The 144,179-nt window shown below is 41.6% G+C and overlaps 1 protein-coding gene across 2 annotated transcripts; it reads right to left on the reverse strand.

Moving 5' to 3' along the window:
* Window positions 1-1,165: 1,165 nt before the first annotated feature.
* Window positions 1,166-102,162, reverse strand: Cabcoco1 (ciliary associated calcium binding coiled-coil 1). 2 transcript variants are annotated; one of them, XM_055598940.1, is made up of 8 exons: window positions 102,063-102,162; window positions 93,298-93,404; window positions 85,704-85,873; window positions 81,041-81,185; window positions 70,842-70,914; window positions 6,762-6,884; window positions 6,195-6,335; window positions 1,166-1,546 (listed from the first exon to the last, which is right to left on the reverse strand). In XM_055598940.1, exons 1-8 carry the CDS (start codon window positions 102,141-102,143, stop codon window positions 1,472-1,474), a joined length of 915 nt encoding a protein of 304 aa, XP_055454915.1. In that variant the 5' UTR covers window positions 102,144-102,162; the 3' UTR covers window positions 1,166-1,471. The 2 variants fall into 2 exon arrangements, with proteins under 2 accessions (XP_055454915.1, XP_055454916.1); XM_055598941.1 differs by lacking the exons at window positions 1,166-1,546; window positions 6,195-6,335; window positions 6,762-6,884 and adding an exon at window positions 58,401-58,467.
* Between the last annotated feature and the right edge of the window lie 42,017 nt (window positions 102,163-144,179).

Below are 144,179 nucleotides of genomic sequence, written 5' to 3' on the forward strand. Positions count from 1 at the left end.
TCTATCTATCTATCTATGAATATCTCACACTGTTCTTGATTGGGTTTACATGCCTGCAGTCCTTGCCCAGAGATGCATTTTTGTTTAGGTACTTTCTAGGTCATCGATTGCTGTTGAAATTTCCTTTGGTCATTTCTAGAAGCTGCTTTATTACTTGTCCTTGGTTTCTTCATTGCTGTCTCTGGGAAAAAGACAGCCAAGAGAGTGCAGGCCAGGAGCCCTCCTGGTGACCTCATGCAGCTTTTCATGTTTTCTGTATGAAGAGGAGCTAGGGTTGGAAGGCAGTCCCAAGGTCTCTAAATGAGAAGCAGTCTGAGAAGCAGGGGTGCCTTTATCCTAAGAATTCCTTATGTCTTTGGAGTTGGGATTTAGCAATGCTCTCAGTTTCATCTCTGTCTTAGAAGAACATGCTATGGATGGTTTCCCAGCATCCTGTCTGAGAGAGTAAGGCCATCATCCATATCCATCCAAGTGCCACCCAGAATCACATACCTCAAAAATTATTGAGGGACTCCTCCCCCTCCAACACTGTTGTGTCCTCATTCTAGAATATCCCTAAGTCTAGGAATATAGGAAAGGGCACAGGTAGTGATTAATTACTCTTTCTAATTAGGGACAAACCATTGGCACATAGCTATTTTCATCCTGAAATCATGTTTTCATGAGGGTATTTAAAGGCTTGAGGTTTTTCTCCTTGAGTCTCCCTGCCCCTATCCCTGTGCAATATAATGGGTTAATTTTAGGAACTCTGAGTTTGATTTGTATTTAAGATTTTTGCAATCTATATATAGGTTGGCCTTTAATAATCATTTATACATTGCTTCTTTTTATATAGGTCATGTGTTCTCCTGGGAGGGTAACAAGATTAGAAACAGCAAATACAGTGCAGAATAAATTAAAATGCTTCAAACTGCATTGTATAATTTCAGAAAATTGGTTTCACACTGAAACATTTAAATAAGAAAACCAAATGAGTTAAATAAGAAAAAAAAAATAAGTAAACCAATCCTGCATCAAATGCTGGAATGGCCATTGTTTAGCAAGTTGGCCTCTCCTCAAAGTGCTGCTCCAACATGACAGCCCATCTGGCCAATAAGGGTTAAAACTGTTATCATTTTTCCTCTTTTTTTTTTTTTTGTTATTTCAAAAGGCTGGTCTCATTCCCGTGGAAGAGGAATATATTTATTAGTCAAATGCCATAGGGTCGTGCTAACAGTAATTGTATTTTCATATACAATTCTCCCAAGTCTTGCACACCAAGCCGTGCTGTTGCACTCGGCGCTGCAAACTCGGGGGTGGGAGTGAGATGTGAGATGCAGGACGACACACTGCTTAATCAGTCAGGATGATGAAAAGTGGGCTTTCCTTCCACGGCCGCATGCAGGTGACACAGCACTCTAGAGACTCTATTATTCTGGCCAGTTTTGTTGGTTTCTCTGAAGTTCAGCATCGCTTTGCTCTTACTGAGTCCTCAGGTCTTTTTCAATTTCTCTATTCGTGCATTAAAGGCCTCTTCCTGTACTTGCAGCTTTTCGCTTATCTCGTTCTGTGGAGACAATCATAAACTAGTGGTTACGATGGAGCTATCTTTGGCTGCACATTGTCTTTGCGGTTTTGACATACTAGAGTGCCTAAAGACAGGCATTATCCCTCGCACACCTTCCTGCTCTGCAGACAGGGCTGTGCTCCAGCCTGTGGTGATTCGATAACACTTTAACGTATTTCTCTGCACATTCCCAATGTGTAGCATGTCTACCATGGACAGGAAGTGGTATTTGGCCAGCCGTTTTTCACACAGCCTCATGCTGGAAGACAGAATGACTGATCTGCATTTCCAGACAGATTTGCCAATAAGGGCTGAATCACAATAACTGCTTCAGGTTCGGTTGGTGCAATGTGGTGGGCCCCTCCAGCCTTTGTTTTGGCCTTCCCTCTAGGGTATTCTAAGTGGGATTCCTAGAAGCCTCGGTGTGTGGAATAACAACACAAATAATCTCATAATTAAGAGTGTTCATCATACATTAGAATTCTTGCATGCATGCCACTATGTAATGTATAGTTGGTACCAAAAAAAAAAAAATCCCTCATAAGAAATTGGTGACAGGTTTTGGTGACCATGGCAGCCTCCGGTGGTGATATTCTGCATACTAACACACCTACCTGTGTAATCCCAGAAATGCACCTCATTGTATTTGTGCTATATCTCAACTCTAAGGACTCAGGAAATGCTTTCTTTTCATTAAGATGAATGACACGGTGCACCCAGGGACAATGGCAGTTGGGAGCCTTTTTGCTGTTGGGTGACCAGGGGACACTGACAAGTATGTTTATTGTGAAATCAGGAGTTAAGTGAGTCAAAATCTAGAATATTTACGTATATGACATAATTTGAAATCTTTATGGGGACTGTATTTGCAAGAGACTTTTATTATTTAAATAGAAAAATAAAAAGCAGTACTGTTTTACTAGCAGATATGATCAAAAACATTTTTGTGGATTAATGTAATTTTAAGAAAATAAATGTAACAAGTGGTTTTGAAATGTTTCCCATGATTACCACTTTAATGAGATTCGGTTTTCACACCATGGAAAGAGTTATATTCCTGATGGGTCACCTTGGCGATCTAGGATTTGTGTGAGTATAGAATGGGGCAGGGCTTTCAAGGTGGCTCTTCCTCCTCCTTCTTCTTTGGTCAACTTTTGACTTCTGGTTTTGTCCCATTTTTTTTCTTCATTAGTGGTAGAGTGGATGAGGCAAGGGAAGGGATAAAGTGGTCCCCTAGTTACCCTTTTCACTGATACCCCCATGCGGTACTTTGGTAGAGCTAAAAGGAACGTGGTCTAGTTTGAATAAATCACTTTGGACAAGTAGCCACCTAACCTCTATCTGGGGAAAGAAGTAGTGAATAGGGTTTAGTTAACATTGTGCATTTGTAATCCTAACTCCTGATTTCACAATAAATATACTTCACTAATGGCATAGTTCACTTACATATTATCACAAAATAGTAAAAATTATTATAGCTTATGGACTGACATAAATCTATGGCTTATTGCACCATGTAGGTGCTGAAATGGCCTAATGAATAGTTTTGACCCAGTTCTAATTGGTTGGGAGGATGTGCTCTAGCCAGATGATGGGCTTCTTCACGGATGCCCTTCTGTGTCCACCTTACGTTTTCCAGAGAAGCATGGCCGGCCTGCCATGCACCAGCTCCCTATGTGGCACCTCACTAAGGTTTTCACAAGGTTTTGGAATCTCTTCTTGTGTTTCCAGGACACGGAGTTGATTACGCTGAGTGTGGTAGCTTTGGAGAGAAGGTTCAGGAAGGTAGCATGTGCCTAACAGAGCGCTGTACTGGCAGGAGAGAAAACTTCCAGACCTTCAGACCTCGGTGACTGGTGCTTTAGTTGTGGGCCAGCCAGCAGAGCCTGACTGAAAGAACTCTGTGTGTATTCACTGGATCCGTCGGTTTGCTGTGTCTCCTTGCTACTTCTCAGAACACTCCTGACTAGGCACACTGCCTTCAGCTTGGGGCTGGGCCTCATTCTATCTCCTTTAGCAACTGTTCTCAACCCCCTTGTTTTCAAGCTTTCACCGACCACTACCTCAGATGACTTTTCTAACACGGACAGTTCAAAGCTGACCTAAGACATCAGCAACAGCAGGATGGCAAATTCTGTTCACTTTTTCCTCACGTTATTATTTTTTCTTTTCTTTGCTGTTGTCAGGGCCAACAGCCAACATTTAATGTAAGAGTTTAGGATTATCATTCCTATTTCTCTAAAATGTGATTCTTTAAATATATGAACATTTATTCCATTGGGTCTTATTTTTATTATGCAGCCCAGGGCCAAACTAATTTCATTTCTAATGTATCCTTAAAATGAAAACACCTAAACTATATTGGCTTAAAATGTTCGGTCTATTTTGTGAAATTTTAATTGACATCTGAAGGCCACGGTAACTTCATTCTTAATAAATCTCTAAAACTGCAAAGTGAATTATGGAAAAAAAATAAGTGGGTGAACATAAAATATTAAGGGCTTACACTCCATTTCAGGAGGTTCTATATCAGAGAAGTTGATATCGGCTTGGAATTACAACAGAGAAGTAGCTCTGAGACAATGTACTGAGACACGAATTCTCTACTGACCTTTTCAGCAAAAGCTGCAACAACTGTATGACTTTCACAGAAGGAGGAAGAGAAAACTATGGAACAATCGTAAACGCTGAGAGCAAAATGCGCATTTTTTTTTGTACGTATGGCAGATGCATGTTAGTGACACACAGGTTTGAAAAAGGGTGCGGCAGGTTTTAGAACCAGGGGCAAGTAAAAGTGCAAAGTAACTCAGCCCATGTGACACTGAAGAAAAAACTTAGGTGAGGCTCGGGGCAATTACCCAACTTGGAATTTGTCCAAGAGGAAGGTCGACCAGAGGGAAAGGATGAAGCCAAAGTGTACTGCTGTATTAACAGTCAAAGTACCTTGGATGGTGCTGGAGGTGTAGCTGGGACCAGGCTCATAGCACCTGCTGAGCCTGGAGACTGTAGACAAACAGCAATCACTCTGGGTCCTGTTTTTTTTTTTTTTTTTTTTGGTTTGTCATCGGAAGCTCCCACTTCACTTGCATGGATAACAGAGAGAAAACTCGGAGGGTGGTTTGCTATCACGAGACACTAGAGACCTCCACACCATCTTCCCAATTGGCCTGAGCTGATTAGACCCACCCAGCACCGAGAGGCTAACGGTGCCTTCAAGGTCTGGGTGTGTCCCCGCTCGTCCGCGTTCTCTCGGTGCATGATTGCACTTAGGCATACAGGCTGTTGGACTTCCGGGATGGCTCCGTGTCCGTGGGAAGATAACAAGCACACACACCACACTAATCCTAGTCTTTCTGTCAGAGGAGTGAGGTGCCGGCGCTGCGGACTCTGAGGCTTTAAAGGAAAACCATCAGCGAATAGTTAAAAACACGCCGCTCTCTTCATGGAACACGGCCTCGGTCAAGATGTTTTCAATTGTGGGTCCTGCATACAATTCTCTTGCTTGTCTGGTAGTTCCCCGGCAATAATTTCAGAGCTGTGAGATTGCAAAGGAGCCCTGGGCCGTGATTATACATAAACTATATTTAGAGGAAATGTTATCAAATCTGAAAAGGAGGTATGTTCTGAACTCAGCTTAATTCAGCTGCACTCTGCCCTTCTACACAGTAACCAGTTATTACATTCACAGGCCTGTTAACAATAGGCCTTTGTGTAAAACGTGTTCTTCCACTATTTCTGGTAAACACTAAACACCCCTTATTAAGCTGGGGACTTTGGCTGATTCTGTTGGCACCGGATCATTAGATGCTCGTGTAAATATTGCAATAACACTTGATGATTAAACTCGGAACAAGGTATGCTTAGGACAATCTAAGCCTTTGCTCTTCCCAAATTAGTTATTAATGCAGTGTGCTTTTTTTTAAAGATATGGTCCCAAGTTCAGATGAAAGGTAAATTGTTCCCTCAGATGTGTCGTGCTGTTGTGATTTATGGTCATTTCTCAAAAGATACAATTCACTTCATTTCAGCACTTGGCTTAGGAAGCGATGTGGATTCCTGTAAGTCTTTACTCGGAGGTGGTAGAGCTGTTTGTTTCTTGAACAGGCTGGGGATGTGTTAAACATGAAGTGACCTTATGGGGGACGATGGGCAGCTGCCCAGAGGTGGTGCCTATTACCCGTTTTCAGGGCACCCTGGGTGCACATGGCTTAGAGAACAGAGATTTGTGAAGGTGGTGAGGACCTGAGAAATATTTCAAACCTGAAACTGGGTGAGGTGACTCAGTGAAGCACCATCGGGCAGTGCTCACTCTTCAGAGGCCCTTGCGTGTCACTCGCTCTTGCGTAAGGTGTGTTTACAGTGTGGTGTGGCTCAGAGCCTTCACCGTGCTGTTTTTCTGGGGTTTCAGTGTCGAAAGATTTGCAGGCTGATAACACACAGCACACGAGGTGCTGCTGGAAAATCTGCTTTTGGGATCTTACTGAATCCAAAAGACTCAGCTGAGGATTATGGAGCCTCGTGAGATAAAGTGTGCAAACCGTAAACCTCGCTCTTGCTTGGCCAGAACCAAGCAGTGTTTACCGATGTTGAGGCTCACGCTGCCTAACTCATCCGGCCTAAGGTGGAGTTTACTGTCCATTCTCAGTACCTGAATGTTCAACAGAACCTCATCTGTCACCCGAGCCAGTGCTGATTTTACATCATCAATGGTGAAGCCAGCTAAAGGATCCATCTTTGCCCTTTCAGTCTCCAGCAGGGACTCCTGAGATCCTTGCTCTTGATCCAGCTCCTAAGACATTGGAAAGACACACACTCAGATATTGAAAGTAAACAGCATTTAAGCAAGCGCTCAAGTGCTCAGAGATTTCCAGGCAATCTCAAACGTCTATTCGGTGACTTTGTCCTACCAGGAGCAATGGTGAACTGGAAGGAGACTATAATTTTATGTTACCACATATCTTGGGGATTACCAGAGACTTTGGGGACTTCAAGGGTGGAGCTTGGGTAGCACGCAAGGAGGAGAAAACAAACAAAAACAAACAAAACAAAAACACTTGACCACCTCAGTTGGCTCATGTGTGAATCAACTCTAAAAGGAATATTTATACTGGCCAGGAAAAAGTCAGAGGCAAAGATAATGGGAGGACATGAGGTTCTTCTCATCTTGTGCCTAGATAATGCCTAGCAGGGGGAGGAAGGGCAGACTCTAACCTACCTTCAGCTCTGACTCCAGGGATGGTGATGGCTCTATGAAGGTTGAATAGATGTCCACTGAGATTCCTTCCTCCAACGGGGCTGGGAAAGGGAGGTCTGCAGGCTTGACAAGCTCAATGGTTTGCTGGAAAAAGAAGAGTTTTTGGTGAGTGGCACTGTCTCAGCCAGTACCCTCAACAAACCAGCATGGATGCCATCTGCTTGGAATGTTTGATACCATTGTCCTCTTGGTTGCCTGGCGCTTTTCAAGCATCATCTCTCACTCACAATTAGCATTGTCTTCTTCTTGTTCTTGTACTCTGTGGTTGAGGGTTCATTGGTTTGCCTTGATCTCTGCACCAGGCCCTACCTCTCACTCCTGTTTGCAAGCTCTTTGTAGGGAGAGAGCGAAGCTTCAGGCCCCTTGTGTATCTGTCTTATCTGTTGTTGCCAGAGGGTTCAGGACTTAGTATTCCCAGTAACAGGTAATTGACACAACTTAACAGGATGTCAATGTTCTTGAGGGCACAAGCACAGTGGCTATCAATGACCTGGGGCAATAGGGTTGGCCTTGCCATTGACCTGAGTTTGATCGCTAGGATCCATATTAAGAAAATAAAAAAAGCCAAGCATGTTGGTATGTGCTTGTAATACCAGTGCTGGGAAAGCAGAGACAGGAGGGTTCCTGGGGATCGCTGGGAAGCTCCATCACTTAATATAAAGTAAAAGGTGGACAGTGCCACAAGCAAAGTCAACCTTTGGCTTCCATGTGCATGTTTTGGGCGCGTGAGCACTCGCGTACACACACACACACACACACACACACACACACACACACAACCTAGCAGCAAACACAGCAGAATATCTGAAGTTCAGTGTGTAAATGAAACCAGAGCAATGTGAATCAGCAGAGGGACTCACGGAAACTGCGTGGCAGAGTCAGCTGACAGTACCCAGCCAACAGGGTATAAATGCAGTAGAGGAAGACTGTCAGCAATGGCAGCCTAAGATGAGGAAAGCCATCGGTGCCAGCATTGGCAGGGTCCATCCAGCCGCCACTAGGTAGAGTGAAAGAAGAGATGAGGGTACTAACAGCATTAAACCTCCGGATCATTTAATTAGTTCTTCTTGTTCTAATTCCGTGTTTAACAAGCAATGTTTTTGACTATAATTTAATTTCCTATCTCAGTTGATCTGTAAGGACATGCCCACTTGAGTGCTCTGGTTTTCATGTCTTCCACATACCTCACTATAAATCAATAACGTGTTCCAATTTACATAGCTAACTCTCGTGAGCTTGTTAGGGATGCCTTGAGATGAAGTCATTCAACCCTGTGCTGACAGAGTTGGACCTGAGCACAAAAAATTTGAAGACAGAACTATGGAAAAGCATACCCTACCCCATTACCCCATTACCATCTTAGGATGCTTTTGGGAAACACACACACACACACACACACACACACACACACACACACACAGACTCGTATAGTCATTTCTATCTTTTCTGTGCCACTCTCCCTCATTTAAATATTAATGTTTTTCCTTTACAGGTTTTAGATAGTGCTGGAGGGGATTTTTTTTTTTCCCCATGGGTTTACAAGTTGTGTATGCATTTGAACTGAATTTATATCATTAATCTTAGTTGAGCATGTACAAAGTTGCTGTTTAGTTGTAGATATATAAAGGCAAGGAGATTCGACAGTGGAGAGGTGAAATCATTGGTCTAAGATCAAATTATTTGATGACAGTGGAGGAGATCAAGCCGAGCGCAGTGGCCCTTAGCTTTGGCCATTTTCAGTAAACTATAATTTACCATTAAGTGGCCATCCTGGGAAATTATTGATATTGCTAAACATTTAATTTTTGTTCTCTTGGATGATGTCATTCCTGCTTTTATCTTGAGTAGATTAAATGTTCATCAGAGTCCTGAGGAGACATCAGGACAGTCACATTCACAAACTGTTGCTTTCTGCCGAGTGAGGGGTAAAAGACCCTTATCTCCTCACTATTATTTGCCCCCCATCAGGCTTGACTTGGAAACTCCCAAATCTCTTGGTCTTCATTTTTCTCAGGCAAGAAAAAGGGCGACCGTGCTGCAGTGTCCTCTGAAACCTTAAGGTGAAATTCAGAAAAGGCCGGTGGGAATCGGAGACTTGGGAAGGAGCTGGGGTGTTAGCGAGGAGTCGTGGACTTTAACATATGGCGCAGGGTGTGCTCGGGGGTGATAGTGACAAGAGACACTGAAAGGAGCTGATTGGCTTGGTGCTGGCACTGAGCATGCGCCGATGGGTGGTAGAGTGCTGTCTTCGTTCACTGTCGCCACCTTCCTGCTCTGCTCCGGGCGCCCACGCTGAGGGGTTTTCTGCCTGTTTGCCCTCATCTACAGACATTCTCTACAGAGAGCCTCTCCATCTGATGAAGCGGAGCCCACCGTCTGCCCTCTGCTGCCCGAGTCCTCCTCAGATTCTACACTTAAATGCAAACAGATGTTTGTGTTCAAGTTTTAGGTTTTCTTCCTCAGCTCCTCTGTGGTCCAGATTGATTGATTGATTCCCTTTTAAAAGATTGTATGCGTGTATGCTTGTGTGTATGTAAAGTCTGCGTTGGAGTGTCTTGGATGCCAGAAGAGGGCATCCCCATAGAGTTTTGAGATGCCCAACATGAGTGATTGGAACTGAACCCAGCTCCTCTAGAACCCAAACCACTTAAGCCATCCCATCCCATCCTCCCTCTCTTTCTTTTTTCCCTCGCTTTCTGGATGTATGTTAGAGTGTGTACATGTGTCTATATGTATATGTGTAACTGTGTATGTGTGTGGACGCATTTGTATGTATGTGTCTGTGTATACGTGTAAATGTGTATGTGATGTGCAATTATATGTATATGTACATAGGCGAATGACTGTATGCGTGTGCCTATGTGTGTGTACATGTGGATGTATATATGTCTGTACATAGGATATGTGTGCATCTCTGCACATATATACGCTGTGTCTGTGTGTGAATGTACATGTGTATGAGTCTATGCTTGTGAATGTACTTCACGTGTATGTATATATATGTGTGTGAATGTGTGTGTTAATGTACATGTGTGTGCCCCTATACATACATGTGTGTGTGTGCCCTGGCACACACGTGGACCCTTGGATCTCTCTGGCTTTCTTTCTTCGGTAGATCGAAGCTTGTATTTATTCCCAGAAGCTGAAATTATGGCTGACAGTTGAGGTTTTCTTCCTCTTGATTTTTTTTTTAATGTGTGTATTCATATAACTATTAAATTGATTCAATTCATGCACAGGAGTGGGGGTGAGAATTTCTTTTCTTTGCATGCTCTGCATACTGTTAATGAACCAAACCACAGCTGTTTCTCTCTTTCACGAAGAATTAAATTTAGCTGTGTTAGGCAGGAGACGAAGGTGCAGTTTTAAATGCAGAGTTTGAAATAAACAATAAGGCTCCCGAGTATCACAGTGAGTTTTTCCCTGTGGAAAGTGGTCGCCTTCCTTAAAAAACAAGTCCAAGGGAAATTAGAATCAATAATTGTGGCGAGCACATGGAGCCAGCAAACATGCTTAAATGAAACCGTCTGATGCAATACTTTCTTTAAAAAAATACAATTAGGCCTTTGTATTTTTTTTTTAACAAAACCTCATGTTTTACAACAGCGCTGGGTCTGTAATAAAATCTATTTAAAACAGAGAGACATGGTCAGCTTTATTGAGTTAGATTTTCTGAGAGAACATTATAATTTCCTCAAGTCTATGAATAGTTGAAGCAAATTAAATAAAGCCAGTTTTATAACTATTTTTGTACATTCCTGTAGGATGGCAATTGTCTCATATTTTTCCCCCCTCAAAAGTCTAATATATTACCTTTTAAATCTGGAAAAATAAAAACAGAGAAAGGATAAAGTAGGCTTAGTTTAAAAAAAAAACAAAAAAAACAAAAAAGCAAAACAAACCAACCTATTTGTCTGAATTTAACTACCTCATGACCCCAGCCCCTTTTCACAGAAGACTAGCACCCATGTCACTCAGACCAAGAATCAAAGGGAGATACTTAAGAGTGACTTTACTCAAGCCTAAGGTTGAGCTTAAAAGGTAGGACTTTCTGATACACACACACATCCATTTGGCCAAATGACTGGTTTTGCTTGACTTTCAAATACCCGCCAAATATTGCTTTGGATGTAAAGCAACCAGCGCGTTTCTCTTGCCATTTCTGGACGCTTGCACGCAAACGGATATAATAGAAACAGCCACATTGCTCCGCGCAAACACCACTTATTATTATTTTTTTTCTGATTATGAGCAGGCCATTTGAATGAAGGTGAGTACATTAAAAGCTCTAATAAAGAGGGGAAGAGATTTCTAAACAGAATAATGGACTGTTAAGTGAACATGCAATAAATAACATCCACAGATGTGGTCACTTGCAAATTAGTTTTGCATAACTTACTTTCTGCATTTTCTCCAGATGTTATCTGTTACATGGGAATTACCTGAAGCTGGCTATATTGTTCTTTGTGTGCGCATTGCACTTGTGTTATTTAAGATGGTTTGTAATCTGTGCTTAACTTGACTTGTGCTACGGTATTTAAGGAATATCAAATGAATGGCTTTTTGGCATAATTTAATACTCATCAGTACAAAACTGCACCATCAAATATTGTCTTTTTTTTTTTTTTTATTGTAAGCCCTTTACTTAGGAGCCAAATCAAATCACTAGAAATCTTTTGAAATGTTGTGTTTTCAATATGAATTGGATATCTACCATGGGAATAAATGCTAGGAATTTTGACCTCTTCTGGAGGGTCATTTTGGCTCTGAAAATATGCTTATAGGAAATCAGACTCCGTCTCCAGATCTTAGTGTGCCTGAGCAGTCCTGTGAAGATGTCACACGGAATATACAGTGCTACTCCATTCTTCTAGACTTTCTGAACTAACGTTGCCAACAGCGTCCCATCCGTTGCTTCTTTTCGGAGAATGGGTAAGCCACAAATGGTTTGTGGGCTAAGTTTGCACCCTTAACAAATCCTGAAGGTAGTACATTTGCAGTTATCAAAATCTGTTATTAGATCATCTGTGATGTTAGAGAATCTACCAAGATTACAACTTGCCACAATTCTGAGTGGTAGAAAAGCAAGAGGCAAGAAAAAAATGTACTACGTTCTGTTGTGAGCCAAAGACAAAAAGTGGGCTTGCTCTGAAAAGACGTTTGTTTGGAATTGTTGGAGAATGACTTCATATGTAAATCAGAACTTACTAAAATATGTCAAAAGTTTCAGAAAGCGAACTTGATTGCCAACTCTCCCTGCTATTAACTGAAGGGAAAAGGCACACACAAAAATTCCTGTAAAGTTTTAACTGTCCACCCCCCCTGCACCCCGCCCCCAAAGGAAAGGCATGACTCATTTGCAAGTCTAATGAGGAAGTGCTTGTGTGCTTCTGGACAAACTTTAACGACAATAAAAGGTGCCCGATTGCCCACATACACTGCATCTAAAGTTGTAGTGTATGAATGGCACCTGGAAGGTCACAGGGAGGCCCCGAACATAAAATGAAGAGAGGAAATTCAAAAGCAGAGATGAACACAGAAACTAAGCAATCCACTTCTGGAATAGTGTGTGTGTGTGTGTGTGTGTGTGTGTGTGTGTGTGTGTGTGTGTGTCCTGGCCATTACAAACATATTGTAAAGGTATATCCATTGCTGCAGATATCACTTTGTTGGAAGTGCTCTCTTCCTCCTCTTCCTCCTCCTTTTCCTTCTTCTCCTCCCCTTCCTCCTCTTCCTCCTTTTCCTCCTCCTCCTCCTCTTCCTCCTCCTCTTTTAGTGTTTTGACTTGGAAATGCAGAAGCAGCAGATTAATTTTTCCCTCCTATGCTTAATATGCAGTATTTACATTTTGAAAAGGTTCAAAACGTTGCCAGGCTCCTGCAGGCTATGAATTGACATCTAATAACGAGTGCTATTTTTACCCACAGCACACTGGTAGTTTGAACATTTATAACTTAACAGAGCTTCGGGACCAGCAGATCTACACACATGCTAATCACCTAAAGAGGGACCCGGGTAACACAGCACAACAAGCCTGGGCAGGAAATGAAGACGCCCCACTCCAGCTGAAGCTGCAGGGAAGAATTTAAATTGGCAAGCCCCAGAAAACCAATTTGCAATCTGGCTAGAGTACACCAGTTAACACCTTGGGCCCATTTTTATGACTGTATCTTGACTTGATCTTGTTTATCTTAGGTTTGAAAAAAAGATTTTTCTTTTTTTAAAGTTGGATAATTAAATAAACTGATTCTAGAGTCTTTTAGAGACCTTTGGGATTTGCAAGGGTTTTTCTGTGGGGGGGCCAGTGATAATATTTGATAGAACCGGGGTGTACCCACATCATGATCACAAATAGCCAGACCCTTGCTAATGAATCAGAAAAGACCTAACTTCTCTAGTGTAAATGCAATTTAGAAGCAAAAGATGTTTTGGTCTGGCTCCGGTACAAACATTTCCTGAGGGGTAGAACTGTTCTTCAGATGCCCAGATATTTTCTGAGGACGCAATAATCTGGAAGATCGAAAGCTGAATTATAGACTCTGGGCTTGGCTCAGTTCCTAATTGTGTGATGTGAAGAAAATCCCTAGGCCTCAGTTTATTTATCTATAAAACAAGGGTAATGATAATTGCTACCTGGCCACTACATCGAATTGTTTCAAGCACAAATTAGATAATGCAGATAAAAATGCTGGGCGTTCTTCAAAGAGAGAGGTATTATTAAACCTTATTATTATTTATAATTACTGTTATTATTCAAAGGATCATCTTGCTGAGGGGGTCAGTGGAAGACAGACTGAAGCAGCCATATTTGAAGACATGGGTCCATGCTATCTGTATCTGTTAGTGTTGCGTGTGCAAACTGACACACTCAGTAGGATGTGCTATCACAGTGCTTTCCATGCAGCGAGATGCCAAACGCACCCGCTGCCGGCTCGCTGGATGAGCTCCCTGTGCTCTTTGGTATTGTTAGGTATTTCACAACTGTGTCACGCTATCAGAAGGTTAAGCAACTCATCTGCTTAGTAGAGGAGGGGATATTTACTCTCTCCCTTGGCTAACTTATCAGTCTATCTTTTGTTTTTCTGTGTCAAATGTGGCCCGTGTTGGCCTAGATCTCACGCGTTCCCTCTAACACATAACACATTTTATTTTATTTTTTTTTTTAAATAAAAAAGAGTTTGGCCTTAAGAGGTGGGCTTGCGAGGTCTTTCTTGTGAAAATGAAGTATCGGTGATGATCTTGAAAGTACTAAATTTGGATTTGTACTTTTGATTCTTATACTATCTGGCAACTTCCTCAGGGTGAGAGTCGAAAACATGGTTATAAATAGCCGGGAAACACCGAATGAGTTTTCAGAATATTTTTTTTTTTCAGACCACCTGCAGTATGCTTCCTTACCCAATTGTGTTGTACAATAGACACCCGGAAACAATATGAAGTATTAAAAAACCCCTCTAGTCATACATGCATTTATGCTGGTTTCATTTGCGATGTTACATTATTTCTGAGGGTTTTAGTGTTATAGACTGACGCACCTTAAATTATCTCCTTGTGAAGGGCTTGAACTTAAACAGCACTGTCTGTGGCCAGTGGGTCAGAAAGATTAGTTAAGCTGTTCGTAGAAAGCCTGTTTTGAATGGTTAGATAGACACTTTAAATCTTCATTTTACCTTCTTCCCTTCTGCATATTCATTGGCCCTGCTGAGGCCGTATGTACAAATGAAACTACTCCATGGTTTTTAAATTTTAGGATATTCTCTCTTTTCATGAACAACTAACTACCTGTCATTTGCAGAATTTATTGGCGACAACAAATACAAAATCTTTTTGGTCGGTTGTGGGGTGTGGGTGAATGGGATCAGGGATGCTTTCTGTAATTTTGACAGTTTAAAATCCCTGAGCAAGAGGGGGCTGCATCTAGTTGGATGAAGTATTCGAATAACTCATCAACTTCAAAGAGTTCTGATTAAACTATGCTCAGTCCTAGAGTCATCAGAAAAATTGGGAATGGGGGAAAAAAAAACCTTCTTAAAACCATAGCGAAGTGAATTTCATTTAGAAATACAACATTTGTGAGGCTCAATGTTTAGGATGTTTATAAAGTGCTATGAAACTTTTAGAGCAGTCAATGCTGTTATTGTTCCTGACTTTGAAGACCCGAGGTATCTATTTTAAGTAATCTGACATAAAAAAAAAATGTGCTGACAAATATAGATTTGAAAAACAACACAGGAAGTAGTAAATCAGCCAGTAACCCGTAGCGTCAAGGAAGCAAGAGACCACGAAAATGCAGCCATTTGCTTTTGTCAACCCCAGCCTGCGTTTTTAACTAAGGAAAGTTTGCCAGAAGCATGATGTTTACATTTTAGGTTTTTTTTTTTTTTTTTCTTATTCATAGTTTGTGTGCTCCTCTCTTCTCCAACAGGCTCATAAATTACTCTTAGGAAATATGCTGTCATAGCTCTAAATATTTCCCTCTCTGGTTAGCTCTCCTTGGCCTCCCTGCTCCCCATTTTAATCTCTGCTGGCTGATTCTTTTCACTGTACTAGGTGCTGTCTCGGGCTGGCAGGGAAAGGTCTTCCTGTGTTGAAGACATCACCGTGGCCCACTTTCCGAAGCTTGTTACTGTAAAGGCAGACTTGCTTAGGAGGAGCCTGGGCCCTTTCCTCTTCCGTGGTCAGCTTTTTATTTTATATAGAAGGTGTGCATGCATGGCGAGCTTCTGGGGAAATCATGAATTTCCTTGCAAAGAACAGGCTAGAAGGAACCCTAAGGCTCTGGAGGGTTTTGTTTTGTTTTGTTTTTGTTTTTTTTTTTAATCAAACAAAAAACCTTAGATATTAAGTCTAAGTCAGGCTTAGTGGGCAAAGCCGTTTATATACACAAAGTTCTCAAAAAAGGACCTTTTTGCTTATACTTAGTAAATTGTGCCAGTTGAGTCTTAAACACATCTCTGAAATATTTAAGTGATACCTTGATGCTAGGCTGGAATGTTTTAGAAATCACCACCCCATCCCACCCTCCCCCATGCCCGCCTGTCACAGTGTATACTGGAATCCTAGATTGGCTCTTCCTGCTTCCACTGTGACTGAGAACAGTTTCTTCGTAAAGTCCTTCTGAGATGGACTGGGTCATCTCTGTTCTAGCTACAGACATCACATTCCACGCTGCTGAATTTCAAGTGGCCTTTGCTCCGTTTACACAGGACAGAAGTTGCCCAGACTCCGTGTTTTCCTGAAGTGGTGTAGAATAATCTCAACTCTGCATTCCATGCTAACTGGACTTTTACTGGGCAGGCCTGGGCTTGCCCACTTACAGTTTTGTTGTCTTTCCATGCTTCCTCTTCCTTCCATTCTCTCTATCTTACTGGTATCAGTAGCTTCCCCCTGCCCCCCAGTGGACTCAAAGTGGTTATTCCCTCTGCCTTGTGTCTGCACAAAATCAGCCACAAAGCTCACTGGGACAGCTCCAGGATGTTTCACGATGACTGCCATACCTCTCTCCCCTGCTTTTCATGACCCTCAGCATTTGCATCTTTGAAGTCCAAGCTCTCGCTTTCACAGACCTTGGGCTCCAGCTGTAATGAACTACCAACTTCTTCAAACTCCTTTCTACTATGCAAAGTGCTTAAAACATAGTGGGTGCTCCGTAAATATTATTAGTTAAAGACAGTTTAAAATAGGATGGAAGGGCCATGAAGAGGCTCAGCACATAATGGTCTTTGTCATGAAAATTTGGCAGCCTGAGTTCGGTTCCCAGACCCCATGGAAAGCTGCACAGAGTTGTCCTCTGACCTCCAGGTGTGTTACACATGCACACTCCCCATCTCCACCACCAAAAGGTCAAAGAAAGAATGGAAGGATAAAAAGATGAAAAGGAAGGAAAGAAAGAAGATGGAGGGCTGTGGCTTTTTCACCGCTACCTTCCAGACTGTGCCTTCTGGGGAATGCCTCTCCTCTGCATCCCACCAGCATCATTCCAGCTGGTTTTCTGGTCCCGTTCCTTCACTGCAATGGCATTCCCCTTCTTCTCCTGAGTGGTGCTTGTTACAATGACCTTGAGTTATAGCTGGGAGTGAGCCATGCTGTTTTCTTCTATGGAAGTAACCTCAAGGCAAGGGGGCCGTGGCTTGCTTCTCGAAGAGACCCCTAGGTCAGGGGTATGCCATGAGGCTGTGGATTCCTTTAATACACTTCAGGAGGGCCGCACTTTTGTTTCATGGTGGTCTGTTTTGTTTGGGAGGCTGCACTTTGGCTTGAGAAAGGTGTGATGGGAAAGCGTTCCACTCGGAGGCTGGCTCACTCACCCACATAGTATTCACCTGAGCAGCACAATACAGACAACCAGACCCTTCCTGATTTGCTGCTCTTCGTGGTGGTTTTAAGTTCACAGTGAAGCTTCTATGGGACTTGATCGGGGATGGTGTTTTTGCTTGTTGTGTGTGGTGCATGGGTGTTTAGTGCGCATATGTTTGTGAACATGCCTGTAGGGGCCTGAAGTTGACCCTGGGTATCTTCCTTGATCATGCTCTACCTGACGCGGGCTCTCTCACTGGAGCCCAGAGCCCACAGATTCTGCTAGTCTAGATAGATTGGCCATTTCAGTGACTTCCTTGCTCCATCCTCCAAGCACTGAATTAGAGGTGGGCCACCATGGCTACCAGGCTGCTAGATAGCTGCATCCTGGTCCATACGCTGAGGTGGCAAATACTTTACCCACTGAACCACCTCCCCAGGCCTGATAGTTTACTAAGACTGTGTGCTCCCACGCTTTCATTTATACCCTAACTGCAGAAACTTTCTCTAGGGCAGTGGAAATGCTGTACTGCAGATTTTGCGTTGCCCGGGAAAGGTAGACAGTGGGGCTGTGCAGATTGTAAGCTCCTAGGAAAGTGCCACTTGCTAATACCCCCCCCCCCCCCGGCCAAAAAAAAACTTCTAAGGAGACAAAACATAAAGCACTTACTTATGGGCCCTGGAGTGGGGCTAATTTACAAAGCACATTGCAGACATGCTCTGGAATTATGCTTCACTATGAGGAGATGTTTTAGTGACATCATTTATATATATATATATATATATAAAGAAAGAAAGAAACAAACAAAACCCCTAAAACCCAAAAATGCTAAATGACTGAGCCAAGGTTATACAGGTAGAAAATGGTGAATTCTAGTCATAACTTGAATACATGTGTGGTTAACAGTAAAACCAGTGTTATCTGATCCCTGAGGGGTAATTCCAACTCTACACCAGTTCTTGATTGGCTAAAATATGTCTGTAGTTTATGGGCGAGGAGATGGAAGCGCAGAAAAATACACACACACACACACACACACACACACTGAGGACCTGGAAAGGAACGTTCTCGAGTGAATTCAGAAAGAGAACTTGTCCCCAAATCAAGGCCTGAATCTAAGGCATGGGGGATTGAACTTTCTTTTAAACATGGCGCTAGAGAGAAAGCATTCAGGTTATACTGAAGTCTGTGGTGTAATACAAGAGCAGCCTCAGTGGTGACGAAATGGCATGCTTTGCTCAACTAGCCATTTGTCCTATTCCTTGTAATAATTACTGTTTTTACCAGGATCAGTTTTCTCCAGGAAGAGGAATGTGGAAAACCAACCCATAACCTAGAAGTGAAGAACGCTTTTAGGAGTGGCAATGCTTGTGTGAGTGGGGCCTCTCACAGCCTGCGCTCTCATATACTTGAAATCTATTTCCATATTTTTAATTAACTAACGCTTAGTTTCAAAACAACGTTCTGAAAGCCATTTAAGTGACAAATGGTGGCGATAGGAGGAGCAAATTTACTTTATCAGAAAATTGACTGAGGACTATTTTGGGGGCTTTTTCTTGTTTTTATGTATTAATGAATAAAAATTAAATATGGCCCAATGACTCGGGCTGGAAGATAGTGGGGAAATAACTTTTTCATGGCTGATAGGATTTTCAAGTCTAAGGTAGCCAACGCTGTGCACTGGGCTCTTGCCTTTAAATAAGGACACCAGGAAACAGCGCGTCTTGTGATACGCTGCTTCCTCACATGGCCCTGTCAATCTGGAAAAGCTAACATTGCTGCGGTAATCAAAACTGAAAGGACAAAGTGACTGTTTCAAGATTCCCCTGCTAGAAATAAGAAACCGGGAAGAAAACCATTCAAATAATAAAGGTGCATTGTGAAAACGAGCTATCTCATTAATTGAGTTAATCTAATTATACAGCCTGCAATTAGGTCTTAACATATTTCTGATTGTGAGTCTTGCTGTAAACACCAGCCATCTGATCATCATCGCTGCCCGGGGAGGAGAGGGAAAGGCTTTACCTTTGAAGAATCTGGTGTTTTAGGTGTGTTTTGGAGAGCAGGGAGCCTATCAAAATGTTATGAAAAGAAGACACACTCCATTTCTTTAGCTCCTGTGTGGAGCACAAGTCTTTATTCTCACTGGGTTGGATGGTCTGATGTGTAAATATGGACATCTGGGGAGACAATATTCTACATTCCTAAATCACCGCTTTTCTGTACAGTCTGTTTTGTAGTAATTGGCTCATTTATTTGCTTATTGGTGAATAATTGTCCTTTGATCTCACACAGGAAAGAATAACATTGCAACCGATTCATTCTTTTAGCAGAGCCATTTTTTTTTATCGCTATGTAAGAAGCTTTATTATTTTAACAAGAATTTTCTAAGGTGTCTGCACTGAACTTCACTTATCCTCCAACATCTGTCAGATTTAATCACCTCTCGAGGTACCTTAGATGGACTACCTTCTCTGAAGTGCCATCTCACAAGCTTAGGTGTGAGTTCACAAAGCAAAGCTGGCTACACCAACAACTGCCGTGATAATTTATTGTAAATTATGTTTTTTGTTGTTTTGTTTATAGAGAGATAAGACATGAGAAGTGTTTCTATTTAGATTCATTTCCTATTATTTCAGCATAAATACCAAATAGCGCACCACAGGGGAAAAAAAAAGTGAGAACACAGACCATCCCTTAAATAGGTTCTAGAGACAGGGAAATTTATTTTCCAAGCTGTGGGCAACAGTAATGGTATACAGTTATGGGTGCTGCATCCCACAGCATGATTAATAAAAAACCAAGGTGCTTTGTGTGCTGTGGGGAAGATTCTGGTTGGTGGAGACCAAGTCTGATTGATAGGGCATGAATGGAAAATAATTCCATAGCAAGCTGGCCCACAACAAAGCTGGGCTTTGTTGGGTTTTTAATTCCCTGGGCTGACACTGTAAACCTGTAATCCAAGGGCCCAGTGCCAGCCATGATAGGTTACAATTGTTCCACACACAGAAAGCACATCCCTTTCATGGATGGTCTGAGAATTGTCTTCCCCATGATACCAGTAAGAAACAGTGGCAAGGTCTTAACCAAGTTGCTTTTCCATGAAATGTAAAACATGCATCATATTATTAGAATCCAGAGCTAGATGACAGTGAATCACATTGAATTATCACCTTTAAATCACTAAAGACAGTGCAAATTGAGCCCTATGAAGCTCTGCTGGCCTCAGAGTACCGACAAGACAAGTGTCTTATATAAATAAGGTGTTGTTGTTGTTGTTTTATATTTGCTGTTATGGTTAATAAATGAGAGTAAAATTCGGGGCTGGCAAAAGTGACGTTAATGTTGCTGGCATGAGGCGTGGAGCACATGCCTGGATTCTGTAGATTCCTTCCTTTGCCAGAGTACCGTGACATGCCTGACATGGTGCTGGGGTGGTCTTTAAGTCATTCACAAATGGACGCCGCTCCCTCACTTTTATTTTTAAGATGAATTTTATCTATGTTTGCATATGTGTGCGTCTCTGTGTGTGTATGTGCACATGTGAGTGCAATGCTCAAAAAGGCCAGAAGAGGGAGTCAGATCCCTTGGAGATGGCGTCACAGCGATTCATGAGTTGTGCACTGTGGGTTCCAGTCCTCATGATCGAGCAGCAAAGCACTATTAACCACTGAGCCATCTCACCAACCCCTGTTACCTCCCTGCAAACTATTTCCTGCTTCTGCTTTACTTTATTTTTTCGTGTGTGTGTGTGTGTGTGTGTGTGTGTGTGCGTGCGCGCATGTACCCATGTGTATGTGCACATGCATGTTGATGTCAAATCAAAACTGTTGCTAGGTCCTGTGACTCTGCTAGTAAACTCTACACTGTACTGTACATACTTTTGCCTCTTGTGTAATACTTAGACATGATCTGGGCATCTGTCATGTATTAAGTATTGATATAAGCAAGATTTGTGTCCTCACGGGGGGGGGGGGGGGGAATAGGGTAGAGATCTACAGATGTTGTTAGAAGGCCTAGAGAAACAAACATTCGTTCAATCAATTTAAAAAACTGCAGAATGGCTACAGTTGGTGGTCACCTGGTGGTTTCACCGTTTATGTAAGTGACAATGGAGTAGCAATGTGCCAGTCAGTGGTAGCCACAGAGAAGAAAGAGAGGGAAGGGTGTGGTGGGGTCTGGGGAACACCTTTGTCAGCCAGCTTTTTAACAAAATCTGAAACAAAGCCAAAGAAATGAATGTGAAGAAACGAATTAGAAAATAAAAACATGCCAAAATGGATTTAGCTCTTGGGGACTTTGTGTATAACTGTTAATTTCTGATACATATTTCTTTGATTACAGAGAACAGGAAAAGTACTGTGTTGGCAAATTGTTATTTTTACTTAAGATGTTTATACTTAGCAGAACTGGTGATAGATTATAGAAAACATGTTTGATAGCTAAATATAAAAAAATACAAATACTGGTAACTACTGACCTGTATATAGATAGTCCTTTACCCCCGTAAATGACTGACTCTATAGACATAGGAATAGCACTGAAAGGTTGCTACACTTTCAAAGGACTAGATCTTCATCCCAGAAAAGAGCCTCAACTAGACAATCTTCTTAGAATGTATGTTCCCAGAATGAAGGTGAACATTTAGGATGAAAATTAATATCGCTTTACTTCCTGCTCAAAGTACTTTTCATGTTTTTTTTTTCCTTTGAGATATTTATCTCATTTATCTCCATTTTCTTCCTGAGACTCATTGTGTGTGGATAAGGTTTTTTGTTTGTTTGCTTGCTTGCTTGCTTCCTCAGATGAATGCAATGGTGATCAGGGGATGCTATGGAGGTGTGGCGAAGCAAGGTTATGGTTCTTCCTTTTGAAGACAGTGGCTCTGGCTCTTCAGCACCTCCTACTGTACAAAAGGCTGATTTTCAGGTATAGCACAGGCCTATTCTCTACAGAAGACTAATTCTATTTCCTCTTGAAACAAGGACACTTGTGGTTATCCAAGAAACAACACCTGCCTCCGATCAGTTTTGTTTATAAAATATTTGATCAAAGAAATTGTTTATGGGTTGCTTGATAACGTTGCTAAGGCAACACTCTATTTCTCAGGCTTGGTTGGATACTATGTAAATGATATGGCAACAATAATTTTAAAAGGCTGGAAAATAGAAAATGTTTAATGTACATGCTTAAGGGTCTTACTGTAAGACATTTTTATTGCATTCTCAAAGTGTGACTGTCAATGGCAGAAACATAAAATATGATTTTTTTTGTATTTCCTGTAATGATGTTAAAATTTGAACATTTCAATTCAGGGCTTATTTCAAATAGCTGGCTTTAAATTTTAACATTCCCTTTGCCCACCTCTGTAGGTCCCATGTGTCTTCAAAAGTTACGTCTAACTTTAAGCATTCCCTTAAGGCTTTCTTATATATATTCACCCTTTACAGAAAAGAAGGAGAGCCATATTTATTTATGTCAAGATGTGTCAGGATATGCCTATGATATTTGCACCAAGGAGTGCGAGACATGAGCACTGTGAGCCTTAGGCTAGCCTGAGCTATATAACAAGGTCCTCTCTCATTCACTCTCTCATTTCTCAGGTGTCTTTACTGGCATGCACTTCACGTGTGGGACCCAGCAACGAACAGTACAGTTCTTACTTTCAAAGAGGTCACGGTTCAATGTGGGTACGCAGCGAGGTAAGGGTGACAAGAGAGACAGTTACTCAGAGTATATGAAGAGTATCCTAGAAACACAGCTACTCATTGGTAGAGGGGGGAAGAGAGCCATGGATGGGTTCAGGGAAGCTGAGTGAGCAGACAATGCCCAGCTTGAGGTAGGGTGAGGAAGAGTGTCCATACAGGGTTGCACAGGGTAGAAGGCAAACCATCAGAAGAAGTCGCAATACATATTAAAGAACATACACCAAAGAAGTGCATTCCAGAGCAAAAGATTTACATGGCGTTTGCAATGAGATGAAGCCAGCAGGCCTGGGTCCAGGTCCAGCTTTGATGTCTAATAGTCACATGAGCTTTGGGAAAACTCATTTGATCTCCCGTTTGCCTTAGGTTTTTCACCTCTTACATAGGTAAGCAGTGTTTCCCTGGTCGGCAGTCATGTAATCAGCAGAGCCAATTTTCTTGGAAATACATCAGAAATTCCAAAATTGGAGCAATGAAAAAAAATATACTGTTAGGATTTAACAGCAACAAAGGAATTTAGTCTCGTCAAGGCCTGCTAATATTTAAGAACGTGAAAATGTAAATGTTTTAAATGCTTCAAATGTGACTTACCATCATGTCTAGAAGTTAGTGTGTGTTTGTCTTTTGTTATGGCTACAACGAAAAGATAGAGGGGGGGGGGAAAAACCTCAGAAGAAAAATAAATCAAGGGGCCTATTTTCCATATGTTTGAATAATATCCAGCAATTTTTAGAAATGAATTTAACAAAAGTTCGAACAATGCATTTCCTTCTTCATTTGCTGAGAGGAAGCCTCTTGATTAATGTAATTAAAGGGTTGCTTGTAACTTGAGACTCAATTAAGAAAATAAATTTGGCATTATTACTTTACTTCCAACTGGTGGTTTTCCTAGTGTGATTTTTGAGCTAAAATCTGTGGCTGCTTTGTTCGTGACACATGAATTGTTTTAGCACATCCTTTCCCCTGCTGTGCATATGATTAAGAAAGCAGAGGTTAAACAGTGCAGTAAAGAATTGGGTAAATTCATTCTATTTTTGCCCACAGTGACTTTTAGCCCTTCCCTCTCTCCCCTTAGCACTGCAAGGATGAAGAAACCTATTATCTTGTCCTGAAATTATTTAAGATATGTTCTTATGTTCAAGATATGACTCCTCTTGCTTTACATTTCCCACTACACTGATTTTGTGGTGTCTGTGCTGAAGGTATTATCTGCACCAGAAAGGGGACCAAATGCAAGAGCATCCTAACATTCATTAAGTGCTGATGCATGCTGGACACCATGGCAAAGCTTTCACAGGAATTGTTGTATTTTTTCATCTTATGATAATCCTAGGCATGTATTCATTCTCATCTTTGGATGAGAAGCTATGTTGCTGTTCCCAGGCTCCCAGATAACAAGGGACAGAACTAAGGTTCTAATTCTGGTATCTTTATCCTCAATCTGGGCTTTTATCCATTTTAATTTTTTTTCTTTTTCTTTTCTTTCTTTCCTGTTTTTTTTTTTTTTTTTTTGAGACAAGGTTTCTCTGTTGTAGCCTTGGCTGGCTGTCCTGGACCCACTCTGTAGACCAGGCTAGCCTCGAACTCACAGAGATCCGCCTGCCTCTGCCTCCACGAGTGCTGGGGTTCCAGGTGTGCGCCACCACACTGGTTCATTTTATTTATTTATTTTAATTAAAGAAATTTTAGTCTAGTTCAGGAAAGCATCTAGTAACCAGCTGAAACAATACATGGTTTAATTTCAACTGTAAATAAACCTTGTGTTCCATAAAGGCAAGCGGTCAGTACTTGTTTTTGTTGCATTTATCGTCTAATGCAGTGGGGACTCTGGTGAGCTATAGGCAAGCACTGTGGGACACGAGGCAAGGCAGAGAGAAAAACACAATACACTTGACAAGCCCCAAACAGAGCAAATCAAACAGAGTTTTTGCTTCCCTGAAGCACACCCATCCCGTTACGCTAGGTCATAGTGTTGATGACCATGCAGCCGTCAAGCTAAACCCTGAGAAACTTCTTAGATCCCTCCTTTTTCTTCACTTTTGCATCGATTGATCAGTACACACTTTCTAGAGCTGCTCCGGACTGTATGTAAAATAGCTTCTTTCAGCCTTTTGCGCCTCTACTCTGTTCCAAGGTACCAAAATCAAAGCTGTCGCAAAGGTGACACTTGCTCCTTCTCTTTTCCTCACTCAACAATTGACAAGAACACCCAAGGTCACAACAAGATTGCCATTGAAGTCTACACTCTACTCAAAGGTGAATGGAGTGTGTGTGTGTGTGTGTGTGTGTGTGTGTGTGTGTGCATTTATGTGTGTGTGTTGTGTGTGTCTGTGCATACTTGCTCATACTTGTGAAGGCTCTGGTCCATGATTGACCATGGCTCCACGCCTAGAGTAAAGTGAACTGGCACATTATAATGGTGGAGAGTTATTCACCTCTTGCCCTGGAAGCAAAGATAGAAAGACAAAGGAACCAGGATCACACAGTCCCCTTCAAGGGTATGCCTCCACTGACTGAAGGGTCTCTCACAAGATCCCCTCCTGTTGGGGGGTCTTCCACAGAGCCCTCTTCCTGAAGGAGTCACCAAATTCTAGCAACAGCATTCCAGGGACCAAGACTTTGGCACTTATACCCTGAGGGGACCCTTATTCAAACCACAGTCTGTAGAAGTTACAAATGTGAGTACACAGAATAACAACAAAAATGATGAATTGAATTTATTATAAAGCTAACAAATCTTAAAAATACAAAAAACCCTGTAAATTAAACTAAATATGTCAATGACCCAATCCACATCTAATACTACATTTTTGTAGTTTTTTTTTTTTTAGCTTCAGACTCTGATCAGCTCTTCAGACACAGCTATTGCAATATTTTTTGTCTGTATTACAAGACTGCAACACAGACAAAATATTCAATCTTTCCTTTATCTTGGTTAATAGAAATGTTTTTAATCAGATAGTTTAAGACCATTTCAGCCTCAGAAGTTCTCACTGACAATTACCCGTACATTTTAGGATTGATGCAAATTATCAGCAGACATTGGTAAACTTCCTTCAGATGTGGGCCACAGATTTCAGGTTCTGATCAGTTTCTTTCATGTAAGGGACAATTTGAGATGTTCTTTACTCCTGAGTGAATGACAGCCATTATCCAATTTCTGTGCTGATGCCCTCATGGTGAAGGCACATTGTGCCTGTCAAGTGATCTTAATAGACTGTAGGATTCTTTTTCACTAAAATGTGAGAAACTTAAATGACTTCTCCAGTACTGCCACGTGAATTACTCATCTCCGTTAATGACTTTAAACAATCTAGAAGGCTGCCCAGTGTTTCCAGGCATCTTTTTAGTGCTCTACTGCTTTTCCCATGATCTGAATTTTGGGAAATTACACTTTAGTTTTTGTTGTCAGAACAAATTTTGATGATTTATATTACTCTTGCTTTATCTCTCATTGTATGTTGATTTTTTTTTCTTGGTTGTTTTTTTTTTTTTTTAATAAGTCAATCTTGGATGACAAAAGATGCCTTGTAAGGAGATCCAAATCAGAAGACATCATTTCTCACTTGTTGAACTAAAACATTCCAAAAGTCTGTCCAAATTACAGTCAAAATGGTATATCCAAAATGCATTGAATCAAATGTTTGCATTTCATTTGCGCTTTGGTTTTTATTCCAAGTCTTCAAAAATATATTTTAGAGTTCTTAAAATGTCATTTAACTCATGGCAAGACTTGACTGGCTTTTCACACAGCTGACGCTTAGAAGAATTTTCCGCAGACTAGCTTCTAGTTTCATGCATTTTGAAGCTAGTTTTTCCCTCCGCTGTTCATGCATGTCCGGAACCCAGCCACAAAGGATGTGTTCACAGTATGACCTTGGACCTGGCACCTTTGTACAATGATGTCACGGTGGATGGTAGGAGAAGCCTGTACGAAGTTTACTGTGCGAGTGTTCTGCTTCCCAGGTAAATCAACAGCTTGACCTCTATGCTTCTCCGGCCCTGTATCACTAATTGTTTGTAGGACACAGGGTTTATGTGTGTCCTACATAGCAAAACTACGTAAAAAGTAGTTTACTAATTATATTGACAGTCTAATCACTCTTTTATGTAATTACTCTTTTGGACTCTTCCTTGGAGCTGTGCCGATTTTGATTCATTTGGTGTTTCTCAACCTTCCTAATGCTGTGACCCTTTAATATAAAAATATTTTCACCACCACTTCATAACTGTAATCGTGCTACTGCTATGAATCATAATGTAAATATCTGATACTTCTGACAGTCTTAGGTGACCCCTGTGAAAAGGTCATTTGACCCGAAAGGGGGTCACGACCCACAGGTTGAGAATCAGTGCCCAGAGTTTCATATCAAAGTGGTCATTAGCTTTGACTTCAAATTTCCTTTACAGTATAATAGCTGTCCTTTTTTTTCCCCATTGTTATTGTCACATCCTAGCCATGTTTTGTGATCCCTCCTATTCTTATCTTCCTAATTAGTCTCTCTGTCCCTAATGGTTTTCACTTCAAAATGCTGTGTGAATCAGAGCCAAGTTACTTGCCTCAAAATTCTGCTTTTGTAACAGTCTCACACTCAAAATCTACAAGCTAAATTGCTGTCAGTTCCATGCAGTGCTCTTATCATAGACAGAATTTGAAAATGGATTCACTTTTCCGAAGAACTAAGGATACTTTTATACTTACCAAATAGATTAAGTTAGATGGGTTGACCCAGAAAGCCAGTTATAATTTTATGGCAGTCTGAACTGTAGGGTGTTTTCTAAACAGACAATGTACATTTTCAAGGGAGATAGTTTTCATCTTCAAACAAGATTTGTGGAACCAAAGGAACCCACTGCTTGTCATGAGTTAACCTCTCTCCCATGTATCTGCCATCTATTTATACATACTCTATTTCAAAGAATTCAAAATTTTAATCGATTTCTGTAGCGCTCCGTTTCTTGTATGACCTCCGTTGAAAAATATTGCTAGAGTAACTGTAATTGCTAATTACTAATAAAGTGTTATGAGTAGATATTCTGGGAGCTACCCTAATGACTTAGAAGAACAAAAAGACAGAACAGAAACAAACACCATTTATAATTAGAAATGGCCATTTGCATATAAACAGCAAATGTTGCCAGATTCAAATTCGATCCTTACTAAGAGAGTAAGAACATAAATGTGCAACAGAGAACAGAGGTCTTGGGGCATCTATGAATGTGTATGTGTGTGTGTATGCAAATGTGTGTATGTGGATACACAGATACTCAATACATATGATACATATATGCTTCTCTATATTCCTGAAACTAACCTGCCTCTATGTAACAGTATCTAAATTGTTAAGTGTCTTTATTGTTTTATAGACCGGAGTTTATTTTCTCTGTAGTCAGGCTGATTGCCTAAAATTGAAAATGATTTGAATTTAAATTAATTGAGTTTTACTCTACATAATTTGTAAGATGGTTTAAACTACTGCATAATTTATTTTCCAATGTAGTTGTTAAGATATAATATAGCATTTATTAAAATAATTTTCTGATAGGGTAATACAAAAGCTTTCTTTGGTTGTGGTAGGGTATTGCTAGAGATCAGAGCCAGGGTTTAGTGAATGTAGGCAGTCTCTCTGCCACTGAGGCTGTACCCCAAATTTTAGGAAAAAATATTTTGAGGGAAGACAAAATATAACTGATGTTTTGATCCTGATACTCTAATCAACATTATAAAATAATAAAGCATCAAAAGCTATGGAGACAGGAGAAATGGCTCGGAAGGTAAGAGCGCTTACCATGCTGTCATGAGCATCTGAGCTCAGATTCTAGCAATGCATAAAAGGCCTCATGTGTCTGTGACCACAGCAGTGTGGGTGCTGAGACAGGGGAACTGCTGGAGTTTGCTGGAGACCCTGTCTCAAGGGCATAAAGCTGAGAGTGAAAGACCAAAATACAGGGTGTTCTCCTCTCTACAGAAGTGCACAGCACATCAGCTGAGTACACACATGCATATAGAACACACACACACACACACACACACACACACACACACACACGTTAACAACATGGCTTTTCTGTGTTTGGCTAGTATTCAGTTCCTACAGCGCCAGAAAGCTCTGGCTTCCAGTAGATTTTAGGAACCAACATTTTATGTTGTCCTCACGTGAATGTGCAGAAACAATCATTCAAAGCCACCAGTGTGGTTCAGCTTTGGGAGACCTAGTCTCCTTCAGGGCGCTCCTCTGCAGGCCTCTAGATTAACGACTGTTCTGTGGTGGGCATCTCTTTCACATTCTTGCCAGAAAAAAAATGCACAAATAAACATAAAACAATACAGAAGATACCCCTCCCCCAAGTCCTCCCCCCAAACAGCAGAAACAAATCACCCCAAGGCTTACTGCAGAAACCGTTAGGTCACCTGGCCTCTGTTTTGCTTATTCTCCATCCTGTTAATAGTCTTCTGTTACTAAGAATGCAAGAAATGGATGCTGAAAGTCAATGCCTAGATTAGGCCATCAGATGTTGTCCTCTGTGTCCCCAACTGTGACATAACAAGCCAGAGTCCCTGTATCACCAGAGAAGGCGATGGTAGGAGGACTTATTTTAGCCAATCATACCCAGCTACAGCAAATTACAATTTAAATATAGTTAATTGACTTTTTTCATTTCCAGAAGCTAAAGGTGCTAAGCTACTGCATAAGGAAGTGCTGTGATGTGTGTCAATACTCTCTTTTTTATTTATTACAGTTTATTCACTTTGTATCCCAGCTGTAGCCCTTTCCCTCATCCCCTCCCAATCCCACTGTTCCTCCTTCTCCTCCCATGCCCCTCCCCCAGTCCACTGATAGGGGAGGTCCTCCTCCCCTTCCATCTGACCCTAGCCTATCAGGTCTCATCAGGACTGGCTGCATTATGTTCCTCTGTGGCCTGGTAAGGCAGCTCCCCCCTCAGGGGGAGGTGATCAAAGAGCCAGCCACTGAGTTCATGTCAGAGACTTAGTAGAGTACCCACTTGGAAACTGAGCTGCCATGAGCTACATCTGAGCAGGGTGTCTAGGTTATCTCCATGCATGGTCCTCGGTTGGAGTGTCAGTCTCAGAAAAGAGCCCTGGGCCCCGATTCTTTGGTTCTGTTGCTCTCCTCGTGGAGCTCCTGTTCACTGCGCTCCATGGGACTCATGTGAATGTTCAGGTTTTGCATACAGTGCAGAGACACCGTGGTAGAACTTCAAACCACGAAACTGCCAGTGTGCTCAGGGAAAGCACTTCAGGAGTCAAGCTGGAGCTCTGCCTCTCCACCCCTTCTTTTTCTCTCCCTTTTGCTTTTCTTCCCCGCTCATCCACAGTGGGTTTTGTTCTGGATCACATGACAGGAAAAGCAGGGAGACTAAAAGTAATTTAGGAATAAACAAACTTTTCCCAAAGGGACATCAGTGATAAAAACAATATGAACGTTCCCAGCTGACTCTTGTGTTCTGGAAGGAAGGCTTTCGCGTTTTGAATGGGACCACGCTGGGAGGGGGGGGGGCCGAGACTATACTACGCTATTGGAATCAGAGACAGGAGTTCTCTGAGGCTGGTTGGCCTGGGATCTCTTGGTCAGAAGTGTAGACTCAGTATTTAAGGACCACAGTCACCCAGTCTTAGATAATTTCAATTCTGTGACATCGTCGAAACCAACGGTCAGAAATTGCTTTATTAGCCTGGGGCCTAGCCTGGGCTCCAGCTTGGGGCCTAGGAAGGTCACTGTCTCTTTGATGCTACCTAGCTTTCTGGAGAGGGCATGCCCTCAAGTATGGGATGCCATTTGAGGGACCATCGTCTAATTGTCACCCAATTTTATCTTATTTATTTTAAGGCTGACTTGTTAAGTACCTTGGATATCACACTTGGTTTTTAATGGAAATCATATATTCCTGGCCTTGACAAATCTCATTTTTTTTTTCTGGAAGTTTTAATTTTAAACCCAAAAGGCAAAAGTTGTCCAACACTAAAATTTCTTTACCTAATTTTTGTCATTATTTATTTATTTTGATTTTTATCATGTACGTATATATATACATAATTTTTATCATGTATGTATGTATATATATACACAAATATTGCATATAACCTCGTGATATGTGTGTGTGTGTGTGTGTGTGTGTGTATTTTGTACACTGACCATACCCTCCAGCCCTCCTAATCTCTTTTTTCTGAGTTGTTGTTTTTGCAACTCTTTGGGTAGGTTGCATTTCTCTAATCTACCCTGGTTCTACAAATGAAGCCATTTTTTTGCTAAAGGAAGCTGACACCATCCCCACTCCATCACACATTTTCTCATGCTCTTTCTATTTTGAAGATTTTGTCCTACACTTGTAGCATGGATGAGCTAACTCATAATCTCTTGATCATGGCTGCGGCTTCAGACAGTGCTGAGCTCACTTCTCAAGTTATGAGCTCAGCAGTTCCCTAATAGTTTGTAATACAGGCAATTTAGACTTTGAAAATCCAGTGTTTTCCCATTTCCATTTGTAGGAGACAGATTTAAAGAGATTTACATGAAGAGACAAAAAATATCCATTGTATTTTAAAGTCAAATGCTGCTCATAGCTTTCCTGTTTTCCCCTGAGCTCTGTGTCGTCACCTCCTCTCCTTCAGGAGAATCTTCATTAGGGTCTAATGAGGTGGTTTTCAACTTGTGCATAGAGATCCCTTTGGGAGGGGTCAAATGACCCTTTCACAGGAGTCAGCTAAGACAATCTGTAAATCAGATATTTACATTACAATTTGCAACAGTAGCAAAATTACAGTCACGAAGTAGCAACAAAAATAATGTTATGGTTTGGGGTCATCACAACATGAGGAACTGTGTTAAAGGATCGCAGCACCAGGAAGGGTGAGAGCCACTGGTTTGTAACATATGGAGGAGAAAGGAGGGCTTTGTGTTTTGAGTACTTGGTGGGGGGATCTTCAGCATTGATGATTCGAAAAGGATGCGTGGGAAAGCCGTGTGCTGGTGCGGGAAAAGAGAAAACACAATAGGAAATACAACGGCATGTGAATCCCCCGATAGGAGGATTTCACATACATTTTGCAATCTACTCAGAAATTTGTATCAAGAGGGAAGAGATACCGTGGTATATGTGTGTGTGTGTGTGTGTGCGCGCGCGCGCGCGCGCGTGCTCACATGTGTATGTGTCTCCTATGATACAGGTCACTTTTCCATTCCCAGAAAATTGAGCATAAAAGGAGGACCAGGGCTGGGAGAAAATACAAATAAGCCAATTATTTTGAGACAAATATCTAATAAGCGACATTGATTTATCCTGGGTGAAAAAGATAAGTCTTTTAGTGGGGCTAAAAATTTAATGGTTTGAAAATTTAACAGTCACCTTTTTGCATACATTTGAGGAACATAAATAAGTACATAGTCAACCTTCGTGGTTTTTTTTTTGTTTGTTTTTTTTTTTTTTATTACAAAACTACAGTCTTTATGTTTCTAACAGGAAAATGGTTTTCGTTGACGAAATCTGAAAAATGTCTTTACTGCCAAATTTATCGTCCTATTTCAGGGTCTGAGTTTTTGGTTCCTCCTTTAGTACTTAATTATTTAAGTTAAAATCAAGGGAAAGGCGACTTCAATGAAATAATTAAGACATAAAGATGAAAAGCTGATCTCCCTTCCTGTATGTTGATCTGCAAATCCTATGAACTGTAAATGTCTTTTGGATTTGAAAAGCAGCTTAATGTCTAGTTACAAATTGAAGAAGTAACTCAACTGGTTAGAATTTCCATAACTCTGAATGCCTTGAGTTTTGCCACTGCCCATGGAAAAACCTTTCTTGAGGGCAGGCAAATGCAGCTTTAAGCAAACTTCCACAGGAGGGCACTATAGCGTGAGGCTGGTTGAAGCTGCAGCCGCCGAGGCCCATTCTGTCCCTGTCCTGGTTTTCATGAAGTGTCTCAAACAGACTGCATATTCCCTGAGCTGGAAAATTCTATGTTGTCAAAACTCAGGATGGCAGGTTTCGTGTGAGCTTGCCTGTCTCTATCAGTTAAAAAAAGACTAAGCAATTTAATCTTTCGTTGGAAGCATGCAGTCAGTGTAAATTTTATCTTGAAGCAGTGAAATGGGTACGATGCATGTTTTAAAGGAAGCCAAAGCTAAACAGGTCAAAGTTACAGCATGCTTTAAAAATGGCTGGTGTATTTTAGAACTGGAAACTTAATTAATCAAAACTGAAGGCATTACAAAAAAGTGGTCTCACTGCTTATCACTGGGATGTGTTTATGAATCGTTGGCACAGATCACATTATTTTCAAATGATATCTATTACTTATAATGACATGTTTAGCTAACTAGATGGTAGATAGATAAATCAATCTCAGCAAATATGGAAACAGAATCAAAATATAAATCCTGGAGTGGCTCTCTCTATTGTCATAAAGACTCTGGAAACATCCGCTACAGGGTTGATGGTAGATATTTGGCCCAAATGTAGATTTTAAACACCATCTCTTATCCTGACTTGCAAATTTCAGTAGTGTATTTTCAGACCATCCTCCAAGAGATAAGAAATGTTAACATTTTACTAGCTTTAAATCAATATAAAAGTAATTATGATCTTGGCAGTCGCCGTGAGTCTTTGTGAGCCTGGCCTTATTATTCTGAGGGCTAGCAGAGCCTGGTAAGACGAGCCAGCTGCGCTGAATGGACAGTTTCATTAAGTTTGAAAAGTAACAGGCCTGGTGGATATCGATATAGATTATATGGTTCCAATAACTGTTTATATAACATACATATTTCCAGTAAGAAAACCATTCATCTCGTTATAGTTTCTGCTTAAAAAAAATGTCATGTGGGCTAATCCTGACGGTGGAGGTGCCGGGGGAGGGGGTCTCGGGTATTTTGAGAACCTCTGTGGTGGGGTGTGACTCGCTTACAGTCGCCGTGTTGGTAGCTTTAGCAGTCTAGGAATTTGTAGTCGAAACAAAATAACGTCAGTGCAGCATAAATTTGACAGGTTTCAGAGGCCGAGTTCCTTATTAGAAAGCGAGGCTATCAAGATCTTATACTAATGGGACAGCAGAGATGTCTCCGTAGGTGAAAGCACTGGCCAGGCACAACCTGGATTCAATTTCAGAATACGTGATGGGTGGAACTGATGCCTTAACATGCGCGCGCGCACACACACACAGACACACACACATGTGCACACACACACAAACAGACATCACTCATGTAATATGTAACTTAAAAAGAATTAAAAATACTGTACAAATGGAAACACTGCTTAGGGAGAGGCACTGGTAAACTTTTGATGGTTTGCACCTGGTTGGAATAATTACATTTGTTAGTAATTAAAACGCTACTTCATTGCTTCCCCAGGAAATCCAGGCACACTGTCTAAATTTAAATCTCTTTTCTTTTAGCTCCCACTGACAGGCCTTTATGTCAATAAATAATTCAGAAGGTAGGCTCAAAAATACAAGAAGACTTGGATATGTGCTTATACATAATATTATTTAAAATATTGTCATGTAAATTTGGCAACTTTCATGTAGTCAGATGCTTTAATAATTCAACCACATTTAAGCAGTTTTCTTTGGTTTTTTATTTTAGAGATTTATTCTATTTTATATGATACTGTACAATGACGGGCATCAGCAAATGCTCTACCACTGGCTTATGCCTCCCACCCTGTCATGCAGAATCCAGTTAATCAGGATCTTTATGAGTTACTTTATTGTTTCAAAGTCTTAAAAGATTTGTGGTTGTGAAATGCCACGGTACCAGGAAGTCAAACCAACCCAGCTTCTGAGTCAGCTTCCACTAGATTTTATACCATTGTGAGACAGCAATGTGCTGCTCGCACACGAGAATGTGTTGCCGATGACATTTTATTCTGTTTTGCCTTTTTCTTCTTTCTTCTTTTCTTTTTAAGGTTTTTATCATTGTTATTATTCATGTGTGTGTGTGTGTGTGTGTGTGTGTGTGTGTGTGTGCACGTGTGTATATTGAGAGTAACACTGAGGCCGAGAGCCACACTAATCTCTGAAGATAAGCGCTAACATTTAGAAGGCAGCTTGACAACATGGCCACTTAGCACCCAAACAGAAATAGCAGCCCTCCTCCCCGGGCCTGTGACCTTCCAAACCATGAGTTTAGATCATGTTTATGGGAACAGGTATGAATTCCTTCTTGTTAGGCAGGCCTCAGATCTGACCCCAAAAGCGTTTGGTTACCCACTAACCAAACCACTGTGGGTACATCTTGCCTGGCAGGTCAGTATGGTAACATTCAGAGGTCACTTCTAGAAACGCCATCAGTGACTTTTCCCTCTTGTATTTTCACTATACATAGTGATGCGCCTATCAGGACATTTCTCACGCGCATAGGGTGTATTTTGACCATACCCCTGGTCTTCTTCATTCCCAAAGACAGTTATACATCTCCTTTTATGTCATATATACATATATGATTTATGCATCAATGTAAAATCTAGGACCAATAAAGAGAACACACATTTGTCTTACTGATTCTGGCTTAACTCCCTTACTATGACAATACTAAGTCCATCTCCAGTCCATCCATCTTTCTGCAAATGACGTGATTCCAGTTTTCCCAATGGGGGAATGCAATTCCAGTGTGTACGCACAGCTCAGCTTCTTATCTCCTCTACTGTCGAGGGTCTGGGTTTGTTCCACACCTTAGCAACCGTGACCGATGTTGGGCTGAACAGCCCTGTGAAGGTATTTGTGACATGTGGACACGCAGTCCTCTGGGCTTCCTTCCTCTTTTCTTCCAAAGTAAGGGAGATTTTTTTTTTTTTTCTTCTCAGAAATGAAATCAAGTTGTGGTGAAGGCAAAATGTTACATTTCTAAAGCACCAATTAAAACATTGCTGTAAAAAATACATTTAATTTCTAAGTTTGACTTACAATTAGAATTTTGAGAGGCAATTACTGTTTTTACTGTTTTTATTTTAACACACACACATACACAAAATCAGAAAGTCATGGTCCTGGATTGTATCTTGGCTTCCTCTTGAGGGAAAGGAAATGCCGCTGTAGCTAGGATTCCTTACCCCACCCCTTCAATGGTAGACATGAACTGCCGCACGTCCCCGTCATGCTAACCCTGGGACTGAAAAATCTCATATTGTATTTTGGTCAACATTTAAAATTTGTTTTGCTTCTTGCTCTCTTGGTGACTTAACTTGCCACAGTACTACAGTGTTCTGAACAACCACTGAGAATAATCTGCAGACCAGTGCTAGCTCCATTGCTGTACCTCAGAGTTCAAATGTTAAAGTACAGAGTTATTTGTATCATTTATTTTCATTTATTTTTATTAGTTGAAAAAGGTGATATTGGTTGCTTTTTTCCTGGCATTTATAAGTCAGGAGCTGGGTTTTTAATATTATTATTTTACTTTCTTGTTGTGATCAAAAACTGACAAAAGCAACTCACTCAAGAAAGAGAATTTTGTTTGTTTGTTTGTTTTTGTTTTCTCACTAGAAAACCTAGTCCATCATGTGGGAAAGACATGGCAGGCAGGGAAGCATGGGCTCAGGAGCAGGAGGCTGTGAGATCTTTTTGCATTCACATTCAGGAAACCAAAAACAACAACAACAACAACAAAAAGAACAGGAAGTAGGGTTGGGCTATTATAAAGCCTGAAGGCCTGCCTCTCAGTGACCTGCTTCCTCCAGCCAGCCTTTACCTTCCAAAGTTCAGCTTCCTCAAACAGCGTCATCAGCTGTCCACAACATATTCGAACACACAAGCCTTTGGGGAGGAGATTTCACATTTATACCACAACTGCCAAGAACACCCAGCCTGAGATCTATGCTCCTTAACAATTTTTGGAGAGCGCATTATTTTATACAGTGGTCTGAAGGAGTTCTCAACAGTTTATTTACGCTGTATGACTGAAACTTTATGTACTACAGCGTCTCCGTCCCTTATCCCATCACTCTACTCTCTGAATCCATGAATTTGTCTTTTGTGTAACTAGGTTGTTTTTCTCTTCCATAATTGTTTTGCTGTAATTGGTTTATTTCACTATTATGTGTTGTAGCTAGTGTGAACAGGAGAGTGCTAATAAAATGTCTTTGAGACTTGGATTCTGTTATTTTGGATAAATATACAAACAGGATTCTGGGTCATAATGATAGTTCTATTTTTACACTTTTGGGAACTCCATATTGCTTCCCATTGCAGCTGGACCATTTCTCATTTTTGCCAACAACATGCAAGGCCTCCAGTTCCTCCACATCCTTTTCAACACTGGCTGTCTTCATCTTTACTTAAAAAAAAAAAAAAAAAAAAAAAAAAAAAGATCATCCTGGCATGTGTGAGGTGATGTCTCATAGTAGTTCTGATTTGTGTTTTGGTCTTGATTGGTGACAGTCAGCATTTTCTCATATGTCCTCTGGCCATTTGTATATTTTTTGGAGACGTGTCTTGAACCAGATTTTGCAAGACAGCAACAATTATAGTAATTAATTGTGTAGGCTGTGCTGGAGTCATCAAAATGACTCACAGCCATCAGGACTTCCAGGTAAAGCTTGGCCCTTAAAAATGCTGCTGTTCTTCAGTGTTATTATTATGTGCTTTTTCAGCAGACAGATCTGGAAAGATGTTCCAATATATTTGTCTGTCTATCTATCTATCTATCTATCTATCTATCTATCTATCTATCCATCCATCTATCCATCTATCTAGCATATGTCATAGAACTATTTACCTACCTATCATGTCTATCTACCTACATAGCTATATATCCATCATCATCTATTTGTCATGTCATCCCTATATTATTTATCATTGATTTACCCACACATCTGTCATCTACTTACCCATCTACCTACCTATTTGTTACCTATCTACCAACTATTGTGTATCTACCATCTATCTAATATCTACCAATGTATGTATCATGAATCTACTACCTATGGACTATCATCTTAAAACTCACTAGTTTGTACTCATGACACCAACACTTCAGGGTTTACTCTGATGCCTTCCCCCAGATTTAGGGCTCTTTTCTCTAGATAGGCAAAACCACCACAATTCTCTATGTGTTTGTTTGCTCGGTTTTACCAATATGTAACTACAATTCAAAGCCGTGGGAACTCAAACGCTTGACTCTAGATAAATACTGCCATTCTTTCCCTCTTCACCCTGTCCAGTCTACAACAAGAAGAAAGAAAGAAGAGAGGAAGAAAAACGGGACTCAGCAGCCCTGACTCTGGCCTTGTGAGCCGGAGGGCAGCTGCTTCCTATTCTAATAACTAAAGGCTGGGTAGGGCTGAGCAAGCAACATTGAGCCAGGCCCCTGACAGCTGTGCAGGAGAAACTTAGCCTGGCCAAGCTTCCTGAAGATCCACTTCCTGAAGTGAAATCTTTGGATCCTTTAATATTAACTGACATCATCAGGTTAACAATGTAAACACGAAAAGGAACCCGGCATTGTCCTAATTTCTCCCCTCAAAAATCTCCAGGGCTCAAAACTTGCTGTTGTCTTTCCTTTTAAAAATGTGCTATGAATACGGAGCTATTACTTCCTTTCATGAGTTGGCAAGGGGATGGCGAATGGTCTTACTTCCTATTGCTATGGCTTTCCCTGGAGATCTTCCCTTGCCTGGTGACCCACAACACTGCTTTGTAACTCCGACAGGCCAACTGGGGTACTGTCTGTATGTCCAAGAATGAGATTTTTGTTATCAAACATCTAAAAATTGACATGCCAAGTATTAAAGAGATGCATATAAACACAGGTAAGAGCTAACACTATACACTGTACACTTAAAACAAGAACAGACAAGAAAAATAGAAAATACAGTAACAAGCGAAAAAACTGCCAGCATGGAAAGGAATTAAGTGCACCAGAAAGAAAGACTTTTAAAAGAAAGACTTTTAAAGAATCAGAAAGGCAACTCACTCATATTTTTTAGAGATGCCCAAAATGGTCTCGAAACAAAGGGAGTTTCAAAACTGTTTAGTCTGAGGGCCACATCATCTAAAGAACACGATGTTAGTGAAACACTGGCTTTAAGGCTGTAGCAATAAAATTTAGGCGGGAGTCCATAACAGATACCGATGTGAATGATGCATGCAGACATTGACAAAACACTTTGCCCGCCTACTAGTAATGTTTTCCATAATTGCGCTGTGACTTAAAAACTTCATGTGGAGAGGGGACTGCGGAACAGGGACAAGTGTTCCTGCATCAGTGGTCAGAGCTCAGACACCTAATTATTTCATCCTCGAGGATAATGAAAAATATCACTGGCTGGGCACTCAAAATTATTTTAGATATTTTTTTAATTGAGTCATTCTGATCATCTGAAACATCAGAAAATGTTCTTGTTTAACAAAGAGGCACATTGCTGAAGACAGAGAAAAAAAATATTGAGTGAAAATGACCAGGAAGACCATCCTATTTTGCTTGAAGTTTAGATGCAGGGGAGACAATCATTTTAAAAACCTCTGCAATTTGACAAGAGTTATGGATTTAACAGACACATATAATTATTATTACTTTGTTGACTGGAAAGATTCTGTGTGCAAAGGTTTGGGCCATACATTCTTTGAGATCTAGAACTTTTTGAGCTATGTGGTAATTAACCTGAAGCAATTTAAATAGCTTTCTTCAGTATTCAGAGAACATCGCTGAAAAGCTCACTATTGTAAAAATTATCCTTGAGATTTATGTAGCAGAAAATTTATGGGTCTTCTTTATCGAAACTAAAGAGCTTTGAAAATTTAAAGTGTTTGTAAATTCCAGTCACATTCACATAGATATTAAAATGATGATATTTTTATCAGTTTCGCGAATGCAATTGGTTTGACTCAATAAATGTTTAATGAGTATTTTCCTATGTTTAGATCTGTAGAAGTGTCAAATAAATAATAAATAGCCCTACCTTTAGGAGGCTTATCATCTAATTGAAGGTGATGAGTCAAAGATCATACATTGTTATTTATGTAAGTGCCATTCTCTGTGCATAGATTGCTTTTCTTTGGCAAGGTTTGTTTGGACCCACTCTTAGGCTACAGAGTGGCCCCAGAGAATTCAAATGCTTTCAAGCTACGTCTATTGTGTTGATTTTGTACACGTGCTTTTCATTCCTAATTGTAATCAGTGTTGCCTGATGGAATTTTATGTACTATGTATAATGCAGGAATTTATCGAGGAACATTTTATGAACTAAAACTATAACACTTAAAGAACTCCTACAACTACTTAAGAGGATGTCTTTTCTGAAGGCCATAAAAAACACAAAGGTTTTAAATGTGCATGTGTGTGTACCCCAAGTTAAAGGCTGCCAGAGAATACTCACTACCCAAGAGCAGCAGGTGGACAAATTGGCTCCTCAACCAGTTGACATCAATGAGCTTTCTTCATCAGCTTTCTTAGGGCTTTTGTGACAGGCACAGGAGTGACCATTTAGACCATATGTAGTCACTCTGATGGATAGCTGTTGCTCCAGGAATATTCCGTGGGTGAGTTTGAGTTAGTAGTCTGTCTTCTACATTGTGTGTCCGCATCTTTCTCTGTCCATTCCACCTTTCTACCCATTCCTTTTCATAATTATTGATCCCAAACTCCATCTTGACATTGGATTATGGGATACCAAGGTTGAAACATGAAATATTGGTTGGATTTTTGTTGACAAGGGGATTTTTCATCAATGATTCTGGGATAATATGCAAAGGACAGACTTCCTCAAATTTTGACATTAATTCCTGTTGTGTGAACAGCTAAATACCAACTTGACTATGCAATTCTAGACACAAAAGTCTTCTCTTCTAGAATTTGCATGATATTTTCATGCAAATTTTCTTATTGCATTTAATGATGCTAATCAAAATTCTTGAGCCATTTGACTCAGCTGGCATTCTCCTTCCTAGCTTCCTCCTCTTCTTCCTTCTTCTTCCACCTTCTCCTCTCTCTCTTTCTCTTTCTTCCCCCTTCTTTTTCTTGGGGATCAGTTAATGATGGGTGCCTTGACACTGAATCACAATATCTTTATTAGGCCCTGTCTTGGAGTTTGTCATTCTTTGCCTTCTTCCGGAATGATTTTTCCCTTTGTTCTTTAAAGCGTGTCTTCAGGCACTTTGGAAATAATGTTTCACTACCATGTTTGTATGGCTTGTTACCATTCCTCTCTTCCCACTATTTGGACATATTGGGGCTCTGTGTGCTGTATCTCCATTAAAACACTGGGACCCTTCTCTGTCTTTTCTTTCCACTGATTGTGTCGTTTTCTGGAACTTGCCCTGACATCACAGGGGGTTTCCCTGCACTGTTGTTTTTTACTCTTTATTATTTTAGATATTTTTTAAATCCTGTAATGACAGCATATAGCCTTCTCTGTTACATCATTTTTCTTTCCACTATGTTTTTTTTGGTTTTTTTTTTTTTTTTAATGTCAGAGAGGTTCCCTTTAATTTATTTAGGTGATCAAAGCACACTTATATTAATTTTTTTCTTTAAAGTAAATCTTCATCTATCTCTACTGAGTATATTTATTCTTCTATGTAGATGGCTTTTGCTATTTTGTGGATTCTTTTTTTCCCAACCCCTTGTGCCCCCAGTTTCACTCCCCTATGACTAGATAGGAGAGAAAGAAGGACAAAAAAGGGGGAGAGAAAGAAAGATCCTTGAATCTAATTTCTTTCTTCTTGTTTCTTCTTTGAGCACAACTAACAAACTGCAACCAGCTCCCCAGAACGACCACCAACTGCCAGCCCCACCTGTCAGGGCTCTATCATGTATATACCCTCTGAAAACTGCCCAGACTATCCAAGCATCACAAAGCTGCAGAAACTATCTGCAGCTGGAAAAACCATGCCTCTGCTAGAGCATGAGGCAAATCATAGTCACCTGCTACAAAGCAGCTCTATCTTGCCACTGAGCTTAAAACATTTAGACCCTGTGTTCTGTGTTTTTCTTTTAAGAAATCACAATTCTAGAATTCTCATTATACTTCCCCTCCTGTCTCTTTCCTGTCCCTTTCCTCCTCTCCTTTCCCTGCCCTTCCTTTTCCTTTGTTCCTTTCTTCTTGTCTCCATTTTACTTTTGCTTTTATTCCCTTCCACTTTTTCCTTCTTTTTGGATTTGGCAGTGCTATTACATTTAATTTAAAAAATACTACCCATTTCTAATGAGGTGACTTCTACCTAGTTCTCTCTGAAAACCACCTAAATTCTGTATGAAAAAACTCAGGGCTATGGCACAAATAGAATAAATTCCAACAGAGAGAAGGACCTTCACCTTGTGGAATTTTGAAAGATTTTGAGAAAAAGGCAGATGGAAGGCTCTGTCACCTAGGTTACTCTGTTCTTGATGTGACGGTGCTCTCTGTGGAAAAGCCAGGTCAGCAACAGCAGGCCTTGTTTAGAGAATGTAACCCCAACTATCTGTCTGTCTTGCCATTAGGAGGGGAAGAACAGAGACCTTTCCACAGTTCATCCAAGTAAAGCACTTCTTGGATTTTCTGTTGTATCACTTGTGATCTTGTGTTGCATTCATACCTAGAGAGTTTAAGGTTGGTTCTCAGCTCCCACCCTCAACACCATTTAAGTGGCTTTACCTTCCTCAGTTTAAGTTGCAAATCAAACAAAGTCATTTTGTAAACACACTCTTACATCATTACTGTTCCAAGAACAACCACAGTGACTGTTATAAGTCAGCTTTCTGAGACACAGGAATGCAATGACAAAATTTGGTGTTTGGTTTATGTCACAGGAAATCAGAGTCATAGTAATGTTTCTTCAAACTGTGTCCTGGAATAATTCTGCACCATCAGTAAATGTTCCAAAGCAGCATTTCTTTAGCCTAGTAGCTTTCACTGAAACTGTTTTTGAAGCAGGTTAATGAGCCTTTCATTTGCCTGTTTTGTTGAACTTTTTTTAAATTATTATTACAAATTGGAAATCAATTTCTAAGGACCTAGGAGGCGTGGGCAGAAATGAATATGTGTTTGTGAGAAATAGTCCCAGATATTTAATCAAACTTAGTTATGTGTGAAAAAGTTTCCAGTTGCTGAATGTAGAGAAAGACCTTGGTACTTTTATAAGAGGCTCTGTGACTTTTCATAATTAACTGGTAAATATTTAATCTTAAACTTAGTTGCTTGAAAGTTTTCTATCGACTTTTCTTCTTTGAGGGCTAGGATAGCAATTTGATGGTTTGTCCTGTTGGCATACTCTGCCTCCTGAGTTCCCCACCCCCACCCAACACACACTCTTACATGCCCAGACCTCTGTTTATTTTAAAAAATTATGTTTAATTATGTGTATGGGTATGTGTTCATATGGGCCTGTGTGCACTTGAGTTCAGCTGCCTCCAGAGGGCATCGGATTCCCTGGAGTAGTAGTTACAGGCAGTTGTGAGCCACCAGATCTGGGTGCTGGGAATAGAATTCTGATCCCCTCAGAAGCAGCAAAAGCTGTTAACTGGTAAATCATCTCTGCAGATCCTGCCATTTGATTTTGTTTAAAGAATAATTTTTTCATGGAAAACTGTTTACTTTTCACAAATAATTCATAACTTATTTTAATCGCAGTTGAATAAATATTTCCCCAGTGAACTGCCTGTTTTTTATTTTTGTACTGAAGCGGGCAGCTGACTGGTTGCCATAACTGTATATTGCTCTAACCTGCCTCTTGACCCTGACCTTGGAAATTAAAACACATACACAAATTATCATGTTGTGGGTGCAAACACACACATGGACTTTAACCTTTGCTTCATGTCAAAAATAATACTCTCTTTATGGAATACCATGTTGACTTCATGGAAAACAAGGAGGGAGATTTCATTTGAGGCACACTTTGGGAAAAATGTGCTAGTGTTAAAACTCAGTAAAAAGAGGCCATGAATTTGAAGGAAAGTTGGGAGAGGGCTGTATGTGGGAGGATTTAGAGTGAAGAAAGGCAAGGGAGAGATGTAATTAAAACACAGTCTCAAAAATAAACAACAACAAACGAGATCATTCAAAATATTGAAAACCAATAAAACTCAGTAGAGTTCCCGTTAGCATCATCTGTGTTCCCACAGTCAAAGGCTTCAGGCTGTTTATTGGGCTAACCCTGAACCATGCTGCCGAGCATAGGCTAGTTATACCCTGCGTGCATAAACCACCTGGTATCCTTAGACTGGAGTTTCCAGTTTCTCCAAAACAGACATGATAAACATGCTCCAGTCTCTTCCTTGTTGCTGGGTGGAAAGGTCATGGCTCCCTTCTGGCCTCTGAGTCTTTGGTTATGATGTCACGGATCTCCGCCTTCTCGAAACTGAATCTGGGAACGTTCTGGGGTAACCTGTCTAAATTCTGTCCTTGAAGGGCCACTTCCACTTTTCAACCCCTCTAACTTTACTTTCCTGCTGCATGTGGATTCCTTGCTTTCCCCGCCTCTTAGCTTTGTTCTATGGACCTAAATTCGGCTAAGTCAATCCCCGGAATTTGGATTTTATTTTATTTTTTCAAACACATCACAGAGTTAGCTCACGATGAGTTCTACCTAATGCCACACCCCCACAAGCCCTGTTTATCATTTCAACAGTCATCAGGTATCGCATAAAACACCCAACGGATTTGGTTGCTAAGTGAAAGCATCATAAATTTCACTCATCTTCCCTGATACTACTAGGGTACAATCTCTTCCATGTAGAACACAGTTGGTTTTTTTTTTTTTTTCAAGCAAAATTGCCATTAGGGTTTCTTTTTCTGATGTTTGTTTGAAGGTTTTAATATGAAAATGAAAGTAAATTGAATCCTGCAAAGTTCTAGCAGGCATAAAAGCATTGCGTTTTTCGAATACTGAAGCCATGAGCTAGATGGTTCTGTGGGTAACACAAAAAGGGTAGATTCTAATTCACAGGGAAGATGGTCCTTCCTGCCTGGGTGTGTTCTGGGAGCTGGCTCTCCTCCCCACGGAGGCAGCATGCATCAGAATGTCCTGCCTCTGAGCTGCTCAGAGTCTACAGGATCATTTTTTTCTGGCTCTTTTGTTGTCTTTGGCTTTGATTCTTTGGTTATTTTCTTTTCCTTCCAAACCTTGCAGGCAGGTAAGTGCTCTGACTGAGCCTGGTCATAGTTAAGAGCTCTGTAAGTGGCTGCATTATGCTGTTTTCCTTATTAAGTGTGGCTTTTTTCCCCTTCAATATGTACCTGTAAAGTATTTAGCATTATTTTTTTTTGTATCTATAGCTAAATTATATGATTGAATATAAAGAAGAAACCAGTGAGCCAAATAATCATGTCAGAAAACATACTTTAAACTACTAGAGAGTTCGGGTTTTTGTGTGCATTACATACACAGAGCTACTGTGTCTGAGTCATAAACTATATCCTCTGATCTATAGTTGAAACATCTTAGCTCCCTAACTTGACATCAAGGTTATTTAAAACAGAGAAGACTAGATGGTCAAAGAGAAGGCTTACGGTCAAAAGTTATAAGGGCCCCAGAAAAGGTAGAGGCAAATTGAAGGTTCCTGGGAGGCGCTGTGTATGGGAGGGGTCAGAGGGTTGGGGGAGGAGCTCTTTTCTGCTGAGGGGCTTACTAGTTCAGGGAAGAGAGAGGATGTGATATCAACTTTGGAGGTACAGTTGGCATTGGACAAGCATACAGAGAGGGACAGAGGAAGGTGGGAAAATACAATGGGCTGGGGATGGCTGCAGATTCTCTGGAACCTTCCCATTGAGAATGGGCTTTGATTCTTTCTGTTCTCACGAGGTTCTAACTGGCTAAGCGCTCCCTCTGACCACAGCAAGGCAGCCAGTGCAGATCTGGGCCTAATCTCCAAAAGGACCATTGGCTTCTGCTTCCTCCCTGGATAACTTTCACCTTAGGGAGCCTAGTACTATTGCCTTGTGAGTTTGAGCTGTGGACAGAAAAACTCTTGATTGAGACTACAGTGAGAGTCAATAGCCAGGTCAGGTCATATGTGTTTTCTTGGCTTCTAAAAATGATGAGTAAAATCTTTCTTTTGGATATCTTCATTCATAAAGTACACACTAGAGCCCTTGCCCATTTCTAGGTGGGGTTTGCTTTCCTCCTCTCACTGGTTTGTCCTTACTTATTTACGTAACTGTGTCTTTTGTCACACTGTTTTATCTTCCAGTTCCTTCAAGACTTGTCCTCCTCAAGGAGCCTTCTGTCAAAAAGAATTCTTTCCTATCAAGTACAGTTTAACAACCCAAACATTTATTTTAAATTGTGGGTCTGTGTGCAGGTGTGTGCATGTAGTGTAGATTCCCAAGGGGACCAGAGGAGGACACTGGATCTCCCGGAGAGAGAGTTAGTGGGAGTGACCCAGCGTGCCTGCGGGAACAGAACTTGGGTCCTCAGCAAAAGCAGTATGGGTTTTACCCACTGAGCCTTTCTCCAGAACCAGTTCATCAACTTTTCTTGCACAGTTAGTGCTGTGTGTGTGTGTAAGAGAAAAAGAGTGTGTGTGTTGTTGAAGGCTATAATGTCATCTTCTAGAAGCTTAAGAGTTTCCCCTCATGCTGAAATTTATAATGTATGTGGACAGGATGTTTCCTTATATTGTGGGTTAAAGGTTCGAATTTGTTATTTTCCTCGTGAAATATTCGTTAGAGCCTTAATCAGTTTTTGAAAACATCATTTCTTTTACTCTACAACATAATGTCATATAGTAAATGATTATGCAAATCTGGGTGCTTTCCTCCTTTATTTCCTTCCAGTGATCTGCCTGTATTTATACCACTATGAATTAATCAGTGTACTGAAATCACTATCAATTCATAACTCTTGGGACAGTAATATAAAGCCTCTAGCTTGAATCTTCAGCATTGTTTTATCTATTCTTTGCCTTTCTTAAATTATTTTTTTATTTATTTTAAAGATTTGATGTTTAATTAAGTGCATATGTGTGTGAGGGGTATGTGCATGAGTGCAGTTGTCCATCGAGGTTAGGAGAGGATGTTGGAATCATAGAACTGGAGTTACAGAACAAAGGTGGGCCCTGGGAACTGAACTAGGGTCCTCTGCAAGAGCAGCCCTCACTCTTAAGCGCCGGTCCATTTCCCAAGCCCTCCTCCTTTCTTCATGTACTTTAACGTCCAAATGCCAAGGTACAGATTCAGTTTTGCTCGCAATGTTCTGCAGGCTTCATGCACACATGCGTCACACATTTGTGATGAAGACATTTAATGTTTTTCATGTTTTTCTAATGCCATATTATTGTTTTATTTTCCAGCTGCTTCTGCCTGGCATACTGAAGAGTTATTCCGTGTAATTGCCACGTGCTCAACTGTCTGACAAATTCTTTTACAGGTTTCATAATTTTTCTGCAAATTCCTTTCCATCCTACAGATACAACAGTGTCCCATGTGACAGGCCCTTCAGATCCCACTCTCTCATTTTTATACTCCCTGGCTTCTTCCTCCTGCTTCTCCAGACTAGATGGAGCTGCCAGTGTATATGAAACAAGAAGAGTGATGACAGACAGCTTGTCTCTGACTCTCAGGAGGCTAGGTCTCAGCTCTGGACCACTGATGATGACACTTGATGCGGGCTTTGTAGCAGCCTTTAAGGTCTGGTCATACAGCAAGGCGTTTTCCTCTCATTCTGAGTTGGTTAATAGATTTTATAATGACTGTCATGACGAGGTGTTGGGTTTGTGAGACAAGCGCTCTACACGTCCCGAGTGAAAGGATACAATCCGTCATTATTATTAGTGTGTGCAAGTGCCTTGACTGGTCCTTGCATTCTGGAAAGCACCACGATTCCCAGGGTCAAGGGTACCATCAGGTTCTACACCCTATGGTTTGATCTGTTAATATTTGGCTTTTTTTTTTTTTTCTGTGTATGCTCAGAAAGGAGGGTGCTTAGAGAATTTTTTCTTTCTTTTATTGTCCTGGTCAGGTTTGGCCGACACAGTCATTTTGATCTCTTTCTATATACACTGCAGAAAAATTGATTTCATTTCTTTCCTGATTATCAAGTGACCCAGACTTGATAGATTTCTTTGTGGCCAGAGTTTTACTTTAGTTTCTTTGATACATAGATCTTAAAACTTTCCAAATTTTATCACTGTTACATAGTATGAAAACCAGTGGTAATATTTATCTTTGAGTGTCTGATGAGTCATAGGCTTTGTTGCTGACATTATGGTCTTTGCCTTATTTTTTAAAAAACTTATTAGGAGCTTTTTAGTTTCATTAGGTTCTCTGAAGAACCAACCCACAGCTTACTACTGTTGTTATTGTATGTTTTTTTACTTAATTCATTTCCTGTCCTATCCCCTCTCTCAGGTTCAATGTGATATTTTTCAAATATTAAAAAAAATTAAACTTTAAAAACTTCAAGAAATATTTATTTTTATATATAAGAGCATTCTTTATACGAGTATATTTTACATGTATGAGTCCCTGTCCGTCTGTATGTGCACCGCATGTTATGCAGGTGCCTGAGGAGGCCTTAGGATGGCATTGGATCCTCCGGAGCTGGAGCGACGGAGGGTTGTGATCAGCTCCAGGGGTGCTGTGAAGCAAACCTAGGTCCTCTGCAGGAGCTGTTTGCGGTGTTAGCCACTGAGCCACTGCTCCGGCTCCTGATATCTTCCAGTTTTAATTCTTCAGCTTTGTGTCAAGATTCTTGAATTCTTTTTTTTTTCTTTTTGCCAGAGTCTATAAGTCAGTGACATACCAAGTCAGAAAGGAGGTAGAAATTGTATATTTGGCTGTGTTCCTTCAGGGCCTTTTCTATTAGACTTCACATCTGTAGAGGTTTAGCTATTGCTATGTCTCTTATTTCCGATATTGGTAGCTTTGCCTTCTCCTCCTGTCATTTGTTTCTTGCTCAGCCATAATAGAGATACAAATTTTAATGAGTTTTTAAAAAGCCTCTTATTATTTGAAAATTGAACTCTGTTCTTTATTATTTCTTTTGTTTGGTTGTATTTAATCTTCTCTCATTTGCTAGAATTTCAAGTTGAAAGTTAAGGTCATAGAGTGGAGATATTTTTTTAATATAATAGTTTTATTTATTTTTGAGAATTTCATATATGTGTACTATGTATTTTGATCAAATTCACCTTCCAACTCTGCCCAGATCCCTCCCAGCTTCCTGCCCTTCCGGTCTCTCTCCTTTCCTCACTTTCTTCTTCCCTCCTTCTGTTTCTCCCTCCCTCCCTCCCTTCCTCCCTCTTCTCTCCTTTCTTTCCTCTCTGTTTTCTTCTTTCCTAACCCACTGAGTTAAATCAGTACTGTCTAAAAGCCCAGAGTGCGGTGTGGAGCATCTACTGGGGTGTGGTCAACTTACTCGTGGCCACACCCATAACAAAAACTGACCCATCTCCCCATTTACTGATTCAGCTTTAGCACATAAGTTTCTGTGTTTTTTTTTTTTTTGTTTTTTGTTTTTTTTTTAATTTTTCAAGTTTCTTTTGTTAGTTCTTTCAAGTTCTTTTGTTAGTTACTGGGGACTGTTTGTACATGTTTGATGCATACTTCTGACTTTTAACTTAATGCAGTTGTTATTAAAAATCACACTTGTATATGTTACGAATTTGAGATTAATTCTGTTATAGTCCAGAATGTGGGCTGCTTTCTCAGTATCCTTTGTTTTACGTAGTTGAATGTGCTGTCTGTGCTACGAATGTCAATTACATTGAATTCTTTGCTGGCATTAGTCAAATTGTTTACGTCTTTGCTAATTTTATCTCACTAGTCTATCAGTTATTGAGAGGAGGTGTTGAAATCTGTTCTGATTGTGGATTTGTCAACTTCTCACCGTTCTGTTGAGTTTTTACTTCACGCAACTTGAGTGTCTGTGATGACGCCCATGCGTGTACAGGACTGTTATGGATTCTATGGCCTCTTTGTCACTGTGGAGTCACTTCCTCGCTGGCAGTTTCCTAGGCCTGACATCAACCGGTGATTATAAGATCATTACCGCTTTCTTTTTATTTCTGTTAACTGGGTGTTATAGTTAGTCAACTTGACAGAATCTAGAATCTCGTGGAACTTGGCCTCTGGGCATATCTGTGAGGGATTATCTAGATTAAATTTAGAGTCTGGGAGTGATTGTGAGATATGGTCTTGATTATGTGAACTGAGGTGGAAAGACCTGCCCACTCTGGGGGGGCACCCTTTCCTGCCCGGTATCTTGAATTACACAGATGGAGAGGGAGCTGTACAGCAAGTGTTCATCGCCGCTGTCTTCCTCCCAAGTGGCTGCTTAGAGCTCCTGTCTTCTTCAGCTCCCCATTAGGATGGACTGTACCCTCGAATTCCGAGTCAGAATAAACGTTTTCTCCTTTCGTAAATTGCTTTTGTCATGGTGTTTTAGCACAGCAACTGGAAAAGAAATAGATGCTTGACACCCACTTCTCCATTTGCTTCACTTTTAGTGTGTTTCTGTCTTTGTGTTTGAAGTGCATGTCATGAAAGCTTGGCCCTGCTCCATGGATTGGTACATTTAAAGCGACAACTGATGAAGTTGGGTTTAAATCCACCATGTCATTACTCATATCTGTTTGTTGCTGGTCTCCCATCGTCTTTTTTTCTGCCTTCATTAGCATTGAAAAATAATTATATTTCATCTCCCCTCTTCTGTCTGCTTCTTGGTTCTAAGGTTTGGGTAAATTACACCTTCAACTTAATCCAGTCTACTTTAAATCCAGTCACTAGTTTGTGCAAAGTCACTCGGGACAGCATTTTTTTTTTTTTTATCTCTCTCCGGCTGGTGCCTGTACTAACGTTTGCTTACATTTTAGTTTCTATATGACATAAATCCAACAGCACACAGTTTTCATTTTCGCTTCCTGCAATGCCTTATCTTATTCGCTAAAAATTGATCCACACTGGGGCCCCCTTTGTGTTTCTTCCAATTCTTCATGTAGCTGCAGACTTCTAGCATGTACCGCTTTCCCTCGCCTGATGAACACGCCCAAACATTTCCTGTGACGTGAGTCTGCCCACGATCAACTTTTAAGGTTTCGTACTCCTGAGAAGTATTTCACCTGCATTTCTCAAAAACCTTCAGGGCTCACACAGTTCTGGACTGACAGTTTGTTTCTCTTCTGTGGTCCACTGTCTTCAGCAACAGCTTTGCTCTCTTTCCCATCTTCGGTTTTCCATGTGGACGAGGCATGGCCTTATTCTCTGGGTGTTTTAAAGGATTCTTTTTAGTGGTAGTTTTCAGCATTAGGTCCTGTGGCTTGGTTTTTTTGTAAGTGTTTCATGCTTGGAGTTTGTTGGGCTTCTTGGGTTTCTGAGTTAATGGTTTTCATAACCATAGATACGAATGTCTACAATTTTCTCTTCCTTCATCTTTGTTTCTGTCCGGTAACATACAATTTCTACAGTTGAAGTTGTCTATGGCTCCATGACTCATTATCTCCCTCAGACAGTCAGGAACAGGAGCAGCTCACTTCTATCCATCCACAGATGAAAGCTGACTTGGGTTGTACATTTCAAACTTGCTAAGGGGAGGTACTGACCACTGACCCCTGACTCTCAAGGCAGCACTCTGAGGTCATGCCTACTGGGCTGCTTCCTCTTGTTTCTGAACTTTAACTATCTTGTGGCTTGGCTCCCACCAAAGCTTCCACTCTGCTGTATAGATGTTCTTTCCAGGATTCGAGGGTTGCTGGTTTCAACTCAGGGATCAGCCAGTGTCTGGAATGGATCACTTCTGCTCTGCTGACCTTGTGACCTCATGCCTGAACTTGCAGCCCTTCCCTGACTCCTTGTCACCTTTGGCAAGTCCACACTCTACTTTTTTGGTCTCAAGACACTGTCGAAAGTTCTATTTGCTTCTATGCTTTGTGGGGTTTATCTCCTGTTTTTCTAGTTCACATCCAGTCCTCTGTAAGTGCACAGAGGTAAAGTAGCATCCAAGTATGGAGTCACTCAGAAATTCTGCTTCTTTCTGAGATTTTGTAATCTGTGATGGGTAGTTCTGGGCCAACTTGACACAGTTAGAATCGTTTGAGAGCAGAGAAGGACCAATGAGAAAATGCCTCCATGAGATTGGGAAACCTGTAGAACATTTTCGTAATTAGTGATCAATTGCAAGGGGTCCAGCCCATGGTGGGCAGGGCCATCCCTGGGCTGGTGGTCTTGGGTTCTACAAGAAAGCAGGCTGAGCAAGCCATGAGTAGAAAACTAGTAAGCAGCACCTCTCCATGGCTCTGCATCAGCTCCTGCCTCCAGGTTCCTGAACTGTTTGACTTCCTTTGATGATGAGCAGGGCTGTGGAAGTGTAAGGCAAATAAACCCTTTCCTCCCCAACTTGATTTTTGATCATGGTGGTTCATCATAGCTATAAAAACCCAAGCTAAGGCAGTGTCTTAGTTCCTGTCAGTCCTGGAATATCCAAGGCTTTGAGGTGGATCTTGGGACTCATCCCTTTCTACTTTCTCTGGTTAGAGAGGGTTCTGGGCTATCCTCAACATCAGAATAGAAGACAGATCAGCCAAAATGATTGGGTTTTGAATGAAGTAAGTATTTTCTTATACTTGAAAGATACAGAATTATTTGTAAACACGTATGCTTTATCGTTAACGTATTCCTACCGTTTGGGAAGGTGAGACCATGTTTGCATTGGTTGCATATTCAATGAAGATAAATAGCACCACAACTACATGAGACTCAGACTGTGCCACAGAAATGCACAGTCTCTCCAGTGAGCTCTGGTGGCGCAGTAAGGAAGCAGTCACAAGGTTGCCCTCCCTGTCTCAGTGCCATGGCTAAACAGACACACACACAGTCAGATAGGACACACATAGCACACAAATAAGCAGACCGCACACACACAGGCAGGAAGAATACAGACAGAGACAACACACAATCACTGATACACGGCTTGCAGAGAGCATACAGACACACACTTACATAGGCAGCCTGCATACAATAAGTATCCAGACACATCACACACACACACACACACACACACACACACACACACACACACAGGCAGACGATACACCCAGAGACAGCAAGCAGACACAGACAGTATACAGCATTCATACACACACACATTTACATAGACAGCCCACACACATACATACACACACTGAGGCAGATAGAACATACACATATATAGCATCCAGACACAGACAAACACATGGCACACACAGGTGCACACAAATAGACACAGACATGCCCAAAGAGACACATACACAAACAGACATGATCACATGCCTACACACAGCATACAGACACACAGACATGCGCACAGACATATCCATACAAAAACAGACACAAACACACACAAACAAACATGGGCACACAGATGACACACAGCCGACACAAACATATACTATACACACACACACATACAGATGTACATATAGGAAGACACACATACCTGGGCACACATGTGAACAGGCACACACACAGATTCAGCATCTCAGCTCTGCAGTCATAACACCATGTTAGAATTAGAGATCTGAGCATAAAAACAAAGTTTGCAGAGAGAGCTCAATGAAAAACAAAACAAAGCAAAACAAAACCACCAAAAAACAGCAATCAGGCAAATTTCTTCTCATTTTTGGCAAATAAGAACATTGTGCTCTTAAACAGCTTTGCCTGTGATTGGGGTGCAGGAGCCTGACTTGCTAAGCTGTGGGGTGTGTGCTCACGTCCCACAGGCTGTGACAAATGCCCACCCCTGCCTAACTGACTTCCTTGTTTTGGAATGACAAGGAGAGCTTTTTATTTTTCCCTGACATCTGAAAAAAATGTTTTTTTTTGTTTTTGTTTTTGTTTTGGTTTGGTTTGATTTTTGCAAAGCCGCTGAACACACACGAATCTATAAATAAAGCTCCCCCTCTCTCACATCAGCTCCGCTGGTTCAGTGTCTGGCCCTGCTGGAGTTCCAGGGAAAAGGGGAGAAGGGGGGATGGCATGGAAGTGCACTTGAGACCTGTACTTTTTGTTCGCTTTAATTTGAGAGAAGTCAGGGAGTTAGCGATGTTAATGACCTTTGAAATATTAGAGCGTTCGTCTTTAGTGGTTCAGTGGGTGTTTGCGTTGACTGTTGGATATAAAAGAGACGCCTTTGAAGGCTACATCTGGGTTTTGGAATTTACATAGAAGTACTGTGCACCTACTGTGTGCATGGATTATGATTTTTTTTTGCTTTTTACTGAGTTTTTATGGCCGGGGCATAAAGCTCAAAAACAATGCAAATATTGTAGTCATGATTTAATGCAAGGTGACTCTTTTAAATGGACTTAATTCCAAATGTCTGGCCTTATTTTGATTTTAATGGCTCCATGTCTAAGCAATAATCTAATTTGAGCTTTCTGTTTATTCCAAGTAAAGTCAGACAATGTATGCATTTTTTAAGAATAATCCTTGGGTGACACGAGTTGATGTCTCCCATTAGAGATGATTAGGTGAACCTCTTTGGGGTAAATGCTTTAAAGCGTCTCTTACGATTTGCAGGAACACGGGGCACAGACTTAACTGTGTAACTTGCCTCTTCAAAGTTTTAACTGCTGAATGCTAAGTACTTTCCTTGTCTGTTCATTTTGGATTTATTGCAATAACTTTCACAAGTGGGATCGAGTCCAAATTCTTGGAGCATTTTAACCATAAAAGGCGTAGAAATATTTTGCAACCCCATGGGCAGTAATCTGATATTTAGGAGTTTCATAAAATGAATGACTAGCGTATGGGCTCTCAAAATGAGAGCTTCATCCAGCCGCACATCACAGAATGTTTATTTCAGAGCCTGTAACATACTCGGCATCTGAACTACTAAAGGGAAGACAGGAAGAGAAATAAGATTAATGGATTACTTTGTATTTTTATGTATTTCAGTCTCTATGTAATTTATGCCTTGTAATAATCCATCTAGGCTAGAACTTTGCTATGGTCTTAATGTGTGTTCCCCTAAAACATGGATATTGAAATCTAATTAAAGTGTGCAATATTGGGGTGAGGCCTTTCTAGGTGAATGGGTCCTGAGGGCAGAACCCCTGCCCCAGATAGATTCGTGCCTTATTCATGGAAGCTGGAGGGAGGTTTCCTCTTTCAGTGAAGACACAGGAAGGAGGCACCATCTATGGAGGAGGAGAAAGTGATCCTTCTCAGGACACCAGGTTGACTATCTCTTTGCCTTTGGACTTCCAAGCCTCCGCTCTGTGGGAAGTATTTCTGTTGTTTCTAAGCTTCCCCATGGGCGGCCCATTTGTCACAGCTGAGACGTGTGCCCAGGAGAAAGGTTAAGGAGTCTACCTCTGATTACAAAGACCATCCATGATGAGGTGGGATGGGGTCAGGTGACGGGAAGGAAAAGAAGTTAGAGGGATCATTCCCAATGTAGCCTCCTCAAACCCAGTCGCGCATTCACTCAATTCACATGATGAGGTGCCCCGGGTCTGTGCTGGCCTGGGCCAGGAAGCAGGCTGTAACAGACAATTCTCTCCATCATATTATAGTCGCTGTTCTGGGTTATAGGTGCTGCAGGAGCATCTTGCTGGGTTAGCTTAGTCGCTTTGCCCAGTCAGGCCCCATCTTGGTTATCCTTGTGACAATGCGAGGTTTGGGAGGGGAGAGCATTTCTCTTGCTTAGTGGATGAAATACGGGAATTGCAGATGGTAGGAAAATTACCCCGGAGGATGTGTGATGTCCCCAGTGACCCAGAGAGAGGCCTGAGGAGGAGGAGGCCTATTTAATGAAGGTTCCCTTGCAGTGGAACTGGGGAATAGGGTGGGGTAAGAGAGGGTAGAGAGGAGTCTAGAAGAATAAACAGAAGATACCCAGCTATGTGCTGCTAAATGAATTTTTTTAAAGAAACTTTAGCCAAAGAACCTATCTTAAAAAAAAAAAAAGCTGAACTTTTGAAAAAACATGCATTTCTAGCAGTTATGCTAATTTGTACTTAATGATCATATTATTTCAAATACATTCATTATTTACCAGGAGCTAATGAACTGAATTCCCCTTTCTCTCCTCAGCTTTGGCTGTAATTTAATACATGTAGTTTGTCCATTTTCACACACTGTATGTTAAGGGAAGCACACGTAATAGACTAGCATTATTTACTGTGTGAGCAAGACTATCAGAAGGTTTTTGGGTAGAAAGCACAAAGTAGTTTAAAGGGTTGTAAAAGTGATGAATATTTAAAATAACATTGTTACGATGTTATTTATGCCATACTTAATTTTTTAAGGAGTGTATGTTTGGGAGGTAATAAAGTTAAACTAGGTCCTATTTTGTGTTTCAAGTGTTGAAACTTTCGAGGGTCATCAACACGTCACCTATGGCTCAACTCTACAAGTGGGCGCCACAATCCTTCATTCCAGAATGATTTCATCACACTTCCGGAAGGCCTCTGGGACAGTGATTAAGCATGCATCCATCTTCCTGGGTTCCAGAATATTTAGAGTGGTGCCTACCTCTTATAGTTGCTTGGAAGGGGGCATGGATTGAGAGTTAACATATTTGGAAACACCAGGCAAATGGTAAATGCTTAGTTATCTTGACTGGCCTTGCATTTTTTGCCCAGTTTTTGTACTTTATCCTGTGATGTCTGCCCATCAGTACCAGATTCAAGTGGATTCCCTCTGTCCACTGATCCTAGACCAGAAAGCTTTCTGATCCAGCTTGTTCTACTAACCTGACTCTTTCCTCTGGTTGCGAATTGCATTCTCATGGGTTTACCAAATGGACAACAGTTTCTTTTGCTAGTGTTCTGATGGCGAGCAACCAGGGCTGTAGTACAAGCTACAGCTACAAGCTGACGTCAGAGAATAGTAGTGAAAATACGGTCTGTACAGGAAATTGGTGACCGTAGCCACTGTAGCCAAGGCTCGCATGAGGATGGTAGGCATGGAAATGCTTGTGCAGGTCAGCCTGGGGACTACTTTTCACACTGAAGCCCCCTCTGGGCTTTCCCTGCACCACGGTTCTGCCTGTGTTGGAACAGAGGTGTGTGCCGGCTCCCATGGCAGAAGCAGAGGCGAGCGTAAGTTGGTCTGGTATCTCATGGGCTCACATGTGAAGGGGATTTCTCTGGCTGCCAGGTCAGAGCCTCTGAGCCTTGTTTCTAGGAGGATTCACTTCCAACACTTAAGTGTGTCTCTTGGATGTTAGTGTGAAGTATGGTGTTATCAATCAATCAAGGGATGGTAGTCTCTTTGTATAAGCAAAAGAAAATGGCAGTCAAATTGTGTGTAGATGTTTGCTGAGCATCTATTATGTGCAGGATGTTGCACTGAACTAGAATTGTAGCAGTTGTTTTAAGAGTGTCCATCCAAGGTGGGCAGGAATCTGGTCAGGACACAGAGATGAGACTGAGCATTTTGTGGGTGGGGTTTTTTCATGCACATTCTGAAGGCAGCAGGCATATGTTAGCTGGGGCTTCATAACAAATCATCCTAAACCTGGCTACCTTAAGTAGATGTTTAGAGACATGGAGTCACATGGAACAGGCGCTGCAGGATGGGTCTGCCAGGGGCCTTGTCTTGAGGACTCTTAAGGCTGAGATCAAGTGATCTACAGACATACAGCTCTCACTGGGCCCAGCTAGGAAGGGTCACTACCAAGTCCACGCACAAGGCACTGTGGGATGCCATGGGACCTCTGAAGAGGCTCCTGAGTGTTCCTATGTCACTGAAGAGGCAAGAATGCATAGATGGCAAGAAACACACACACACACACCTATTCTGTAGCAACTCTTCTAAGACTGACAGGTTCATCTCAAGGAAGTTCCTTAAGATAGAATAGACAACTCAAAGTAGCTACAGGAAGTCCCTAAAACTGACCTGATTCACAAAGCTCTTCCTTTCCAGAGTAAGCCATGAAGATGGCTGAGCATCACTCTCAGTCAGACAAGCCAAGCTGAGAAGAATCTGAGAACAGAGCACCTGCCTGGGAGAAGTGGAAATCAGCCCATTTGCCTGGAAAATGTTTAGATCAACTGAGCCACCTGGAAATAACACTCTGCAACCTACTGAGCCACCTATATGCTGCCACTGTGCTCTAGGTTCCCAGCTTTTGTGAGCTGTCCCTCATGCTGGGGTAGACTTTGGTGATCCATCTGTCTTTGAGTTATTTTTTTTTTTGTTCCTGTAAGTAAGTATACTCACGCATACTCGGGTAAGTAATCCCAATAAAACTCATTGGCTCACTAAATTGGACTGTGGTGGTATCCATACTTTGGTCTGCCCTGGCCTTCCTATCTGTGGTGAATAGACGTGTTCTGTGGGATCCCCCCAGGAAAAGACTTGTCACACAAGAAAACACCAGAGACCCGTTTAGCCATTACGAACAAAACATTTCCATTTTCTAGGAAAGATCCTGAGTCAGGAGACCATCATGTCAAGAGGGAAAGCTAGGCTCAGAGAAACAATATATTGTATATTCCCTCTTACACATGTAACTTAGGGTTTAAAAGAAGACATGAAAATAAAAGGCCACCATTTGAGATATTGAAGAGGACCAGCATAAGGGGATGCCGAGGGCGAAATAATGAAATGCATTATTTATGCAGACAAACATCATATAAAATCTATACATTCACAATTAATATACACTCATGAATGAGTGGGGCAAAAGGAGAGCACTCAAGAGGACATCGCAGTTTCTTCACAGACTAATTTTGGAAGAGAAATTCCCTTCCACCCCACAGTACTCACTAGAAGCCAGACACTGAGTTCAGCACTGTTTCGAGGCAGGTGTCTCCTGAGGGCAAGAGTGCAAAAGAACTTTTAAATCCAGCATAGGAAACCTGGATCAAGTCTCGACCCTTGTGGGAGACCTGGTTTTTAATGTCCGCTTAAAAAAATAATGTAAAAGATACATGAAGTAATGGACAACTACTTTCCCCAAGTGCTCTCTCTTTCTCTCTCCCTCTCGCTCTCTCTCTCTCTTTCTCTCTGTGTGTGTGTGTTTGTGTAGAAGAGCTAGGCCAAAAACCAGCTCTGGTCAGAATACACACTGTCATACACATGCTGTAAGCGACAACACCCTGGTCACATAACAGCAGCGGCCAGGCCTGTAGGGACCGTGTGGCCTCAGTGAGGGTCACAGGAGTTGGGAAGACAGAGAAGACACATGACTTGCCAGACCGAATATTAATGCGGAATGTTTACTAATGGCGGTTTGATCTCTGTTTAGGAGTCGACCCTAAAAATTCTATCCTATTTTATTAAGCCTTGAAACATCAGAATGGATAAAATTTTTCCATCAAAATTCTCCATGTCTTTGGTTGAAAGTCCTTAATTTTTTTTTAAGTTATCAGTATTTAATAAGAGATAAAAAAAATCTACTCATGTAGGAGGTGGCTACTGTTGAGAAAGAGGGAGAGAGAGAGAGAGAGAGAGAGAGAGAGAGAGAGAATATAAAAGAAACTCTTTTTGTGTGTCTCAGTCATGTACACCATGAAACAAGGGTATGTGGCTGCTTCTGCCTCCTGCGCCATCATCATGCCAAAGCGGATGGGAACTCTAGCTCTCCACATGTAACATGCCTCTCCTGCTTGCAGTCATTAGTGTGTCAACCCAAAGGAGAGAGGGACTCCACGTTCGGAACTCAAGTACCGACCCATCTCCTCTGCCCTTGCCTTAATCTCTACTCCTGAGCAGCTTCTGTTTCACCTTGCTCTGTGTTCCCTCCTCATTCGGATACAGTCATGATCTGCTCAGAAATGTTGCTGGAGCTCACAGTAAGGACCCCAACAAGGCAGCCAGCCCTTTTCTATGTGGCTATTGTTCTCCACCCACTGGTTCTTCACTTGTGCTTTCTGTGTAATGCAATCTTTATTGCCTGTTCTCCAGCACATATATAGTACCCACCAAAGCTTAAGGGTCACCAAATGTAGACACCTGGAAACTTAGCAGAGGAGAATGGCTGAGCAATTTCTAAAGAAAACAACTAATGAGAATGTGTCATCCCACATCCTAAGATCTTGTCTCTGGTTACATTTAGAGTGGGCTGTGTACTATCTCTGTAAGAAGCCATCTTTCTTTGTTTCTCAGCTCCAGAGTCCAGCTGACCCCCAGACCATCCTGTTACATGTGCTACCTTGATTAGGACCAGCCCAGTGCCAATTCTGGACCTCACAGATGAGAAGAACACTTGGAGATTGACTCATAGGGGAGAAGAGGACAAAGTAGCTTAAACTGTCTAGAAAAATCCAGGATAGATGATGCCATACTTGTAGATAAATCAAGTAACTCAATTTCCAGCCAAGTCCTTGAACAGTTTTACAAAAGACTGCAGCAAGAGAATAACATTGTGAAGCTTCCGATCTGGTCAATAGGCGATCAATTACCAACTGCCAAGGGCTTCTGTATGCCAGGCCCTGTGCCAAGAGGCAGTACTTTAAGAGACAGGTTGGCCTGAGCTCGTCTTCTCCATCTTATCTCCTCCAGTTTTGGACAATTTTGTTATTTAAAAAGAGATAGATAGCATTTATTTATCCCAAGAGGATCCAGTGGTTTTGGTCTGTCCTTAGGAGTTCTGCAGAGCATATCGATGCCGTTTTGTATTACTGGTCCTTCAGAAATCAAAGGCACTTACTGCGCTGAGCAGAACCTCCTATTCTTCGGAGGCTTCCGGCTCAGAGCAGAGAAAAACCCAGGTTCTCCTCCCTTACACAGTTGAAAATGTTCCTTTTAACACGTGCTCAAACAGACGCAGCCTACCCTGGGCATGTCTGGGCGTCTTGGACAACTGAAGAGGCTGATTTATCTGGAAACCAAATCTGGGGTTATTAGTGGATTTTGTGGGCATATGATCACAGAACAGAGTCATATTGGCTTTTTCTAAATTGTACCCGTTCTTCTACACCCTGCCATCTATTGCCAGTTAATGTTTTAAATAGCAAGTCGCTGTGGCTAGAGGCCTTGCTTTCCAGATCTTACTTTTCTTGCTCTGGACATTCTTTGTGTGGTGTGATTTATACAACCTGAAATTGTAAGATGCTTCTCCTGCTTGAATAATTATGAAATCTTCCTTTGGCAATAGAACCTTTGGCTTTAGGGAAAAGCACACTGCCTAATCACATAATCATGAAATGCAGCCCTTCAAAAGAACATAGGAGCTTTCATATTGTGCATGCCTCTGAAGTAAAAAAAAAAAATATGCAAGAAGTACATAATGCTGAATAGGGAAAATAAAGATGATGGAGTAAAGCTTTGATTTTGATGCCTGTACTATTAAAATCAAACAGCCTCAAGCTGGTGGTTGAAAACCATCTCAGCATACAGAGACAAGAGCTAAGGAGAAGCCAGACTTACCTGGTCCTGTCAACAAAAGGTGACTACTGTCAGCAATTTGATATGTCCGCCAGGCCTTTTGTGTAACAGTTTCCTCTAATATTGGAACATTCTATCTTGCCAGGAAAGCTCCTTAAGCAGGAAGGCAAACAACTCAAAATAGCTACAGGAAGTCCCTGAAACTGACCTGATTCACTATGCCTCACCCTGCCTGACTAAACTGTAAAAGCAAAGAGTCCACCCATGAGAGACAAACCAAGCTCTAAAGAAGCCTCGGGGTCCAGAGCAGCTGCCTTGAAGAAGCAGAGAAGAGCTGAGATGCCTGGAGGAGATTTATATGAGTCTCTTGGAAAGGACATACTCCAAGCTGTTGAGCTGTCTGCAGGCTGTGAGCGTGCTCCAGGTTCACAGCTTTGTGAGTTGTCACCCACATGGGATGGGTTTTGCTGATGCAGCTAGCTGTCTTTGTGTCATTTCAGCTCCTGTATGTAAACTCTCACCCAAATCCACGTAAGTAATCCCAATTAAACTCATTGGTTCACCAAGTTGGAGTTTTGTCACATCTGTACTTTGGTCTGTTGTGGGCTTCCTACCTGTGGTGAGTGGACGTGTATGTTGCTTCTCCCCACAAATAGTTTTGTCATACAAGGTAACTGGTAACTGAACAGGGGCAGGGCAGAATCAAAGATGAGTTGGAGAGGAGTAAGTATATGGTTCCGGCTATGGGTAGCAAAGCATGCAGCTGAGGCTGAGAAGCCTTGTGGGGCAGAGTATCGATGGAGGACATTCTGACAGAGTTGTCTTTTCCTGTGCAGTGTGTGTCAGTGTGCCTTTGTGCTATGACAGCAGCTGCATAGCTCTTGCTACGGGTAGTGGGTCAGGCACCTGAGGCTGAGCCATTGGGATTAGGAGTGTCTGTGGGTGGATCCCCAGCATGGCAGCCTTCATCTGTGTGGTATGGAGTGGGCATACATGCTTGATGAGTGGGCTCCACTGCATGAATACAGAGATGCCCTGAAAACCGTTAAAGCTTTAGAGGAAATTTCACGGTCTTAGAGGTTAGCGCACAAGGGTCAAGACTGTTAGCAAGCAGTGGCAGAGGTCGTCTGGCCTTTGTTGCCCATGTTTAGCAAAGCACCTGTGGCCAAGATGGCGTCTGAATAGGTTTCGTTTGTGTAAAGCAGGAACTTGTTTGTGTAAAGGAGTAATCAGAACAAGAAAGGGAGATTCAGTTAGTGTCCTCTGTGTTGGCTTGTGATTTAACAATTAATTAAAGGGGAGGATGAGAACGGGTGTTGACTTTCAGTTTTTTTAAGGTATGGGAGCCAGAAAATAAAGACAGTGAAAGTTAGAGCTATGCTCAAAAACCCTACCTGGGATCCATGAACTTGGAACCCATGGGAAGATTTAGAGATTGAGGAGAGCACTGTAAAAAGCGGTAAACAATACCCCGAGCGCCGGACCTTTAATAGGAAAAGAAAACAGAAAAAAGAACTGCGATCCAACATAAAAAGATGGGGTCCTGAACAATGGTACAAGAAACGAGGGTGATCAGGAAATGCTCAGCCCCCTAGCTTCTGAAATTAGTGGAGACATTTTAAGCCAGCAATGAGAGAGCCTGTTACAGCCTGGCTTGTGAAGGCATGGGACACGGTTACAGATGGGATCTGTGGCTACAGAAAAACTGAGCCATACAATCCCTCCCTCCCTCTCTAAGGCAAATGCTGTGTAACCTATTAAGTGTGAATGATGTCAGGGACTTATCAGAGCCATTAGGAACACTTAGCTATCTTCATCTGAGGTTCTCACAAATACAAAGGTCTGGAGGACCATCAAGGAGGGATAGATGCCCTTAAGAGAACTAATGTCCTAAGAGAACGGAATGAGGGATGCTGTGTATGAACTGTAGTTCACTGAGCCAGAGAGAACTATGTTTACAGAGGGCTCAGAGAAAAGGCAGATCCAGTCCTATCAAGGCTGATAGGACTTTAACAGCTTTGCTGAGCTCTTTGGTGGGGCCAGGTCTTTCTAATCAGGAAAGGCTTTGGCAGATCTTAACGAGTTAAATCAGTTTAAGGAGTGTCCAAAGAGCAAGAGAGCAATGCAGAGGAGATGGGAAAACAGTGAGGCAGAGGGAGTGGTCTGTCTGTGCTACACAAAGACAAAAGTGAACAAGATTTGTGTCAAGTCAGAGTTCCTAAGGAAAGAATTGCTAGAAAGATGAATTCTTTGCTGAGCAGATTCTCGGAGGCTGGAAAGTCTTGTCCTACAATAAGGAAATTACAGTGATACACAGAGGTGGGAGATGACCAGGAACTGCAATTCCCATTGGCACATTTCACTGGTTGTCTTAATGGATGACTCCCATGATGTCAATAATGTTCCATAATCCATCAGAATGACCTCACTCTATGAACACTTCTTTATCACCACAGGGGTTGTTTGGAGGTGCCATTTAGGATATGGAGGCAGGAATAACAGGAGTGCAAGGCCATCCACAAAAAGAGTAAGGCTAGCTTAGGGTACATAAGACCCTGCTCCGATTATCTAAAACATGGCAGGTGAGATGGGTCAGAAGGTACAGATTCCTGCTGCCAAGCTTGAGGACCCATCCGCGGAACCCGCTGGCTCTGCAGTTTCTCCTCTGACCTCTACAGGCATGCAGTAGCACACATCCTGGCCTATATGCATACAAAATAAAATAAATAAAAATGTTTTCTTTCCTTCCTTTCTTCATTTTTTTTTTTTTTATTTTTTTAAGTCTTGGTACTGGAGAGATGGCTCAGTATTTCAGAACAATTAGTGCCCTTCCGGAGTATCCGAGGTTGTTTTCTTACCACTCATGACTGCCTGTAACTCCAGACCCAGGACATCCAACATCCTTTTCCGGCCTCCAATGGCACCTATACACAAGTGCATATACCCATACATAGGCGTCCCCTAACCCCCGAGGCATGTCCCAAATTATTTCGCTTTTTTTTTTTCAATATTGCAGGCGAATACACACACTCATATTTCTGCTGGTCATCTTACTATCTACTGAGATAAACTTGGGAAAGTATAGAACAGCATGAAAGGCAACCATGTTTCAAAATTGCCAGTCCACTGTGGAAGTGTCTATTACCACATTCTCACAAGACAGGAAGCTGCAGTTTAAGCTTTTCAGAATGTAGGGGATTTGAGTGGCTTTTCTTTCTTTTCTGGGGCAGCAGATTTGAGATAGGGTCTCTCTACAGCCGTGGGTCATTATGAACTCACAGGGCTTTTAATTTGACTTCACTTGAGGACTGAGAATGGCGAAAATCTTTGCATGAGTTTGTTGGCCATTTATGTATCTTCTTGTGTATATAAAAAATTCTCAAAAAATTTTTAAAATTATATGTATGTTCCTGTGTCTGTGTTAGAATCTGTGCACCTGCATGTAGGTGCCTTTGGTGATCAGAAGGCATCAGATATCTTGGAGCTGGAACTGCAGGTAGGTGAGCTGCTTGCTGGGTGTTGTGAATCAAATCCAGGTCCTCTGCTGGAACAGGTGCAGGGACATCACTGCAGCCCCATGAACATGCTTCTGATACTTCCTTCAGCACAAGTCTTTTGTATTAATTTGCATCTCGGAATTACACAGCACATCAAGAGTGTTATCCCCCTTCTGTCACTTACTTATTTATATCACAGGTTTTTATTTAGAAGTTTGAATTTTATATTTGTCTAGAGTAACCTCCCACCCCTAGATATAAGTTAAAATTCTGACGCAGGCAAAGACATCTGCTATCTAAATGTTGACTTATAATGAGCTGTAGTTTGCCATTTCACAAGGTGTTCTGTAGAAAGAATATCTTGTAGGTTGTATGGGCACACTGCCCATCAATTAAAAAACCTATGGCCTAAAGGAAAAGCTAGAATAGAAGGTGGGCCATTGGGCCGGTAGGAAGGATTCCAAAATAGAGGCAGGTGTGAGGGATTCATCTGGGGAGATGTGAGGATGACAGACTCTTGGGACCTGAGCAGAGCTAACCATCCACGTGGCACAATGTATATTAACATAAATGGGTTATTTTAAGTTATGACCTGGCCAGAGAAGAACGTAGCTATATGGCCTAGGTATTTGTAAATGTATTTTGAGTATTACAAGTCATCATTATTCTGGGAGCTTGGGGCCCGCAGGAAAAACATGCAACCCACTACAGTGTTCCATGCAAAAGAAAGTTTTCATAATTAAACATGAGTAGTGGAAACACATTTTCTTTTAAGAGCAGCTTGTGAGACCTTGGTAAAGGACTTAGTGGATGATCATTTATAATTTAAAGACTGACGTAGGTTTTTCACTGGACACACAAAATCATATCTTGCAAGTGTGGTGTTTTCAAATCTGACAAGGAAATACTGCTTCTATGATATTTCTTATCACTTAAATTTGGTAAAAATTTGAGTACTGGTTGAACGTGGATAGGCCCATGTGGGGCAAACCATGAAAAGTAATAATGGCTGGTGTTCTGCCCACCTAGTGGTCTATAATAAACTCCATGGTGGTGAGCTGTGGTTTTAGAAGCTGGCTCCTAGAGCAGCACATGAGGATTATGATTTCCATCAATGTAATCAATGCCGAAGAAAGAAACAGCATTGGTAAAAATTCCCTCTGTGTCTTTCTTCCTTTCCTCCTTCCTCCCTCCCTCCCTTCCTCTCTCCCTCTTTTCTGCCTTCCTTCAGTAAAAACATTGCTAAAGCTGCACAGTGAATAAATAATCAATTTTGATTGGCAAAGAAGTACTGGACAGCAACTGAGGTCTTACACATCCAGCCAGAAGAGAGTGGAAAATGTAATTACTAAAAGCCCAGCCTTATTCATTCAAATATCAGGCCACAGATGTGTGGAGACGGATGCTACAGAGGTCCAGGAGGGCAGAAACACTTGAGTGATAGGCTCAAGAGCTGAGGTGCCAGGTGAGCTGCTATGGAAACCATCTTTAAATTATGCACCTGCCATTTATCAATTGTTTGGCTAGAGACAAATTCGCCCAAATTTCTCTGAAAAGATTGGTATTTAATGGAGGATGATTATTTTTCAGAGCTTGGAGGGAAAAGGGCGAGAGTGAAGTTTGATGAATTGTGGGCTGGAACATCGACCACTTTCTTTAAGTGATAGATTCTCCAGTCACTTTGTCACACATGCCAGGGAGAGCAGATAAAGTTATTTCAACACTACAATTTCTGATGGATTTTTCTCTGTATACCCAATTCCACTGGGTCAAACGGCAAATTACATGCTGTCTGATATTCCCTCCTAGCAGCTTGCTAATAGCCTAATTCAAGGCAGAAACTTCTTTCAAAATAAAAAAAAATATTTGTATAAGTTTAGATAGTATTTTTAAAGATTTATTTTTATTTTTAACTGTGTATATATCTATGTGTCTGTGTGTAGGTATGTGCATGTGAGTGTAGATGCTGGAGGTGGCCAGAAGGGGGTGTTGGATATCCTGGAGTTGAAGTTATAAGATATTGTGATTTCAGTAGGTACTACATTGTAAGGGAAAACTCAAGGGGGAAAAGTTACCCTTCAGCTGTCTCTTACTTTTCCAAATCTGTCCTGACTTGAATGCTGTTTACATTGCTCTTTTCCTTAAGACAGTGGATATAGGGAATATTACCTAAGTTGGCTGTTTTGTTTATCCAACTTTATACTTTAAACAAATAAAAGAAAATTTGTGTTTCTGTCTTTTTATTTTCCTCCCCAAACTACAATGTCATTAACACCCATAATCTGGGTAACTTTTGAAATAAAAAAGAAAAAAAAATTTCCTTCATTGTGTTTTTGCTTAAGAGTATGTGCTCAGAACATGAAATTATATCCCATTGACATCTGCTGGGTTGAAAGTGCTCTGAGTTCCTGTATTTGCTGACCTTAAGTGGTATTATTTGGGGATTTGAGAGTCTGCCAAAGTATAACTTCGGGCGAGGTAGGCACTTTGGTATATTTATGATTCTCTTTAAATATCTCCACACATCTATCACAAGCATTATAGTCATATCTGGGCACAGCGCTGCTTACAAAAGCAGGGTTTCTGCCAATGGCTACATGGGACATGCTACAGCCTGCGAGTAACTGCGCGTGCTACAGTGTGCACAGTTTCCAGGCGGCTACACCGGGGGCCTGGGGAAGCATCTGGATGGCAGAGCATCTCCCACAGAGTATGGATCCTGCTGGCTCCCATGGCTAGCCCTCACACTGCCCTTCCCGTCACAGTTCAGAAGTTGGGAGAATTCGTGAATCAGAGCAAATCTTACAAGTTTTTTCATCTCCCAAAAGCACGCGTGCATATGAATTATGTGTGTTTAAGCACACTCTCATATGCATGCACACCCCAATGCCTGATAACCTTTGCGTGTGCCCATAATTCAAGATCTGTTTTGTCATCGCATTGCTGAACTTAAACTGAATACTATATTTTAAGATGTGATACACAGCTCATGATTCATGAAGCCAATTTTATTTTCGTGGAGGAAAAATTTGGGATGTTACAGTAGAATGTCAGCTTTTCGCTCTATAAGCAACGCTTCAGCTAGACCCAGTTCGTAGTTAAAAGTTAAATATGGCAGAGTGGTTGTAAAACATTTAAATTTATGGGCTGAGAATGCACCAATTATTTTTCCGTTTAGCTTTCCTCTTGTGAAACTCCAGGTAATGTCTCTCTGACCGACTGTCTATCTGTCAGCATGGTGAAGGGGAGTAAACAGACACCTGCCCTTAATTTACAAAATGGGCCTTCTCAGAAATCAGCTGGGATTTATTTTCCTCTTTTACAAGTGGTACACAAAGCCATTCACATCGGTAAGTACCAGCATCAATCTGGAACAGACAGGGCAAAATTCCCCTTTCCACTCCCCAGCCAGTTCCAGCTTACACCCTGCTGCCTGGAGGCAGACCATAGCAATGCCTCCTCTGCCCTGTTACTGGCATGTTCATCTCTACACATCTTCCTGTTTACCTGCCCTTAAGGTAAGTCCTGGGATACTGTCCATATTGTTCTTCGCTCCAACACTCAGTGTCCCTTTAGGGCCACTCATATAGCTGTACCTAACACTCGACCGTATTCCTTCTAATGATGTCAGAGCTTTCTGTGGCATTTGATTTAACCTATTCCCTTTTTGACTTGGCAATTTAAAAATAACATTTTATCTTACACGTTGGGGCATTTTGGCGGCAGGTGTGTCTGTGTTCCATGGACATGCCTGCTGCTTGCAGAGACCAGGAAGGGTGTTTGGAGATGTGAACTGGGGTTACTGATGGTTGTGAGCCTCCGTGTGGGAGCAGGAGACTGAACCCAGGTCCTCTGCAAGAGCAGTAAGCCCTCTTAACTGCTGAGCCATCTCCCTAGCCCCTGATGCGGCATTTCAAATGCTTTAGTTTTTGATTGTTTGTATATGTGTGTCTGTATGTGCACATGAATATATGGCCAAGGAGTCCGGGACAGGGCATCATATACTGCAGCCAGAGCTGGAAATGGCTGTGAGCCACCGAAATGGGTGCTGGGACCTGAACTTCGGTCCTCTGCAAGAGAAGTATGAACTCTTAACCACTGAGCCATCTCTGCAAACCCCAACCTGACAAAAAAATTAACTGCTGTACCCTCTGCATTTTCCTTACCCATATTCCTCTTACCTGGCTTTCTTTTAACACATTTTTATTATATAAACAATCTGTGAAGTATTTTAATTGTCATTAATAATTTCCAAGTGTTTTTCTCCAAGTGACTTAAAGAGACTGATTTATTTCACCAAATAGTCAGAAAGCCTGGCATGGCAGCTCATGCCTGTAGTCACATTTGGGAGGATGAGACAGGAGAACTGTGATGTGTTTGAGGCCAGCCTGGACTACAGAGTGAAAGAGACCCTACTTCAATACATTTAAATTTAAATAAATTTCCCTTCCCCACAAAAATATCTTCTCAAAAAAAAAAACAAACAAACAAAAAACAAAAACAAAAAAACATAAATCCCAGTGTGCAACCACAGCAGTGAGAAGTCTGAGGCTGGGAAATCTCAAGTTTAAGGCTAGCTTAAGCTACATTACACAGTGAGATTCACCCCCCCCCCAAAAAAAAAAAACAATTTAGAAAGTCAGGTGTATCATTCCACATTAAAGACAAGAATATTTTCTTCCACGTTTCTCATGTTTTAATAGTTCTGAAATTTAAACTGAGTCTTTTGATTCCATTGTCTCTTCTCTCTTTCATGATCAAAGTGCTCATATTTATCTGCTGCTTTTCCTTAGACACATAATTTTAGAACTAGCGAAAACAAATTCCCCAGCCCAAGTAGATCCATACCCAAGCATAGTGAACCTTAGCCCAGGAGAGTGTGGTGCAACCAATAATAAAGGGGGAAGGCCTTCCTTTCAGAGATGCAACAGGAGACTGATGGACAGTTGACTTCTCTGCAGGAACTATGAGAGCCAGAAGACAATCAGGTGACTTAAAATTGTGCTAAGCAAACAATTGCCGATCTAGAATACCACAGACAACATTTTTTTTTTTTCAAGAATGAACCTTTTTTTGGGGGCAAGAAGATAGATAACTTGGTGAATAAAGTCTTGCTGCCCAAATCTGAGGACCTAATTTCGATCCTCAGAAGCACATAAAGAGCTGGGCACTGGGACACAGACTTCCCAGAGTGGAGGCAGGCATGCAGAGCTCCGCGGTTGTGGCCACCCAGCCCTGTCTAATCAGTGAGATCTAGGCCAATGAGTGATCCCACCACGATGACACATTTCTGCCAAAATCCAATATCCTGTAGTTTTTGAAGACCATCTTTTTCTTTAGGATAATTATTTGATTATTAATAATTATTTCTTTAGGATGGTTATCCTGCAGTCTGTTGTTATCAATTTTTCTGGGATTGGGGCCTTTAATGTACGGTTGGTTGGCACCGCTTGTGGGGAAATTGTTGCCACCATCGGGGGTGGAGCGCTATTTTGGGTTAGAGGAGGTTAGCACCACACATTGGTGACTTCAACACAGCTCCGGGGGTTACGTTTACTCTCCTCTCACTTTGTTTTCCTATTCCAAGCATCCACCAAAGCCTCGTGTTTTATTTTCTAGGTCTCTTATCCTCCTTTAAGTATAGATACTTAGGTAGAAAGCATCACCCAATGCGAGGCTTACCCCTGGTCACACTTTAAAAAGCAAAGCTATATTTATTGTTTTTAATTATGTGTGTGTATGTATGTGGGCATGTGCCTGTGGAGTGCATGTGCCTGTGGAGACCAGAAGAGGGCGTCAGAGTTCCCTAGAATTGGCGTTACAGAGAACGGCCAGCCCCCTGCTGCGGGAACTGTGGATCTGAATTAATGTTCTCTGCAGGAGCAATATTCTCTTAACTGCTGAGCCATCTTTCCAGTCCCAGATTCATAATGTTTTTGAGCTGATAGCTGAGATCTCAAACACTTAAGTTAAAAACATATCTTGTCCTGTTTTTTCTAGCAGTGAAAAGGTTAGGGCAAGGTGAATTATAGTATGGTGATAATGTGTGTGTCTGCCACTAGTAAAGAGACCTTTAGCGAGTTGAAATCATTTTAGAATTTTGTATAAGATGGAAATCTAGCACACAGTTATCCTAGTTGATACTAAATGCTGTTTTTCTAAATCCTCATATATGCCACATGCAACTACACACACAGTGAGTTTCTACCTAAATTTCATAATAAAGATAATGAACAATAATACTTAATTTAATATTGAGAAGACACAGGCCTTCCCACAACAGATGTCAGGGCATTTGACTGACCGCGGGCCCCTTCTTCTAGACCGTGCATGTGTGTGGGTTCTGCCCCACATTACTTACCTCAGTTCCAATGACAATTTCTTCCCTGGTGGAGTAGAACATAAACTCATAGAGTCTGTAGTGCTGGAATAAGCTGAAACAAACAAACAATAAAAAACCCAAATGTGCCACCAGCATACGTTCACAGCAGGAGAGAAGAGCAACTATTTGAAGGTGTGACTCAAAGGAAGGGGGCTTTGGCCAGGCTAGAAATAGTCAACAGAGGTATGGAAACCCATTTCCTTCATCCCAAAGTAAGCTGCCTGGGAATGCAAGGTTTGCTTTCTGAGACAGCGACAGTGTCAGCAGATCCATTTGTGACACGGAGTGGGGGAGCACGCATGTGTGTCTAGGGTAGAGAAACAGCTAGAGCAGTCGTTTTCAATCTGTGGGTCGCAACCCCTTTGGGGATCACAAATCAGATATCCTGCATATCAGATGTTTACCTTATGATTCATAACAGCAGCAAAGTTACAGTTCTGATGTAGTAACAAAATAATTTTTACAGTTCGGGTCACCACACCATGGGGAAGGGTTGGAGCGTTAGGATGGTTCAGAACCACTGAGCTAAAGCGTATTTCCTAGTTTGAAACCCAGCACTTTCCAGGAGGCAGCAGTCGACCTCACAGAACTAGCTGTGTTTAGCTCTAACCGGACTTAGTCCGGGTATGGAAGGAGCTGCGTTTCTACTTCTGTAAGGGCTCACACTGACACAATGTTTCAAGGTTAAATCAGTCTCTAGGAACACCAGAAAAATGGCACAGCAAGGTCTGAAATCTGTTTTGTAAGGTGTCTGACTTACATGGATATGTGGTCACGTGTCAAAGGCTGGCATACATTAAGGCTTTCTTCTCACCTGAAAACTAGGCGGTTGGTGACTATGGGCTACGCGGGGCTCGAAGTCACAAGCGCTTGCAAATAAATATTTCTGGTAAGTTAAGAGCCTGATGCTGTGTCATTGAGAGTTAAAAAATGTTACTGAAGAGGGCTAGCTTCTAATATCCTGTTTGTGATAATATTTGAATTTTTCTAATTCTCTCCCTGCTGGCTAGGAAAATTAATAGGCTCATAATACAGCAAAACACCCAAGAACAACAAAAACAAAGTGTCTTAGTGGCTTCTCTTTCACTCTGGTGCCTTCTGCTATTTAAGAAAATTGATTTTAATACAACTGAGAAATTAACATTTGCAAAAATGTAGCCACAGAGCATGTGTAATGATGGCTTTTTCTGGACGCCGTAATGGATCAAAGTTTCAATTCATTTGAAATCAATGAAGAAATCCTCGGGCGGCTGGGTCTCTCTGAGTTACATTAGCACTGGGTCTCCCTAAGAGCACAGTCCATTAAAGAGTGCTGGCTGTGTGGGCACAGTCGAATCTGCTTTCTCCTCGGCACACCTTGAATGCTTGATTCACTCATCAACACTCAGAAGGCTAACTTAGCCTTTGACATTGCTTTGATCCATTGGCTAGAAACACACAGGAAGATGAGTGAACTCTTGATAATTCACTGAAGCAAAATAAATTCAGATACCCCCTTCTTGATATTAGTGACCGAGAGAGAGCTGTAGGGTCAAAAGCCTCAGGCTGGCAGTAATTGATTTTGGGGTGTAAAATCAAATACCATAGAGGGGGTCTAGCTTGCTCCTCTCTCAATCAACCTTCCTAAGGCTGTAACCCTTTAATACAGTGCCTCATGTTGTGGTGATCCCCCAAGAAATTTTGTTTGTTGCTACTTCATAACTATAATTTTGCTATGTTATGAATTGAAATGTAAATATTTTCGGAGAGAAAGGTTTGCTACAGGGGTCCTGACCCACAGGTTGAGAACTAATGCTCTAAAGGAAAATCCCACCTTGCCCATTTTGGCCACCTTGTGACACAGGATATAGGATAAAATATTTCCATTCTGAAATGACATATTTTCAGTCCCTGTGTCTTTGTTACATACAGAGTTGTCCTGTGTCTGCTGAGAGGAGACTTGAGCAATGAAAACAGCACCCATGACTTGGACATGATGGTCAAGGTGCACTAAGAAGGCAGGGCCTGGGCTACGAATGGGGGAAGATATTTAAGGGGACCCAAGGGAAGATATTTAAGGGGACCCAAGGGAAGGTATATAAGGGGTCGTCTCTTGAGGGACAGGCTAAGTTCTCTCTCTCCCTGACTCTCGGTTCCCTTCAGCTTCTCCAGGAAGCTGATAGGGGCCTTGCCTGAGCACAGAGTGATAAGTCAGCTATGGGAATGCAGTTATTTCTCCTATTGGACTTCTGTCTGACTCAGGTTCCAGATGATGTCGTCCAACTCTCAGGTTAGACCTTGAAGCAAGATGGCATAAAAGGAAAAAATTGTTCTAGTTGGCTGGCTCAGTGTCATGCACTGTTGGGCACAAAGTAGGGATGGGGCTGGTTTTCTTACAGTGCGATAGACATATGTGGTTCTCAGAGGAAGAGAGACCTCAGTGAGAAACTGGGTAAACAGTATTTGCAGTTAGAATTGCATGTAATACATATGTGTCTACATCTATCTATGTATTGCACAGGCAGATAGCTGATAGCTCTCTCTCTCTCTCTCTCTCTCTCTCTGTGTGTGTCCTTATTTAGATTGCCTAAGCAGATAGCAGTAATACCCATACTCACATGGAGAAGAAATTTTGGTAGCAGTATTTCCAGACAACAGGTAAAAATATATCATTTAGACTAAAGTGAGAGTATCTGAAGAAATGTAATTTTTAAAATAAATTTATTCATTTATTTATTTTCCATCCTTATAACAGCCCCTTCCCTCCTCTTCTCCTAGTCTCACTCTCTTCCTTTTATTCCCCCTCCCCTTCTCCTCAGAAAAGGGGATTGCCTAACCTTCCCTCCCCTTACAAATCCACTCTGGCCCATCAAATCGCATCAGGACTTAGTACATTCGCTTCTATTGAGTCCAGGCAAGGCAGCCCAGCTAGGGGAAAGTGATCCAAAAGCAGGTAGCTGGATCCATGTCAGATACAATCCATGCTCCCCTTGTTGCTAGGGACCCACATGAGGACCAAGCTGCCCATATGTGTCGTGAACCTAGGTCTAGACCATGCATGCTCTTCGGTTGATGCTTCAGTCTCTGTAAGCCCCTATGGGCCTAGGTTAATTTTACATTGCTGATCTCCTTGAGGGGTTCTTGTTCCTCTCCCAAGACTCCCCTTGATCCACCTAAAGTTTGGCAGTGGGTCTCAGCATCTGTTTCATTCTGCTGCTGGTTAGAGCCTCTCAGAGGACAGCCATGCTAGACTCCTGTCTGCAAGCATAGCATGGTATCATTGATAGTGTCAGGGGTTGCCTTCTCCCACGGGGTGGGTCTCAGGTTGGGTCTCACTCCCTCTTTCTCTGTACCATCTTTATCCATGCACATCCTGTAGGCAGGGTAGATTGGGGTTGAAGGTTTTGTGGGTGGGGTTGGTGTCCCCTTCCCTCCACTGAAAGTCCCACCTGGCTAGGAGGTGGCCCCTTCAGCTTCCATGTTCCCCGAATATCCTCCATATCCTCCCAGGAGACTATGCTGCAGTAGGTCTCCAGCTTGTCTTAGAGATTTCCTCCCCCCTTGGTTTCCCATCTCTTTCCCTGCCCTCTCGACTCCCACCCCTACCCTCGTCAAGTCTGATTCCCATCCTTGTTTCCCTCCCTACACCCTCTCTCACCCAGTTCCCTCTATTCATTCACTTTGGGCACCCATTTTATTTCTCCTCTGAGTGGGATTCAAGTATCCTCCCTTAGGCTCTCCATGTTGCTTGGCTTCTTTGGGTCTGTGGATTACAGATTGGTTATCCTGTATTATATGGCTAATATCTACTTATGAGTGAGTATATACCATGTGTCTCCTTCTGGGTGTGAGTTACCTCACTCAGGATGATCTGTCCTAGTTTTGTCCATTTTCCTGCAAATTTCATAATGTCCTTGTTTTTAATAGCTGAGCAGTATTCTATTGCGTAAGTGTACCACAGTTTCTTTATCCATTCTTCGGCTGAGGGACATCTGGGTTGTTTCCAGTTTTTGGCTATTTCGAGTAAAGCTGCTATGAACATAGTTGAGCAAGCGTCCTCGTTGTATGGCAGAGCATCTTTTGGGTATATGCCCAGGAGTAATGTAGTTGGGTCCTGAGGTGGAACTCTTCCCAATTTTCTGAGAAAGTGCCAGATTGATATCCAAAGTGGCTGTTCAAGTTTACAATCCCACCAGCAATGGAGGTTTCTCTTGCTCCACATTCTCATGTGCTAGCATGTGCCGTCACTTGATTTTTTTGATCTTAGCCATTCTGACAGGTTTAAGATGGAATTTCAGAGTCGTTTTGATTTGCATTTCCCTGATGACTAAGGAGGCTGAACATTTCATGCAGTGCTTTTTAGCCATTAGAGTTTCTTCTGTTGAGAATTCTCTATTTAGTTCTCTGCCCCATTTTAATTGGTTATTTGTTTTGTTGGTTTTTAATTTCTGAGTTCTCTATCTATTTTGGATATTATCCCTCTGTTGGATGTAGGGTTGGTGAAGATCCTTTCCCAGTCCATAGGCTGCTGTTTTGTTCTATTGACAGTATCCTTTGCCTTATAGAAGCTTTTAAGTTTCATGAGGTCCCATTTATTAATTGTTGATCTTAGAGCCTCAGCTGTTTGTGTTCTGTTCTGGGAGTTGTCTTCTATGCCAATGAGTTCCAGGCTTTCCCCCACTTTCTCTTCTAATAAATTCAGTGTATCCAGTTTTATGTTGAGGTCTTTGATCCACTTGGACTTGAGTTTTGAGCAGGGTGATATATATGGACCTATTTGCATTGTTCTACATTCACTTATCCAGTTTGACCAGCATCATTTGTTGAAGATGCTTTCATTTTTTCCATTGTATGGTTTGGCTTCTTTGTAAAAAATCAAGTATCCATAGGAGTGTGGGTTTATTTCTGGACCGTTTATTTGATTCCATTGATCAACCTGTCTGTTTCTATGCCAATACTAGGCAGGCGTTTTTTGTTTGTTTGGTTTTAACTATTGCTCTGTAGTTAGCTTGAAATCAGGGACAGTGATACCTCCAGAAGTTCTTTTATTGTACAGAATTGTTTTAGCTATCCTGGGTCTTTTATTTTTCCATATAAAGTTGAGACTTGTTCTTTCAATGTCTGTCAAGAATTGGAATTTTGATGAGAATTGCATTAAATCTGTAGATTGCTTTTGGTAAGATGGCCATTTTACTATGTTAATCTTACCTAACCAGGAGCACCAGAGATCTTTCCATCTTCTGATATCTTCTTCAATTTCTTTCTTCGAGGACTTGAAGTTCTTGTCATACAAGTCTTTTACTTGTTTGGTTAGAGTTACACCAAGATATTTTTCAGTTTTTTTCTGGTGTGGTGTCTTTTATTGGGGAATTAAGTCCACTGATGTGGAGAGATTGTTAATTCCTGCTATTTTCATGTTGGTGGTGTTTGTGTGTGTGTGTGTGTGTGTGTGTGTGTGTGTGTGTGTGTGTGCGCTTCCTTTTTTTTTCTGGTGTGGAATTATTTATTCCCTGTGTTATCTTGGATGTGGTTAACTTCTTTGGATTGGAGTTTTTCTTCTAGTATTTTTCTGTAGGGCTGGAATTGTGGGTAGATGTTGCTTAAATTTGGTTTTGTCATCGAATATCTTGTTTTCTCCATCTATGGTGATTGAAAGTTCTTCTGGGTGTAGTAGTCTGGGCTGACATCTGTGGTCCCTTAGGGTCTGCATGATATCTGACCAGGCCCTTCTGGCTTTTACAGTCTCTGTTGAGAAGTCAGGTGTGATTCTGATAGGTCTGTCTTTATATGTTACTTGACCTTTTTCCCTTGAAGCTTTTAATATTCTTTCTTTGCTCTGTACATTTAGTGTTTTGATTATTAGATGGCGGGAGGATTTTCTTTTCTGGCCTAATCTATTTGTTGTTCTGGAGGCCGCTTGTATGTTTATAAGCATCTCTTTTTTTAGGTTGGGGAAATTTTCTTCTATGATTTTGTTGAAGACATTTTTCTGGGCCTTGGACTCTTCTCTTTCTTCTATTCCTACTATTCTTAGGTTTTACCTTTTCATAGTGTTCTTGATTTCTTTGATGTTTTGTGTCAGGAATTTTTTCGATTTAAGATTTTTTTGACAGATGTATTGATTTTTTTTCAATTGCATCTTCTATGCTTGAGATTCTTTTTCCATCTTTTGTATTCTGTTGATGATACTTACCTCTGTAATTTCTATTTTCTTCCCTAAGTTTTCCATCTTCAAGATTTCCTCATTTTTTTTTTTTCTTTGTTGCTTCCACTTCCATTTTCAGGTCTTAAACAGTGAACATTTCCTTCACCTATTTAATTGTGTTTTCTTGTATCTGTTTAGGGATTTATTCATTTCCTCTTTAAAGGCCTCTGTCATCTTTATAGGGTTGGATTTAAGGTAATTCTCTCGTGCTTCACCTATGTTAGAATTTCCAGGGCCTCCTGTGTTAGGATAGCTAGGCTCTGGTGGTGTCTTGTTGCCCTAGGCCTTGTTGATTGTGTTCTTATGCTGTCCTTTAGCCATCTGGCTTGCCTTGGTATTGGCTCTGGAAGCCGTGCCTCAGGTGAACTTGAATATTTCTGGGGTCCCAAAGGCCTGTGTGGGCTATGCTGGGTGAGCTCCTCTGCTAGCCCTGGTGGCTCTGGGGGTTGTGCCCCAGGTGGGTCAGGCATATAGGGAGTAAGGTGAGAGGGCTCTAAGCTGAATGTTGCTTGCAGAAGGAGCCTCAAGGGCCTCCTCTGGATGGAGGACAATGCAGGTCTTGGCTTTCATATGAATCACCTCTGCTGGTTGTGTCCCAGGTGGGGTAGGCAGGTCAGGAAAGGGCTCTAAGCTCAACTGAAATATAAATTTTTTGACAAGTTTTATCTTATTGTTTGACTATTTCCTCCTAACTGCAACATTGCCTCCTGCAGGAAGAGTTGACAATAAATCTTGCCAGGCTGAGGAGATCCTGAATCCAGGGGCTCCAGAAGTCCAGAAAAGTTAAAAGATTCAGATGCTCCACACCAAGGCTCTAGAAACAACAGGCAGTGGCTGGGGAGAGTCACCAATAAAGCTTCCTGTCACACTGTCCAGGGAGCTGGAAGGATGTGGCTTTCATGAGTTGTCGCCCGCGCTGGGAGTGAGGGTGATTCAGCTGTCTTTGAGTTACCCATGCTCCTGTAAGTAATTCTAATAAACTCATGATTTCACTAAGTTACACTTGGGTGAAATTATTTCTTTGTTCTGTGTGTTTGTTCTCTGGGGCGAACAGGAATTTGTTCACTAATAGTCTTGTAATGCACATGCCATGGACTATAGCAAAACAAACAAACAAACACCAAAAAACAAAAACAAAAACAAAAAACCCTTCCCTTAAGTTTAGCATGGTTTCAGTAGTTAGATCAACAGACTATTAGGCTAAACTGAAGCACACATACTTTTGATAGTTTAGTAATTGCTATATTTATAAAACTTAATAATCATTGAAATGAATATTTGTGTAATTTCACCACTAAATCTCTATTTGTGAGCCCATGAGGGGTTCTGAACAGCTGTGGAAAAGCTCACATTGCTTCATACAGCTTCCTTATCGATTCCAGATATCCTGGTAACTGATATTTTACTTTTTGTGTAATAACTGTATTTAAATGCATAGTTCCTCTGTAATCACAATGCAGGGATTTAGCAGCATTACATTTGGATTTTCTGTATTGGACTAATCTCTTTAAATATCCTTTTTATTAGGAGATCTAAGATTGGGCATGTGGAGCTGTTAAGATGTGCAGTGAGGAACATTTCCCGGAGGGATGAGTTGAAACACGGGAAGGAGCTTGTCCCTCACTGACAGGGAACGGTCACCATGGCATGGCTTTGATGCTGTGGTCAGCCGTCGGGCCCCTTATGCATTATAAACCTGGGCTTAGGGCTCAGCTGTAAGAAAAAAAATGTGGCCACCAGAGCACACTGGTATGTGTAGATGAAGAAGAAAGCCAGTGCAAAGGTAAATGGCCAACTTACCCTGTTCAGGGTAAGTTGAAACACTAAGGGGCAGAAAGGGCCTCAAGGCACGGATTCACATGTGTGTGCATGGTGTGTGTGTGTGTGCACGTGTGTGTGTGTGTGTGTGTGTGTGTTTGTGTGTGGGGTTGGTCTAGGAGCTTCCAGGAACTCTCCCACTACCACCTCCTGGCTCCCTGTGTGGGTATCCTGGTCTTATAGACACACCTGGCTCTTTAAGGATTGGAACTTAGGTCCTCAGGCTTCTGCAGCAAGTGTTTTACACACACAGCCATCATCTACCCTGGCCAAAGGGCAAGTTCCCGTCCATGTCTCCCCTTCCCCCACTGGTGGAACTTGTCTTGCTCTATGAGATAAGGAAACTTCCATGCTTTTCAGTGAGACACCAGGACATTAGGACATTCAGTGCATGTTAGGAAACATGTTTTGTACTTTGAAAAAAAAATCACCCTGTATTAAATGCTACCTTATAAAAAGTACTGTATCACAAGCCACTATTAAGCCACACTAGAAATCAGTACATACGCTTTATAATATTAAACACACTAATGTTTATAAGGCCTCCAGATGACAACCAGAGTCTTTGCCAAGTGAATCTTGAAGCTGTGAAGGGCTTTGGAAGGCCCTCTGTGTTGAAGGATGCTAAATGGAATGTTGGAAAATAGACACAGCTGAAAAGAGAGAGCAAGGAGACTATGCAGAAAGACGAAGTGCGTCGGAGGCAGACTTTCATCAGCCGATGTTCCAGTATTGTGAAATGTCTCTTTGGAGAGAGGAGTGCCTCTCACACACACTGTGTGACAGGTTCTACAAAGACAGATTTCAGGCTGGGGGATGGCTCTGCCCTTGCTGCACCTACCTGAGGACCGGAATTCAGGTCCCCAGCACTATATAAATCCTGGGTGGGCATGGCAGACCACCACTTATCCTATGACTCAGCATGTAGAGCCGGTGTTCCCTGGGACCAGCCAGCTAGCTGAATACGCTGACGCAGAGGGCTCGGGTTCAAGCGAGAGCCTCTGCCTCAATAAATGACGTGGGGAGCAACTGAAGAAGATACTTGAGGTCAACCTCGAGCCTCCAAACACATTTGCACATGTGTGCACCCTTGTACACAGTGCGTCCCTACATCAGCAAACATGCATGCAGACTGCACATACACAGGCAAAAACAACAAAAACAAAACAACAACAAAAAAAAGAGACAGATATCTTGTTTTGGTAATGGAGCCACTATGATATGAAAAAACTTCCACTCCATCCACAATCATTTTCTAAGTAGAAATTAAGATTGAATAATGAGTTAAACTGGCCATTAGTTCAAACTAGCTTAGGTTATTTAATAAATGTGATGGAATAGGTGCATCTCATTTCCCCCCATACCGGGACTGAGCCTACAGCCTCATGCTTGGTAGAGAGAAACACCCTACCAATGATCTACATTCCTAACCCTCTTTGCAAATACTTGTGAGATGAGGGTGCACTAAATTGCTTAGGCTGGCCTTGAACTCATGCCATAGTCCCTTAGCCTTCCCTACCTGGAATCACAGGCCTCTGCCAGAGGGACTTGCAACTCTTTCATTGCAAACACAAATCATGTAACATCAACTTTTAAGTGGAAATGAATGTTACTCTTTAAAATGTAAACGTGGCTCCTTGGATAAACCTGCTACCTAAAATATAGCCCCATTATAACTATATTCAATTCTATTAATAAAATGTTGCTAGTTACAGACTCAGGGAAGAAAGTCAATCCGCAGCGGTGATTACAGGCCAGATGAAATTACAGTGTCATTCGTGAATCAACTTTAGGAATGGAGAATGAGACAAATGTTCAAGTTCCCGTTTTCATTTGTTAGATGGTAAGTTGAGTCTTCTCTATTTTTTTTTTAACAATACTTTTGTGTTCATGTAGGTGTGTGGATACATTTCTGCCACTGCCATGTATCAATGATCAGCTTGGAGGGGTTAGTTGATTCTCTTCCTCCACTTTGTGGTTCCCCGGGATGGAAGTCAGGTCCTAGGGGCCTGGTGGCAAGCACCTTTACTCACTGAGCCATGTCCCCAGAGCGTGTGCTATCTGCTTATTGAGTAGTTGTTGCACAAATTCCATCTTCACTTACTAAGTTGTCATCAATGGGTCTTTTCTAGAAGGCACGGAATGGAAAGATAAATGGGATGGACACAAGTCCTACCTGATTTTTAAGTAGTCGATGATGGCCTTTGATTCTCTGACATCAAAGATGTGCAGCTCCTCATTCTTCTGTGAATGGTTTGGTCCAATTTCTGCCATCACTTCGCCGAGCCACTTGATGCTGTCCTCTAAGGACATATGGAGTGCTGAAATCAAAGCCAGGGAGCCTTTCCGTTATTCTGATAGCTGTTGTGGGGGTACAATAGTCCATGGTGCCCTGAATGTGCCCAAATTTACCCCGTCTAGCATTTGTGGACAGGAAAGGCAAATCGCTTGTTTCTTTACAACAAATTAATAATTGCATTTTGGATGGATTAGCAGCCGTTGGGTTAGTCATCATTATGATCATATCTGCGTCTGGACAGTTTATTTTCTTTTAAAAAAGCAAAACAACAAATATTTATCTAAATACCACTTTTAAATAGAAAGGAAAAAAAAGAAGGGTATATAAAAATTAGAGAGAAGATGGCTGTCATAGGTGGTGAAGAGGCCCAGATCATGGGTTTGGCCACTGTGAACACCAGTGCTGAGCTCAGCCGGGAAGGCCAATGACCAGATTCCCCTGTTTCTTAGCTGGGTGGTATTACGTGAAAATTTGGCCTGAAGATTTTTGATAGAGTCAGATATATGAATGTTTTCAAATATTGTGTACTTATTTTTACGTTTTATTTATTTTGCATCTCTGTTTGCGTCACATGAATTGTGTATAGGACAGAGTAAACTTTCATTGAATTGGTTCTCCCCTTCCACCTGTTGGTTTCCAAAGACTGAGCTTGGGTCATCAGGCTTGGTGGCCTTTGCCTGCTGAGCTATCTCGAAAGCACTTTAAATATTTATAGTGAAAGTGGGAATTTTCATATAAAATATCACCACTGTTTCGGACTTCAAAGCCATCTAACCTGTTTGCCGAACATGCCATGGTGAGACTATCAGACCTGGATGGAAATGACAGAAATTCCTCACCACGACCCACAAAGAGCAAGTGGTGGCTTTAGAAGATTCTCAGAAAACTACAAATAGACAACAACAAAACACACGTGCACACAACCAACCAACATTCCTTTGAAGGCTGTTTCCTCCACTTGTCCAGTTGAAAACAAAAATTACATATTTATGACCTCAGTCTTAACTCATGGTGTCTTTGGTGAAAGTATAAATGTCTACCATCCTTTTTGATTGGTTGAGTGTGTGTGTGTGTGTGTGTGTGTGTGTGTGTGTGTGTGAGATAGAATACTGTCTGCAATCTGTAATGCCCTCTCCCTTCCCACCCCCCTTGGAGATTGGATGCAGGTCACTGGAGTGTCAAGAGAATCTTTCCTGACACTCATGGATAGGCATTCACACAAAACAGAGGTGGATGGAGGCACCACCTCTGTTGCAAGGTCGTGGAGAAATGTGTGCGGGCTGTGGGTCAGGATGGGTGACTGTCAGCTGCAGTGCCTGGCTGAGGGGTCTGAGGAGATTATTTGAGAAAGCTGCAGCCCAGAAGTGAAGATCTCTTAGGAGCCCATCAGTTAACATCCTACATCCTGTATTGGAATGGAATGTTGGAGGATGAGGATGGAGGTAAAGATGGATCGTGAGACTATGTACTGATTAGGTGGCCCAGCCACATCTGGAGCAGCTGTGTCAGGCACCTCTCCCTGTACCTCCTTCCCCCCCTCCCCTCCGGAATGCATATTCAACAAGCTGCAGATAGCAGAATCACTAATATAACTTTTAGAGGGACATTCCAGGCAAACACTAGCTTACAATTTATTTCCTTCAAATTTTCTTCTATCTATAGCAATTAGAAAGAAACTTAAGGTAATTACACCCCACTGAGCACTGCAGTAAATGTACCCAGTGCTAGTACATACCCTGGAAAGGCAGGTACCCAGAACTTAGCAGCGGTAATTCTTACGCAATCATGCCCTCCTACAGGTCGTGATTATCACGCGACTCACGAGGGGCTTTTGTTTCTCATCTCAGGTAAAGCACTCTTTTCACAATAAACCTTAAAAAAAATCACCCCACAGCTGAAGGGAACTTAGGAAAGAAAGATGAGGAGGAAGAAAGCAATACATAATAAAATAGAAAATCAAACTCATTAATTTAAAGGCTGAGAAAAAGGGAATTTAGATTGTTGATTTGAATTCTGGATGGAACTATAGTTACTAAACACAGAATGCATCTATTTATAACTGTTGCTTGTGTTGACCCGTGGCTGACTCTTTTTGTGGAGCCCAGGTTTTTCTGCAGATGATTTCTTTGAAAACTATAGGTGTTACCCTTTCAGTTGTTTGAAGTCCCACAAGTGAAGTGACAAGACTGAGAGGGACTAAACCAAGTACATTCTGGGAAACTGAGGTAAGGAAGGAAACTCTAGATTGTAACTAGTAAGAAAACTTCAGGCAGGGTCAGGTAAAGGGATGCTTGCTAGCTAGGTCACCGGTCTCATCATTTTATCTTCAACCTCCTGCATCTAAGATGAGCATTCTATTGGCACAGGCAAATAGGAAGTTCACAGGAAACCCCCGAAAGCTAGTCTATGTGTGTGCTTTTTCTAGTTGATTCCTGCAACACTTGAGCATGTACCAGTTTGTGTTCTTCTATGAATGTGCTGTTTCCAGGGTGTACCACTTTTTTCATCTATTAGGCACGTACTGTTTCTACTGAGATCTGGCTTCAAGCTTATTCCACCTGTGCTGTTCATAGTGTGTGCTGTCACCTTCTGGCCCTTGACATATGTGCCCTTCCTAGCGTGTACCCATTTCTGGTCTTTTACATATGTGCCCTGCGCAGTGTGTACCCGTATCTAGCCCTTCACATATGTGCCTTTGCTTTCATGTACCCATTTCTGGTCCGCTACATATGTGCCGTTCCTAATACGTATCATTTCTCTTCTATCAACATGTTTGCTTTTCTAACAGTCTACTGTGTTTATTATCTTTGCTGTTCACTGAAGGTTTCTGACTCCTGCCTGCCATGTCTGATGTGGCATCAAAAGGCCAGACTCTTGTTTGCTGAAGCTGACCTCATGCCATCTTAAGGAATTAACTATGTCTCTGATTCTTACTCGTCTTTCTCTGAATAACAACAAATAAATTACATGCCTTCATCTATGTTCAGGGAATGCTGACAATAATGAAAAGAATGAAAAGTCTGAACTTGTTGAATAGATGTGATTTTTTTTTTTCCAGAAACACTTCTGCCTTCGGTGTGTACAACTTACAAAAGCATGCTCTTAAGATAAGTCTGTGAGCTGCACTTTGTCTCTTTGAGATGATCTGTTTTGATCTGAGGTGGGTTCTCTGCAGAATGGCTTACAGACATGCAACAATCACAGTAAAGGATGAGCTCAGAAAGCCATCTGTCCAAAAGCAGTTCTTACGCGGGCTCGGCCACTTGACCGCCGGGAACCTAGGCCACGCTCCCTGGCTGGACGTGTGGTGGAGTGGGGCGTGATGACTTCATGGTCAGGACCCCATGGTCCCTTGGTTTAACTGAAAACACTCTTTACCTCTCTGCTATATAAACCTACTGTAGCTGTACTCTTTGTTTACAGTCTAATTACATCAAAGGGTTTGTGAGAATATCGCTATCCAACCAGAGGTAACAATGAACTTGTTTTTTTTCCCCTTATTTTGCATTTCTGCTTTCATCCTCTCCTGCCTTAGCTGGATGAGACCTGCTGAAAGGTCAAAAGTGCAAGTTCGAACTGATACCAACCATATGAAGCTCAACCAGAGGCCATCTGGAGGCCACTGGGATATGCGGGGAAGGTGTAAAACATAGATACGCCCTCAAATTTGGATTACAAAGCTCTCGAAAGCATTCACCTCTTTCTGCTCTCTTCTGACTAGGAGTACTCTGCCCAGAAGTTGCAGCACTCAGGACAGCTGCATCAAATGTCCTTTGAAACTTCAATTTTTGTATGACTGGCATATTCAGGTTTTGCTTTCTATGTAGATCTGGCTTGAAAAGGCCTCCTCCAGCCCCAGCTGTTCGCACTCTAGTTTCCACACCATCCCCAGAGTTCTGTTTTGTTTTAAGACCCATTCTTGCTCTGTGTCAGGTTCATCTTAAACTTTCAATTCCCCTCTCAGGTTCAAGTGTGTGTGTGTGTGTGTGTGTGTGTGTGTGTGTGTCTATGTCTGGCTTTACAGACAATTCTGATTTCTTTTTTCTGTATTCTTTCTACTTTCCTATACGCATATAAATAAAAACACATTCTTTTATAAATGAAACTGCATAGTTCTTCATGTTCTTTTACCCTAATAATGTGCATTCATTTCACACCGTATGCAGAAAGCTCCCTCATTTTTCTTTTTTCTTCATAGTATTTCACTTTAAAGCTAGATTAAATAATATTTGAATCTCAAAACTGTTTCAGATGTATAGAAATTCCCCAAAATATCAGAGTTTCCTTAGATATTTGGAGTGTGATTGGTGTAGAGGATACTAATTAGAATATTCTTGGCAAATCAACAAAGAGGACCTTAGTCTCACTAAGAGTTCTTTGAAGATTTACCATTCAGCAGAAATGGGCTGCTGTATCCAGGAAACAAGCCCACAGTTCTTACTGAAGAAATCACAATGAAGCAAGCCTCTCGGCTCTCGATCATTATTTTACACAGACTACCTTTTCTCCCCTTACACCGGCAGGGAGAGACTGTACTTACTTTGAAGATTATGAAGTAACATGTCCAGCAAGGTCATAAATTTTGAACATTGGTCGATAGTAAAGTCCATTCCTTTGGCCCAAAAGAACCCAGACACATAGTAGTCTAAGAGAATGGCGTCTTTTAGGCAAATATGAATATTTTGAAAATTCAGAAATACTCTCATTTTTCTGTAACAAAGAGAGAAAATGCAGATATTAAATGGGATTAAATACTGAACAGTTTCTAGAAGTTTTGAAAGCAAATGTTTTAATAAATTCTAGAGTGTTTCTCATCTTCAAGTATTTGGTCATGTGAGAATCCAGTGGGAGAGACTGGAGGAGGGAAGGAAAAGAATGGAGTGGGGTTCGCTCTGTCTCTCTACCTGTCTCTGTCTCTCTCTTCAAATTCTCTTTTCTACCTGTCTTCACTTGTTATACCTTTATTACCTGATTTTTTTTTTTTTTTAAACTTGAAATTTAACATTCACCACAGGCCCTCAAGCAGTTTAGGCTGGTCTGGAACTTGCTCTGCAGCCAAAGATTGCTCTTGGGCTCCTGAGGCCCCTGCCTTAGTCCCATCGCTACTGCTGGAATTGGAGACAGGTCTGCCAGGCTGGGTTCAGTGGAGCCGAGGATGGGACACTCTCTCTGCCAACCCAGCCACACACAGCTCCCGCCAGGATCCCTCTACAAATCAATCTGCTGATTAAGTTTGCTTCTTTTCTGAAAACAGACTGTTAAATAGTCTGTCCCTTTCTCTCTGGAAAGGAAACAAGTAGTGTATTTTTAATTTGTCTTAGGTACATTGAATTTTTTTCAAACATGCTTCCTGTCTTTGAGTCTATTTCTTAATTCTTCTCTCTCAGGATGTGTTTAGCGGTTGTTATTTCTCTGGGGTGCTGTTAGATCTTTCTTTTCCTACTGATTTTTCTTCTGATGTTCATAACCTTTTCCTTTTCATGATCTCTTCCTATGCCCTAACCTGTTTTACTCTCTTGTTGCAACTGCTTTATAAGTTTTAAAACTTTGGGACACAATGTTTGCCTGTATCTTCTGTGTGTTGCTGCTTACATCTTTCTGGCGGTCCCGTTCCTAACCTGTTCTGTTTCTATGCTCTGCCACCGTCTCTGCATGCATATTCCTCATGGGTTAGTTGGACTTGGACGGACTTAGTTTCTGTCTGTGGACAGCTGCTTGCGGGAAGTTAAATGGATGTGAGACCCAGCTATGATACAAACTATTAGATGCTTCCTGTGTCATTATAGTAACTAGTAGATTCTTCCGGTGCCATGATACTGCTTGGTACTTCCTGTGTTCTGATAACAAACGCAGGCATTTCCTGTGTGGAGTTACTTTCTGTCAATTCTTTTAACATTCGTTTCTGTTTTGAGTAGTGAGATAAAAGAAGAAAAAAAAAATCTAGGCTCATTTTACTTCGACATTAACTGTCTGCAAGTTCACCCCACCATCCTTCGCCCTATTCAAAGCGTGATGTTTAGAACAAGTTTAGATGTTAATGAAACGTTTTTTGACACAGGTGTAACAAATCAACGTCGAGCTCAAGTGTTGGTAATCTGAGATATGGGGGATGATTGAAGAAAGACACCCAAGGACGCAGTGAAGCCTTGAAAGAGCAGGGAGGAACAGCCCTGTGGACTGAACCCCACGCAGCCTTGTAGAAGCGTTTTTAGTGACAGTTACCCTCAAGCACAGTGCTGTGAGGGAAACCACAAACCTTACATGAGGTCTGATTAAGCAACCGTCCACCTCCCCTCCCCTTCCCACCATGCCACACAAGGCCGTTCAGCCTCTGAAACTGTTCTAAGACTTGGCTGGAGGTGTTCGATTACTTTATTAATTCACTAGGACAAGGTAGCTCTTGTCATCTTTATCTAAAACATCACATATCAAGAAATGTAAAGGCAGTTGGACTTCATAATTGAGTTTGATAGCGACATTTACAATATATGCCTATGTTTATACATATTTATGTGTGTGTATACATTGTGTATATGCACTCATTAAAAATGTATAATATGTATGCATGCATGTGTGTGGAGGCCGGAGGACAGCTTGCCTTCCACTGTCTGCCTGCAAATGCTGGGATTTCAGGCGGCCTCTGTGACTGTCCAGCTTCAACATGGGTTTTGGGCCTCCTAATTCCAGTCCCCAGTACAAGGTGAGCACTTGGTCCATTGAGCCACCTGCTCAACCCCTATTGGCTAATTTCTACAAATGATTTTCTATGAACTCTTTTTGTGTAACAAGGACTATTGACCCTAGACATTTGGGATACAGTTTTTTTTTTTTTAACAAAGCATTCTGAAGTTCAGTTTTATTTTTGTAAAAGGAAGAAATTGGGTTATTTCCCCCTCATGCACATACTTATTTTTACCAGAATGTTCTAGAATAGTTGTTCTAGTTTATAATTATCCTGTTTGCCTTTATTTTAATTTCAAATGAATCTTGTGCTTGCTGCCAGGGATTTATTTTTTTTTATATCATAATTTCTCTTTGGTAGTTTTCTTATTATTGACGTGTTAGATGCATCAATGAATTGATTAATCTCTCCTGAGGCAATTAGGGCTATTTGTCAGATAAACCACAGGACACTAATTTTTGATTTTTTTTTTTTTTTATAAAAAAATGTCCTGAAGACCCTCTGCTAGGATTTGATTCTGAAATGATGTTCTTTCCACGAACCAGATTTTGATGACTCTTTCTGTTCTCCAGGTAGCTGTTGTCCAGCCCTGACAGGGGACCTTGTAAGGCCTGCCTATTCAATGTCCTCCCTGGGTCATTGTGCTGGACACAATGGAATGTCTAAAAGTTTCATTCCACTGTAACAGGAAAACTGGAGCACATTATTTCTTGAACTTTAATTCTTTTCTTGTTCATTATGTTAGATTCCATCACATTAATACTCACGCATTGCTACAAGTCTTCACATTTATCTTCTGTTGCACTGACTTCATTTTTGGCAAGGCAGACTCCACATTTGCATCATTCTTTATGCTTAGCATCTTCTTTTAGCTCAAATAGTTCCTTTATGTACATATCTTACCCTCTCTTTAATCTCTTGCTTTGTGGAATGGATTCAGTCTTTAATCATGAGCTTTTGGTTGGCGTTTCTCTCACTTCTGTGGCTTTTTTGGTAAACTTTCTCTTCACCTGCCATCTGCATTCTGTGTATTCATAAGTAAATATTTGATTTAATGTACGTGTTCCTTCTGTCTTGTTTTTATTTTGCAGTGCTTGTGTTTGAATGAACTCAACAGCCTTTTCAAGCATTTTTTTGGTGACCAATCCCTGATCTCCCTCCACCCTACTTACCCACCCCCACTCACCCGACCCAGCCCTAGTACCAGGGGACTGGCTCCCTTGGCTTGCCCCTCTGGGCTTAGTGTTGACTATTTCTATTCTTCCCCTAGTCACTTTATTCCACCTGGGGTGATACCGGAAGTCATGCAGAGCACGGTGCTGCCACATCTGGAGCGCAGTTTCCGTCTTCTCCTGGCCAGTTTGCTCGTAAGGTAGGATGGAGCAAGAGGTGCCTGAGGGAGAACCACAGCTAGTGTGGGCTCATGCACACGAAGAGGAGGGAGTTCAGTGGATTCTCGGGACATTGTGATGCAGCGAGAGATAATGGAACCATCTTCTTTGCCTTGTCAGGAGTATCGGGAAAACTATCTCCTCATTCCCTTGGAATGCCTTTTCCTTCTGCAGTGCGCCCTTATGCAGAGACTTACTCTGTGGACCAGTTAAGCAGCTTGAGCTGTCTGTCTGCATCAGCTTATTAGGAAGCATCGTGGTAGATGTGAGGTGCTGGTGGTGCCCAGCCCAAAGCCTAGCACTTGAGAAGCTGAGGTAGGGGTGAGCTTGAGGCCAGCCTGGGTGACAAAGTAAGACTCGGTTCCAAACACACAGTCAAAGAAAACCAAGGTTCGGTGTTACTTCTGTGTTTATAAAGTTATTTTTAATAAGCCTCTATCATTTTAAAAGATTAAAAAAATATTTTCTTAACTTTTTTATGTGTATGGGTATTTTGTTTTTATGTATGCCCAAGCACCACTTGTATGCCTGGTACCTGAGGAGGCTGGGAGATGGCATCTAATCCCCTGGAACTAGGGCTACAGATGGTTGTTATCCAGCCGTGTGGGTGCTGGGAATCAAACCCCAGTCCTCTGCAAAAGTAGCCAGTGCTCTTAGCTGCTGAGTCAATTTTGTAGACATCTTTTTTTTTTTTTAAATGAAATTTTGGGGTAGGTTTGTAAGTACTACTGAGTTACATGCAAATAAAACATTGAGAGCAGTTAGAATTCACGAGAATACCAGACATGTGAAGTCTATTTTGAAATGTATTTTGAATAATCCCTTATATTTCTTAGGGTTGCCTGTCGGTATAAAGAAAAATTCAGAATTGTGAAATGTAGGGAGGGAAATATGATGATCTGTTGTAATTTATTTAAGTAAATTTGTAGCTTTTCAAACGGCATGATCTGGGACTATTTTGGTCACCCGGGAGAGGATAATTAAATTATACTACTGTCTTTGTGAAAAATACATAACCATCACTTACGATAATGCTGTTTTAACTTGAAAATGATTGCAAATACATGTAGATTATTGTTACAGGAATTATATTTAAAAACACAAGAAAATTTCCCCCCCCCCCAAAAAAAAATGGCTCTCAAGATAACACTGTCCTAAAATTTTGCATCCCTTTGTGCGATATGTACACTCCAGTCACTGGAAATGTCACCCAGCTTTTGACATAGCTGTTGTACTTATTTCCTGTATTGCTAAGTCTTATGTTGTGTTTGGTTTGGTTTGTTTCTCTGGGATAGTAGCTGGCCAGGCAGCCCTGGCTGTTCTGGGTGTATTCTGGACACCAGGCTGGCTGTGAGGTTGTGATTTTGCCCCTGAATAAGCCGCTTTGCCCGGTTCTTCTCTAGCTGCTTCAATACTGGCGGCATCCTGCGCTTTGTTCAACGTGTACGCTACTGATGCTTAAAAATAGCTTTTGAATTTGGATATCTAACAACAAAGGATGGTCAGTAATTTAAAAAAAAAATGTATTCTCTATGGGAGGGCACATAAGCACAACACAGCTTAAAATGTGGTAAAAACACACGAGTCTAAAAACTAACATTTTATTTAATATTAATTACTATTAAATAATAGATGTTTGGTATTTTTGATGCTGACATTTTGCTTACTATTTACTACAAGTAAATTGGAAGCTGGATTAAATACCTGTCACTTGCAATGAATTATTCTCACTTATTGTTGAGTATTGCTCTGCATGACAAAGATCGCTTTCTTATAGTGGCCTGAATGTGGGGAAAAATACATTTTACGTAAAATCATATTGTGTTTTATTAATACCATTAGTAATTATTTTAAATAAGTTTTCAAGATTGTTTTGAATTTACTTATGTTTCTGTGTATGGTGTGTGTGTGTGTGTGTGTGTGTGTGTGTGTGTGTGTGTATGTCTGCACACCATAGCACATGTATGAAAAACAGTGCACAACTGATTGAAATTGAGTCTTTTCTTCCACCATGTACATCAGGACTCAAACTCAGGCATCAGTCTCCATGTACAGTCAATGTTTTGCTTTTGTTGTTGTTTAAAAATCAATCCCTACCTGAAGAATCAGAATTTCCAATGAATATTTATTTTGTAAAAATGGTAAAAGTGTTATGGGAAGTCACTTAAAACTGGTGGAATTTGAATTCTCCAACTAATTCTTGGGAAGCTGCAGGCAGTAGACTGTGATGGCCCAGTCACTGCTGTCACCTCCCAGAAGAGCCTGCAAGCAATGGAGGTGAAGTGCATCTTGGGAAAAAGCTGTCAGTGCTATTTGCCTCCTCTTGGTGAGCCTTCCCTTCTTAGATTCCTCTCCCCTCCAGGATATCTGTCACAGTTCCTCGGGAGGAAATCATTTCAATGACTTAACACTTGTAAAGTCTGTGTGTGGTCACCGCTGATGGAGTCCTTTTCTATGTGTCCATTATGGTCTGTGACACCATGCTTGTGTCCTGGGTACTACCTTGCAAAGATCGGATTTCAAGGGCCCAGGTCGTCTCCTCACAGCCACCCAATACTGCTCCTTATAGCCAAGCGGGTTTCCGCTTCAAGATGGGATAACTTTTTTAAAATGGGTGATTACTAAAATATTTTTTTCTTTAAAACATTTGTGTGTGTGTGTTTAAGAGTGTGTGTGTGCACGCGTGTGCGTGCTGCCTGCCTGCCTGTCTGTGTGGGGGTTATGTGTAAATGAGTCAGGTGTCCAGAAAGTGTGTTGTATCCTCTGGAGCTAGAGTTAAAACTCTAGTTCCAGGTAGTTGCAAGCTTCCTAAAGTGGGCACAGGGAACAGAACTTGGCTCCTTTTTATGAGACCAGTATGTGCCACCTTTCTAGCTGCTATACATTCCCTAGTACTGTATACCCAAGACAGTGTGATGTTAGAATTACTGTGACCGATTCAGTCTTACCTATATTTTAAAACAACACATACTGTAGGAGTCCAGAGTATAAGCTGGGTGCGGTAGTGCATGCCTTTAATCCCAGCACTCAGTGAGGCAGAGGCAGGTGGAGCTCTGTGAGTCTAAAGCCAGCCTGGCCTACAAAGCAAGTCCCGGACAGAAACCCTGTCTCAAAAACAAAACAAAAAAAGAGTCTAGGATATAGTATCCTTTTTCATCATTTTTTAAAAGATAAATATCACTGGTAAATGGTTAGTATGCAGAATTTCCAAAACCGTAACTCTGCTGGATAGGTTTCTGTCAACTGGACCCAAGCTGAAGTCATCTGAGAGCAGGGAACCTTAATTAAGAAAATGCCTCCGTAAGATCAGGCTGTAGTCATATCTATGGGAAATAGTTTTAATTGATGACTGATGGACGGGCAGCCCATTGTGGGTGGGGCCACATCTGGACTGTGGTCCTGGGTTCTATAAGAAATCGGGCTGTGCAAGCCGTGATGAGCAATCCAGTAAGCAGCATTGTTCATGGACTCTGCATCAGCTCCTGCTTCCAGGTTCCTGACCTGTTTGAGTTTCTGTCCTGATTTACTTGGATGATGAACAGTGACATGGAAGTGTAGGACAAATATACCCTTCTTTCCCCAGCTGCATTGGCCGTGATTTTTTATCACGGCAATACTAACCCAAACTAAGACAACAGCCTAATTACTATTAATATCTATTAATTGCCATTCATTACTATATTATACATAATTCATGTTACGAAAGGATGTCCTTCAGATTATTGGACATATTGGCAATTTCATGAATAGAAGAGAAGAGAGCCCAGGGCAGGTAGAGGTGGACTATGGTCATATTAACGGGTAGATTCCTAAGGTATGTTACTTGCAAACGCTGCTTGCTGCTGAGCTGTGCAAAGAGTGATTATTTTTATGTGTGTGTGTGTGTGTGTGTGTGTGTGTGTGTGTGTGTGTGTGTCCAAGACCTGGCATATTTTAGTACATACAGTAATAGCACATAGTTTGAAATAAAAGTTTAAAAGTGTGTAGACAATGCACCATGGTCACTTAGCAATGAAGGACTGGAACTGATCTCCACTTGAGGGAGATTCTAAAATCCTTACTCTTGAATTATATCCACGTTGTGTTCTCTCAGCAGGTTGGTTATCTGGTCAGCTGGGAGAAAATCTGGAGACAGAATCTGTTCAATCTCCTGGAATTCAGCATTTTTCTATTAAATGAACAAACAAACAAAAGAGAATGAGTTATCTGAATTGTATAGGTTGCATAGTAACCTCATGATATAAGACCTTTAGTCGGTTTTCTTTTCTGTTGTTCTGTGGTAGTGGCTTTCCTCTGAAAAGTCACACGATTAGGTGATTAGATGATCAGTTCTGCATCCTTGGGCATATGCAGAACTGAGGGCTACTTTACAACTCAGCAATTAAGACCGTCTATGTATTTCCCTTTGGACTGCAGGCTGAAGATGTCGGTAAGGTCAGGGGAGACTTGCTCACTCCAAGGAGCTCAACAGGGAGTCAGGGGAAGGAGCCATAGGTGAGTAAACCATGGCACGAACATGGCGGAGCAGGGGTAGGGGTAGAGTTGATCAGAACACCTTGTATGTATGTATGAAATTCTCAAACAACAACAAAGACTACTTTAAAGAAAACGGAACACGACAAATGAGCTGTAATAAATGGGTCATGGGTGACCTTACAGAAAGGGGGTCTAGAAATGATCTTCCAGGACCCGCATAACCAGAACTCTGGGTGAACAATTCCCAGCAGTGCCCAGGACAGGTATCAGGAATGAGATAGGGTCGGGTGGCCTGTGCTCACGACAGCAGGTTGTGAGAGGTCCTAAACTTAAGGGGCAATATATGCCTCCTCAAGGCTTAGAAAGTACAACAACTACACGTGGAATCACAGACATTTTAGACTGTGGCCAGCGACAGAATGGTGAGCTGTGGCATTTTCTATCACTAGTACATGTGTACAGACATGTGACGTTTCTGAGTAGGGAAACAACAGTTGTTTAACTGTAACCCGTGGCAGAGGTGGAGAAAATGGGTAATGCAAGGATGTGGAGGAAGGGTTTAAAGAAAACACTCTTAAGCACACAGTTTTGATGGAGAGTTGGCATGTCTAAAGCAGGTGAGCCAGGGCCCTTCATGGTGATACATGCCCTGTTTCAACAGTAGAGTTGACAGTGAGTTGTGCAGAGCGAGGTACAAATATTTAGACGTTAATTAGAAATGGCAGAGGCAGGAAGGTCTCAAGTTTAAAGATGCTGGTTAATGGATGAGGCTGTCCCTGTTCACAGTAGGAAGAGAAAGGGTTGTGAATCAAGATGGAAGAGGAGATGCGATACAACCAGGAGATGAAGGCAGCTGCACAGAGACCAAAGCTTTCAGGGAGAGGAGGGCACAGGTGAATGCTTTTCAATGTACCAGGGTTAGAGCAAGGAGATGCTCATTGTAGCTAATAACCAGGCCACATCATAATTATCATGTCCTTTCTCCCATCTCTCAAGAGAGCCTGGAATTTGTTATATCGCAGAGGATGACTTTGAACTTCTGAACCTCCTGCCTCTGTCTCCTGATGCTGGGATTACAAGTGTGCTCTACCAAGGCGAATTCATGAGGTGCTGGTGGTAAATCCAGGCCTTCCTGCCTGTTACACAAGCATCCCACCCACTGAGCTACGGCGCTGGCCCCTCTGCTTTCTAATGCAAAATTCCAAAGCTAACACAATCGTTATTGGTCCAGTGTTTAAAACTTAGTATTACATTGTTATAGCGGTGGTGCATTATTAACATAGGGTGAGCACGTTAATCTCAACTAGGTCATATGATTGATTGGATCTGATATTTTAGCAGATATGCTTTGCACCTGCTGGGCTCTCAGACACTTGTAAACCCAATCAGCTCGATGGGTTTGGGTAGATGGTAGTATTTTCATCAGACACATGAGGTTATGTTTGCTTCAGTGCGTTTTGCCTACACGCATCCTTTATTAGAACTAACGTACACTTCCCTCTACAGTGACAAGATTCTCTTACAGTGCAAGATTCTCTTACACACTGCTTCTACCTCCCCTCCTGTCTGGAATGTTGCAAACCCTCCTGGGTCAACATGAGTTACTAAGGCACCGCTGGGTTTCATCTTCATCCCATGATGGCGTTGAAGAACTGGGAATTTAGAGGAACGGTAGATGAGGTGATGGTTTGGTTGTTGATTAATTTTATTACTTAAGCCGAGTCATTTGATCTTAAATTTGGATTCAGAATTTTTTTAAAAAAATCATTTTCTATGTCTGGGTACTCACAGGATTCCACGATAAATCAGAACAAAAAAAGAAATACATGGAAAAAGAATGATATGGACATACAGATCAATCAATTTACTTGATGAAAAAAATTCAGGATAGGAAAAAAGGTCATGTAGAAAGAACTATATGAAAGAGAGTTCAATCATATCAACCCTTTGATAGTCAGAGCTGGAGCAATGATGGCCGATATCAGTGCCACTGTTTTTACTGAAATGTTTTGGGTTTAAGATAATCATCTTTCAGCAGAGGCTGCCTCTTTTATTAGTATTACTGCTCATAATAGCAGCATTTAAATACATAGATATTTCTGGACCTATTTTAAATGATGACCTTCCGCAGCTCCTCCTTTTTTTTCTTTTCTTTTTCTTTTTGTATTTCTATGCTGCCATGAATTAGAAAGAGTATCAGGTGACTAAAATCCTTTGATCTTCCAGTGCATACATTCTGATCTGTACAGCCCAAAGATACAACAGTGCTTCACAAACAGGCTAAAATCACCCTCCTGTCTCTGTGGTTTCCTGTCGTCTCTGGGTCTCCAGCTTGGACACTCTGTGGCTATGTAGCACCGTTAACTCGCTTCATCCCACCACCTGCTGGATTTAAGCACCTATTCCAAAAACAGCAGTTTAAGCCTCCTATTCTTCACCAGATCATCTCTCATGTGATTTCTCTTCCTCGGGCGTCACCTAAACACTCCACCCTTGTAAATATGTTTTCTTCCCAGAACACAGGCTTTTAGGAATTTGTCTGCTCCATCCTTGAGAGGGCTTCATATAGGAGAGTCTCTGAAAAACCTCATTAGCGGAAAGACAACAGATTTATCTGATTAGAAAAGAGGGCTTTCCCAGTCAGAAGGAACATGAGCTTTTCTACAAATGCCAGACTTTGAAAGCTTTTTTTTTTTTTTTTTTCAAACCTAAAAACAAGCAAATTAAGGAGCAATGTTGTGTTAGACCATATCGAAGTCTGGGGCAAAAGAAAAATCAGGAATATTGATGCTGTCATTACTTTAAAATTTCATCCATCCCAGCTTTTCCTGCATCCATTTTGATTTTATCACTGTGGCTCACTGAAGCATCACCTGTCTGGATTTCTACGGCACTAGATGGTACCTCTGAGGTGCTGAGTGAGGCAGAGCCTCACCCTCTTCATTGTGACCTCCCTACTGGGGCTTGGAAACCAATTATTTTTAAAAGAAAATTACTAACTAGAGGAAAGAAAAACAGGCAAAATAAAGAGTTAGCTATTTAAAAATATGTGTAAAAAGGCAACTCTCTGATAAATATGATTAAAAAATAAAAAAGTGAATGTCTGCCACAGCAGGTGGCAAAACATTAGAAAGTACAAGAAAATGAATGATTTCCTAGGAAAATGTGAATTGTCTAAACTTAGTGGGGATAAAGGAGAAAATCGACCTTACCAAACAGGATGCAAACTAGACTCTACCTTTCGTGAAGTCAGTTTGCCTATCTGGTATCACACTTGGTCAAAACCTGTGTTAACCAAAACCTGTTAATGATTATAGGCTATTAAGTGTTCTGGTTTTTGTTTGTTTGTTTGTTTGTTTGTTTTCCAGACAAGATTTCCCTGTTTAACAGTCCAGGCTGTCCTGGACTCACTTTCAGACCAGGCTGGCCTCAAACTCATAGAGATCTGCCCGCCTCTGCCACCTGAGTGCTGGGATTAAAGGCGTGCACTGCCACTGCCTGGCAAAGGTTCCGTTTTTTGTTTGTTTTTTTTTTTTTTTAAAGCTGCACATCTACATACAAGAGCCCAAAGAAAAACAACAAGAATACAGAAACCCAAGTAATGAACTTGGGCTGTGGTGTAAGTTAAAAGATCTTGCAAATGTGAATCCGACTGCGATTTAAGGACAATGGGTCATTGCCTGGACAGAACCATCACTGCAAGAGGGAACATAAGTTTATGTCTAATTCAACATGAATTCTCGGACTGCTAGGCAAATGCCGAGCGGGTACCTCCTGAACTCATAGCAAGATGCTTGGTAAATTTACATGGAACAAGAAAACAGAGCTAGACAAGAGACTATTTGCCAAAACGGACATCACCATCACATCTAACATTGGAATAGTGATCAGTGCTGGAACCCAGAGCTGGAAATGCGATCCAGGCTTGCAACTTTACTGTAATTCAACATTAGAGTCATTCTTCTCTATTACGGTAAGAAGATAAGATGATGAAATATGCGGCTTTAACATTAGACACAAAGGAACAAAAAGACCTTTATTTGAAGATTACATCATAGTGTCTTTAAGAAGGCTGACATTGTACTAACACTCAGCTAAGAAACTGGGTAAGATGGTTCTCCATAACATAAATACACAAAGCCAGGCTCTTTTCTCTAATTGAGAAACTAATTAGAAATGGAAATGGCCAAAGACTTTATTAAATTATACTTTGTTCTGTGTATAAAAAAGGCATAGGAATTATCGTAAAATTCTAAAACTTTTTTCTAAATTTTTTGTCAGAAACTGAAGGATAAGAATTGATAAACGAAGTGTATTAGAAACTCCTTCAGTTTCAAGAAATGAAAATTCCTCTCATATAACAAATGTAACACAGGGGCAATTCTCAATTCCAGTGGGATTTTCCTAGGACTTTACAAGATAACTTTTACATTCTTACAGGAAGGGACAGGTATGTGGAAGGAGTTAAGATGATGGGAAGGAAGGACCTTCCCAAACTAGCTGAATATAAAGAATGGTATGACAATGGTAAAGAATGGACAGACTACGGGCTAGGGAGATGGCTTAGTGGGTAAATGCCTGCTCTGAAATCTCAAGGACCTGAGTTCAGATCCCCAGAACTCACGTGAAAAGCCAGGTGGTATGCGTCAATGATCATAGCACTGCACTGGGGGAGACAGGCAGGCTGCTGGGAGCTCCCTGTCCAGCTGGTCTAGAGCAGCATTCTCTACCCATGGGTCGAGACCCCTATGCAACACCCTGTCTCTAAAAGTACTTACATTAGGATCCATAACAGTAGCAATTGTGAAGTAGCAATGAAAATGATTTTATGGTTGGGGGCGGTCACCATAACATGAGCAACTGTATGAAAGGGTGGCAGAGTTAGGGAGGTTGAAAACCGCTGGTTTTGAGGAATTGGTGAGGTTCACGTCTTAGTAAGAGACCTTGTCTCACAAAGGAAGGGAGAAAACAGCCTGAGGTGGACATCTGATGCAGACCTCTTGGCTTCCACATACACACATACTCTCTCTCTCTCTCTCTCTCTCTCTCACACACACACACACACACACACACACACAGTCGAACAGAAGAGCAATCTTAAATATGTAATTTACACACGCATAGAAAAATCTGTATTCTGCTTCAATGGCTAGTCCATTCATTTTACCTCCATCTGTTATGTGTGTGATGGTAGGAGACAGGCTGGCATACTCAATAGGAAGGATCCTCATGTTATATGTGTGTGTGTCTATATATACATTGGGCATCTATTGGGCCTGCGAGTTGGCTCAGTGGGTCAGGTGCTTGTAGCTCAAGCCTGATAACTTGAGTTTGATCTTTGGTACTCACAGTGGAAAGAAAGAACGAACTCCTCAGTGTTGCCTTCTGACCTTGTTGTGTGCCCCCCACTAATAAGTAAGAGTTTGGACTTCTTAAAGACTTGTTCTTATTGCCTTGCCCTTTCAATACTGGAAGACTGAAAGTGAGTTGGGCTCACCTAAAGGGAGGGCCAGCGGAAGAACAGGACAGCTCAGGGAGGACACAAGCTCTAAGCACAGGCAGACACTAGCCAGGGCCACCCCAGTGTCTACCCAGGTTGACTTGTGCTGGACCACGGTTCATCCACACTGAAATGCCACACTTCAATGTGTAACTTGAATAAGTTACATGTCTAAGTTACATTTCAGTTTCAGCACATAACTTCAATCAGTAATTTATAGAATGATATTGCAAATGCAGGGACTTGAAGGTATGTTATTCAAGCCGAGCCCCAGGCTTCTCCTAGCTGACAGGGTGTTTGAGAAGACCACCTCCGCCATCTTAGAGGACTTTCGCGTGTAGATGAGATCTGTCTACAGAGTCCTACCGGACTACATGTCGACAAGTCTGTAAGATGAACACCAGCACTTGTCCCTGGCAGTTAATGTCTGCCCTCTGTTGAGTTCCCAGAGACAATGGGTTCACATCCCCGGTTTGGACATGCTATGAATCATATTCAGCAACAGTGATTCGGACAGAAGCACTTTCATTCCCTTGAGCTCTCTAATGTGAGCTAAACCACATTCCTTTTAAGACTACTAATTAACATTTTTGAAGATACTAAGAAAGTCAATTTAACAACTAACTGGCTGGGAGGCAGCAGAATTTGAGCTAGGTGTTTATTTATAAACTATTTTCACATAGGTCTCTATACATAGCAAACCTTTCTTTTCTTTTTGGTTATTACTTTTGTTCTTGCACACTCATACAAAAAAGGCTCAAAATCTGGATTGTATCTTTCAGGTACTAGCAAGCAGAGCTCAGGGAATGCCACAGCCAAAATCTGCTTTCTTGGTTTGTGCCCCAGTGCCCTCTCCTCTGCTCAGGGTGTCCCAGTGTGGATTGTAGTTTCTGGTGACTGCCTTCTCTGGTACATGGAAGGCTGCCTATGATTTTGATGGCAACCATATTTCCTTTGGACCCACTGTTTTCATTCTGGACACTGCCCCTCCGACACGTAGGGAACCACAGTGATGGAAGCCTGTGCTTTATTTCTCATTGGTTTGACCAAAAAAAGAAACTTTTCATTCTTGCATGCCCTGAGTGACTGGACGGTCTTCTGGCTATGTCCAGTCCATTTAGAGATAGAATTTACCAGAAAACCCTTAAGTGGATAACTGTAAGGGAGTCAACTCTGCAAGAAATCTGACCCCAGGGCCTTTTCCTGCAGCAGCCTTGGAAATGGCCTACAAGGGCGCCTTTTGCTGTGTTTTCCTTCTAACCTCAAAGTCCATAGACAGACGGGCAGTCCTGATGGTGGACCACCTTGCTGTGGTCTACAAGGACTCAGTTTTACAGGGATGGGAAACGGAGAGTCCACCCCTCTATGTATTAACTGTCATTCTTACTCAAAGAGCACTGCTCAGCGAGCCTCCGATACAACTGGACTTCTTCAGTTTCTTACTAATAAAAAGATTTATTCATTACACCACGCACAAACCCTCCCATCCTACCCCCCCACTCTTAAATACCGATTCATTAAAACTCAAATCACTAAATGTTCTTGGAGAGGGCCTTGCGTTCACTGGTAAGTTAGTGTGTGTGCACAAGAAGACGATATAGTCTTAGAAGTTTTTGTATATGTTTAAATGACACAGGACTTAATTAGAAAGTTTCCTATGCTGGTTTTAAAATTATGTTAACTTACATTAGCGATCACAAGGGAGGAATGAGCTTAGAATCCAGTTTATCATGTTAAAATGTGCATTTAACGTATGCTAATTTTATTTCAAAAGGCTCCTGGGAGAGCCTGCAGGCTTGTCTGCCTGCAGTACTGGGGGACCTGGAGAGGGGGGACTGGCTCGCTTGTAGGAGAGGGAGGCATGAAATTATTGGCTTTGTGCTTCCTGACTGCTGAGACCGCAGCGAATACTTATCTTCTTCACAAAGGCTGATGTTTAGACTAATATGGAGCCTGAACAAAGCCCTGTTAATTAACACTTCATCATTCACTCTTCAGAGTCTTTAAAGAAAGGAAATAATAATAATAATAAAATAACATCCTTGAAACAGTATTTGATAGACTGATAGCGAGGAGATCTAGACGTTTAAAAAGTTAGCAATAGATGGCTTAGGCGATGCACTCGTGGTTAAAATCTTAGCACAGGATGGTGGCACCTGTTGTCAGGGCTGAAGACCTGAGCGTCACCACTGGGACCCACGTGGACACCATCAAATGGTCTCCTGACCTCCACAGTGAGCACTGGCACTCATCCAGGCACCCAGTCACCCACCCAAGAATAAGCAAAAACATAATAAAAATAAACCACGAAGCATTAAGTCAATGGGCAAAATGACTTAATGTTGTCCCCCTTATAATCGCCCCAGGAGGGGATCGTAGACCTTGTGTTACCCAAGAGAACCCTGAGGTACCAGGGACAAATTCGTGATGAGCCAGGAAGCCATGGAGGGAGAACAGACTCAGGCTCAGGGTGTTTGGTCCTGTCTCCTGGCAAAGGGGCCTGGTGACAACAGAAACTAAACCTGACCCACTCAGATAACAACTATTTTTTAAACACCTTTTGATCAGTTATGACTAATCTTCATAATCAGTGGCACCTGCAAAAAGGGTTGGTCCCCTTTAAGATCAGAGATTACTTTTTTTTTTTTTTCAATTGAAGATTTGCATGGTTTTGAAGCTGGGTAAGCATGGACCTCTCCAGAGTAAGCTCACAGGGTCCTGGGGACCCCCTGACACAACAGAGCAGGTAGCAGGCCATCACAGGTTGTGTCTGTGTGATTCTGGCCTTGACCTTGAGTGACCTTGGCGTTAGCAGAGGACCTAATACCAAGACAGTAAGGGGGTGCATACCTCAGAGTCATCCGTGGTGCCTGCTAGAGTCACCGCCGGGTTCACAGAGCCTAAGGTCATTCCGGAGGACGACCCTGCCATGTTTTGTCTAGAGGAAGCAGCCCTTGTCGCCGTCGCCTAGGCAACAGGGGTGGGACCCAGTGGCGCACGGAACCGGAACCCAGACCCCGCCCATTCGTGGGATTTACGAGGCCACCTGCTGCTCGAATTACAGTGGAAACTGAGAAATTTACTTAAGCCCAATTCCGGTGTTGACGCAGAAAGCTAACTATAAAAGGGAGGTGATTAACGTTTTGGGGCTTCGGCTATTGACGACCTTAAACAATTTTTGCAACGTTTAAAAGTCGTATCGTGGCCTTGAGGTCTTTAGAAGGAAAGCTGACCCTAATTTTAGAAGTGCATATTTAGCTAGTGGTGGAGTTGATAAGTCTGCAACCGACTCCGAAATCCCGAAGGAGGTGGATGGACTTGTGAATTGAGATTGCTGTAGCCGGGAGGTACTCTCCCCTTGCACGTGTTTAAAATTTCCATAGTCAAAGACCTGCAAACAAGTAGCTATTATCTTGGAGGTATGAAGATATACACCACGCTTGTTTGTTTTGAAAGGGTCTCTTGTAGCCCAGGCTGAAAAGCCCTCGAATTCCTGATCCTCGTACCTCTGTTCTCTCTCCCAAGTGTTTCCAGTCGAGGCCAAGGGCACCAAATCCTCTTCATGTAGTGCATAGTTGATTGAGCCGGAGTGCTGGGCAAGCGCTCTAACCACTGAGCTACAAGCCCAGTCCTACATATTTTGATGCACCGTGCATTTATCTGCCTGGAGGTTGCTTTTGCAAGGCGCTTGCTGTCAAATCCAGAAAGTACAGGGCTCAGTTCACCCCACGCATGAAATAAAATTACAACTACTCTTGACCTCAAAGCTTCCCAAAGGGACTGAACAGATTATTACAATAGAAATGTTCGGGGGATTTTTGGCACCTCCTAGTGTTCTTAAATGCTGGTTTTTTGTGTCATATTTCCCCAGACTGGTTCCATCCTGAACAAAGCTATCCGTTTACCACACACGTTGGTCAGTGTGTACCTCTCCTGCTGCCGTTCGGAGCAAATTTAGCGTGTTGCTTTCCATAGCTTCCCAACTGTGCCTCTCCTGCAAGTGTTTTCACAGTTTAAACAATCCAAGACCTGGTGGAGCAGCCCACCTGCGTTCTTTCAAGAGTCCTCTCCAGCTTAGTTCAAGTATGGTCCATCTCTTCAAGCAGTTGTAATGTTGCCTTTTCTTGGAAGTTTTATTTTTCAAGGGACTGGCTGGGGCCTCCGTACAAAGCATAAACCCAACGATGTTGTTATGACGTTCGGCTCCACTTATGAAAGGCTATATTAGAATGTGTTCGGTTAGTGAAAATATAGTCAATTCGTAGTTATTGCCAGGCTTAATTTGAGCCGCCAACTTCCAAACTCATTAAAATGGTTAATTTTTTTTTCCTCTTTTGCCTTTTGATCTTTACTCCAAGGAAATGGAATGCAGCTAGCCACCTTCTGCGAGGTTAGAAGGGCTCACATCCCCGCAGTTTAGTGCTTGCTAAACTGCAAACACATTTATTTCTCCTAACAGTAGTTTGCGGTTTCCTAGGACTTTCAGAGACTTGTTAAGCGGCCCCTTAGTTGTTTTGCCCTTTCTCTGGCAATTTTATAGTTCTCTTCATCACTTTTCTAGTTTGGGACTTCAGAAGTAGCTGGAATGTTACATTAAAGATGGAGTCGGCGGACGGGAGAGCTACCTCAAGGAAACATGACATTCCAAATTTTACCTTGATATATTTATATGTTGTAGTTTATAGAGAACCACATTTAATGTTGTAATTTATAGAGAACCGAGTTGGGAGGAAGCTTTTTTATGGGGCAGAATGTTTGTCCCAGGATAGAACACTGTTGAAAACCCATTAGCCTGAAGACTTCTTTAACTTGTAGAAGCTTTGGCTGACACTAGCCTCTCGCTGTTTGGGGAGAGACATGACGCTGAGGAAGACATCTCATCAGGGCTGGCTAAGGCTTCCTGTTCAGGCCTCTCTTGAACTTACAGGATTCTAAGTGAAGCCCGCAGACTGCCACTCCTTAGCTCTACATTGTTGTTTTAGTACTGGAAAGGAAAAAAAAAAAATCGACCTTGGAGTTTACAGTGATTTATTTATTTCATTTTTTAATGTTCTCTGACTTTTGGCACATTTATTAAACGTGGGGTGATTTGACGTTATTTGATCATTTAGCTAGATCGTTATTGTGCTGCAGTCGCCATACCTGAGGCGATGAGCATTTTCATAATTCTTTTCCTAACTCTAGTGCAGGCTGGATGCTGAAGAAAAGTGTGCCCTTGAACCCCAGAGGAGCATGCAGCAACATACAAAGAATCTAATTTGATGATGAACCTTGATGGTTTTATACAGCAATATGTGGCCAAACATGGTGACCCTGAAATCTCACAGTTCCTTCTTATAACAGCTAAGCATTTTGATTTCACTCTTCATGATTCTATCTTCCTTGGTTCATGTTAAGTATCAGTCAGATTCTTGAGCAATGGATGAAATAATTTCACAAGTGAGATTCGCAGTGTCTTAAGAGTTCAAACACTACCTTTCCTGAAGTTTTCAATTGAGTAATTGATAACCATGAAATTCTTCAGAGGATCAGGCCAGAAACATTCAAATTCATCCTTCAAATAGTAGGAAGAGAATTAAGAATTCTGGAGATTGGGATTTAGACAGCACCCCATAGCTAGCATTGGAATTATGCAAGACTGTTTGATATAAAAAGGAAAATACCTACCAAGCCATTTACTTGGTAAGCAATTGCTCTTACTCATCTGTTTCAATTTTTTTTTTTTTAAGCAAGGAAAACATTCTAGTTTGCATTCTGTTGTTATGATAAAACTCTCTGAACAAAGCAAGTTAAGGGAGGAAAGGGTTAATATGGCTTATACTTCTAGCTTGCAAGCCATCACTGAGGTGGGTCGGTGGGTCGGGGCAGGAACTGAAGCAAAGAAGATGGAGGACTTCTACTTGCTGACTTCTCTCTGGCTTCTGCCTTCTTCTAACTTTCTTATACCACCTTCCCCGGGGGGATGGTACCACCTACAGTGGGCTGGGCCCTCCCATGTCGACCATCCACCAAGACAGTTCTTACAGACAAGACCACAGGCCAGTCTGATCTGGGCAATTTTTCAACAGAGGTTTTGTTTCTCCAGATAACTCCAGATTGTAACAAGTTAACAGTGAAGACTAACTAGTACAGAAAGTAGTTAACCAATTAGGACACATATTTAAAATGGTCCTAACCTTTACCTAATCCTCGAAGCTACTCTTATTTCACTCAAGTGTTTTTAACTTACATAGGTAGATACCTGCTGGGGACCTGGTGAGGTCTTTTTCCGAGGAGATGACAAAAATAAAGTGGATGACCACTGTCACCATTGGTCATCCGTGAACTCAATGGCTCTCCTCCGCCCTGTGTTCCCTCTGCCATGATGTTCAGACTACATGGAAGCAAGTGTCCCTGAAGCAAGCTGTCTGAAATCATGGCCTGAACTAAGTAATTCCCTCCTTAAGTTTCTCAAGTCAGGTATCTTGTTCATAGCAACAGTAGAAGTAACTAAAGTGGCAAATCATTGCCAGACAAGAAATTGAGTTTCCTTGACCAAACCTGAGACTGTCCTCTGCAGGCTTTTAGAACTGGTCTCCGTAATCTGTTAGGAACTGGACTGAAGGCCAATCACGGTATATTTCAGAAAATAATTTGTCTGCAATTTATCTTTTTCTTAAAACTTTGTGGAAGGCTGGGTTCAGGCATGAGTGACAAGTTACTTTGGCAACAAAAAGTTTCAAAACAGCCCTGCATTTAGGACTGTGGCATGGTCATTGGTGGCCATTTGGAATCATATTTACCTTTAGAATTAGGAATGAAGAACTGAGTCTGGGGATTTAAATAACCAGTGTTTTGGCAAGGGAGGAGTGGACAAGAGATGTGTGTGCTAGCAAGAGATTGTCACCATTACACAGATGCCAAATGCTTTGCGCTAGGCTGATAGGTACCTGCCAGACCCCCGCCCATCGCTTGCTTCAGGGTGTGAAATATCAACTTGCTTAAAATACCTTCCCTGGCAACAAGCACTCTGCTCCTGAAGAGCTACCAAGGAAAGTGTTTCCCACGGTTTGTTTTCCCAGGTCACAAAGCCTGTTGTGGCTGTGGTCCATGGAAATCCGGATGCTGTTTGAGCTGGTAGCAGAGCGTGGTATTGTACAAAGTGGTGATTTTGTAGGTACTGTTAATGCGAATGTTTTGGAGGCGTGGGTTCACCCATTAGGGTGTACGGAATGCCTACAAATGTCCAATAGAAGCAGATCCTTGCAGGGAGTCAACGTGTGACGCTGTCAAGCTGAAGGCTAAGCTGCAATGGAAACTTCAAGATATTGTCAACTCCAAGAATGTAGCTCATGTGCCGTGGACATCTCCATGCGATGACCAGAGCCAGACTACAGAGGCAGAACAAACCAAGGCGCTTGAGTTCCCTTCACAGTGCACATAGCAGATGAAGAGCTATACGATATAATGCCTTCCCTGACGGGCATGCAGGGCATGTGGTGTCATGTGACCCTCCTTCCTACGCCCTCCTGGCTCCCTTCTGGACGGAGTGTCTCCTTTGTGCCTTTGTTTATTGGATCATGTAAATTGTTACTTGACATTTTCTTATAAAGCCTTGGATCTAAGAGTTTGGCTTGGCAATTAACAATAATTAACGATATTAGAGCCATTAAGACGATCAAGACTTACAGGGTAGGGCTGAATATACATTTTGTATTAGAATATAGCAAGACCCTATCGGGGGCTAAAAGTGAAATACACCTTAGAGTGACTGCTTGGGTGTTTACCTCAGGGGTTGACCTGTGAGAGCTAACCTTCATTATCATCTTGGCTGTGTCAAAATCACTTAGGAGATTTATGAAGCACGCTTCCCAGTGTGTATGTGGGAGGGTGTTTCTGGAGAGGACTGAGAGGGAACCACATCTGAATATGAGATGTACCGTCCCTTGGGTCCAGATGAAATGAAAAGGAAGAGAAAGGATGGGAGCCGAGGACTAGTGTTCCTGCATCCCTCTCTGCCATGATAGGATCAGCTCTTCTTTGCCATGCCCGCCAAGCCAGGAAGAACAGAGAACCCATAGAAAGTGTTCCAAATGAAACCTTTCTTCTCAATAAGCTGTTCCATCAGGTATGTTGTCACAGTGAAACCATTAATGCAGAGAGTAACCTTACCATAGTGGTATGCATTCTAAGAGTGGCTTCCTGTAACTGAGGGTGGGGGACAGCGATGTCCTCATAGACAGCTTCTCTTCAAAATGCTCTCCGTTCCCATGTGCAGTTACCTGTTCGCCTTCGTTTTCCCTCTGTGCTGAATTCTTCTGCTCCTCGGATAAATATTCTGTCCTTTTCTGTAAATCAGAAACCATTATCTTTTCTTCTTTCTGGGATATTGAAAAGGCAGTCTGTAAGGTGTTCCGTTTCTTTCTGTTCCACTTATTGAAAAGCTTGTTCCTCACTCACCACCCCTCCCTAGCCACACCAAGTCATGCAGTTCCCAACTTCCTTTGCTCTTCGGAAGCTGTGCCCTCAAGGATTGTCACTGCATCCTGCCCTTCATGGTATGGGAACATTTCCCCCTTGTCATTTGTACCCTTTCTAGCCTTTTTCACTAGGCCTTTTGAACAAGAGATGTCCCCTCTTTAGGCTCCAAAATGTAGTTTACCATTCTACCTGTCTTCTGGCTTATGTTGGAACTGGCCAATGAGACCTCAAAGAGTTGGAGACTGAAGGGTAGAGACACAAGGTCAGAGTATTCTCCTCCCTGCTGGACAACAGATTTTGTAATCATTGGTTTCTTATACCAAAGACATTGAAGGCAACATCCCATCCCTCAGTGCTTTCATGGGATGCTTCCTTCATGAGCTCTCTCCCAGTATGGCTAACTATTTCTCCCTTTACCATTTTAGACCTAAAGTGATGGCTCCTTCCTGCAGCTTGCCTAGCCCTTCTTGACATCCTTTATGAATATTGATACAGTTATAGATGGTTTTAAATTAGCCAGCTATCTATGACCAGTCTCCAGCTTCAGGGGCTGGAGAGATGGCTCAGCAGGTAAGAGCACTTGCTGCTCTTGTACAGGATCTAAGTTCAGTTCATAGAACCTACACCCAGAGCCTCACAACCTCCTATAACTCCTGTTCCAAGGGATCAGAAGTCCTCTTCTGGCCTCTGTATGCACTGCAGTCCTTTGCACATAGCAATACAGACAGGCATGTATACACGTAATTAAAAATAAAAATAAAAGTATAGTAAAACCATTTTCATTACTTTTTCTCCTTCTAAAACTATCTAAAAGTGACTCTACCATCCAATTAATAGCAGGAGACTCTTCTGATTTTCAAATACATTTTTGAGCAGCTGTCCCTTCGGGAATCCAGTGAGTGCCTTGACTCTATGGGGCCTCTCAACTCATCCCATTTTTTAAATATATATAGGCATTCTTGTTTTATCTGTTTTACATAATAGCTTTCATGCAAATTTTGTGAGGAAGGATTTTGAGCCTCAAAAAGTTTCAAAAACCACCAGATAATCTCTAAGGAAGCTTCATCTCAGAAAATTCTATTACCATATAATTTCCCCAAGTGTTCATTGCCTGAGCTGTTCCCTGCAGCAAATACAAGGTGTGACTGTTATTAAACATTTCTGGTGTGCATACCTGTTTATGAATGTGGGGAAGTGAAGTCACCTCACTGGCTCAGCTGCTCACCACAATTACTGTAGCCAGATGAGGCTGTTGAATCTCCCATGGCTTGGGCAAACGGACCTTGTGTCTTGTGGCTACACATGGGACGGGGAGATGAACTGGAAATGGGTGAGCTCCCATGATTCTGTGACCCTTTCACTGCTTCACCTCATCTCAGCCATGTGGAGTGTGGAACACTCTGAAGCTGAGATGGGTACACGGAATTTTTATCTGAATCCTTCTATCTCACCTTCAGTGGCCCTCTCCTCTTCCTCCTACCTTCCCTGCCACTTTTATAGCAAATGCCAACTAATCTGGCATCTTTCTCTTGGTTGGTTAGCAACCGTAGTATGTAATAATAATAACGACAATATAGCCCAGTACCCACTGGGAGTGGGTATTTGTATGTTACTAGGAGACTCATGAAGATGGAAAATTCATTTGTAGCTCAAAGGAGTGAGCCTCTAACAGAGGATTGCCCAACTGGGATTTATACTATGGAAGTAGGAAAACCCTTCTGATACCTTCTTAGACTTTACTTTATATGCTTTATTCCATATACTCAAGTCTGGGATAGAAACTGTGATTTTTCACACTATTGGCAGTCCTAATAAATATTTTAAGAGTAGAGACAGAAATTTAATTAATCAACAGAAACTATGCTTGCAGTTAGGCCTATCCCCAGCCTCAGTACAATAGCGAAATTCACATTTTTTATTCAACGCTTGTGTGAATCCTTTCCAGATGAGATGCATTTTTAAATGCCTTCAAGGTGGGCTGCTCATCTGCACTGCAGATGTCGAAGATGTCCTCCTGCATCTTTTTGAAGATTTAAACTGTCCTAGGGCTTATAGTGCTGTTTTCTATTTTATCTTCTAACAATGGGATTCTCTAATTAGGGTGATGGGTGGTTGTTTCTGTGTGCTGAGAGGCCAGATCCATCAGGAAGATGGGGCTGACATTTCCTAAGCCACAGATCATAGCCAAGTGGATGATCGACAGCTGTTTCCAACTTAGGATTTTACAGCGACCACATCATGCTCTTTTATGCTTCTACCCTGTTGGTACTAGGATCCAGGAATGGCTTGGGTACAATAGAACTTAGTAACTTCAATCAAGTGAGGCTTTTGACCATTTAAGTAACCTTTGGGGGAAAAATTTCTTCATTTTCATGTAGAAAAATTTCTTAGAAAAATCTTACATAATTCATTATGTTAGATTAAACATATAAATTTAGACTGTTGGCGAAAAAAAAAAGTTGAAGATTGGGAGGAAAATAAATGAAGAAAAGAAGAATGATAGAAGTGAATGATGTTGAGAAGTCAGTAGAAAGTTTACCCAGAAGAGTCTTGATCTTTGGCAGCACTTTTGATATGCGGGCTGAGGGTGCTCTGGTAGGTTCTGTTTCATTTGGAAATCACCCCCATGATTGGTTGGAAGGTTGCCTAGACCACATGTGATCTTCAGCCTTCGGACCTGTGGTAACATGGTGTCTCTCGTCTCTTTCCGTCAGTAGATCCTCTGACAGTAGGTGGTGTCACGACCAGTCGAAGAACAGATAGATGCAGCTTGGTTGTGGAGAAAGTGGAGAGATTTTAAACAACTGTGGGGTGGGAACCCTTGTGTGGCCAATCCAGTCTGGACATGTGACCACCCAGGATGTGACAGTCCTCTGGCCTGTCTCAGGAAAGCCACGGGGCTCAGCGGTCTTCATTGACACTCGGACACCATGATCTTATTTCTGGAAGTCGAGGACAACTTACAAAAAAAGCATGCCATGTTCTGGCTACATATTGCTGGTGTACCCCCTGAAACCGTTGACAGATCTGATGTCTTTCCACTGGATAGTCAAGAAAGTCCATTTTTCTTGGGGCCATACAATCATTGTTGTAATTCTTATTTTTAAGTAATAGATAGGGTGTGTCAGACTCTGTATGGATGAAACAAGCTTTTCTTTCCCTCTGTGCCCAGGGAGCTGCCTGCTTCCACCTTGCTGGAGCCTGATACCAGGTTGCAATGAAACCTGCCAGTTGAGCTGTTTCTATATCTAGAGAGATAAAACTCAATATTAAGGCTCAATTTTAACTCAACATCCATTGATGAGTGCTAAGCTCAGTGATACTCCATATAAACAGTGCTAGAAGCCAGTAAAAAGAAATGTCCTTCACAATTTGAGACAATCTAAAAATCTGTGATGATGTGTAGGAAAGCATTTCCTTAATTTGTCCAGGTTAACCTTTGGCCTTGAACTTGCTTTGCTGACCAGGCAGTCTTTGAACACTCAGTCTTCTTTTCCTAACTTTCTCAGTAGCCAGGGTTACAGGTCTACACACATGTCAAAGAAATCAGGTTCACCAGTGGCTCCATGACATTGTCACAAATGCTTGACCAGAAAACTAGACCAAAAACCAAAACAACAACAACCATGAAGCTCCACTCTGGCCTCCTAGAAATTTCTGTCATGTGAGTCTGTAAGTCTAGATGCCGTTTCAAGATGGAAGCCAATCACTAATCATTGTTTTGGAAAGAGTTCGTCTGTATGTGAGAAGATCCACAAGGAGCTGGGTATCATACGCAGTGTTTAAAAACTGGAAACTGTGTTCACTGACTGATGACTAATACGGTTTTCTTTAGAAAGTGAGGAGGGGCCGTGGGAAAAAAAAAAAAAAAAAAGGACACTGATGACTTTAGAAGCGCAGGGCTGGGGGAAATTCGGAAAGGCTGTAGTTTTCAGTCAGATAGAGTAAGCCTGAGAAGAAAAACTGTATCAATCAAATAAAGCTTATCATTTTTGTTATCATAACTAGCATTCTGGCTAGCGCTTTTTGTGTGCTAGCTTTCTTAAACCTCACAACAGATGTGATCACTGGGGCTTAAAGGAGTTAATTATTTACCCAGCGTTACAGAGCTCTTTAGTGGAGGTGATAGAATTTAAACTCAAGACTATCAAATTAAGAGCCCATGTTACAATACACTGCATTGTGTCTCAAAGCAATAGTCTGCAAGCAATATTCTGATGTTCTACTAATATTTAACTTGATATTCATTTTTTAAAGCACCTATTGTTAGTCATGTTTTCAATTTGTAATTAAAAGCATGTACTGAAATATACTATTATCCACACATGAAGATACTGGAGGGCCTCCATCTGTTAAATTGAGTGTTAGGGATGTTTTGCTTGTGTGTAATTTTTAAAATTCAATCTCCGTGCCTTTAAAAAAACATATGACTGTTTCAGTTTTTCATGATTAAACAAAAAGCCATAAGACCAGGGAGATGGCACAGGTGATAAGGGGCTTGCCAGGCACGTGCAAGAACATAAATCCAGGTCCCTAGCACCCATGAATAAAGCCAAGGGCTGTGAGGAACATTTGTAATTCCCATGATGGGATGGCAGAGACAGGAGGGCCCCTAGGAGTTGAGCCAAACTGGGGGTGGGGTTCAGGTTCACAGAGAAAGTCTGTCTGAAAATAAAAATTGGAGAATAATTGAAGAAGCACCCGAGATCAACCTCTTCACCAGCTATGTATGCATACAACAATCTCTACATTAACAGAACAGGCAGTGGTAGGGTGAGCTTTCATATGACACCGCAAACAGGTGTCATAGGTTTTCTTGTTAATGAGTTGTCAGTGATTCCACGTGACCTGAACTTGTTATAGCTGCTTGGCAGTTTCATGAGCTAGGGTCTGATTTATTTCTGTGTGTGTTTGTGTGTGTGTGTGTGTGTGTGTGTGCATGTGTGCATATGTGTCCTGTCACATGTGTGACAATTCCACTAGAATCAGGAACAAGACAAGGTTGTTGATTCTCTCCATATCTATTCAATACAGTACTTGGAGTCATAGCTAGAGCAGTAAGACCACCAAAGCAGATCAAGGGAATATGCATTGGAGAGAAAGACGTCAAAGTATCTTTATTTTCAGCTGATATGATAATATACAGATGTGACCCTAAATATCCCACTGGGAAACTCCTGCAGCTAATAAACACTCTTAGGAAAGTGACTGGATACCAAATTAATACACACACACACACACACACACACACACACACACACACACACACATATCAGCATTCCTCCTATCTACAAATGACAAAGGGACTGAGAAAGAAATCAGAGAAACACCTTTCATAATAGCCTCCAATAATATAAAATATCTTGGGGTAAACAAGCAAGTGAAAGACTTGTATGATAAAAGCTTTAGGACCTGGAAGAAAGAAACTGAAGACGATAATAGAAGAGGGAAAGATCTCCCCGGCTTACAGAACGGTAGGATTAAGATTGTGAGAATGGCCATCCTACCAAAAGAAATCTGCGGATTCGTTGCCCTGTCTACCAAAATTCCAACATAATTTTTCACCGGTCTTGCCAAGAAAACTGTCAGTTTCACAGGAAAACACAAAAACCCCAGGATAGCTGAAACAATCCCTAGTAATAACAGAAGTGCTGGGGGTAACGCCAAATTGTACTTCAGAGCTGTAGGAATCAAAACAGCATGGTATTGACAGAAAAAGCAAAGACCCACACCGTGTTGCCTTCTGTGGTGTTTTAAGTGAGAGCAGCGCGCCCATAGACTCATATGTTGGAATGTTTGGTTCTCTTCCTGGTTGGTGGACTGTTTAAGAAGGATTAGGGAAGTGTGGCCTGCTTGTGTGTCACGGGGCGTACGCTTGCTTGGCATTCCAAAAGCTAATGCCTGGCCCAGTTTTGCACACACACTCTCTCTCCTCTCCCATCTCTCTCTTCCTCTTCTTCTCCGTCTTCGTCTTTTTCCTCCGCCTCTCCCTTCCCTGCCCCCTCTCCCACTCTCTGTGTCTTTCCATCTTATAGAGCAGATGTGTGCTCTCAGCTACTGCTCCAGTACCAGGGCTGCCAGCCTGCTGTCAAGGTCGATGACAGGATGGTCATGGGCTAATAAGGATGAAACAGGTTACCTCCGTCTTAGGCATGAAAGCCATCTTATAGTAAAGATAAACTAGGTTTATTCTTATGTATGATTACACTTCTGGTTTTCAAGGACTGGCCTATGTTCCACTTGTCACCTTAACTACAAATGGCTCTGTACTGTCTGTTTCAGAAGTGGTAATCATGTCTTTGTTTCAAAAGTTGCTTATAACCAGTTTTCAACCTTACGTTTGTTGCAAAAGGTTATATGATCACCTATGTTATGACTGCCTGTTGTTATGACTATCTTGTTATGCCCACCTTGCTACCATGTCTTTGTTTCAGGAGCCTGTGTAGCACTAATTTGTTATGCATATGTTCTACTCCTGTAACCCTTCCTATTTTGCCCTCAAAGTCCCCATTTGGAAACTCTCTACCCTTGAGCTTTTAGAGGTCTTTTTGATTTTTGCCTGCTCCACATCCAATGCTGACCTCTTGAACCCTACCTTATGGGGAGGCAGCCAGTGTACATGCTTTAATTAATTTTTTTGTTTTAATTAATTTGGCCACAATGATTTGGGTTGGTGGGCTTGCAGTTAGCCCTCTGAAACTGTAAGCGTGCCCCTAATTACATGTTTCCTTTTAAAGATTGCCTTGGCCATGATATCTCTTACAGCAATAGAACAATAACTAAGACACCTTCAGAGGTTGGTTAATATAATGATGAGGGTTGTAGTTAGGTAGAAAGCATATCCCAATGTGGGGAAATTAAAACACTGAATAAATGGAATTACAGAAATAAATACAAGGTAGTATGAAACACCAATTTCCCTTCCCACTCAGAAGAAAGAATGGGGACATCTCAGAAGAAATATTTTAAAAGTTGAACATGAAGGGTATCTTTGTTTTCCCCTTTTGTGTGATAAAAAAACTCTGGCAACTCATCTTTAGCTGACACAAGAATAAATAACATTTCTGCATCTTCCTATGAGAAACTGCCCAGAAAAAAAAAAGTTTCCAAGCCTTTGATCTGGGAATTTTATTTCCTCAAATATGTCCTAAAGGTATATTCTCTAAAATATAACATTTTAGTGTAAAATTCTTATTAATTGTAGGGGGAAGTGATAGTTAATGTCCCGGCATGACATAGAAAATGAATTTAGATTTCTAAAATGAAATTTTAGGTAGTTGTCAACAAAGGTGCTTGAGAAGTAATTTTTAATAAATTAAGAGAGAACAGTGCAGTTTGAGGCATATACATGTATGTTTCTATGTGTAAAATAGTTTTGTGTGTACGTGTGTGTATGTGTTATAATCTGAGAGCTACAGGAATGTTGCCTAAAATACTACCTTTTAGTAATTTATTTTTTCTCATTTGCACTTCACAAATTTTCTGTAATTAATATGCAGTGTTATTTTTTACTTGTAGTAAAAAATTTCAAAGTTGGAAAAAGTGCAGAGAATAGTGTGATGAACTCCTGTATGTCTGTCATTCCATTTCAACAATTTTCTGCTGCAGTTTTTAAGGGGAAAATATTGAAAAGAGTTTAATTAAGCTAGAAACCATTGTGTTCACATCTTCTGAAATGACTTATTGTGATTCATTACAATATCTTTTATATCTTCCCTTTAAAAAAAAACAGCTTGCTTTTTGGTAGCCCTATTTTTTAAAGTACTGGAGAGGAAAGCTGAAATTATTTAAGTGTTCTTAATAAAGACAGATCAAATAATATGATTTCTTATATTTTTTTAAATCATAGTGAAACCCATCTCTTTGCTTTCTGGAAGTTTCTTGCAGGTCTCTGACTCCAGGAGCAAGAAGCACATAGGCAGTGGCGTTTAAAAGACGATGTGGTCACTGTGTAGGCCTCCACCCTACTATCTCTCTTCATCTAGTTTGGGGGTCAGAGGGGAACCTGGCAAGGCACACTTAGAGCAAAGGGTCATTCTCCCATCCTTTCCAGGAGCGCTTTCATTCTTAAATCCAGAATTTGGCATACAGTACATTTTATGCAAGCGGAAATTGTAAGAAGCTTCTAGAGGAAGTTAAAAGCTACATGCATGCCAAAGGATTGTGTGCTTACATCCAGAAAACCAGACTTCCGTGAGTTTAAATATTTTCCCTCTGAAGAATAAAAGAGAGAGAGAGGTTCAGAGTGTCCCCTGTAGTATATTTATAACTTAGAGCCTTTCGTCCACTCTCCTGTGTTTTCTACCACGCTTTAAAGGCCCGTCTTTTCACACTGTGTGTTAGTGGGTGTCTGTGCACTTTGATGGACTAACCCCTTTGGAGAACTTTGTGTGCTATTTTATTTTTTAAACACCCAGGATTGCTTGCTTTTGGAAGGTGAAAGGCTGTTTATACCTTTTATTTCCATTAGGCTCGAGACTTTGTGGTTCTGAGATGCTCCCTAGACCCAGACTGTAAAAATAATAAAGCCACGACAACATGAGTGTAAATGTAATGAATGTCACACTTCTATGTGGGAATTGTCAATATCTATCGACATTTGTTCTCACGGCATATTTTAGGCCCCATTATATTTATTGGTTCTGGCTTGATTATGCCACTCCATTAACTTGGTAATTCCATTATAGTATGGGGGATTTTAGCTGCTAGGTTTTAGTTTAAATTTTATGCATAGCACAGAAGTGCTTTGGCCACTGAATACATTTTATATAAATAAAAAAAATAATTAATGGCTAAAAGCTGTTTTGGGGGAGACAGAAAATAATAAAATTATAATAAGGACATTTTCTAATAACACCCACTACGAAACTGCTCATAGAGGTTACAGCTATGAGCTGTGTGCTGGGCACCCTTACCCTTCTCGGTTGGTAGAAACGTCCGCACCAGAGGAAATAGTCATCGCTGCGGGCACACATATTAAGCTCATGCCAACAGGGCTAACAATAACAGGAAGTGCTTATGGCAAGAAAATGGACAAATTTGTTTGTGACCTTTTTTTTTTTTATTAGTTACACTTTATTCACTTTGTATCCCCCCATAAGCCCCTCCCTCCTCCCCTCCTGATCCCAATGTGACCGTATTTTAAACATAATATTGCAGACATTTGATGAGCAAAATGTTAACCCTGTGAAAAATCCTACTCAGAGCTACAAAAGGGCTGGTGGAGGAATTGCTCCTTTGATAAAGTGCTTGCCCAGGCGTGCCCAGATCATCTGCACAAAAAGCTGGAGATGGAGACAGGTGGGTAGGGTGGGGTGTGGAGGTCCCTGGGGTTTCCTGGTGAGCTAGTCCTGCTTAATCAGTGAGCTTCAAGTTCAACTGGAGTCCCTAACTGAGAAAACGAGGTGGGAAGGAAGAGATCTAATGTGCGCGCGCACACACACACACACACACACACACACACACACACACACACTAGGTAACAGCTTCTTCGTCCTGTGTCATCTATAAAACATAGAGTATTATGTGTTATCTTAAGATGGTGTTTATGAACAAATCATAGCTCACATCTGACTTGACCCTTTCTGTTCTCAGTCCACGAATTTGCCTAATATGCTGTTTTCTTCGAAAGGCTTTGCCATGCTATAATCAAAGCCCTGAAAAAAAAAAAGTGAGTAAACTCTACTTGGCTTTTGTCACACGGCACAAAGCTCCTTCAAGGCACTCCAGAGCTCTTAAGCTGAAGACCAACGCTATCAGTTAAATAAACACATGATTTCATTGGGACTGGAACATTCTGGCGGGGACGATTAATTTTCATGAGCCTTAACTCTGACAAAAAAAAAAAAAAAAATCTCAGTCTTGAAATAACCTGGGCACCTGTACAGCAGCCACCTGTCACGTCAAGAGAGGGGAACTGAGCAGTTCAGATACAAGTGAGCGTGTACGGTGGAGTCTTGATAATGGTGGGAAGGCAGACCAAAAATTCTCTTGAGATGGTTTACAGACACAGGAGACACAGGATGAACATCCTAGGCGAGTGTGTGGCAAATGGCTGCAACGAAAGCTCCTTTTCTTTCCTGTAATGCTGGCATTTCCCTTCTTCCTCCTTGGAGTTCCTGAGAGAATGGTTTATTCTTCTTTTTTTTGGCTGCTTCCTGGGAGTAAATGGCAAGTCAGAGCTGAGTTTGGGGACATGAGGGGCTCTTTTGCGGGGAGATAGTATTGTAAATTTTAAACAGGAAGGACAATTTAGGCAAGGACGCCAACAGCTTGATGGCTATTCCTGTAGTAGCTGCCCACCTAGCCTGAGCTGTGGAGTGTGATCCAAAGCCAAGCAGCGAGCTCGCAGCAAGCAGCCTGGGGAGCTACTGTCAGCCGGCCACCCCCTGCCAAATCACTGCTGCCCTGAAAACAAAACAAAACAAAACAAAACAAAACAAAACAAAACAAAACAAAACAAAACAAAACAAAAGACCACAGTGAGGTCACTGGGTGAGGTCATCACTGCGGACTTCCGCTAAAGGCTTTCATCATTCCTGCTCTGAATTTAACGTCTGAGCAACTCATTTTCAGCTGCAACATTTTAGTGAAAATTGCTGCTTTGCTTTGCTAGAGGTTATATTACTATTGGTTTAAAACCCATTTAACTCTCGGAGAATGCAAGCAAGCGCCATCCATTCGCTCCATCCTTCACTGTGGCCAGCATTTAGGCAATGAGCGACCTGCTAGGGTTTATGTATGGCATACACAATTCTGCTGTGCATAAAATGTTCTACAAGTGAGCTAAACTCATCGAAAATTAGTCTTCACCAGCTTAAGAATTTTCCACTAAACCAAATGATTGATTGACTCTCTCCAACTTCACTCTGAAAAAAAAAAAGAAAAGAAAAAGAAAGAAAGAAAGAGCAAGAAAAAGAAGCATTCCTCATATTTCCATCAAGACCCTAAATCTGCATTTTTCTATTTTTCTCTGCATTCCCCAGTGTCCAAATGTGAGATGGAGGCTTCTAGAAACATGAGTTCTTAGAAAAGGAAGGAGCTGAGACGCAGGCAAACCATGTGCTCTTGCTGTGAATCATCATAAACATGAGCCAAAGTAAAGCTGGGCAGAGTATCAAGGCCCTGTTTTCTTTCCAGGTTTTGCTAACTCTGGCTGAGTTTTCCAAACATTGCAGGGGAAGTTCAGAGTGTCTGTGTCGGATTCCTGGATCTTTCCTATGACCCCAAAAATTGCTTAAGCTTACAGATGTCTTTGAGGTGGACGTTCCCCTACCTTTCAGAAACACAGCAGTAATCAAAGGTGTTCAGTTGGATACCCTTCCTTTGTACGCTCAGACAAAAGCACCGGAGAGTGATTTTATATATTTAATGCAAAGGATGATTCAATTTTTAATACGTCCAAATAGCTGCCTACATAAATTCATTAATCGGTTTTCTCTACTTGTTTTCTTTTGGTAATGTGGTTTCCATTATCCCTTTCCATTCTGCCTCATTGCTGCTGAGCCAGTGTTTAAAAATACAGTTAAAAATTGGTATTCTTGGTCCAATTCCAAGGGGAAAAAATCAGCAGTAAAAAAAACTAATCCCACAGCCTTAAGAAGAACCTTCCAAAGTATGAAAGAAAGGAAGGAAGAAAGGAAGGAAGAAAGGAAGGAAGGAAGGAAGGAAGGAAGAAAGAAAGAAAGAAAGAAAGAAAGAAAGAAAGAAAGAAAGAAAGAAAGAAAGAAGGAAGGAAGGAAAGAAAGAGTATTAGTACTAAAGTTTGAATAAAAGAGCCTTAAATGAGTCTGGAAGGTTTCTTTACATGCTAATGCGCATACCAGCATGATGTCTGCATCAATTAGAGTGAGTATTTTCTAACACCCATCTACTGAAGTATGTAGCCATTTAGTTTACGGTTATGACTGCTTTCTATTTCTCTCTGTGTTTGTGTTGTATGTGTTGGTTTCAGAGAGCAAAAGCTAAGGCAGCAATGTCCAGAAAAGCAGTAATACAGAAAGAATTTATGTCAGCTATGAATCTGTCTTGCTTCATTTACGGTTATTTATGAGAATGAGGTAGATACAGTACCTCAATAATCTGTGCATGCAGAACAGAATATAAAATCTGGCTGTAATTTAATCTCTATAAGTTAAAGCCAAATGCATGCACACACATTTTTCGTTGCATCCATCACTATTTTTCTTTTCTTTTCTTTCTTTTGTCTCTTGTCTCTCGGAATGCTTTTCACAACTGTCCATGTGAGTCGTCTGTCCTTTGCCGTGTTCATTCTTCTCCACGCTTTGGTTCTCTCCTAAGGTGTCTGGCCCATGAGCTGACTACGTAAGTGAACTGTGTGAGGTGTAAAGTGGGACTGCTTTTTGGAATTCGTGTCCTGGGGGAGAATCTCGGGTATTTGATTGGACGGTGATGCTCCCAAGGACAGTAATTCTGATGAGACACCTTGTATTTCCAGCATGATGCCTTGACGTTTGTCTGTCTTTTATGTTTTAATTTATTTCTACTCTCCTTTGCACAATATGGAATATGTCATGGATTTTCTTCCTGAGAATTACCTGTTTTGCTACATTTACCGATGAAAGTGCATGCTTATGATTAGCTGATACTTTTGAGTTGCGTGTGATCAGTGAGTGAAAGATATACAATTAATGTCTACGTAGTTGGGGATAGTACTTCTTAAAAATTAGGAATATATGCTATTTATTTCCTTTTCTTCCCAGTATAATTTACTCACAAAACTTCTGAAAATATAACAATCATTAGCATTTAAAGTTTGTATGGGATGCCAGTACGACATCATCATTTGTACATAGGTACATGTATGCAAATATATTTATATATATGTTTATATGGACCCATATGCACAATATATCCTTAAACATACGTAATCCTGTCAAACTATAAAGACACAGGTGTCTCTTAGTATGGTAAATATTAATACAGCACATAATTGTTGTTTTTTATTTTTTATTAAAAATAAAGTTCTTTCATACAATATGTTCTAATCGTGGTTTCCACTACCCCATCTCTACCTTGATCCACCCACCTGCCCATCATTACAACTCCACACTTTTTTTTTTGTCCTGAGAAAACAAATAGGTAAATTAAAAAAAAAAAAAAAAAAACAAAAGGAGGAAAAAGAAACAAAGAGCATGAGAAATACATACACACCATAAAAACATACAATTAAAAACCATAATATGCAAACAAAGGACCAGTAAGGTTAAAAAAAAAGTCCATCCTCTTGTGGGACCAGGAGGAGATGATGGAGATGAGGGAGGGGGCTACAACTGGGATATAAAGTAAACAAATTGAAAAAAAGAAAAGCCCACACAAAGCAACATGAGATAAAAAATTATCACCAAAAATAAATGCCATTGAGTTCATTTTGTATTGGTCATCTACTACTGGGAATGGGTCCGTTCTTACCTGTGGTTTGTATACCCAGTGAGAAAAACTAATTTTTTTTGTGTGGGTGATTGTCAGTTGAGATAACGTCTTAGTTGGGGATGGGAGCTCATGTCCACTTTCCCATCTCAGCCTGAGACCCTGGCTAGCATGGACCTGTGCAGGCCCTGTGTACATCGCCACAATGTCTGTCTGTTCACGTGTGCATCGATTCTGTTGTGTCTTCCTCTTTCTGACTACTCTTCCACGTAGTTCCCGGAACCCCGAGGGAGATGGATTTTATGAAGACATCCTGTTTAAGACTGAGTCTTCCAAGGCCTTTCCCTGTCTGCACATTGTTCAGTTATGGTTCTCTGTATTTTTTCTCCTATTTCCTGTAGAAGGAAGCTTCTTTGATGATGGCTGAATGAACCCCTCATCTGTGAATATAGCCGACTTATCACCAGGAGTCATTTTATTGTTAGGGTTCTTTGGCAAAACAATAGTATTTGATTTTTTTTCTTGGTCTTTGGCCTCACTAGTCACAGATTTTTGGTCACTTGAGCAGTGACAAGTGTGGGTTCCATTCATGGAGTAGGCCTTAAAGGAGAGAATATGTTTCAAATGTATTTTTCATGAATTACTAATTTAAAATTTTATTTGTATATGTATATCTGTACATACAATATATGCATGCAGGTACTTATGGAAACCAGAATGCATGAGGACCCTGGAACTGCAGAAGTCACTCTGTTTGTTTTTTTTGTTTGTTTGTTTGTTTGTTTTTGTTTTTTTTTTTTTTTTTTTTGAGACAGTGTTTCTCTGTGTAGCCCTGGCTGTCCTGGAAGTCACTTTGTAGACCAGGTTGGCCTCCAACTCACAGAAATCCACCTGCTTCTGCCTCCCAAATTCTGGGATTAAAGGCTTGTGCTACCACTACCTGCTGTACGGGAAGCCCCCTCATCTGCTGAGCCATCCCTCTAGCCTCTCAAATTATTCTTAAAAAGCATGAAAGATTGCCTGACAAATGGACAGTTAAGACAGAACTTAAATGGAACTTGGTTTACAACGAATGAGCAAGAGAGCAGCTTAAAGACCCCTGCAGCTGTTACGTGAGGTGGGCAGCTTAGAGGCAAAGGCTTGTGTCAGTGTACCTTCTAAGAAGCCTTTCCTTTTTAGTTAGCGTGCACAATGAAAGCTGAGCATGCCCCGAAGTATTCATGTCAGCCATCTTTACGATGCAGGTTGGGCATGCTCTCTGGTGTTCTGTCCTCCATTTTAAGTTCTTGAACATGTGCTTCATGACCTTGGGCTAAGCATGAACTCTGACCTTTAGTTGAAGATGCTCAGAAATGCCCTTTTGGATGTGAATGTGTATGATCCCTGAGAAAAATCTCAACACTTTGTTTAAGATGGTGTCACCTTGGAAATAACACTGCTCTTACTTGGGGCTGTTGGGACATTGTTCCATGTCCTTGTTTCTTGGACCGTTTTGGGAACTTGTGTTCATTACCCCTGTTCCTGTCCACCTTGATCCTCCCCTGAACAGCAGGACACTTCTGGCCCCTGTATGTCGGGGTGAGGGAAGCCTGCGGTGCCTGGTGCTATGCAAGCTGCAGCGAGATGCTTCGTGTGTAATGTCCTGTGTCTTTGTTAATCACACAATGGAAGGATTGAACTTACTGAATCATTTGCTTTAGTACATCTTCAGAACAGCACCGCAGATGTCTCGTGGGAACCTCCACCGAGAGAGCGATTCTGGAGGCAGTCACCATATAAACACATCTCTTCAGTTGCTCTAAATGGCACTGGGGACACTGTGGAGACTAAGTTGAAACATGCCACGGCACAACAGCCCATTCATTGTTGTAAGCGTTGAGTCGCTCGTGCCGCATTTAATAGCATTCGTGGTTAGAAATGCACCATAAATTTTGCTCTGGTGGCAGTGAAATCCAACATTGTACGGATTACTTTGATGTGATACCTGGCAGGTAGGGAGCACCCAGCACACGCTTAAATACCCATCAATGCATTGGCTATCAGCCATCTTTGTATGATGTGTTATATATCTCAAATGGGTACTCACTTAAAATTGTACATGAAAGAATGTATTGGACCCCAGGTCAAAAATGTGAACTTTTGAGGGGCCAAGATGGTGGCACCGGGAGAACACCGTGTCTGAGAAGCGGGACAACCCACTCCGTGCAGCGACCAGGAGACTGAACTCTGGGCCCTAAAACAACAGCGATCGATCGTGTTTCCCAGGTGAGGGGAGGCTCCCACAGCGTGGGAATCGGTCGGGTCCACTCTCGGCTGCCCAGTCAGAACCCGGAAGAGAACCCGGCTAACGCAGGCTTTGGGTCTCCGGGCTGGTGCCGCAAGCCTGCTTGTCCCGATCACTTCCCCAGGCTGATTGGTGGGCACAAGGGTGCCTGAGTCTGGGAGTCCCAGTCGCAAAAAAAAAAACCCACGGGGAAGGAAAGTTGCCAGACTGATCACGGGTCACCCAGTCTTTCCCTGGAAGGTCTCTCCAACCACGGGTACCTGCCGCCATCACAATTGAGCTCCCGCCGCGCATGGATTGCAGCTGTGCAGCTGCGCGCCCAGCTCAAAATCCTTACTCCCTCTGTGGAGGAGGCAAAAGGCGGCCAGAAGAATCTGCCACAGACCACATTGTCTGTACCCCAACCCGAGATCGGGGCTGAGAAAACCCAATCCTTTCGGGCACTCCCCCAAACGCCGCCATCACCCTGCCGCAGCAGAGCAGAAGGATAAAGAGGCGCACAGCAGCTTCACAGTGCCAGAACTCCAGTGCTGCTGGCCGCTCCTAGCAAACAAACTACAGCTCAGGATCTGGGACTGTGGTCATTCTACACGTCCTGAGATTCTCCTGGGTCCAGTGCAATAAGGTCTAGCAGCAAGTTCTATCACTGGCGCCCCACCCCCTGACCCCTGGCAGAGAAACCCCGGCTCAGGGCTCAGGATCCGACTGAGAAGCCCCAACCCCTGCTGGCACTCCCCTGAGAGCACCTCCATAAGCTTGCCCTAGCAGAGGAGAAGGTCAGAGGGGAAGGACAGAGAGGCAGCCTGCCAAGGACACAGCACCCTCTCTCCAGCTCACCCAGCGGCCCCTAGCAGAGAAACCCAAGCTCTGGATCTGAGGACACTCAACCCTACCCGGTACTCTCTTGGGATCAGCAAACATAGATTCTACTGCTAGGATGCTTCTGGTAGAGAGATCTGGGCCCGGGATCTGGGATTGAGTACACTCATCCTAACTCTTTCCCGCACCACCCAGGGACCAGTCAACTTAACCCCTCCTGGCAGAGGGAAAGGACAAAGAGACAGCACACAGGAAAGGTAGACACTGAGTCCTGCGGCCACAGTGTCACAGAGTTGACTGTTAGCCTACCCGTGCACTTCCGCAGCAGGACCAAAACAGAGAGTAGTGAGCAAGGGGAACCCCTGTGCATTCCAACTGGTCCTGCAAGAGAGTGAGTGAGCCTTCTAGGGAGAGATTGCCCCAGACCCAGGGCCTCTCCACTGAAGCAACCAGATGAGATCCCTGCCACCCACACCCCTAGTGTGGGCATCATAGGGATTCTTGGGATAGCGACCCCAACATTGAAGCCTCTGCCTTGTGGGTCCACCAGGGTAATCCAGGCAAACAATCCCTGGATCTCAGTCAGAACTGCGTAATAGTGGCTTGCAGGCCACTGCAATAGTCAGAGAATCCGCGCATGCACACTGTGCCTGCTAAAAAAAGCGCACTCAAATAGCGCCGGCGTCACATTCCTTACTTAGGCAAAACTGAAAACACAGTGCACACTCCCAAAGCAGTGAACCTCTCTCATCTTCCTGAAAAAACAGTCCAGAAAACAGAAAGAGAGGATCATAGCCCAAATTACAATCTCGAGGAACAACCAGTGAGGATTATAAATAACCAGATGGCTAGAGGCAGACGTAAGTACACTCCCAACAAAAATCAGGACATAATGACCTCACCAGCAACCCCACAAAAAAATGGACACTTCAATTCACTAGATATACAAGAAAGCGACCTCAAAACTATGTTTCCCCAGCTATTAGAGGCCCATAAAGATGAAATGAACAAAGCCCTCAGAAAAATAACCAAAGAAATCGAGACTAACCAAGAGGAAACAAATCATGCTCTCAGAGAAATGACCACGAAAATTGAGGCAAACAGAGAAGAAATGCACAAAGCTCTCAAAGAAATGTCCACACAAATGAAGGCAAATAAAGAAGAAATAAACAAACCTCTCATAGAAATACAGGCAATTATACCCAAAGAAGTAGAGGCACAATTAGTGATACATAGAGAGGAAACGGACAAAAAAATAGAAGCTATCATTGAAAAGGGGGACTCCACATTCAAACAGATGAAGGAAATGGTGCAAGACATGAAAACAGAATTAGAATCAATAAAGAAAACACAAATAGAGAAAAACCAGGAGCTGGAGAACATAGAGAAAAGATCAGAAACTACAAAGGTAAGCATCACCAACAGAATACAAGAGATGAAAGAAAGAATCTCAGGAGCCGAAGATACACTTGCAGAAATTGACACGTCTCTCAAATTAACAATAAAATCAGAAAAGTTCCAAACACAGAACATCCAAGAAATCAGGGACACCACGAAAAGACAAAACCTAAGAATAATAGGAATAGAAGAAAAAGAAGACATCAGGTTCAAAGGTCCGGAAAATATTTTCAAGAAAATTATAGAAGAAAACTTTCCCAACTTAAAGAAGGAGATGGCCATAAACATACAAGAGGCCTACAGAACACCAAGTAGACTAGACCAGAAAAGAAATTCTTCACGTCACATCATAGTCAAAACACTGAACCTACAAAACAAAGAAAAAATTCTAAAAGCAGCAAGGGAAAAAGGCCAAGTAACATATGAAGGTAGACCTATCAGAATCACACCAGATTTCTCAACAGAAACTATGAAAGCCAGAAGGGCCTGGACAGAAATCATACAGTCCTTAAGGGACCACAGATTCCAACCCAGACTACTATACCCAGCAAAACTTTCAATCAACATAGATGGAGAATTCAAGATATTCCAAGACAAAACCAAATTTAAACAATATCTACATAGTAACCCATCTCTACAGAAGTTACTAGAAGGGAAACTCCAAACCAAAGAAAACAACTACATCGAAGGAAACAGAGGAAATAGATAACTACACAACAAAAAAACCAAAAGAAGACAAGCAATGAAACTCAGTGACACCACCAACACCACATCTAAAGTAAGTAACAATTGTTGGTCACTAGTTTCTATCAACATCAACAGACTCAACTCCCCAATTAAAAGACACAGACTAACAGAATGGTTGCGGAAACAGGATCCATCATTCTGTTGCATCCAAGAAACACACCTATGCAACAAAGATAAACACTACCTCAGAGTAAAGGGCTGGAAAAATGCCTTTCAAGCAAATGGTTCCAGAAAACAAGCGGGAGTAGCCATCCTAATATCTAATAAAATAGACTTTCAACCCAAGTTAATCAAAAAAGATAAGGACGGCCACTATATTCTCATCAAAGGAAAAATCCACCAAGAGGACATCACAATTTTGAATATCTATGCCCCAAATACAAGAGCACTTACATTCGTAAATGAAACACTATTAAAGCTTAAATCACACATTGATCCTAAAACCCTAATAGTGGGAGACTTCAACACTCCACTCTCACCAAGGGACAGATCAACTAGACAGAAAACAAATAGGGAAATAAAAACACTTACAGAGACCCTAAATCAAATGGACCTAATAGACGTCTACAGATCTTTTCATCCAAACTCAAAAGAGTATACCTTCTTTTCAGCACCGCATGGAACCTTCTCCAAAATAGACCATATAGTTGGTCATAAAGCAAGCCTCAACAGATACAAAACGATTGAAATAATCCCTTGTATACTATCTGACCACCATGGACTAAAGCTGGACATCAACAACAACAGAAATAACAAACAGCCTACATGCACATGGAAACTGAACAACTTGTTACTCAACGACAGCTGGGTTAAGGAAGAAATAAAGAAAGAAATTAAAGACTTCATAGAATTCAATGAAAATGAAGGCACAACATACCCAAATTTATGGGACACATTGAAAGCAGTGCTCAGGGGAAAATTTATAGCACTAAGTGCCTGCAAGAAGAAATTCGTAATATCACATACAAACAACTTAATGGCCTAACTGAAAACCCTAGAAAAAAAAGAAGCAGATACACCCAAGAGGAGCAGAAGGCTGGAAATAATAAAACTCAGGGCTGAAATCAATCAATTAGAAATAAATAAAACTATTCAAAGAATCAATAAAACAAAAAGCTGGTTCTTTGAGAAAATCAACAAGATAGACAAACCCTTAGCCAAACTAACTAAAAAGCAGAGAGAATCTATCCAAATCAATAAAATCAGAGATGAAAAGGGTGACATAACTACAGACACAGAGGACATTGAAACAATCATTAGGTCATACTACAAAAGCCTATATGCCACAAAATTTGAAAACCTAAATGAAATGGACAATTTTCTTGATAGATTCCATCTTCCAACATTAAGTCAAGATCAGGTAGAAAGACTGAACAGCCCTATATCCCCCAAGGAAATTGAAGCAGTCATTCACAGTCTCCCCTCCAAAAAAAAGCCCTGGGCCAGATGGTTTCAGCACGGAATTCTACCAGACCTTCAAAGAAGTTCTCACACCAATTCTCCTCAAACTATTCCACAAAATAGAAACAGAAGGTACATTACCAAACTCATTCTATGAAGCAACAGTCACCCTGATACCTAAACCACACAAAGACCCAACAAAAAAAGAGAACTTCAGACCTGTCTCTCTTATGAACATTGATGCAAAAATACTCAATAAAGTACTTGCAAACCGAATCCAAGAACACATCAAAGATATCATCCACCACGACCAAGTAGGCTTCATCCCAGGCATGCAAGGGTGGTTCAACATATGGAAATCCATCAATGTAATCCACCACATAAACAAACTGAAGGAGAAAAACCACATGATCATCTCCTTAGATGCTGAAAAAGCATTTGACAAAGTCCAACACCCATTCATGTTTAAAGTCTTGGAGAGATCAGGAATACAAGGCACATATCTAAACATAGTAAAGGCAATATACAGCAAGCCTATAGCCAACATCAAACTCAATGGAGAGAAACTAAAATCAATCCCACTGAAATCAGAGACAAGACAAGGCTGCCCACTCTCTCCCTACCTTTTCAATATAGTACTTGAAGTCCTAGCCAGAGCAATAAGACAACTAAAGGAGATCAAGGGGATACAGATCGGAAAGGAAGAGGTCAAAGTGTCACTATTTGCAGATGATATGATAGTATATATGAGCGACCCCAAAAATTCAACCAGAGAACTCCTCCAGCTGATAAACACCTTCAGCAAAGTGGCAGGATACAAAATCAACTCAAAAAAATCAGAAGCCCTCCTGTATACCAAAGACAAAAGGGCCGAACCTGGAAACAACCCAGATGTCCATCAACGGAGGAATGGGTACAGAAATTGTGGTATTTTTACACAATGGAATACTACTCAGCAATCAAAAAGGAGGAAATCATGAAATTTGCAGGCAAATGGTGGGATCTAGAAAAGATCATCCTGAGTGAAATATCCCAGAAGGAGAAAGACAAATACGGTATATACTCACTTATATAGACCTACAAGATATGATAAACATAATGAAATCTATACACCTAAAAAAGATAATCAAGAGAGCAGACATGGGGTAAGATTATCAATCCTCATTTAGAAAGACAGATGGGATGTGCATTGAACATATGACAGGAGTCTACTGAGCGCATTTGAAAGACTCTAACTAGCAGTGTTTTCAAAGCAAAGACTCATGACCAAACCTTTGGCAGAGTACAGGGAATCATAAGAAAGAAGGGGAGTTAGTCTGATGGGGAAAGGATAGGAGCTCCACAAGGACCAAATATATCTGGGCACAGGGTCTTTTCTGAGACTGACATGCAACCAAGGACCATGTATGGATATAACCTAGAACCTCTGCTCAGATGTAGCCTGTGGCAGTTCAGTGACCAATTGGTTTCCCATAGTGAGGGGAACAAGGACTATTTCTAACAGGAACTCAATGACTGGCTCTTTGGCCTCCCCACCCCCCAAGGGAGGAGCAGTCCTTTAGGCCACAGAGGAGAGCTTTGCAGCCAGTCCTGACGATACCTGATAAAACATGATCGGATGAATGGGGAGGAGTTCCCCCCTTGGCAAGGGGACTTGGCAAGGGGCAGGGTGGAGTTGAGGGAGGGAGGGAGGGACTGGGAGGGAATGAGGAATCGGGACAGGGCTGGGATACAGAGTTAATAAAATGTAACTGATAAGAAAAAAATAAAATTAAAAAAATGTGAACTTTTTAAAAGAGTTCACAAAACTCCTTTAAGTGCTCTCACCTTCGTTTGATATTCTCTAGATTCTATCCGACAGGAAGGAGTCTCCCTCACACCACACCCTCTCCTGCTCCATCACCCTCTTTTCTGTGACCTAGAAATTCTCTCTTGCTTCCTTCACTAAGACATAGAACTTTTTCTTGGTCTAGCTTACTCACTAAGGAATTCTGTTTGTTTTTGTTTCATAGCCATGCTTCTTAAGAGGGCCGTCTGATTGACTGCACCTTGATAGGTGACAAATTAGATAATTTGACAATCACAGTATGGCAGAATGATTTTAATTATCTTGATATATACAATCTCCGGATATACACAACTTGCAAATCGAGAATCAATTAGAAAAGAGAAGATATTGTTTCTCTATACAAGTCTTACAGTACCTAAATAATAACACAAGGTTCTAAGAAATTATCTCATCTACCGTGGAAGCTACCAAGACAGGTTTATTCTGGTTTTGATCTCCAAGTTGAGTATGAATGACCTGTAGAGAAGAGTCCACATCTAGAAGATAACTGGGAATGGCACTGAGGCCCACTGAGGGGTCAGGGCAACACATGTTATAGAGTCCAATAAAACGAGTTCAGCAGTGCATATAGAGGTACTTCTGACACCATCCAGGTTCCTGGGGTGATGACTGTTAGGGTGAAAGGCAGATAATTGTGTGGAAGAAGGCTGGCTTGCAAGGTGAGGGCTGTGTTTACAGGCTGGAACCAACATGGTGAGATTGAGCTACAGCTGCCAGGGGGAGATTAGTGAATTGTAGGTGAACAATGGACAGAGGTAAAAATCTGGCTGACAGAAACAATGTCACCAAGAAAGACTATTCTTCAGGGAGAGCTGTACAAGTAAACAGAGAATCACACAGAAAAAACCCATCTGGTTTGTGCTTTCTTCAGCGAGTGTTTTCCCAGAAAGGACACATGTATTTAGCTTTTATATATATATTTTTTCAAAATATATGGCAAGTAGCTCTCTTATCACAGTGGATGCCAAGTAACGAGGCTCCCGTAGATGCCGAGTTTACCTTAGTATAAATTTAAAAATTGCATGAATGCTTCCCCAGTTCATGAGAGAGGCTATCATCCTCTGCATAGGTAATTATCTAGCAACCGCCGTCTAACTTGGATAATGAACACATAGCTGTGTATACAATGCAAAATGTTCCACCATTATGCTGTTATTTCTGCACATATGTGAATGCCACTTATCCAGATACTTTTTTTTTTACTGTTAATTATCTCAACAAATCCCTGTGTTATATGGCACTTTTTGAGGAAAACTAACATAGAGAGGAATTATACCATACTCATAAATTGCTAGAGATCACATATGCCCTGGATCATTTTTAAATTCTACGAAGTTCGTTAAATTGATATGAATAGCATTCAATTAGCTTACCTTTCTTAGTATGTAGCTTGCTGCTTGAAGCCACATATCAAACTCTATATGGTCAAAGATCCATTTAATGAAAGATATTTTCTGTTCACTAGAAAGGACTCTAGAGACCAGAAGTTATTCATGTGACTTCCAGTCACTCACAGACTTAATGTGCTTATTTACTCAATTCATCAAATTGAGTCATTCTGTGTAGTGTTGCAAAAGTATTTCAGATTTCTTTTCCCTTCTGAAGATCTATGTTTTTTTAGAGTTTTTGTACAATGGCCATCCATTAATACTCTTAGGAGGGTGGTGGGGGGTGGGGACGGGAGATCTCAGGATCAGAGGGTTGTAGAGATAATGCATTTTTACATTTTCACTCAAATCATTAGGCACCTAAAGAAGATGAAGTATTATTTTGATTGTAAACATTGAGTTGGGTCTTAATTCAGTGACTTTGAATTAGCTTTTCATCTGAAAATCAGCTGCAGAGGACCAGAGTGACAGGAGTATTCAATTCTCATCCTTCAGAAGCAATCAATCAGGGGACAGTTTCTCTTTAATGTCTGAATTTGACCTATAACTGCTGAGTCAATTTGATAACAATGAATTAAAACTACAATAGCAAGGTTCGGTGATGATTAATCATCCTTTTCCTGATTTTCCTATTGGAAATTCAAAAGCCATGAAATGGCAGGGAAGCCTCCAGTGTTAGAAAAAACATACTGAAAAGGTCTCCATAATTTAATGTAACAGGGTCGGCTAGTAACTGATCAGGAAATCAGAACTGGACCTCACAGTGGAACACACATGGATGAAAATTGGTTATATGCCTTTGAACAGAAATCTTAGTTTTTTCCTGGTTGTGTTATTTTGTAGGCTCACTTAACTGGGGATTAAAATGATCTATATGCCTCACGCAGTGAAATTACAAAATAAAGATTTAGTTAATTATCACCCAAAGTCGATGCATATTTAGAGGCTAAACATGTAACTTCCCATGATAGGCTTTACCAGACTCTGAGAAATCGGGGGGGGGGGGGCAATAAGAATTACTGGGTTCAAATATTCACCACCACTAATCATTACAGTTTGAATCCAATTAAACCACAACGGATATCATTTCTTCCTGATTAGAATAATTATCATAGAAAACATGAAAGATGAAAAAGATATGTTGGTGAAGGCACGGAAGAAAAGAGGTCTTTGCCTATTGTTGCTGAGGACATAGTGCTAGGTTAGCAACAAATATTATGAAAAAAATATTATGAAAATTTACCTGTAGAACCACCATATGACCCAATGGTCCCTCTAATATAGTTCCTCATTAACTTATTTTTGTTGCTGCTTCATAATGGTAATTTTGCTACCATTGTGAATTGTAACGTAAATATTTTTGGAGGCAGACGTTTGTCAAAGGGTTAACGGCCCACAGGTTGACAACTGCTTCTCTAACAGACAGCTAAAGGAAACGAACGGTTTGAAGAGATCTGGCAAACCCATTGAAATGGTTTGGATGAGAAAGGTGCCTCATGGGCTCATATACTAGAACACTTGCTCCCTGGTTGGTGGCACTATTTGGGGAGGTTAGAAGGTGAGGCCTTGCTGAAGAAAGAATGTCGCTTGGGATAAGTCTTGAGGGCTTAGAGCTTCTCCCTCTCACTTCCAGGGCTTTCTCTCCGCTTCCTGTGTGTGGACAAAAGGCGACTGCCAACTTCCTGTTCCTGCCTCCATTCCATGCTGTCTCCTCCATCATGGACTCTAGTCCTCTGCAACCTTATGAGATTTTTCACCTTTTTTTAAAAAAAAAAAATTTATAAGGTATTTTATCATCAGGAAAAAGTAGTTAATAAGACAATATTCATTTCACCATTCCTCATTGCAGCCCACATAAGAATTAAATTAAGTGTCTGTCAGAATGGATGAATTAAAATGCTGTATGTGTTCGCAATAGAATATCATCCAGTCTTAACAAAAGTCTTAAAAATTGTGTCATTGCAATGCTGGGGCTCAAGCCAGAGGGCACTTAGTTAAATGAGATACAGCAGGCATAGAAGAAGAAACATTAGATAACGTCACATGTGTGGCATGCAAGATTCTGCCTTTACAGAAGTGTAGACTAAAATGGTAGACAGGAGACCTGGGGTGGTGGCCAAAGGACACATGATTTCTGTTGGCCAAGAGGACTTTAGGACCTGTTTTCAAACACAGTGACAATCATAAAAACTATTTATAATAATTTAAAATTCCCAAAGAGTAGATTTTTCGTATTCTTACCACAAGTCCATAATAACTTTACCAAGTAATATATGTTTGTCAGTTTGTCTTAGCCACTCTATGACCTACATATGTTTCAAGCTATCAAATCAGTTTTTCAATATTGCTCAGTTATTTGCTATCGGCTAAAGTTTGGGTACAGGTTGGATTCAGAGCATGAGCTTTGCTATGTGATGGGCATGGATTGCCCTCCTGATTCTGCCAGATGCCCAGTGACATTTGACAAGTCATATACCACAGTTTCTAGAAGGTAGCATTTGTTCATCTCTGTGAACAAATTGAGTGGTCAGTCAATACTGCTGTTAATATTGTTCAATAAACCGTCATTGGCCGGTTGAATATGTGAAGGAATCCTGGGGGGTTAATTACTACTTTCAAAAGTATTTCTCATTCCACATCATTAAAAAAAAAGTGATAGTTATAGTATTCAGAGATACAGTTTGTTGCCACACCCAGCCAAATACCTTCTAGATTTCTAGAACACGACCTTTTTCTGATGAGTACATGTGAATGGTACAGGAAACCTGAAACCCAGAAGTAATTAGTTGACTGACTAGCCATCCAGAAATCATGTTACTCATGGTCCTGTTTGCACACCCCCTCATAGCTCTTGTTTTCCAGTCCCTGTATGTGCTTCATGCAATAAAGGTTTGGAGAGGGAAGAGTGAACAGTGTTTCATCATTCTCATCAAGAATCGCAGGAGAGATCTTTCCTTGCAGCTACCAGAGAACAAGATGGAAACTAATTCCTTTAGAAACTTGCCTGCAAAGGTCTTTCTGTGTTTGTGTCTCACTGGAATTTCTCTGGTCTTTTGGTAGGAGAGAGGAGGTGTGGAGATGTCAGTCAGGAACCGTGTTTAGTCTGCGGTGGAGTCATCACATGGCTCCTGAGCAAAGAGTGCTGTGGAAAGTACAGGGTTACCAAGAAGAAGTTAAATCACACTTATCAAGAGACAATTGGTACACAGTAGGTAGGCCAAAATGTCCCATTTATCTCCAAAGTGTGTAAATCTTGAGATCAGGTATAGCTGTGACTACAGCTCTTACCTTATTTTATAGAACCTTACATACTTTACTTTTGCACAGGTTAAAATCATTATGGTCATAACTACCCCACTATGGTATATTTAAGGAGTTACTTATATTTTTTTTGTTCACATTTTCTTAATTTCTTCCAGAAGAAGTGAGTCATGGAAGTTTCTAGTACTGTTGGAGAGAAGGTCCAGATGAGTTACATTAAACACTATTAGAACTTGTAGCAATTCTGAATCTGAAGGGAGGTATTTGTAGCCTCAAGTCCAAAGACAACAAATTATTGACAGTATTTTGTATGAACATGTAACTGAATTTTCTTTAGAAAAAAAATCTTATTAAGTAAGACAGAAATAAGATTGAAAGTCACTGAATCTATTTTGGCCAAAAATATCATTTCTATATTTAGCAAATCATGGAATTATTAACATACTCCCTCATATATTCAAAAAACATTAGCTAAGCTGGAAATCCTTTCCTTCGCCATCAAGGAAAGCTGTGTTCTCTAAGTTGACACCGTCTTCCTGTGTGTGAGTCATTCATGAGTGTCTGAGGGTACAGAAGGCATCCAACTTGTGGTAGGCTGAAAATAATCACAGTTTCAAAGTAGTAGGCAGCCCATGGAGAATACACATCTCAACCAAAGAAAACGAGCATCCTGGTACATACTGTGTGCAGGCAAACAGTGGCTTCAGAGTCAAGAAATTTTTGCAGTAAGTTATTTGACTTGTTTGGAACATTGTGGATACTGAGCTTACAAAGAATCCCCCAGGATGTGGATTTGCAGCCTCAAGGAATGGAGCATTTGGGCGACTTTTTTAGCTGTCAGTTCTTTGAGAGTGAGATGATAGAAAAAAAAGCTCACAGAAGAATAATGTTCCTCCATCATTTTAGGGGTTCACACACTCCCAGCACTTACTTATATAGGCATTCATATAGGTGTCTATAAACCATTCATATCACAGTGCAAATTTGAATCTGTCTTCCTTGAATTTTAAAATGTTGGATTTGGCTCATTACGAGAGTAGTTTTAGGGATTTGAAAGAACTGGCTCCATTGTTTCCCAGAATATATTTCTAGTAAGACAAGGAGGCAGAGCACCAGGAGGGATAAGACAGTAGAGTAAGACGTTAGCTCACTCTTCCAATCCTGTGCGCACAGTGCCACAGTGGACCTTACATGCAGAGAGATCAGCCCTGTGCTAACATCAGAGCAGAACAGGCAAATACACGGAACAACAGCCCCCCCCCCACCGTCTGTTTATTTTGTCATAAACAAATTACTTCACTATAATTTTTAGGCTACATCCTAGTTCGCTTAATATGTAAACTATTAGAATATGCAAAATAATTTAAATTCTTGGCATGTATCCTTCAGTTTCTTGTCTCTAAAATGTCAAGAAATGTTTCCATCAAAATAAATAACATATTATGTTTATGAAAGAATTCAAATAGTTTCCTGAGGAATGTTCCTTATATTCTGCATTTTAAAGCCATTTTTAGTTCTGTTTTTTTTTTTTTAATATTTGTATAATTGCTAATGAAGCGAGTGTTTCTAAAATCAGAGCTCTCACTGGAGATGATCCAGCATGTCAACTAAAATGATGAAGAAGACACCATTGGTACTAACGCCCAGCAAAACTATGTGGAACATTTGTAATGATTTGTAAACATTTTCACACTTATTATGATTCGGATATGGATTGTGGCCCAGAAAAGATGTGGATTATTTTGATAGTCCCTTGTAATTAGCCCAGCAATGTTTTCCTAAGTTATGATTTCATACTGACTATTAGAAATTGCACATTTCTGAGATGCCTCTCTGGGTATATGGCAATGATTAAATACACTATAAACTAAATCAAACAGGGTCTAAAGACAAGCACGCATGAAATAAGTGTGGTATACATAGATCGAAGAAGGGAAGTCAATAGATAGCGATGTGCTTTAGGTATACATCTAAGCACCTGGCCAGTTTGTTTTTATGCACATACAGAAAATCTCATGCAATAATGGGAAAAATGAAAATGTAAATGTTCATGACGGCACCACTGGAATCAGCTTTTGATTAAAAAGACACATCTTGACTCAAAAACTACACCAGTGAGGTTTGTTCTGCTAAAACGTATGCCAGACAGGACTGGAAACATGATTGAACATTCAAGAATGCTTGGTCCACACTCCTTATAAACTTCAAAATGGTGGCCTCATCTCTTTAAACTCAGGTCTGGGCCCTGTATTTTTCTCTCCTGATGTTAGGGGAAGCAGAGAACTACAGAAATGTTTTTGAATGCCATCCATCCCTGTCTCCTGCTTGTCCTGATCCTTGAGAGAAGGCTTAGTCTATGCCTAGGGTGGGGCATTGTTCTGGTATAAGTCTTTATGGTGAATGCGAAGGTAAGGGCTCTCTTCCTCTAAATTTCTCCTTTGGATAGCTTTTGAGGATTAATGAGTTAATATCAGAAAATGCTACAGGGCAAATCTTCACTTGCCTGAAAGAGCATACAATTTTTATTTTGTTTTTTATGTTTTCTGACAGTCCTTTCCATCTGCCACCAGGCTTTGAGTGGAGTGTGCAGAGACTGTAGGACAAGCTGATGAATCTTACTCAAGGGCATCTCAATAACTTTGCAAAAACATAATACAATAATGTGGGTCTTGGGTCCTGTGTCATGGAGAAAATGAAGACAGCCAAATTTTAGATAAAAGATGATATGGCTCTCCTGTTATTATTTAGGAAACAAATTACGTCAAAGAACTTTTCCCTAAAGTCTCTTTTATCATTGCATATCTACCTAATTTTATACGGAGCAGCTAGGAAGTTTAAAAAGTCACCTGATGAAATGTTTAAGGCTGCATATTACTTTAACTAATACATAAATAATTTATTTTGGCTTCCTTGAGAAATAGGGAAGAGGGAGAGTCCACATTGTACTACTCTTGAGTAAGGTAATGTCTGGTGATAGATGGTTTTAATTGTCAACTTGATGCAATTCAGAATCACCTGGGAAAAGAGTCTCAGAAGATGATTGTCTTCATTGGGTTGGCCTCTGAGAATATCTGTGAGGGGACTGTCTTAATTAAATTAAATGATGTGGCTGGTACCATTTCCTAAGAAGTCATATATATATATATTATGACTAAGACCCTCAAAGTAGCTAAATGACCCCCACTGAATCAGTTGCTTTTCTATCTGCTGTGACCACACATCTGGCAAGAAGCAACCCAAGGGAGAAAGAGTTTGCTTTCTCATATGCTACAGAAGGGGTACTATCCACCATCACAGGAGTGTAAGACAACGATTGCATTGATTCAAGAGTCTAGGAGCAGAGGGAAGGAAGACAGGAAGTGGCCTCTGGCTATAAAATCCCAACATCCACTCCCGTGAGGCTCTGCCTCCTTAAAGTTTCCAGAACCTTCCAAAATAGTGCCACCAGGTGGGGACCAAGTGTTCAAACGTATGAACATATCTGAGCCACGACAACCCCCATATGAAACTCAAAGCAAAAAAGAATAGATAACATATTAAATTCACAGGCTTGCTAGAGTTAAAACATGAGCTTGCTTGCCAGACTTTGTTGCTTGCTCTCCAGTGAGGCCATCTCGGCAGACACGCTCTGTAGGACCCTTCACTCTGTGCCCCTTTTCTTTATTTATTTGTTCATTTAAAATTTAGTTAATTGTTTTACGTGTGTTTCCTTACATGTATATCTATGTACCACATGGCTCAAGAAGGTGTTCTAGTGAATCAATAACTATGATGAATTCCTACCCAATTCATATCCCTCCCAGGAAGATTTGTCATTCAGCCTCTGGGCAAAACTGTTCTTCCATTGCCCCTAATGTGGGTGCACCCGTGGAGCTCATTAACCCTCCTGGGAATACGGTCTCCTTAGAAATGGAGTTCTATATCTCAGTAAAGGAGACAAAGCTGTTATCTTGTTGTCTCTTAAAGAGCCAAGGAAGTAGGTTAGTGGATTGATTACTGGCATGCTTTCGGGGGTGCTCCTCACAGACCACAGGACGCCAGCCCTCCCCTCCTCTCCACTCTGTCTTCAGAGCTCAGAATTCTGGAATGTAATTACTCCAATAATGTTTAAACAGCGCTGGGAAATGCTGCTTTTTAGACAGGGAGCTATTAGTAGTTGGTCTGTACCTCAAGCTGACATTCTTCTTCTAGAATGTGCTTCTTTATCAACTACCGTAACACGCTTTGAAAGCACGGAGCTAGCTCATAAGGAATAAGGGTTTCCTCTGCCTTGTGAGTTTGTATTCTCTGCTCATAGTCAAGCTGGTAACTCTGTATGCAGCTTCAAAGGAAGAATTTTGAAATTATCGAATCATGGCTGGAATAGCAAATTTTCTACATTCCCAGAGACAAATTTCTTGATAACTCTCTGATCACCAGATCCATAATGAATACTTCTAGAAATATTGGCCTGTCTTTCAACAACATAGTCCTAACTATTTGGGTAATTTCTGACTACTGCAGAACATACGGGCACAACTCAGAACTTCCGCCATTTCCAGTGTTTATCTATGATCCATCAGATTTCCGAAGAGTTCTTTCCACTCCCTCTGTGTCCTGTTCTTCCCTTTCCCTCTTCTGATGTCCTGATCAGCATCGCATGTTTAGCAAGCTCCAGCTTTAAAGCTTATGAGACCGGCAGACTCTGTGATAAAAATCTGATCGATCCAGAAACTAATACGTTAATCCTCGCCCTGTCATTGTCCAATGTTAATGATCCTGGCAAGGCATTTAACTCATCCACATCTCAGATATTCCCACTTACCCACATGCTTATGGGAGTTTCCAATCATACCAGCTTGCAGGAATATAGAGGCAATGAAAGATAGATATGAATGCCTTTGAGGTTACTTAAAAAAAAATTGAGTTCTGGATCCCCCTCATCTTGTGTCCTGTGCAAAATTGAGTGTGTGGTAGTTGTTGCTTTCTTCGTTTTAGTGATCCGAAGCCAGTGTGTCCATGGGCATCCCTAACCTTCAAAAAGACATTATTTTCACACTCCCTGTTGCAAACATTTATGTTACTTCTCTTCCTTTTGATATCAGCATATGAAAAATCAACCCAAGGTCACAAAGCCAAGGCAGAGAGCAAGGATTTGAAGCTAGTTTGTCTAATTGCTGAATATCTTAAAATCAAATTATGTTTTATGCATGTATATTCATAATTGACCCTTATTATAAACATTTTGGAATATATAGAAATTTGTTCTCCATTTATGAATCTCATGTATCAAGAAAATTGGAAAATTGAGTTGGCCCTAGGGACCAAGTAACTAAGTACAGTTCATTATGTGGACTTAAATGCAGGCTACAAGGAAGTAGACACCATTTGCCATCATTAGTTCTAGGGTTTAGGGTTCCGGAGGAGGGAGGCTACTCTGCAAAAAGGCATAAAGGAACCCTGTGGGAGACAGAACTGTCTTTCAGCTTAATGGTTGTGGCAGCCTACAGGTGCACGCATTTGGCTGAAGCCATTCACCTTCACGCTTAAAACGGGAACACTTTGCTGTAGCTAAGTTTACAGCAGTGGGCTGTACTTTTAACGCAGGGCGCTGTCATCTCCTTGCTGCATGGCTGGGCAAATGAACTAGCTCCCCCATTTCTTCTGGGTACATGGAGATACTATTTGTATCCATCTCAGAACCTTTGAGAAGTATTAAATACAGCACGCTACTTAAAAGACACCACTCTCACATCCACGCTGAACAAAAGATGGGGGTTAGTGCTATCAGAGGTAAATCAAATGAACTTTCTTCTCTCATAGACACCTTATTCTAGATGGGGGAGGGGGAGCAGAGAATAAGTAAGTAGGAAAAAAATGTCTCATCAGGTTGCTACCCAATGTGAGGACCCCGGAAGGATCAGAGAAGCCATCAGAGGATTCTGTTGGGGAGTGTCACCCTAGGATGTGACCGCAATAATGGCAGAAGACCAAAGAAAACCTGTAGCAAGCACTCTAGGTAGAGGCACAGGTATTCGAAGGACCTGTTGGGGGAGTAACGGTCTGCCCAAAGGAAGACAGGAGAGAAGCGTGTTTTGGGATGCTCAGTAGCTCACCCATGCATTGTGTGGGAAGATGGAGAAAACTGAATGCGGAGTGTGGGATTTTCCTGAAGTCAGATCTTTCGCTGCTGTGCAGAGCAGGGGTTCAAATGGCAGAAGAGAACCTTTGGAGAGAGCAGGGGAGAAACAGTACAACTTGGACTGAGATGGTGGAGCAAGGCCAGACTCGGGATCTGCTTTGAAGCAGACGGGAAAGGGCTCAGATGTGCAATGGTTTGGGTGCATGGGGGTTGCTGAAATCTGTTTGTTTATCTTTTATTCCCCCCTGAACTACTAGTCTAATGTTATTGCTATTTCCAGGTTTGACAATTAATAAACTATTTGGCATCATGTTTAATTCTTTTAGGTACTGATAGGAAAGGCTTGCATAATGGGCTCTACTGTGGCATCATTCATGGACCCTTTATCAGTAACAAAAAGATGTGGACTTATTCTGCATCAGGCACTTTGAGTTCCTGTGTCTACAGGTCCGAGTATGAACGTGTGTGAGTAGTGTGCTCAGGAAGCTCTGGGGCTTGAGGAACAACATTCAAGAGTGGGAATCTAGAATTCTCTCCATACTATCCTTCTGAAGTTTCCCTGTTCACCTCATTTGCATGGTTCTGCCGCATGCGTGATGTTTATGAAACTAAGACATTAATCGTTTCCCGTGTCTCTGTTCTCTGTTCCAGAAGCAACAAGAATGCCAAGGTCTTGCTCGGTCTCTAGAGTGGCCAGAGGGAAAATTTCTAGGTGGTACCTTTGCATCTCAGAACCCAATGGGAGGAGCTAAGTTTTATCCCTTGGTGGGGAGGTGAGACATGCGCACAGCTGCAGCTGGTTGCTATAGTTTTCCCTTTCACTGGCTCTTCTTCCGGCCTCTGTGCTCAGACTTTCTACACACATCTGGAAGTTTCCCGTGCTGGGAAGGAGTAATGACTCTGGAATAAATCAGTGGAGCAAATTCCTCAGGGGACCATTGCTAGCTGGTAGAACATTGAATTCAATAATAATGAGATGAACAGTCCCAGCCCTTGGTAGACCCCGTGGAAGCTGACAGAGCTTTACAGATATGCCCTCTTAATCCTCCTGGCCATTACAGGTACTCTCTTGTACGAACGGATAAAGCTCTTCTATTTTGTTTTTTCCTTTTTGTGGTAGAGTACCCAGGCTCTGAGAACAGTGACTGGCCCAAGGCCACAAGCTAATCAGTGACAGAATTGGGCTGTCCACTCAGCTCTGTCTCCAGAGTCAAAATTTATAACTGCTAAGCTGTAGGGTTTTTGCCCATCTAGACCTTTGAATGAGAACGGTCCCAGGATCTTGGCCAGCTGCTCTACCAACTACCGCCGTGACAACTTTGGGGTTTCAAGAACACGCAGCACTGAGGGCGGCTGCCACCTGCAGCCCAGATTACCTGGACCCTATGTAGATGACATGCATTTCAGACTGTATCTTCTCAGGGAAGATGGCACCAGCCTCCCTGCTGGGACTGACGTGCTACTGACCAGTGGGTGTTTTAACGGTATACCTTCAAACTCTTACTTAAAAGCCTGCGTGTTGTCACAACGACGAATGCATGATTAACCCTGAAATGTTGTTTAAGGGTTTTATTTATTTTCATTTCGCATCCATGAGTGCTTTTGCTTGCCTGTATGAAAGCGTACTTCACTTTTGCAGAACCGGAGGAGGTTATACGAGAGTGCCAGATCCTGTCTCACTGTAGTTATAGATGGGTGTGAGCTGCCGTGTGATTGCTGGGGACTGAACCTGGGTGCTTCGCAAGTGCTTTCAACCGTTGTGTCAGCTCCCCAACCTCTAACTTTAAAGTTTTGTATGTTCAATCTGTACATCTAAAGGAACCAAGCAAAAAGGAGGACCCTGGGTAAGACCATCAATCCTCACTCAGAAAGACAAACAAGATGGACAATGGAAGAAGGCGAAAACAGGAAACAGGACAGGAGCCTACCACAGAGGGCCTCTGAAAGACTCTACCCAGCTGTGTATCAAAGCAGATGCTGAGACTTATAACCAAACTTTGGGCAGAGTGCAGGGATTCTTAGGAAAGAAAGGGGAGATAATTAGACCCAGAGAGGATAGGAGCTCCATAAGGAGAGCAACAGAACCAAAATATCTTGGCTCAGGGGTCTTTTCTGAGATTGATACTCCAACCAAGGACCATGCATGGAGATAACCTAGAACCCCTGCTCAGATGTAACTCCTAGCAGCTCAGTCTCCAAGTGGTTTCCCTAGTAAGCGGAACAGGGACTGTCTCTGACATGAACTCATTGGCCTCCTCTTTGACCATCTCTCCTTCATGGGGGAGCAGTCTTGCCAGGCCATAGAGGAAGACAATGCAGCCAGTCCTGATGAGACCTGTTAAGCTAGGGTCAGATGGAAGAGGAGGAGGACCTCCCCTATCAGTGGACTTGGAGAGGGGCATGAGAAGAGATGAGAGAGGGAGGGAAGAAGGGAGGGACTGGGAGGGAATGAGGGAGGGAGCTACAGCTGGGATACAAAGTGAATAAACTAATTAATATAAAAATAAATTTAAAAAATTTGTATGTTCAAACTATCATTTAGACGGACTCCTGTAAATATGCCATACAGGAGGGAGTACAGACATTGGCTGCTCAGCAGATCAGTTCAGAAGGAGATAAGGATGACTAAAGACACAAAAGAGGTGTCATTTGCTCATGCTACTTGAAGTTCTGGAATGAACTTGGGAAGAAAAATAATGAGAGGGAGGGAAAAGAAAGAAAGAAAGGAAGAAAGAAAGAAAGAAAGAAAGAAAGAAAGAAAGAAAGAAAAGAAAGAAAGAAAGAGAAAGAGAGATAAAGGGACACAGAGACAAGACGAGACGGAGGATAGAAAGGAGAGGGGAAGGGAGAGGAGAGGAGAGGAGAGGGAAAGAGAATTGAATTCAGGCCAGTAGTGTTTCTGACCTGCTTGAAAGTACAAAATCTGAATATATGTCTAAAAGGAAGTTTTCTTTTAATCTCTACCCCACTTTGGAAACATGAAATGTTTGGTCACTTTACCTGATAGAACTGGCAATGGGCATCAGCTCCATTCTTAACCAAAACCTGTAATTCGTGCCTTGCTCTTGCAAACTGTTGTGCTATAACTGGGGACCAAAACCTACTTGACCTAAGACAATTCACTCCTCAGAAAAGCCTTCACCCCAGTGCACTTCATTTGACTGAGGGCAAAGGCCTGATTCATGGATCACAAACAAAGCCCGGAAGATGGACCAGGGTACACCTTGTTCCTTTGTTGTTATTTATTTACCTCTCTCTCTCTCTCTCTCTCTCTCTCTCTCTCCTTCCGATTGGCATTTCTTGCCTCTCAGCGTTGACACTGGTGAATAGGACGCCTCTGGAAAGAAAGCTCTGTGAGTGGGGAGTGTGTAAAGCACAGGACCAGAGCCATCTCCTTTCTGTTTGTAGCTACAGCTGTCATTGCTTTCTCTTCAGTAAGGTCAGGCAGACACAAAGACTGGAGACAGCACATTCAGTCACATCTTTGTTCTCACCACAGTCTGAAAGAGGCGATTTCTTCTAGGGACTTTCAATAATGCTTGCAGTGATTTTTTTTTTTTTAGCACAATACTAGTTTATATTAATTGCTGTTCATATGGGGAGCTCGTTCAAGCTCCCAACAGGAAATAAATGTAGCATTTATTAAAGGTTTCAATCCCAGATCTCCACAAATGAATTACTTAGCTTCCTGATCTAGAATCTGATTAGTCATCTTCAATTTGTTTTGTGGTCATAAGGAAAGGATTAGTTATTATTTTCAACATAATTCTAGAATTCTTTTTACTGCATTTTTATTTACGTTTTGTGTGGCCGCCCGTGGGCATCCCGTAGTGAGAGCGGATGTCAGAGG

Source organism: Psammomys obesus, unplaced genomic scaffold, assembly GCF_907164565.1.
Source record: "Psammomys obesus unplaced genomic scaffold, mPsaObe1.curated_primary_1811, whole genome shotgun sequence".
NCBI lineage: Eukaryota > Metazoa > Chordata > Mammalia > Rodentia > Muridae > Psammomys > Psammomys obesus.

Bases quoted from the DNA above. Each gene is read 5' to 3' on its own strand.
- Cabcoco1 (XM_055598940.1), bottom strand. From the start codon at position 102,143: ATGGCAGGGTCGTCCTCCGGAATGACCTTAGGCTCTGTGAACCCGGCG. The intron at 81,186-85,703 runs GTAAGTACAGTC...CTTTGATTTCAG, and splicing joins GTTACTTCATAATCTTCAAA to CACTCCATATGTCCTTAGAG. The intron at 70,915-81,040 runs GTAGGACTTGTG...TGTTTGTTTCAG, and splicing joins ATCGACTACTTAAAAATCAG to CTTATTCCAGCACTACAGAC.